Genomic DNA, 144,179 nt, shown 5'->3' with positions numbered 1-144,179 from the left:
CTGCCTGCTGGTTCCCTCTCCTTCCCCTGACGGTAACCCATCTACCTACTTCTTTTACCTGAGATGTGACTACCTCCCCATAACTCCTCTCAATAACCCCCTCAGCCTCCCGAATGATCCGAAGTTCATCCAGCTCCAGCTCCAGTTCCCTAACGCGGTTCTTGAGGAGCTGGAGTTGGGTGCACTTCCCGCAGATGCAGTCAGCAGGGACACTCTTGGCGACCCTTACCTCCCACATTCTGCAGGAGGAACATTCAACTGCCTTAGTTAGAAGCAGACTCTGACAGGGTATTGCTAGCAAAGAAAAAATTGGAACAAAGAAACTTGAGTTAGAAGACAGGGAAAGAGAAAGCGAGAGACAGTAGAGGGAGAAAGAGTCTTCTGGAAGGAACGTGAAAAAAAAGGAAGGAGAGAGAGAAATAAAGAAGGAGAAGGAACAAAAGAGAGAGGAGAGAGAGAGAGAGAGAAAGAATATTCCAGAAAGAATGCGAAGAAAGAGAGCTGAAGCAGCTTGAGTTAACTAGGGAGCGACAGAGTAACCCCAGTGAAAGCATGGCCAATATGGAGGAGCGTAATTCAGGACTGGGTACAAAATTGCTAAAACTAGCTCAACTAATCCCAAAATTCAATGAGGAAGATGTGAAAGCATTTTTGTGTCTTTTGAGAAACTGGCAAGGCAGCTAAAATGGCCAGCCAAGACCTGGTCTCTTTTAATACAAAGCAAGCTAACTGGAAAAGCCCATGAGGTTTATTTCCCTGTTGCCAGAAGAGAGTTCATCAAATTATGAACTGACCAAAAATGCTATCCTTGGGGCATACGAATTGGTACCCATTGCCTATCACCAGAAGTTTAGAACCCTCATGAAGCAAGTTAATCAAACTTATCTGGAGTTTGAAAGAAGTAAGCAGCTGGCTTTTGACCAGTGGTTGAGGGCTCTCACAGTGCAGCTCAGCTATGTGAATCTCAGAGAAGTAGTTCTGTTAGAGGAATGTAAACACTGTCTCCCACTCTCCATAAATACCCATGTGGAATCTTTCTTCCTCTCTGGAATACATTTTAGTTGGGATAAATTGAATATCTCCTTAAACACCTGCCATTGCTCGTCAACTGTTCTACCTTGTAGTCTTCCTGCCCAGTCCACTAGGGCCAAATCTGTCCTCAGGCCTATAAAATTACTCCAGTTTAATTCCAGAACGCTCGTGTGGGACTCCAGCTTCTCGCCCTCAAACTGAATTTGAAATTCTAGCATGCTGTGATCACTTTTCCCTAGAGGATCCTTAACAATGAGATCATTTATTAATCCCACCTCATTACACAACACCAAATCTAGAATAGCCTGCTCCCTGGGTGGTTCCACAACATATTGCTCCAAAAAACAATCTCTAATACATTCAATGAACTCTCCCTCGAGGCTACCCTTGCCAATTTGACTAATCCAGTCTATATGCATATTAAAATCACCCATGATTATTGCCGTCCCTAGTTTGCCTGTGGACAGGGTTGACCTGCTCCTAGGTAATGATCTGGTGGGGGTGAAGGTGGTAGCCCCCTCTCGAGTGAAAGAAAGACCCACAGGAGGTCACAGAGACAAGGACCGGGCAGGAGAAGGACCCCTGCAGTTTTCCTGAATGTGTAGTGGATCAGGCCATGATCAAACCAGCTCCCCCAGAAGTGACTTCATTGGCACTGCAGGCAGATGAGTATGAGGTCTGCCTATCCGGGATTTTCTTTGGAAAGTTAGGAGACCTAGGGAATGAATTAACTGGATTTTTCCTAGCTGAGGCTCAGCGAGCTGACCCATATTGTGACAGTTAGCACAGGCTGCCCAGTCTGAAAGTGAAGCAGAGGGAGTCCCTGATTGCTACTATTTAAAGAATGAGGTACTGTTGAGGAAATAGAGTTCTCCTCACAGACCTGAGAGCAAGGAGTGGGCTGTAGATCATCAGTTAGTGATGCCACAGAGGTACCGGAGAGAAATATTAGGAAGGGCCCACGAGACTACAGTAGCTGTACATGCCTGTATAGGAAAGACCAAAGCCCGCATAAGACAACAGTTTGACTGGCCAAAACTCCACAAAGATGTGGTGGAGTATTGCAGGAGTTGTCACATGTGCCAGGTTGAAGGCAAACCCCAACCTACAGTGAAACCTGCACCCCAAAGTCCTGTACCGGTGTTAGGAGGACCCTCCGCAGAGGGCTGGTGAACTGGGAGGGACCCCTGCCGAGAACAAAAGGGGACAGCAGGCACACAGCTGGCAAAAGGTTAGAAAGAGAAGGGGAAAAAGTGACCAAGAGAGCAGGTTAAAGGAAGTCCGGGATGAATCCTGGATGAAAACGCTTACTGTCCAGTCAGCCAACCTCAAAAAATTTGAAAAGTTAGACCATACATCCTCTTACATAAATGCAGACTCTAGAAGCACCCCACCAGAGTTGCTCACAACATTTACAGGAACCTGCAGAGGCAAAGAAAGCCCTCTAGGGAGCAGAGAAACCATGAGGGTGATGCCTCACCAAGTCAAAGTGCCACAGGGGAGTGCAGTAGAATCTATACAAATACCTGTAGGTAGGAGTGTCCTCTGGGACAAAGGGGAGATTAGCAAAGAATCCTCCCCCAAAGTCAGAACAAAAGAGAAACCACCCATCCCCCTTTTCAGACCTCAACAGGAACAAAGACCCCAGGCAGCCATAGAAATGGGAAAATGGAAGAGAAACTTCCCAAAAAAAAAGAACCACATGTTTATTGGGATGCCAAAAAGGGGGAAATTAAAGCAGCGCTGGCACCAAGAGAAGACAAGCTGTAATAATTTTAGGATTTATGAATGAATGGCAATGAATGAGAGAAATGCATGTTTTTTTTCTGTATCATATATTTTCTCTCAACCCTTTTAATGAAATGCATTTTTCTCAAATCGCATTTCATTCCCCTGAGTGTGAAGGTGTCATGCAGGCCCCCACCTGCCAAGAATGAGGCACATGGACATTAAATTTCAAATTGTTGCTAGGAAGAAGAGAAGGCCTGTGACAGGGGTTGCCAGGCCCCTGGCTGGAAAGACATTTTTGCATATGAACAGACAGTGCTTGGAACAAAGGAGCTATCCCCTGCTCCAATCCACAAACAGACGTGGTCAAACCAGATAGTCACATGACTAACCTGCTTGGCAGTCTGGGTTTTTTTTCTGAATTATCCAGCTTGAACTGAGAGCCTGCAGAAAGCAGAATGCTCCTGGACTGAAGCAGACCTCCTCTCCTGTCTGTCTGCTCCCATCTCTTTCCCACGGTGCCCCAAAACCCACTGAAGACACATGAACCCCAAGAGAGAAAAGTCTCCTACAGTGAACAAGGTTTAAGAAGAATACTGGGCCCCAACGAAAAGCAAGATCTAACTACAATCAAGGACTCTACAGCAAGTTTGAAGCACAGTAACAAAAACCCTCTTCAGATATTGCTTCAAGCTTTTCCACTTTATTTTTCTTTTGCCCTTCTCTGTCCTTTATCTGCATGTGTGTATCGCGTGTGCATGCTAGCATGGGTGCACGATGTATCTGTAGGCGTTAACCGAATTAGAGTTTAAGTTTACAAAATTTCAACTTTTCTTCTTTAAACCTAAGAAAGCCTATTTGTGCTGGTTTCATTGCCTCATAATTGGAAAGTGGTGAACAAGCGTTCACCAAGGGGGAGCTAAAAACATGGTGCATTTAAAAATAAAACCCTGTTACAGTAAGACCAGGTGAAGGCTGAAAGGGAACCCTAGACCTCTTCCTCACCGGGTCATAACAAAGTCCCATTTGAAAAGCTAATAATTAAACTAAAAATCATGGGAATAGAAAGTGGAACATGGGACTGGATAAAAAGCTGGAAACAGTATTAACAATTTCAGGTCATCCTTGCCTATTCTCTTGGGTCCAGCAGTGCTGGTCCCTCCTCTCAGCAGTCTGAACGTTTTATGTCCAGGATTGTAAAATGATTAGAATTCACACAGGGAGACTGTGAAAGTGATGGAGGAGTGACAGGAGCAAACATCATGTTCACTGTGAAGACATCGTGCAGAAGGAATTAGACAGTAGATAAATACTGGGATACATAGAACCATGGAGTCTACAGAGGATACGCTGAGTCTTTGTAATGAACTAGTCTGATCTGATTTGGAATGCAATCTGCAACTTTGCCATACATCAAGAGGGAGAAATATGCGCTGAGGTGCAAAGAATAGCAACTCGAATTATCCCAAACGTATCATTATGAGGAAAGATTAGAAAAGCTTAAGCCTTGCAGCAGAAGGGCCTCGTTGTGATGACCTAAAGTATGAAATGGTATAGACATGGTGAATCCAGAATATTAATATGGGTTAGTTAGGTAGAGGACATAAATTTAAATTAGTGGGAAGTTAATTTAAAATGGATCTTAGGAGAAAAATATACTCGGAGTGACAGACATTTGGAATGATCTACCTGTTGATGTAATAGAATAAAACACTTGGAGGGTGGGACTGGAGCATTCCATGGCCATTTCTGGTCACTGACTGCGAAGGGATCCAGTCTTTATTGCACAGGAGGCCTCCTGATGTGTGTTAACACATGGTAAAAGATAACAGTTTTATTAGAAGCTTGATGATAAAGGTAGACACAGTGTAGCTGGTGAGAAGAAAAACAATGAAACAGCCTATCCCATGAATCTGCATTATTCTAAAATAAGCATCAGTTACAAAGATTATGAAGGGATTGTGCTGTTCGTGAGTAACCTAACAACTTTTTCCTTTCAGTGAATATATAAAATCTTTGAACTAAAATCAATACTCTAAACCATTCTTTTTTTAAAAAAAAAATATACAGCACAGTGCCAAGGCATGTATAAGATCCTTCCCAAACTCTCCAAACCAAACTCTTAGTTTGTTTGGTTTGGGGATGGGCAGTAGGAAGGGGCACTCTCTGAATGCTGATTTGATGCTGAAACTTTGAAGCACTCCAGAAGCTGAATTTCACAGAAACCAGTCGTAGAATTTGCATTCACTATCTTTCTGTTTCCAAAAGCATACCAAATAACGACAGTAAAAAGTAGCACAAGGATTGAGGGAGAGAGAAGACCCAATACAAGATTGGCTCCTGCTATTCCCATTCAGCACTTACCCAGGCGTTATTTTAGGCTCCCAGCTCAACTAACAAGATAGTTTCAAAAATACACTATATTGTCGCTGATGACAAGGTCATTTGGAAAGAGTACAGGAAGAACAAAATCTTTTACTGATCTGCTCAGGTACTGTTTTCTCAAGTGTTTTCCATTCAGTCAGAGGGCTCCAATGGCTCACTGCCCAGTTTGGCGTTGAGTGTAGTCCCTGGTCTGTATGGAATTAGCTGATCTCAGTAAAGAGAGTGCTGCAATCCTGGACTAAGAAGGGGAGAGAAAAAAATCACTGGTCTCCCACATGAAGAATGGCCATTTGGGTGAAGTACTGGAGATGGTCAAGGAGGTGTACCCAGCATGGAATCAGTGCCATTAGCAAAGGAATAGGCTTCTGCCTCTCAGTACTATAAAGTTACTGAATATTTTCTGCCCAGTCACTTAGATCCACAGAGACTATTAACCAACAGAGGGGCCAGGTTCACAAGCCTCTAACAATGATGACCAATGCTTCACCTCTCCTGTTTAGCTTGACCAACAGCCAATAGTAATCACTTGGGGAATCATGAGACCTGAATACTTCTGATTTCCATTTACCCCAATACCTCCTCTCCCACCACCCATCAACTCACTTCCTCCTTAAGGAAAGATGGTAATGTACCACCGTATGACGACTCACTGCCACAGTTCCCATCTCGCCTACGAGTGTCAAGATGATCTGCTGCTTGGCCACACAAGAGCATGGGTGAAGTTCTCCATATGTTTCTGACCACACCCGCTGCTGTCATGAAAGGAGAGGAACACCCTCAAGGGATCATTTATACAGCCCACTCTCCTATGAGCTGGCTGTAGAATGTCTTTGACTGGTTCCTCTGATGATTTAATGGACTGATGCACTGCATGTTTGGCCACCCAGAGAACTCCCTGCTTGAATCATGCTGTTTGAGTTAGCTGATCTTAGTTGGCACAGCAGTTAGCATGCTACAATTGGCTTCAGCGCACCTCAAGATACAGAGTGGAAAATTTAGCTAGGGTTCTCATTCCCAATTCCTGATTACTATCTGGTTGCTGGAGAGCGTATGCTTATGAATGTTGAGTGAGATCATGAGCAATGTCAGCTGTGCTGTTCTTCATGGTTGAATAGTTCTGCCAACTTTCACTGGCTTGGATCACACACACAAATATTTTTAATGTGCAGTCAATACCCATGGGACTGGATCCAATAACAAATCAATCAGAAGATGCAGGGGTGAGGGGAGGAGGAGGGGGAATGATTTTCACTTTCTTGATAGCTCAGTAGCTGAGTCGCACACTGCAGGAAAGTTTGACTCCTGTTCAGTGCTGAGTTAGCTAATAGGACAGCAATGGAGGGGTGCTACAATTGGCCCTATGGTGTCTAGGCAAAATCAGGGCAAAATACTTCGCGGAGTAAAGGGGATAAAATAATAAACACAAAAAACACAAGTGACTACATTACAAAGTGTCTAATTTGCTGTAAAGCGCTTTGGGACTTTCTGAGGCCTTAAGATGTTTCTAGAAAGGAAGAGGTAAATCAAAACATAAATCAACATCACAAAAACAGATTATCTGGTCATTAGCATATTACTGTTTGTGAGAGTTTGCTGTGTGCAAATTGACTTGTCACTTTTCCCACATTAAAACAGTGACTACACTTCAAAAATATTTCATTGGCTGTAATGTGCTTTGAGATGTCCACTGTTTAAATTCAAGTCCTCCTTTTTCACTTTAAAAAAAAATTAGTCAGCCCATGAAAGGAATAGGGTTTAATAGCTTTTGCCTTTCTCGAGGAGTAAAGTGAGATCCAGTTAAGTGGAATTTGCTTCAACTGTTATTTTATACATTCATTTGCTGTCTGCGAAATCAAGGCAGATTAACAATTCATATCTGGCCTTGTCTTGTCTAGCTTTTCTGGAGGAACACATATGAAGGCTAATGTGAACGACACAATACCTAGTTCAGATCGCAAAGATGTCACTGTCTGGAGTTGCACTATCATATAATTAGATGTTGGACAGTAGAGGCACATTTCTGAACACAAGGTGTTCAGACTACTGAAGGGAATGACCAGCACCTCTGTGTCCTAGGGAACATCGAAGGCAGACGTAAAACAAGATATCCTCAGCCTCCCCACGATCAATGCTGTGAGAGGTTTATAAGTTGATCTCCTGTGGCCTTCCACACAGGGAGCCCAGACCAAATGCTCTCAACAAGTGAAGCCAGATTAGAGGGGGATAAAAGGACAGTTAATCCCCAATTCAAACTCATATATTTTGTTCTTATTTTGATATAATACTTTGGTTTTATATTATATTTATAGGTAAATAGCAAAATTTGCTGTAATTTGAAAAGCAGAAATTGTTTCCCTACAGTACAGACCTAGACCTGCAAATCTGACGTGCTACAACACCACTACTGGTGGGAGGGTATAATTACAGTATTACGTGTTTACATAGGCAGTTTCCCTTTTCAATGTGGACAGTGGAATTCACAATGAGAAAGGTTTGCACAAAAGAGGTGACAAAAGGAAATGAGATATTACTAAACAGGTATTGTATGCTATTGTATATTCAGCAGGGAGCTGCAGAACATAAAATTCAGTCTTAAGTTCCTATGGTTGAAAGTGGCTGCTGGAATGTGAAGTGATTGCTGTTATACGATTCGTAGTATCATAGAATCATCGAATAGTACAGCACAACAGGGCCATGCCAGATCATTCGAAGAGCAATCCAGTTAGTCTCACTCTCCCACATTTTCCCCTATTCCTGGAATTTTTTCTCCTACATACTTTATTGTCTGCCTTTGTGTGTGCGTAGGAAAATGGCGCACTGACAAGGAACACAAAAGTCCAAGTGTATCAAGCCTGTGTCCGCAGTACCTAGCTCTATGGTAGAGAGGCTTGGACAACGTATGTCAGCCAAGAGCGGCGTCTCAATTCATTCCATCTTCGCTGCCTCCGCAGAATCCTTGGCATCAGGTGGCAGGACCGTATCTCCAACACAGAAGTCCTCGAGGCGGCCAACATCTCCAGCATATACACACTACTGAGCCAGCGGCGATTGAGATGGCTTGGCCATGTGAGCCGCATGGAAGATGGCAGGATCCCCAAGGATACATTGTACAGTGAGCTCGTCACTGGTATCAGATCCACCGACCGTCCACGTCTCCGCTTTAAAGACGTCTGCAAACGCGACATGAAGTCCTGTGACATTGATCACAAGTCGTGGGAGTCAGTTGCCAGCGATTGCCAGAGCTGGCGGACAGCCATAAAGACGGGGCTAAAGTGTGGCGAGTCGAAGAGACCTAGCAGTTGGCAGGAAAAAAGACAGAAGTGCAAGCGGAGATCCAACTGTGTAACAACCCCGACAAACAATTTTATCTGCAGTGCCTGTGAAAGAGTCTGTCACTCTAGAATTGGCCTTTATAGCCACTCCAGGCGCTGCTTCACAATCCACTGACCACCTCCAGGCGCGTATCCATTGTCTCTCGAGACAAGGAGGCCAAAGAAGAAGAAGATTATCATGATGTATTGATAGTTGTTTTATATATTGTATATATAGAGATAGAAAGAAATAGAGAGCGAGTGAGAGATATAGAATGAGAGAGAGAGAGAGAGAGAGGTAGTGAGTAAGAGAGGTAGAGAGAGTGAAAACAACATTTAACAGGAATCTGGAGAACACTGAACTAATTTTAACCCCGGGTGAGATGTTGATGAGTCAGTTAATGATTTCTACACCCCTGGAGTAAATTCCATGCTTAACAGTAACCTGCAGTCTTACAGTACAGTAATACAACTGTGGGAATTTCACAGTTGGCTCACAGAGTAAATATTTTGTGAATATACTCAGAGTGGCTGTGGGATGGCACAGTACCTCAGAAAACCACACAGATTGCTGCACATCACAGTGATCTGTGCTCACAGTACTTCTCTGAACTAAACAGAACTCTGACAAAGTAACACATCCTCAATTCTCACATGTATGTGTGGCCAGTAAGCTGAAAATAGTTGATAGTTTCCCACAGTTTCATTGCCGATGTTTAAAGATAACACCTAAACGAGGCGGAACTTCTTAAAACATATTGAAACTACAGAAAATACAGTGACTGATAGACATCAGCACTTGGAAGTTCAGCCAGTCTTGGAAGCAGAACAAATACATTGCATTGGAGACACTGAGCATTCTGTTTAAACCTGGAGCAAAAGGTTTTCGAGTTCTACTGTGTTACTACCATCGCTACACCCTCTAATTTCAGTTCATCCCCCATTCCTGAATTGAAGAGTAAGTGCGAGTTTCACCCATAGACAACATGATGAATAAGAATTTGCATTTCAATCATTTGAATTTATATCGAGCCACAGAGTCAATCATTCACCTTATTCATAGAAGCACTGATCCCCAATCGAGAAAGGCTTACTCCTACACTGAAGCACTACACCCTTCAATAAGACACTACTCCCTTCACTGAGATACTACTCCCTTCACTGAGATACTACTCCATTCACTGAGAAATTACTCCCTTCACTGAGATACTACTCCCTTCACTAAGACACTACTCCCTTTGCTGAGATACTACTCCCTTCACTGAGATACTACTCCCTTCACTGAGATACTACTCCCTTCGCTGAGATACTACTCCCTTCACTGAGATACTACTCCCTTCACTGAGATATAACTCCCTTCGCTGAGATACTACTCCCTTCACTAAGCTACTACTCCCTTCACTGAGAAATTACTCCCTTCACTGAGATACTAGTCGCTTCACTGAGAAATTACTCCCTTCACTGAGATACTACTCCCTTCACTAAGACACTACTCCCTTCGCTGAGATACTACTCCCTTCACTGAGATACTACTCCCTTCACTAAGACACTATTCCCTTCGCTGAGATACTACTCCCTTCACTGAGAAATTACTCCCTTCACTGAGATACTACTCTCTTCACTGAGATACCACTCTCTTCCATGAGATACTACTCCCTTCACTGAGATACTACTCCACTGAGATACTACTCCCTTCACTAAAGCACTACTACCTTCACTGAGATACTACTCCCTTCACTGAGATACTACTCCCTTCGCTGAGATACTACTCCCTTCACTGAGATACTACTCCCTTCACTAAGACACTATTCCCTTCGCTGAGATACTACTCCCTTCACTGAGAAATTACTCCCTTCACTGAGATACTACTCTCTTCACTGAGATACCACTCTCTTCCATGAGATACTACTCCCTTCACTGAGATACTACTCCACTGAGATACTACTCCCTTCACTAAAGCACTACTACCTTCACTGAGATACTACTCCCTTCACTGAGATACTACTCCCTTCACTAAGACACTACTCTCTTCACTGAGATACTACTCCCTTCACTAAGACACTACTCTCTTCACTGAGATACTATTCCCTTCACTAAGACACTACTCCCTTCACTGAGAAATTACTCCCTTCACTAAGATACTACTCCCTTCACTAAAACACTACTCCCTTCACTGAGATACTACTCTCTTTACTGAGATACTACTCCTTCACTGAGATACTACTCCCTTCACTGAAACACTACTCCCTTCACTGAGATACTACTCTCTTCATTGAGATACTACTCCCTTCACTGAGATACTACTCTCTTCATTAAGATTCTACTCCCTTCACTGAGATACTACTCCCTTCACTGAGATACTTCTCCCTTCACTAAGACACTATTCCCCTCACTGAGATACTACTCCCTTCACTAAAGCACTACTCCCTTCAATAAGACACTACTCCGCTACTCCCTTCACTGAGATACTACTCCCTTTGCTAAAACATTACTCCCTTCAATAAGACACTACTCCACTATTCCCTTCACTGAGACACTACTCCCTTCACTGAGATACTACTCCCTTCACTGAGATACTACTCTCTTCATTAAGACTCTACTCCCTTCACTGAGATACTTCTCTCTTTACTGAGATACTACTCCCTTCACTGAGATACTACTCCCTTCACTAAAACACTACTCCCTTCACTGAGATACTACTCTCTTCATTAAGATTCTACTCCCTTCACTGCGATACTACTCCCTTCACTGAGATACTACTCCCTTCACTAAAACACTACTCCCTTCACTGAGATACTGCTCCCTTCACTAAAACACTACTCCCTTCACTGAGATACTTCTCTCTTTACTGAGATACTACTCCCTTCACTGAGATACTACTCCCTTCACTGAGATACTACTCCCTTCACTAAGACACTATTCCCCTCACTGAGATACTACTCCCTTCACTAAAGCACTACTCCCTTCAATAAGACACTACTGCGCTACTCCCTTCACTGAGATACTACTCCCTTTGCTAAAACATTAGTCCCTTCAATAAGACACTACTCCCTTCACTGAGATACTATTCCCTTCACTCAGATACTACTCTCTTCACTGAGAAATTACTCCCTTCACTGAGATGCTACTCCTTTCACTAAAACACTATTCCCTTCAATAAGGCACTACTCCATTCCTCCCTTCACTGGTATACTACTCCCTTCACTGTGATACTACGCCCTTCACTGTAATATTACTCCCTTCACTAAGACACCACTCCCTTCACTGAGTGCAGAGCACTGAACTCAGGAAATTGGTGAGTGAGACAATTCTGTGCAGTGAGGGAAGAGGTCCTGTTCTGGTATTTGAAAAAACAAGGAGCGATGCAAGAGAGGGAGCAAGACATGAGAGCTGAGGTCTCGCGGCATTGTTCAGGTGAGTAGGTAGGTGATTGTTGAGTTTTACATTTTTGATCCTCTAAACTAAATCAGTAGTTCAAACTAGGACCGGGGAGATATAAGTACTGTGTTAAATTTATAGCTTAACTAGTTTTTTTTTCTTTGCCCTCCTTATCTCGAGAGACAATGGGTAAGCGCCTGGAGGTGGTCAGTGGTGAGTGGAGCAGCGCCTGGAGTTGCTATAAAGGCCAATTCTAGAGTGACAGACTCTTCCACAGGTGCTGCAGATAAAATTGGTTGTCGGGGCTGTTACACAGTTGGCTCTGTCCTTGTGCTTTTGTCTTTTTTCCTGCCAACTACTAAGTCTCTTTGACTCGCCACACTTTAGCCCCGCCTTTATGGCTGCCCGCCAGCTCTGGCGAACGCTGGAAACTGACTCCCACGACTTGTGATCAATGTCACAGGACTTCATGTCGCGTTTGCAGGCGTCTTTAAAGCGGAGACATGGACGGCCGGTGGGTCTGATACCAGTGGCGAGCTCGCTGTACAATGTGTCTTTGGGGATCCTGCCATCTTCCATGCGGCTCACATGGCCAAGCCATCTCAAGCGCCGCTGACTCAGTACTGTGTAGAAGCTGGGGATGTTGGCCGCCTCGAGGACTTCTGTGTTGGAGATACGGTCCTGCCACCTGATGCCAAGGATTCTCCGGAGGCAGCGAGGATGGAATGAATTGAGACGTCGCTCTTGGCTGGCATACGTTGTCCAGGCCTCGCTGCCATAGAGCAAGATACTGAGGACACAGGCTTGATACACTCAGACTTTTGTGTTCCGTGTCTGTGTGCCATTTTCCCACACTCTCTTGGCCAGTCTGGACATAGCAGTGGAAGCCTTTCCCATGCACTTGTTGATTTCTGCATCTAGAGACAGGTTACTGGTGATAGTTGAGCCTAGGTAGGTGAACTCTTGAACCACTTCCAGAGCGTGGTCGCCAATATTGATGGATGGAGCATTTCTGACATCCTGCCCCATGATGTTCGTTTTCTTGAGGCTGATGGTTAGGCCAAATTCATTGCAGGCGGCCGCAAACCTGTCGATGAGACTCTGCAGGCACTCTTCAGTATGAGATGTTAAAGCAGCATCGTTAGCAAAGAGGAGTTCCCTGATGAGGACTTTCCGTACTTTGGTCTTCGCTCTTGGACAGGCAAGGGCGGCACAGTGGCGCAGTGGTAGGGCAGCACAGTGGCGCAGTGGTTAGCACCGCAGCCTCACAGCTCCAGCGACCCAGGTTCAATTCCGGGTACTGCCTGTGTGGAGTTTGCAAGTTCTCCCTGTGTCTGCGTGGGTTTCCTCCGGGTGCTCCGGTTTCCTCCCACATACCAAAGACTTGCTGGTTGATAGGTTAATTGGCCATTATAAATTGCCCCTAGTATAGGGAGGTGGTAGGGAAATATAGGGACAGGTGGGGATGTGGTAGGAATATGGAATTAGTGTAGGATTAGTATAAATGGGTGGTTGATGGTCGGCACAGACTCGGTGGGCCGAAGGGCCTGTTTCAGTGCTGTATCTCTAAACTAAACTAAACTAAACTAAACCTGCCCCCTGATCTTGTGTGGAGGAAAATTCCTTCTTCAGAAGACTTGAACGCATGTGAAAGCAGCAGGGAGAAGAAAATCCCAAAAAGTGTGGGTGCGAGAACACAGCCCTGTTTCACGCCACTCAGGATAGGAAAGGGGTCTGATGAGGTGCCGCCATGTTGAATTGTGCCTTTCATATTGTCATGGAATGAGGTGATGATACTTAGTAGCTTTGGTGGACATCCAATCTTTTCTAGTCGTCTGAAGAGACCACGTCTGCTGACGAGGTCAAAGGCTTTGGTGAGATCAATGAAAGCAATGTAGAGGGGCATCTGTTGTTCGCGGCATTTCTCCTGTATCTGACGAAGGGAGAACAGCATGTCAGCGGTCGATCTCTCTACACGAAAGCCACACTGTGCCTCAGGGTAGACGATCTCGGCCAGCTTCTGGAGCCTGTTTAGAGCGACTCGAGCAAAGACTTTCCCCACTATGCTGAGCAGGGAGATTCCACGGTAGTTGTTGCAGTCACCGCGGTCACCTTTGTTTTTATAGTGGGTGATGATATTGGCATCGCGCATGTCCTGAGGTACTGCTCCCTCGTCCCAGCACAGGCATAGCAGTTCATGTAGTGCTGAGAGTATAGCAGGCTTGGCACTCTTGATTATTTCAGGGGTAATCCCCACAGGGGATGGTGAGACCAAGTGGGCCCACATCAGAGATGCCATCTATGAGTCAGCTTTGACCACCTACGGCAAACGTGCGAAGAGAAATGCAGACTGGTTTCAATCTCATAATGAAGAGCTGGAACCTGTCATAGCCGCTATGCACTGTTGAACACAAGAAAGCCCCCAGCGAGTTAACATCCGTAGCACTTAAAGCAGCCAGAAACACTTAACTAGTTAAACTGGCTACAAATAGTCGTTGAGTTACATTTCAAAACTTGAAACCTTAATTACAATACAATAGAGATGGCAGGGCATGTGATGTGTTGCAGCTGTAGCATGTGGAAGCTAGTGGATACCAGTGTGATCCACAGCAACCACATCTGCAGTAGGTGTCTGCAGCTTGAGGATCTTCGGCTCAGAGTTGATGAGCTGGAGTCTGAGCTTTGGACACTGCGATGCATCAAGGAGGGAGACGTGAACATTGTTCCGGGGGTTGTCACACTCCTTAGGTTAAGTACTTCAGGTTTGGTCTGTAGTCAGGGACAGGAGGGTGTGACAACAAGTGAGGCAGTTTTAGAGATCCAGAAGATAGCACTGGAGGAGCCTTAGCCCTTGTACTTGTCCAACAGGTACGAGGTACATATGGATGAGAGCAGGGACTGCAGGGAGGATGAACAAACTGAGAACAGCACTGTGGTGCAGGGGGTTATTCCATTTGGAGGAATAAAAAGAAATGTAGTTATTGTAGAGGACAGTATAGTTAGGGGATTGATACTGTTCTCTGCAACTGAGAGCATGAGTCCCGAAGGCTGTGCTGCCTGCCTGGTACCAGTGTTAAGGACATCTCCTTGGGGTTGGAGAGTAACTTGGAGTGGGAGGGGAAGGATCCAGTTGACTTGGCCCACATGGGTACCAATGACATAATTAGGACTAAGGGAGAGGTTCTGCAAAGGGAGTATGAGTAGCTAGGGGCTAATTAAAAAGCAGAACCACAAAGGTAATAATCTCTGGATTACTACCTGAGCCACGAGCAAATTGGCATAGAGTAAATAATGTTATGGCCACGTGGTGAGATTTGGGTGGTTCCCACTGTTCAACTCCCCATGTGAGTGCAGCAAGTGTGTTTTGTTATTAACCCCTTTGTGTTTTATTTTTCAAATAAACAAAGAGTGACAGATTTTCTTGTAGGTTTAAAAACAGAAAATCGCTTGTTTATTGATCAGTACACCTTATCCCTTATTGCTTCAACTGCATCCACTCACACATTTGCTCGCACATTTACACACACACACACACACACACACCACACACACACACACACACCACACACACACACACACACCACACACACACACACACATACACACACACAAGCGACAGAGAAGGAAAAAGGGGAAGTGATTTTTGGGGCAGAAGGGGGAGGTCACGATAAACCTGTTGAATTCTCTTGGAAGTCAAATTCTTGTTGGGTGCAGGCCTGAGATGATTGTAGATTTCTCTCTTGATTGAAAGTTCAGTTGAAGGCAGTGGATCACTTCCAGTTCATTGCTGTCTAGTGTTGATGTAGGATTCTACAGCAGGGCACGAGGCTTCTGGCTTGCTGGAAAACAAGCAGCTGGATGTTGTTTCAAGCTGTGTTACTTCTCACCTCCTGGTAGGAGACGCTCAGGTCTCTTCCCCATGATGATCGCACAATGGCCCAGGACATGACTAGGTCACACCTTCTTTGCTTCAGAAGAAGGCATTCAATTCTGGAATGTTTTAGGAAGGGTGCATTTGACACCTCTTAGCTTTGAAGATTTTTCCTTTGTCTCTGTTAGACAGTTTGAATCCACAAAGGTGGCCATTTTGGACGACTGCTCATTTTTAAAAGACAAAGTCAGTTTTTCATAACTCTTCAGATTTAGTCCATAATTTGTATTTCCTGTATTTGTGATACCTCCCCCAAAAAGGGAAAAAATGAAATTCCTTGGAATTCATTTTTATCTTGTTTGTTTTTTGGGTTTAGAAAGAGGGGAAAAAAGTTTAGAGTCACACCACACCATTTCCGTCATTCCTCCATCTTACAACTGCTACAGCTGACATTGCTTGTAGCAGCCATTTCAGGTTCCAGTTTAAGTTTTTAATCATCCTTCCTTTGGATGAGGTATCACTAAAAAATTGCATTTCTTTTGAGAACATTTTGTCAAATGGGGTGCGGTTTCTCTTGTACCAGTTTGTACCACTTTAGGTACATTAATCTCCATAAACATATGATTGTTGGTGAATCTTGTAGTATGGAAATGTTTGTTACTACTGGTTGCAAGGTTCCCTTTCTGTACAAGCTTTAACCACTTAACTACTGTTTCCTCAAAAATGGTGTTAACCATTCAGGTTCTGGAACATTGATAGTTCTTAGTTCTAGGATGATAGTGGGTTATACATTGTGTTTTAGCCCCTGCAAGACATCTGGGATTTCTTCCTGCTCCTTGTTCTTGTTGAGTTCTGATTCTAAATTTGGGTTTGATTAGTTTTGGGTTGGAAACTGATCACATGATTCTTCAGTGGGTAGATCCATACTGACCTCACTTTTAGTTTTCTGGTGATTTTCACAACTATGGTTCATTTTAGGGTGTTACCTTCCCTTTCCCTTTTACTTCAGAGATAGATTTTTCCCTAATCTGCCCCATGTCCTCTGGGACACTACTACTCGCATGTGGCTTTCCAGTTTCCAGTGTACTCCCATGTGGCAGTTCAAATAGGTGAGGCATCTCCCTCACGCTTGACTTTCCAGTTTGGGAACATTCCTCATCCTTATTTAAATCTTTTTTTAAAATTTCAGCTAACCATATCTCTAGTGCTTTTCCTTCGACCTTTGTGGCTTTTAGCTTAGCTCACTTAAATCCTTTTGGCTCTATCTGGGCCTTTTTCAAATCTTCTGGCTCTATTCACTGCCCACACCACCCCCCTCCCAACACCACCCCCCCCCCCCCCCACACCCACCCCTACCTTGGGGTTTTTGGGATTTCCCCAGCCCTCAGCAGCTGTACAGAGTTTTGTTTCCTCCCCTCAGTTTCTCCAGACTGCGTGGACTGTTCTGGATCCTCTGGGTACAGTACTGTGCATCCTGCCAAGTCATTGCCCAGCAATAAGTCTACCCCAGCATGGGTAAGCTTGGAATGATTCTGACTGTCACTATCCTGGTGACCAACTTACACTGTAGGTAAATTTTAATTAAGGGAACCTTCAAGCATTTGCCAGTAAACCCTTTTACCAATACCATGGTATTTGCTCTGCTTTCCAGTGGCATTCCAGTTCGGGACATCTGCTCCGGGCTGAAGAGAAACTTGCAGTGGGAGGGGGAGGAATCAGTTGTCGTGGTCTATTCGGGTACCAACAATTTAGATAGGGCTAAGAAAGAGGTTCTGCCTAGGGAGTATGAACAGCTAGGGGCTAAATTAAAAAGCAGCACCTCAAAGGTAATAATCTCTGGGTTTGTATTTGAATCTCTGGATTTTTACCTGAGTCACGAGCAAATTGGCATAGGGTAAATAAGATTAGAGAGTTAAATGCATGGTTCAAAGATTGATATGGGAGAAATACATTTTGATTCATGGAGCACGAGCACCAGTACTGGGGAAAATGGGAGCTGTACTGTTGGGATGGTCTTCCCCTGAACAGTGCTGGGACCAGTGTTTTAGCGAGTCAAAACTGGGGCAGTAGAGAGGCTTTAAACTAAATAGTGGGGGTGAGGGATCAAGTGAGAGAAGATATGATGAATTAAACAGAGAGGACAAGGCAAGACGGCAAGGTAGTAATAAGGGAAATAATAATCAGAGCGTTGCAGGAAGGGACAGAATGTACAAAATTAAGAGTGTGCAAGCAGCTAAAGCTCGAAGTTGCATAAATGATAAAAAGACAGAACTAAAGGCTCTGTATTTGAATGTGTGTTGCATTCGTAACAAAACAAATGAATTGATAGCTCAAATAGAAATAAATATGCATGATCTGATCACCATTGCAGAGACATGGCTGCAAGATGACAAAGGCTGGGACCTGAATATTCAAGGGTACACGACATTTCGGAAGGACAGGAAACTAGGAAAAATTGGAGGGGTAGCTCTGTTAATTATGGATGATATTAGTACAATAGAGAGAGGTGACCTTAGTTCTAAAAATCAAGATGTAGAATCAGTTTGGGTAGAGATAAGAAATAGTAAAGTTAGGAAGTCACTTGTGGGAGTAATTTATAAGCCCCCATAACAGTATCCATATTGTAGGACAAGGTATACAGGAAGAAATATGGGGGCTTGTGAGAAAGGTACGGCGATAATCGTGGGTGATTTTAATCTACATATAGATTGGTTGAATCAGATTGGCAAAGGTAGCCTGGAAGAGGAGTTCATGGAGTGTTTTCGGGAGAGTTTCTTAGAGCAGCACGTTCTAGAGCCAGAGAACAGGCTACTCTAGATCTGGTAATCTGTAACGCAACAGGATTAATTAATGACCTCATAGTAAAGATGCCCCTAGGTAGCAGCGATCACAAGATGATTGAATTCCACATTCAGTTTGAGGGTGAGAAGACTGGATCTATGACTAGTATTTCAACTTAAATAAGGGTAATTATGAGCATTTGAAGACAGAGCTGGCTAAAGTAAACTGGGAAATTAGGTTAAGGGATAGGTCAGTAGAGATGCAGTGGCAGACATTTAAGGAAATATTTCATTACACTCAGCAAAAATACATTCCTGTGAGAAAGAAAGACTCTAGGGGAAGGACGCACTATCTGTGGCTAACTAGGAAGTTAAAGATAGTATCAAATTGAAAGAAAAGGTGTACAATTCAGAGAAGAGTAGTGGTAGGTCAGAAGATTGGACAGAACATAAAATCAGCAAAGAATGACTAAAAAAATAATGAGAGAGATATTAGAGTATGAGAGAAAGCTAGCTAGAAACACAAAAATGGTAGTAAGAGTTTCTACAGGAATTTAAAAAGGAAAAGAGTAAGCAAAGTGAGTGTTGGTCCTCTAGAGAGTGAGTCTGGGGAGTTAACAATGGAAAATAAAGATATGCTGGAGGAATTGAACAGACTTTTGCATCTGTCTTCACTGTAGAGGATACAAATAACATCTCAGAAATAATTGTGAATCAAGAGTTGAAAGGGAGAGAGGAACTTAAAATAATTACCATCACCAGGGAGAAGGTACTGAGAAAATTATTGGAACGAAAAACTGACAAATCCTCAGGTCCTGATGGACTTCATCCTAGGGTTTTAAAAGAAGTGGCTGCTGAGATAGTGAATGCATTGGTTTTAATTCTCCAATATTCCCTAGATTCTGGAAAGGTCCCATCATATTAGAAAATTGCAAATGTAACTCTACTATTCAAGAAAGAAGGAGGACAGAAATCAGGAAACTACAGGCCAGTTAGCTTAACATCTATCATAGGGAAAATGCTGGAATCTATTACTAAGGAGGTTATAGCAGGTCATTTAGAAAATCTCAATGCAATCAGACAGAATCAACATGGTTTTGTGAAAGGGAAATCATGTTTGACTCATTTATTAGAGTTCTTTGAGGAAGTAACAAGTAACGTGGATAAAAGGGGATCTGTGGATGTGGTGTATTTGGATTTCCAGAAGGCATTTGACAAGGTGCCAATGCCATAGGGGGTAACATATTAGCATGGATAGAGGATTGGTTAGCTAACAGGAAATAGAGTGTAGGCATAGGTGGGTCATTTTCAGTTTGGCAAGCTGTAACTAGTGGAGTGCCACAGGGATCAGTGCTGGTGTCTCAACTATTTACAATCTATATCAATGACTTGGATGAAGGGGCAGAATGTCTGGTTGATAAATTTGCTAATGACACAAAAATAGGTAGAAGAGTAATTTGTGAAGAGGGCATAAGTATTCTGCTAGGGATGTAGATAGGTTAAGTGAGAGGGCAAAGATTTGGCAGATGGAGTATAATGTGGGAATGTGTGAAGTTGTCTACTTTGGCCGGAAGAATAGAAAAACAACATATTATTTAAATAGAGAGAGATTGCAGAACTCTGAGATGCAGAGGGATCTGGGTGTCCTAGTACACGAAACACAAATCGTCTGCCGGTACAGCAAGACTTAAGAAGGCAAATGCAATTTTGTTGTTTATTGCAAGGGGAACGGAATATAAAAGTAGAGATATTTTGCTACAGTTGTACAGGGCATTGGTGAGACCACATCTAGAGTATTGTGTACAGTTTTGGTCTCCTTATTTAAGAAAGGATATAATTGATTTGGAAGCAGTGGCGGCACAGTGGCGCAGTGGTTAGCACCACAGCCTCATAGCTCCAGCGACCCGGGTTCAATTCTGGGTACTGCCTGTGTGGAGTTTGCAAGTTCTCCCTGTGTATGCGTGGGTTTCCTCCGGGTGCTCCGGTTTCCTCCCACAGCCAAAAGACTTGCAGGGTAGTAAGTAAATTGGCCATTATAAATTGCCCCTAGTATAGGTAGGTGGTAGGGAAATATAGGGACAGGTGGGGATGTGGGAGGAATAAGGGATTTGTGTAGGATTAGTATAAATGGGTGGTTGATGGTCGGTACAGACTCGGTGGGCCGAAGGGTCTGTTTCAGTGCTGTATCTCTAAACTAAACTAAGTTCAGAGAAGATTCGCTCGACTGATACCTGGGATGAGAGAGTTATCTAATGAGGAAAGGTTGGACAGGTTGAGTCTGTATTCATTGGAGTTTAGAAGGATGAGAAGTGATCTTATTGAAACATATAAGATCCTGAGGGGACTTGAAAGGGTGGATGTTGAAAGGATGTTTCCCCTTGTGGGAGAGACTAAAACTAGGGGGCACAGTTTAAATGTAAGGGGTCTCCCATTTAAGACAATGAGGAGAATTTATTTCTCTCAGAGGGTCGTGAGTCTGTGGAACTCTCTTCAGCGGTGTGTGGTGGAGGCAGGGTCATTGAATGTTTTTAAGCCATAAGTAGACAGATTCTTGACAAACAAGGGAGTCAAAGGGTATCGGGGTTAGGTAGGAAAGTGGAGTGTGTTTACAAGCAGATCAGCCATGATCTTATAAAATGGTAGAGCAGGCTCAAGGGGCCAAATAGTCTACGGCTCCTAGTTCGTATGTATGTTTGTATTTCTGTAAATTTGGCTCCCAGCAGGGTTTGAAAACAACCAGTATCCCTGAGGATGGTTATTTCTTTATCTGGTGCCTGGGCCACAAAAGCAATCATTTGTCCTGTGTAAAAAGTTGTGGTATGTGCTCTGCTATTGAGTTATATTAGAACACAGACTTGACTGCAGCACCTCCTGTTGGTTTTTACCATGCCAACAATTTGCCTGGACATGCCCAGATTTGCCACACTGGTCGAATGCACCTCTACAGGTCTATCACCTGGGTTCATTCTTTTAAGTGGGTTCTTATACTACTTGGGATGCTATTTTTAAATTCTTCCAGCAACATCTCTTCTCTCAAAGTTTCATATGAGGGTTCTAGCTTGAGAGATCGTATCCAGTGATCAAAAGCCACATGTTTAATTCTTTCAAATTCAATGTAAGTCTGTGTGGGTCCTTTCTAGGTGTGTCAGAATTTCTGTCTATATGTTTCTGGTACCAGCTCATATACATTTAGAATTGCAGTTTTAATTTGTTCATAATTAGAGGACTACGAACTCATCCTGTAAGGGGAGAGTCCAAAATTCCTGCAGCCATTTTAGCCTGGTAGCTATTTTCTCAAATGAGATAAAATATGACTCAACCTCCTCCTCATTAAATTTTGACACTAGTCTTGAGTATCTCAGCATGTCAAAGTTTTGCTCTGAATTGGGGATACGATTTGAGTGATTGGCAGCATTTTCATTTTGGGTTTGCATCCTCCGTAACTCAACCCATTGTAATTGTACTTACTCTCTTTTCAACTGAAATTCTCTTTCCTCTCATAACTGAAACTCTATTTTTTCCTTCCCCTACTGAAAGTCTCCTCTTTTTCCTTCTGAAACTCTCTCTCTTCCATTTTCATCTGCAACTGAATTCTAGTGAGAATTATTTTTTCAGACTCAGATTCTATGTTCTCTTCTTCTGGTTCAGGGTTAAGTTTAAAATGGTTAGCTAGGCTTTTCACCAGTTCAGGTTTCTTTGCTTTTTGTTTGAAAGTGATTCCCACCTCTGTAGCTAAGCTTTTTCAATCTTCAATACTTAATTTAACTTATCATGGGACATCTCTCCCTGCTCTACAAACTCTTTAACATTAAACGTGTTCATCTCTTTTGTTTCTAACACTGTAGAGAAAAAACAGAAGAATACAAGAAAACCTGTTTGTTTTTGCACAATTTTAGAGGTCAATTTTCCGCCTGTTTTCCAAATCTCTCATTTATCTGGCAATTCAGATCCTGGCTCCGAGACCCCAATTTGTTACGGCTACGTGGTGCGATATGGCTGGTTGCCACTGTTCAACTCCCCACATGACCATATCAAGTGTGTTTGTTATTAGGGTTCAACCCCATTGTGTTCTATTTTTCAAATAAACAGACAGTGATAGATTTTCTTGTAGGTTTAAAAACAGAAAATCACTTGTTTCCTAATCAATGCACCTTATCTTGAAATTGGCGCAACTGTATCCACTCACATATTTGCTCACGCACACACTCAAACACAAGAAGAGACAGATAGAGAGGGGAAAAGGGGAAAGTGATTTTTAGTGGTGGGGAGGAGGTCACGATAAACCTATTGAATTCTCTTGGAAATCAAGTTCACATTGGGGGCAGGCCTGAGATTATTGTGATTTTTCTTTTGGTTGAAAGTTGAGTTGAAGGCAGTGGATCACTTCTAGTTCACTGCTGTCTAGTGTAGATATTGGATTCTATAGCAGGCACGTGGCTTCTGCCATGCTGGAAAACAAGATGCAAGTTGTTGTTTCTGTTCTCTCTCTGGAGTCTCTCTCTCTAGGTTGTTTTTTTCATTCAGGTAAAACTGTGTTACTTCTCACCTCCTGGTAGGAGATGCTCTGGTCTCCTCCCCATGGCGATTGCACAATGGCCCAAGACGTGGTTACCTCATGCCTTTCTGAAGACATTCAATTCTGGAATGTTGTGGGTGCAATTGACACCTCTTAGCTTTGAAGATATTTCCTTGGTCCATTTTAGACAGTTTGAATCCACAAAGGCCAATCCCTTTTTTCTTCGATGGCCATTTTGGACTATTGTGCACTTTTCAAAATAAAGGTTCATTTTTAAAGGACAAAGTCAGTTTTTTTATAACTCTTCAGATTTAGTTCATAATTTGTATCATGGCACTTCCTGTGCGCATGACAATAAGATCAGAGAGTTGAATGCCTGGTTCAAAGATTGGTGTGGGAGAAATGGGTTTCAATTCACCGGGCACTGGCACCACTACTGAGGAAAGAGGAAGCTGTTCTGTTGGGACGGGATTCACTTGAACCAAGCTTGGACCAGTTTCCTGGTGAATCAAATAACTAGGGCTGTAGAGAGGGCTTTGAACTAAATAGTCAGGGGGAGGGTTCAGGTGAGGGAAATTTAGAATGTTTATGAGAAAAAACAAGGCAGTAGTGCAGGGTAGCTATATGGGTAACGACAGCCAGAGTGTGACAGAAAGAGACAGAGCATACAAACCTAACAGTGCACCAGCAAATAGGATCAAAATAGGGAAAAAATAGTTTAAAAAAAACAAGATTAAAGGCTGTTTATCTGAATGCATGCAGCATTCGTAACAAGATAGGTGAATTGATGGCATAAATAGAAATAAATGGGCATGATATGATAGCCGTTACAGAGACTTGGTTACAAGATGACCAAGGCTGGGACCTGAATACTGAAAGGTATTAGACATTTTGAAAGGATAGGATGAACAGAAAAGGAGGTTGGGTAGCTCTGTTAATAAAGGATGAGATCAGTACTGTAGTGAGAAATGATCTTGGTTTGGAAGATCATGATTTAGAATCAGTTTGGGTGGAGATATGAAATAGCAAGGGAAAGAAGTCACTGGTGGGAGTAGTTTATAGTCCCCCCAAATGTAGCTACACTGTAGGACAGAGTGTAAATCAAGAAATAATGAGGGCTCATAAGAAAAGTACTGTAATAATTGGGGGTGATTTTAATCTTCATATAGATTTGACAAATCAAATTGGCAAAGGTAGCCTTGAGGAAAAGTTCATAGAGTGTATTTGGGACAATTTCTTCGAACAATACATTCTGGAACCAACCAGGGATCAGGCTACTTTTCAAATTGGGAATATGGAATGAGACAGAATTAATCAATGATCTCATAGTAAGGGATCCTCTTTGGGAAGAGTGATCATAATATGATAGAATTTCACATTCAGTTTGCAAGTGAGAAACTTGGATCTGAAACTAATGTTTTTAACTTAAATAAAGGCAATTACAAAGGTATGAAGACAGGTTTAACTAAAGAGGACTATTAAAATAGGTTAAAAGGAAAGATAGTAGATAGGCAGTGGCAGACATTTAAGGAGCTATTCCATAACTCTCAACAAAGTTATATTACATTGAGAAAGAAAGAATCTCTGAGAAGAATGAACCATCTGTAGTGATCTAAGGAAGTTAAGGATGGTATCAATTTGAAAGAAAAGGTGTACAATTCTGCAAAGATCAGTGGCAGGCCAGAAGATTGGGAACATTTTAGAAACCAGCAAAGGATAAATAAAAAATAATAAAGAAGGAGAAATTAGAATATGAGAGTAAACTAGCAAGCAATATAAAGACAGACAGTAAGAGTTTCTACAAGTATATAAAAGGAAGAGAGTGGTTAAAGTAAATTTTGGCCCCATAGAGATTGAGAGTAGGGAATTAATAATGGAAAAAAGGAAATGGCAGAGACTTTGAACAAATATTTTGTATCTGTCTTCACAGTAGAAGATACTAAAAGCATCCCAGAATAGTAGAAAATCTGGAGGCAAAAGGGAGGAAGGAACTTAAAATAATCACTATCACTAAAGAAAAAGTACTAGCAAAACTAATGAGACTAAAGGCTGACAAGCTCCCTGGAACTGTTGGCCTGAATCCTAGGGTCTTAAAATAAATGGCTGCAGAGATAATGGATGCATTGATTGTAATATTCCAAAATTCCCTAGATTCTGGAAAGGTCCCAGCATATTGGAAAACCACAAATGTAATGCACTATTCAAGAAAGGAGGGAGACAGAAAGTTAGGCAATTAGCCTAATATGTCATTGGGAAAATGCTGAAATCCATCATTATGGACGTAGTAGCAGGACATTTAGAACATCATAATACAATCAAGCAGGGTCAACATGGTTTGGTGAAAGGGGAATCCTGTTTGACAAGTTTGTTAGAGTTCTTCAAGGATGTAATGAGCAGGGTGGATAAAGAGGAACCAGTTGATGCGGTGTATTTGGATTTCAAAAATGCATTCGATAAGGTGCCACACAGGATAAGAGCTCATGGTATTGGGGGTAACATATTAGCATGTAGAGAATGGATAACTAATAGGAACAGAAAGTTGGGATAAATGGATCATTTTCGGGTTGGTAAACTGTAACTAGTGGAGTGCCACAGGGATCAGTGCTGGGGCCTTAACTATTTACAATCTTTACTAATGACTTTGATGAAAGGACAGAGTGTAGTGTAGCCAAAATAGCTGATGATACAAAGATAGATGGGAAAGCAAATTGTGACGAGGTCACAAAGTGTCTACAAAGGGATATCGATAGGTTACGTAAGTGGGCAAAAATTTGGCAGATGAAGTAGAATGTGGGAAAATGTGACATTATCCACTTTGGCAGGATGAATAGAAAAGCAAAATATTATTTAAATGGAGAGAAACTACAGAATGCTGCAGTGCAGAAGGATCTTGGTGTCCTCATACATGAATCACAAAAAGTTAGCATTCAGGTACAACAAGTAATTAGGAAGACAAATGGAATGTTGGCCTTTATTGCAAGGGGAATGGAGTATAAAAGTAGAGACATCTTGCTACAACTGTACAAGGCATTGGCAAGACCACACCTAGAGTACTGCATACAGTTTTGGTCGCCTTACTTAAGGAGGGATATACTTGCATTGGAGGCAGTTCAGAGAAGGTTCACTAGGTTGATTCCTGGGATGAAGGGGTTGTCTTCTGAGAAAAGGTTGAGCAGGTTGGGCCTATACTCACTGGAGTTTAGAAGAATGAGAGGCTATCTTATTGAAACATATAAGATTCTGAGGAATCTTAACAGGGTAGATGCTGAGAGGATGTTTCCCCTTGCAGGGGAATCTAGAACTAGGGGGCACAGTTTCAGAATTAGGGGTTTCCCATTTAAGATGGAAATGAGTAGGAATTTCTTCTCTCAGAGGGTCAATAATCTTTGGAATTCTCTACGCCAAAGAGCAGTGGAGGCTGGGTCATTGAATATATTCAAGGCTGAGTTAGACAGATTTTTGATCTGCAAGGGAGTCAAGGGTTATGGGGGGTAGGCAGGAAAGTGGAGTTGAGGCCACGATCTGAACAGCCATGATCTTATTGAATGGCGGAGCAGGCTCGAGTGGGAGGATGGCCTACTCTTGCTCCTGTTTCTTATGTCCTTATGTTTTAAGACACTACTCTCTTCCATGAGACACTAACTCCCTTCCCTGGGACACTTCCTTCAAAGAAACTTCCCCCGCCACCCACTTCAATGAGATACAAGATAGTGGGGCTCAGCCAATTTATTGAAAAGTTTTAAACACACTATGAAACATTCTGCAAGAGTGTTAGAAATACACTCTTCTGCCAGTTACAAAATGACTATAGTTTAGCTAGCCAATTGACTTGTTGGGTATTTTATTAGATTCATACATCACATTCCATTAGCTTTTTAATTTTTTTTACACCTGTCCACCAGCTTGGAACAACCACTGTACTTGAACCCCTCAGTAATGCCAACCCCACTGACTCATAAAGAACAAGACAAACATTAAAAATCAAGAGATCTGGTATAAAATCAAGAGTTGCTATCTTTTTTTAAACATAAACCAGTGTAGATTGACAGTTGGTTTACAAACCTCGTTAGTGACTTATTTAATCTCTAACAGGTCAGAGCTTTTTCAAAAACTATATCACTGCATCTGAAAATGCTTTACTAAAAACTTTTTCAAAATCCTACCTGTCATCCTGCACATGTTAAGAAGGATCCACCATCCCACCACAGTTACCATTGGCTGAAACAGCTGCCTCCTTATAGGATGAAACCTAACCCACGTGTCCCAGCTTAATGCATTAAAAATACCTTTATCTACAGTGGAGTAACTACTATCACCCACCTTCAAAATATGATAGTGGAGGTGAAGTAAATACAAACATAGGAACAATAATTGACAGGTAAAGATTCCAGTTCATCCAGCCAATTCCACATAATTGTGGTACCTTGGGTATCACTATATATATATGCTCCTCACCGTAAACTGTAAAGATGTCAATTAGCAGTTTCAATGATGAGTTTTAATCATTATTTTTATTTGCAATATCTTTAAATAATTCAATAAAAGAAATGGACATGGTCAAGTAGAGTGGGGTGAGGAGGGAAGAGGAGGGGAAGAGCAGGGAGGGAAGAGTAGGATTGGAGAGGGGGAAGGTGAGGAGGGGTGGGGAGGGGTGGGGAGGGGCAAGGAGGCAGAAGGTGAATAGGAAGGAGGGTTAAGGGGAGAGAAGATGGGTGGAAGGGTGCAGGAGAGGAGGGGGAGAGGAGGGATGGGAAGAGGAGGGGTGAAGGGCAGGTGAGGGGAGAGAAGGAGGGAAGGGAGGGGAGTCGAGAGAAGGGGAGAGGAAGGGGGAGGGGAGAGGAAAGGGGAGGGGAGAGAAGGGGAAGGGGAATGGAGAGAAGGAGAATGGGAGAGAAGGGGAGAGGAGAGGAGGAGGGAATAGGAATTGGAATGGAGAGAAGGGGAGAGAAAGGGGAGGGGAGAGGAGGAGGGCATAGGAAGTGGAGTGGAGAGAAGGGGGGGAGGAAGGGGAATGGGAGATATGGGGCTGAATTTTAAGAGTCCGCTGCCGATCTCGGCACGAGCTCAAAAAGTGGCCTGTGTGGGCTGCATGCTAAAGAACCACCATGATCTTAGGCATGGCAGCTCATTTAAATAACCAGGGCAGCCTGCCCCCGCCCCCCAATCATGTGGAGGGGATGGGCTGTCTGTCCCCAGCAATGGCATCAGCTGCCTGTGTGCAGGCGCTGGCGCCATTTTTAAAGGGCAGCCAGCCCTACCACCTAATTTAAATTTTTAAACAGAAAAATTAAATAAATAAATTTGTAACGCCCCTTTCCCACCCCCCCATAACAATTACATTCACTATTTTCCCTTCCCCCCGCCAAAATACTTACCGTTAACATCTGACCTTTACCCCCCCAAAGTTTACAGTTCAACCATTCCCACTAGCCCCTACACCCAGTACGTTTATTTGACCCCAACCCATCCTGAAAATCTTACCTCCTCCCCCTCCCCACCAGTGTGGCACCACCTGTCCCCAGACAGGGATTTGAAGGCACGGGCATGCCCTCAAGATTGCAGGTAAGTGTATGTTAATTCATTCATTTTATTGATTTAAATATTTTAATTGTGGTCCCGTCGCCCAACGGCGGCGGGGGTGTGGTTGGGGGGTGCTGCCACGGAGCCTTACTGCCACTGGGAGGATCACCCTGGCGCGCCTTATCCGGTGCCACCGTCAGGCCCACTACCTCCCACCCCCAGCCACGGAACCCGACGCCTGAGGGAGAACAAGATCCAGCCCATGGGGTGGAAGGGGAGGGCAGAGGAGGAAGGGATAGGCAGGGGAGTGGACAGAAGGGGGAGAGGAAGAGGAAGGGAATGGGAGAAGAGAAGGGAAAGGCATGGAGAAGGGGAGGGAAAGGAGTAGGGGAAGGGAACAGGAAGAGAGCAGAGAGGAGGAGGGGATAGAAAGGGGAAGGGGAGGAGGGGATAAAGGAAGGGAGAGGAAGAAGGAGGAAAAGAAGTGGAAGAGGAGAGGAAGGGGTGAGAAGGTAAGGGGAGAGGAGGGAGAGTAGGGGATGGGATTGGGACGATACTGATCAAGCTTACCCATGCTCTAACTCTGCTCCTCACTTCCCGGCTTAATCTTTTCTTCAATGAACTGTCTCCAGACTTTCTTCATATCTTCCAATGCTCAGAGATTTTTGGAAGCCTCTCCCTCCTGAATTGTTACTCGTTTTATTGCTCTGCAATTCGATTGGTTCACTCCAGCATGTCCAGTAGATGACTGTGATACTTCCCGAAGGCCACTGCTCTGGCAACTTCCTGCTCCAGGTGGTTGCTCGGCTGCTGCCACAGTGATAACATCTAATTCTGCAGGTTTTGGTAATAACTGTACTTTGTACATGTTCCAGACCTTGAGCAGCAGATCAATCTGGACGTAGCTTTGAATTCTGACACCCAGTCACTGACGCAGTCCGTCAGCCAGCATCCTGAACCCCAGCCCCCTCCCCAGGAAGGTGAACAAATATCATACATACTTCAGCAGGAACCACTCGCAGCCCCAGATTGTCTACGTGTAAAACACCTGGTCCACCGCCACCATCAGCCAGTCAATCTTCTGAAACTGCTGCAGCACCTCACCTGGTCCCATGGGCGCTTGGGAAAGCCTCACCTCTCACTTTCCTGCGTTCCAATCACTGCATGCACAGCGCCTGAGAGTGAAGGTACAACTGTGCTGAGGTTTAGAGGTGCTGCCCTGAAGAGAAAGGTGGAAAGGTGGCTCTAGCATGCCAGCACCACCACCCCTCTCCCCCCACCCCCACCCCCCCCACCCAACAGGTCTTGGCTCACTGACTTCAGTTGAGACTCGGCACCCTCTCCCCAGCCCCGTTTCCAGCCTTTCTCCTCCACCCCTACCCCGCACCCCCCGTCACCCCGCCCTCCCAGGGTACTTTAACATAGCTCTTTGAAAAAAAAGCCAGCTTCAGGGCCCTGCAGAGGTGCTCCCTGCAACCAAGTGGCAAGTGGCTGGTCAGCAGACAGAAAGTCAGCAATCTACTCCCAACCCGGCTCCCCGAGCAAATGTCAGCAGCAGAAAAATCGCAAGGGTCACAGCCCAGTTGTGAGATCGTGAGTGAGGCTGGATTTGGTTGAGAGATCCCTACATAACAGCAGTGGGTGTACCTACATCACGTGCAATGCTCCCTCTAAGTTGTGCGCACAGCAATCTGGAATGTACCACACAGCACAACAACAGGCTGCCCACAAACAACATTTGCATATGCGCTGCCACGCAGTTATCTTAATGGGACCATGCAGTACAAGAAACAGGGCATGCAAAGCAAAGAAAAACCAGAGGGAGCATTGACCACACGACCTGCAGTGGTTTAAGAACGTGGCTCACCACCACCTTCTCAAGAGCAATTAGGGATGGTAGTCAATTAGTCTGCTGACAATCAATGTCAAGGCACACCCATGGAGAATGGTCATGAGGGCAAGGTGCCAGAAAATATTAGGCCCTTGCAAAATTAAATGCCTGTAAGTGGGGGAGAAAAATAGGGGAAAGTTTACAAAAAATGCTTATTATTATAGCTGAAAGAGTGTCAAAATTTTGAATAATTTGTTTCCAATCTCCATGGTGAGGAAAATAAAGTGCACATAAGTAAGTTGATAATATCGGACCCATTTAAATAATGAAACATAAATCTTCAAGTCAGTGTAAAGGAAAATCAAGAACATTTTCAAACAATTCAAGGAAGCTTGGAAGGAAATAGATTGGAAAATATAGAAATCCAAAATATAGAAAAGCAAAATAAGAGATGCCAAAAAGATAAGGGGTTCAGACAGGGTATTGCGAAAGCAAACATTAACGGACTGAGAAAGAAAGACTATTAGGATAGGTTTATGTGAGTTGAAGTATTAATGGAAAATAGGTCCCTTAAAGAGGGTGTTTTACTTTTCATTTAAAGTGGGAGTCTTGTCTACTTTTCAAAGTGCTCCTCTTTAGTTTACAAGAAAATGATCAGCATGCCATAAATATATACAGCTATTTTGAAATTGTCAATTTCCTTGCCATTATGAAGTCCCTTAAAGTAGGAGGATTTCCGTCAGCCAGCCCACTTTGGTGACAACAATTATTGGGAACCAACCCATTCATCCTCCAACAGCTCAGTTGTAAACAGTGAACAACACAACTTCAAAAATGACTTGAAGGCAGCTCAAGGAGCAAATCGAGCCCACTGCATAAATTGCAGTTCTAGTTGGGTTAATGTCAGACTTGGCTCAGTGGTAGTACTCTTGCCTCATGAGTCAAGCTGCCATAGATTCTAAACCCTATTTCAAGTCACGTACACATAATCTAGGCTGCTACAGGGATACAGGGGAATGTGGCGAGTTGGATCCAAAATTGGCTCAGTGACAAGAAACAAAGGGTAATGGATGACAGATGTTTTTGCGAATGGAGGGCGGTTTCCAGTGGCATTCCACAGGGCTCAGTGTTGGGTCCCTTGCTGTTTGTGGTATATATTAATGATTTGGACTTAAATGTGGGATTGGGAAATTTGCAGATGACACAAAAATTGGCCATGTAGTTGATAGTGAAGAGGATTGCTGTAGACTCCAGAAAGATATCAATGGTTTGGTTGAGTGGGCAGAAAAGTGGCAAATGAAATTCAATCCAGAGAAGTGTGAGGTAATGCATTTGGGGAGGGCAAACAAAGCAAGGGAATACACAACAAACGGGAGGATATTGAGAGGGGTAGAAGAAATGAGAGACCTTGGAGTGCATGTCCACAGGTGGTAGGACAGCTAGATAAAATGATGAAGGCAAATGGAATGCTTTCCTTTAACGGCCAACATATAGGATACAAAAGCAGGGATGTAATGCTGGAGTATATAAAATGCTAGTTAGGCCACAGCTGGAGTATTGCACACAGTTCTGGTCACCACAGTACAGAAAGGACATAATTGTTCTGGAGAGAGTACAGAGGAGATTTACAAGAATGTTTCCAGGGTTTCAAAGTTGCAGCTATGAGCAAAGATTGGATAGGGTGGAATGTTTTCCTTAGAACAGAGGAGGCTGAAGGATGACTTAATTGAGGAGTACAAAATTATGAGGGGCCTAGATAGAGTAGACAGGAGGGACCTGTTTCCCCTAGTGGAGAGGTCAATTACCAGGGGGCACAGATTTAAGGTGATTGGTAGAAGGATTAGAGAGAAAATGAGGAAAAACATTTTCAACCAGAGGATGGTGGGTGTCTGTAATTCACTGCCCAGATCGCTGGTGGAAGCAGAAACCTTCAACTCGTTTAAACGGTACCTGGACATGTACCTGAAGTGCTGCAACCTGCAAGGCTACGGACCAGGTGCTGGAAGGTGGGATTAGATTGCGCAGCTAGTTATATAAATATATTCAAGAAGGAGATAGATCTATTTCTTAATGCCAAAGGGATCAAGGGATATGGGGAGAAAGTGGAACAGGGTACTGAATTAGACGATCAGCCATGATCTTTTTTGAATGGCAGAGCATGCCAGAAGGGCCGAATGACCTACTCCTGCTCCTATTTTCTATGTTTCTAGTTTTTCAGCCAGTGCAGACACAAAGGGCCGAATGGCCTCTTTCTGTGCCGTAACTTTTCTGTGGTTTCTATGGTTCTATGACACTACCGAAGGAGTGCTGCAATGTCACAGGTGCCATCTTGGAATAGGACGTTAAACTGAGACCCTGTCTGCCTACTCTCAGGTGGATGTAAAGGATACCATGATGCTATTTGAAGAAGAGTTTGGGAGGTCTTCAGGTGCTGGAGGCCAACATTTAGCCCTCAGCTACATCTCCAAAGCAGAATAACTCAATCATCCAACTGCTGTTTGTGGTACCTTGCTGTGTGCAAGTTAGTTGCTGTATCTTCTTACATAACAACAGAGACTACACTTCAAAAGTAATTTATTTATGGATTGTAAATTATCTTCAGACCCTGCCACAAGCTCCACCCACTTTTCACTTTTTCTATCACTGTCCATGGCAACTGAAACTGTATATCTTTGTACATCTGACCCCGAGATGAGCTTCTGACTACATTATATGCACCATCACTAAGATCGCTTATTTCCACCTCCATAAAGTCGCCTGACTCCTCTCCTGTCTTAGCTCATTTATTGCTGAAACCCTCACCCATCCTTTGTTACCTCTAGATTTGACTATTCCAATGCACTCCTGTTCGGCTGCCTACATTCTATCTTTGTAAACTTGAGGGGCATCTAAAACGTTGCTGCCCGTGTCCTAACTTGCAGCAAGACCTGTTCATCTATTGCCCATGTGCTCACTGACCTACACTGGCTCCCGGTGAAGCAATGCCTCGATTTTAAAATTCTCACCCTTGTTTTCAAATCTTTCCATGGCCTCACCCATCCCTATCTCTGTAATCACCTCCAGCCCACAACCCTCAGAGATACCTGCCCTCATCTAATTCTGACCTCTTGGGCATCCCCAATGTTAATCACTCCAGCATTCATGGTTGTATCTTCAGCTGCTATGGTCCTAAGCTCTGGTTTTCTCTCCCAAAACCTCTCCGCCCCTCTACTTCGCTTTCTTCCTTTAAAATGCTCCTTAAAACCTACCCCTTTGACCAACGTTTTGGTCATCTGCCCTAATATGTCCTTATGTATCTATCATATTTTGTTTAATAATGCTGCTGTGAAGCACCTTGAGATGTTGTATGATGTTAAAGGCGCTTTAGAAATACAAGTTCTTGTTGTTATAAAGCCCTTTATGGATGTGAAAATGCAAGTTTTTTGACCAATTCCAGCAGTATTCCTTTACAAACTTAGTGGTCCCTCAGTCTTAAATCTTGGCAACTTGTGCCTAAGCCCTCTGAATGTAGGTAAGTGTGGTGTGTATGTACAGGGGATGGTGTGCATTCTGGATCAGGCAAACAAAAACGTCACCTGTGTGGATCTTTCGGTGGTTCAGTTTAGATCCTGACAACGTGGTGATGGAATTCTGCACGTGAGAGACCCCAGTTTACCAGAACAAAGCTTCTAAACAGCTCACCATCCTGATTGTAAATGCAATTTCCAATCCTCTCATATAAGCAACTTTTATTTTGCCACCATTTTTATTCAAATTTCTAGGAGACCACTGTCTGTGACCCAGCTTCCAGTATTTAGTCTGGTAAATCTGGCTCCCTTATCTTGGCAGCAGAATTGTAGATGCAATTTTTCATCAGTCAAGAACTCTGCCACCAGACAAGCTATTGGTTTTCCCAGTGACTGTTAATGGATTTCCTCAGCAATTGTTAGGTGAGGTTGTTTTTAATTGGCTCTCTTTTCTAGATTAAACCTCTCTTCAGTTTATCCTTCTCAAACCATCTGCACCCTTTGGCATGCTTGATTACACCATCCTCCTCCAATATTTCCCTTCTGTCATCCAACTTGGTGGGGCTGCATTTGCCAGGTTCCATTCTTGTCCATTCAGTCATAGCCAGAGAACCACCTGCAATGGATTTTGTTCTCGCTCCCACACTGTTACACTTTCATGGACTCTGCTTCAACAGTGGTCTATGACATAGAATTCCACATTCTAACCAGCCCCAGTGTAAAGGAAATCGTTCCTGATTGTTATCCTGCTGGAAGCAAATGTGTGTGATGCCTTCGATGATTGAACATCATGTTTTGACTCACTGAATAACCACTTGACTACAATGCTGAGAGGCACCCAAGGAATCACCCCTTAGCAAGGAGTCAGTGCCTTCAAGAGAGACAGAGTAAGGAGATAAATTTAAAGGTAATGACAGAGGGGGAAAAAACAAATTTAAGACTTTTTTTTCATTAAAAGCAATGAGCTTATATCCCTAATATTCTTCCTATTTGGGTATACACGTTTAAACTGTGCTATTAGACACTATAACAGGGCCATCCAGCAGCATCAGTAGCATTTGATGCTGCCATGTAAGAGAAACTAAGCAACATCCAATCCAGGGAAACAGCTACACCCACTAATCCAAGGATATCCAGTATTACAAAAGGGATTCTATTTTTGTTGTTACGAGGTGGGAGCAACGCACTGTCAATTCAGTCCCATCACTCCACAGGCCGCAGCATATTATTAAAGATTTCCCACCCAACCGGAAAAACAGCCAAATTAAACACTCTAGTAACCCCAGAATAAAACAGAGTTCCGAAGAAGGGTCACTGACCCGAAACGTTAACTCTGCTTCTCTTTCCACAGATGCTGCCAGACCTGCTGAGTGAATCCAGCATTTCTTGTTTTTGTTATAAAACAGACTAAACCAGGTATCTTTAGACAACAACAAATTAATTATTTATTTAAAAAACTAAATCTTAAACACTATTCAGATAAATCTATGTCTAAAGATCTTATAACTTCTTATTTTAACCTAACTCCCCCATTCACACACATACACTCAAAAATTACAGTTAACCGGCTTCTTTTAAAAAAGGATGTTTTAAAAATTAGCTGTTTCTTAAGAATAAATGAATAAGTCTTTGTGGGTTACGTTCCTAATGGGTGAGGTATTCTAATGTAAAAATAATCAAATGCTAGTAAGGTCTCCACACGGATTTGATGAAAGAGTCGGTTCTTAATAGGCATGCTGTAGCAGGTATCAAACAGTTCTTTCAACGATGAGCACAGCAAATGGTCAACTTGAATTTTAAAATCGACAGTTTCTCAGTCGAAACTTTACCTTGAATTCCAGCAAACACAATCAGTCAAGAGAGATTCAATCTTGAAGAAAATACTTCCTGATTTGGAAGTAAAGAAAAGGAGTTTTGCTACCTTCAGCAATACAAATGGTCTTTTCAAAAAAAGGGCTTTTTTCCTCCTTTTGCAATTAACTGAGCCTGTAGCTCCTTGTAGCATTTCTGCTGAAAGAGAATAGATAGCTCTTTTCTTCAGTAGATGACTCGCTGGAGAGTTTCTCAAAAACTGGTTTCCGACTTTTTTTGCCAGTTTTACACACAGTCAAATTATACCATGTGACCCCTCTCTCATGCTGTGGCCCAGGGACAGGTGCGGCTGGCACCCTGTGCTCAGTCTTAAAGGCACACTGTTTTCAAACAGAGTCTTAAAGGCACACACTTTTTTTAATCCAAGGAGAAAAAAAAACAAACAGCTCTGTGACATTGTTAAAACTATTTTTTGAGGATTCATAGTCAAACTGAAGAAACGTTCGATCAGATTTTTTTCAAGAGGGTCATCAAGAAGACACTGAGAGGACTTGCTTGACAACAAAATTTACTGGTTGTCTCATGACTCAGGTTAAAAATAGAACTGGTAACTGGAGAAGATGTGTGCATAGAAGTTACAGGTCAGAAGGTGGACTTTCTGTTTCCGGCTTCACTTTTGAATTGTTTGGAGTTGGGAATGAACTATTTAAAGGGGGTTGAAGTTTTAAAAAATAAGACTGAAGGGCAGAACACAGCTCAGCTTAGCCTGTTACATCTCTTTAAAAAGACTGCAGAAAAATAAAGAGAATGTCCAAGGAGAGGAGAGGACTTCCAAGGAGAGGAGAGAATTCCCAAGCAAGGAGAGAAGACCGCAACCCAGCTCAGCTTTCCAGCACCTCTCTATAAGCCCCTGAGAAATCCACTGTGTCAATTCATCTCGTCTCCTGTCTTTGAAGAAAAGCCTGTTAAATTAATGCTCAACGCCGCCTGAAAAGAACTGTTCTAAAAGATCCCAGTGACCCATCTACGTGTACTCGGAAGCCAGACTGTATGCCAGTTTTGGGACACAACATATCTCAGCTGCTGTTTCTTCAAGAATGAGCAATTATTCAGCCCAAGAGGGATTTTTCTGTCTGCTTTTTGTTTTGTAACAGAGCTCTAAAGCAAAATTCCCTTTTATTATTCTGGTTAACCGGAGTGTGTGTGTGTGCGTGCGCGCGCGTGCGCGTGTGTGAGTGTGAAGGACTAAGGTAAAGAAAGGAACTTTAATATTTCAATCTGTGTGTTTATGCTTTACTTCATTACTGGCTAAGACTTGTTTTATAATAAACTGATAATTTTGTTGTTTATTAAAGAAACCTGGTTGGTGTGTATTATTCTGGGAAAAATAGAGTATACGATTGACCATATCGGTAAGTGGGAAAATTTAAATATATATTGTGATCTGTGGAGAAGTGGAACTAGAATAAACAGTGCACTCCTCCCACCGAAGTGGTAACATATATTTGGGGGCTCTTTGTGGAATAAACGCAACACCGATCACGTGCAATTGTAAGTGGGGTAATAATAATTGAAAATGGAAAATTAAAAGAATCAGGTTTCTTGTGTAATAGAGTAAAGTCAACTCTACCAGAATGTCTCTATCAGTTGCTGCGACTTTTCTGGGGAAGGAGGATGTATCCCTGAGTGTTTTGAGACACTTAACCATGGTTAATCTAAAGGATTTGGCAGAACTGTTGGTGTAAGAGTTAAAACCAGAAGCTAAGAAAGCAGACATAATTGAAATACTGGCCCAGCATTTGCAATTAGAAGAAGAAGGCAAATTCATGCAGTTGAATTAGCTAAAACTCAGTTACAGATGAGGCAGCTTGAACTTGACAAAGAAAAAGAAATAGAAATGAGAAAACTTGAGCAGGATAAAGAATTTCAAAAACTTCAGCTTGAAAAGGAATTGACAATGAGAAAAACGTGAACTGGAATTTCAAAGAGAAAGAGAAGGAAGGGAATTTGAAGTGAAAAAGTTGGAACTAAGACAACAGGATGGCCATGACTTTAAGGAAAAATCTGGTGAGGAAAGATCTGGCTCCAGCCCAGGATCCACTGGTGAGCTGCTTAAATTTGTGCAAGCCCTACCATAGCTTAAGAAAAGAGGTGCAGAGGCATCTTTCATTTCTTTTGAACAGATAGCCAAACAGATGAAGTGGCCAAAGGAAAGATAGACACTGTTTATGCAAAGCAGGTTGATGGGCAAAGCTCATGAAGTTTATGCCATTGCTTTCTGAGGAGGCTTCTGCAGATTATGAGATAGGAAAAAAGGCTATTTTTGCTGCGTATGAGTTAGTCCCTGATGCGTACAGGCAGACATTTCGGAACCTCTGGAGATTGTCTGGTCGACTTATATAAAGCAAATTAATTTTGACCGTTGGATATGGGCACTAAAGATGGAGGCCACATATGAGAACATTAGGAAACTAATTCTCCTGGAAGAGTTTAAAAATTCACTCCCTCATTTAGTAAGAACGTATGTAGAGAACCAGAAGGCTTCAACAGCCAGACAGACAACGGAAAGTGCTAATGATTATGAGCTTGTGCATAAGCCCAAACCCTTTGTACATCACCCCCACAAACCCGAGAAGGATAGAAGGTGGGAGAGTGAAAGGAAGGCAAGTAGTCGGGGATAAGAAGGGACAGCTGGGAACGCCGTGGGATCCCCTCCTCAGGCCAGAAAGGAAGCTGCTGAGGGTGGAAGTGAGGTCCGCAAGCCTAAGTGTTACCATTGTCACAAGGTGGGACATCGTGCAGGATGCTGGAAGTTGCGGGGTAAACCCATGAGACTTATTGGGGTGCAGAAAGCCAATGCAGAGAAAGGGGCTCTGACCAAGAGTACGACAGATCAGACTGTAGCTCTGACTGCAGCTGTAAGGCCAAATACAAAAACCACTGTGAGTGCAGGAGTTGTCGAAAGGAAAAGTAACTCCTTATCCTGCAAGTGAGGCAGGCAAACCTACAGTTATACTCATGAATACAGGAGCCACCCAAACTCTTTTACTGGGGAAAGGCCTGACTTTTCCACCAGCGAGCACACTGAATGCCAACGTTTTAGTGAATTGCATTGGCGGGGAATATATACCCATACCTTTGTATCGCGTGCACCTATAGTGTGACGTAATGTCTGGAACGGTAACTGTAGGAGTTGCTCATAGTTTGCCTGTAGACAGAGCTGACCTACTCCTGAGAAATGACTTGGCTGAAGCGAAGCTAGTAGCATCTCCAGTGGTCACAGAAAAACTAAGTGAAGTTAAGGAGACAGAACAGTTGCAGGAAAAGGTTCCAAAAAGTTTTCCTTCATGTGTAGTAACCCGAGCAATGGCTAAACAAGTTCCATTGTCGGAGGTAAAATTGGCACCACGGTCAGATAGTTGAATATCTGAAACTTTTTTGGGGGATTTGGATAATCCAAAGGAAATGAACAATAAGAAGTCTTCTCTGATCAAGGCTCAGCAAGCTGATCCAGAGTTAAATAAAATGGCACAATCAGCTCAAACAGAAGCTGAGGCAAAAGGAGTTCCAGAAGGCGATTATATTAAAAATGGGATTCTGATGAGGAATTGGAAACCTCCTCACAGATGAAGAATAGATTGTAGTTCATCAGATAGTGATATCGCCAAAGTATTGCTGGGAACTATTAAGGAGAGCACATAAAATTCCTATGGTGGGACATGTGGGGATCCAGCACACCAAACCACGTGTAAGTCGACATTTTTATTGGCCAGGTCTTTCCAAGGATGTGGTTCAGTTTTGTACAATGTGCCATATGTGCCAGATTGTGGGAAAACCGCAACCTGCCATAAAACCGGCACCTCTAATTCCCACACCAGTTTTTGGGGAACCATTTAGTAGGGCATTGGTAGACTGTGTAGGGCCTTTACTGAAAACAAAAGCAGGACACCAATATATACTCACTATCATGTATATGGTTACTCGTTTCCCAGAGGCCATTCTCTTCAGAATAATTTCTGCTAAGGTAGTGGGAGAGAAGTTAACCCAGTTCTTCACTAGATACGGATTGAAATTCTGTCAGATCAAGGTTCCAATTTTAAGTCAAATATTTTTCAGGAAGTTATGGGTAATTTTGGTGTATCACAGTTAAAGTCTTCAGCATACCACCCACAGACACAAGGGGCTTTAGAAAGGAATCATCAAACCCTCAAAATGATGATCACGGAATACTGTCATAAATATCCCCATGATTGGGATAAATAGCTAGAATTTCTTTTATTTGCCACTTGAGATTCACCTAATTAATCTACCGGTTTTAGTCCTTTTGAATTATTTGATGGACATTAGATAAGAGGTCCTCTAAAATTATTTAAAGAAAGGTTTTTGGAACAGAGGAACAAACCTTCTGTGCTAGCTTATGTATCCGTGTTCCGGGAACGGCTCAAGAGAACTTGCAAAGTGGCTCAGGAACGCCTTAAAGCTTCCCAAACAACCATGAAGAAATGGACAGACAAGCATGCCAAGAGCTGAACATTTCAACCAGGGGATGAGGTGTTAGTATTACTGCCTTTACAGGGTGAACCATTGACAGCACGGTTCAGTAAACTATATAAAGTGGTCAAGAGAATTGGTAAAGTAAATCATTTGATTGACACCCCAGATTGCCAGAAAAAGAATCGGCTGTGTCATATCAATATGTTGAAACAATATCATCGCCGAGAGGAGGATAAGCAAGAACAGGTATGTCAGGTAGTAGGGACAGTCAAGGACAAAAAGGATAGTGAGGATGAGGCAGAAGGAGGCCGAGACAATTCTCAAATTGAACCTCCTACTATTCGGTTAGCTAACACTGAATTGTTAGGGAGATTGGACACTGTGCTTTCATATTTAGATGCAGAGCAATGAGAAGACCTAACAAGGCTAGTCACAGCATTTAAAGGAGTCCGTAGGGATCAGCTAGGATGTACAACCTTAGTTACACATGATGTGGATGTAGGGGAATCCTTGCCTACAAAACAGCATCCTTATGGCTTAAGTCCAGTGTAATAGGCCCAAGTAAAAGCAGAAATCCACTACATGCTGGAAAATAACCTAACTGAACCAAGTCAAAGAAGCTGGAGTTCGCCAGTAGTATTAGTGCCTGAACCTGATGGTTCAATTAGACTCTGTATAGACTACAGAAACGTTAATGCAGTAACAAAGACAAACTCCTACACAATACCTCACTTGGAATTGACAGAGTGGACAGTACCATGTGTTACGATCGAGGCGGGAGGAGTGCACTGTTAATTCAGTCCCACTTCTTCACAGGTCACAACATACACTTTAAATTTTCCCACTTACCGAAACAGTCAATCAGATACTTTATTTTCCCCAGAATAAAGCACTCAAACCAGGTTTCTTTAATAAATAACTCAATTATCTGCTTATTATAAACCAAATCTTAACCAATTATGAAGTAAAGCATACACACAAATGGCAATATTAAAGCACCTTATTTTATCCTAGCTCTCCCACACAAACTCATGTACACAACCGGTTAACTGGGGGGAAAAAAGAGATTTTCGTTTACAGCTGTTACAAAGAAATAGAAGGAATAAAAAAAACTTAGATTGAAGAGAAGATATGGAAGTATTTTGTTTTGGTGAGCTGTCCCAAAGGTGAGTAGGTGACTGCCACTAGGAATCTTCCTAGAACAGTTCTTTCCAGGCAATGAACAGTCTGGGTAGGCTTTCAAAGAGATTCAGCACATAAGGTTTCACATAGGTTTTACATCAGGTGTGCAGCAACAAAGGTTTCAATTCTCACACATTCGATGCAAAATTCTTTCAAAGATGCAAGGTTTCTGCAAAAATTCTGGATTTCTTCAGTACAGGAAGCAACAGTACAGACACTTGACACAGGGTTTGCTTTTCAAGAGAGAAAGATGTGCTGGCTGGATCTTCTGTTCTCCTGGCAGGTCAATAATCAAACTCCAACTGCCTGTTTTTAGCCAAACTAACTGCCTTTTTTTAAACAAAATCCTTTCCAGAAGCAAGTCCTATGTCAGCCATAAATCCTGACTTGTCAATGGACAAATAGCTCTTCAGGTTAAAACACAACCCCCTGCTGTGTTTACTTGAAATCAGATGCTTTCCAGTAAGATTTGTTTACTGGTCAACCTTCTGTTGACCTTCCTTTTAAGAAAACACCCAACGTTCAGCTTGTTGAAGATTCCAGCATGCATGAAATCCTTTTCAGTTTTTAAAAATATAGATTCTCAAGTTTTAACAAAAAAATGGAAACCCTCATAACACTTCCACCCATGGAGAAATGAAATGCCATTTTTGAATGTGTTTCGTTACAATGTAAAAAAAAGTTGAAAACATTTTAAAACCTTCTCACATTCATCCCCCCACCCCCATTGACTCTTTACTTGGAGTTAATACAATTTTGTTTTGTATTATCTTTACTCATTTAAATCAAACAAAGTTAGATTTGCAACAAAGCATCTGCAATGACATTTCCCAAAATGTGGACAATCTTTAAGTGATAGGGCTGCAACAGTAAACTCCATCAGCATATGCGGGCATTCTGGGTTTTAAGTTTTTCCACAAAGGCTAGGGACTTGTCACAAAAGGTTTTATTTTTGTACTAAAATTTTGGCCTTCTATGTGTTTCAACAAAAATTGAAAGAAGGATTTTGCTCAGTGAAGGACCTGTAAAAATAATTGGAATTCCAGCAATGTTTTGAAAGGAAGTTCAAAACAAAGAGTTGAACTTTATGGGTGTTTTGAAAGGAAGTAAAACTTGTAAAAGAACAGGAAGGTCAAAAGTTTGAAGGAAATTACAAGGGTTTGACCTTTCTTCAGAGCAGCTTGATTGACAAGGGGGAGACACTGTGTCTGGACATGTGACTGTGTTCAGGAAGCTGCTTTTTCACTTTGGACCCTTTAATTGGACAAAGGGCAGGCATTTGAAATCTGAAATCTTGCCAGTTCTGATGAAAGGTCACTGACCTGAAACATTAACTCTGCTTTTCTCTCCACAGATACTGCCAGACCTGCTGAGTATTTCCAGCATTTGTTTTTATTTCAGATTTCCAGCATCTGCAGTATTTTTCTTTTATTACATTTGAAATCTGTGCTTGACCTGCATGTAGCCATAGAGAAAAGACCCAGAAAAGTGCTAACTCTCTCTCTGTAAAGGAGACTCGCATCTCTTGAAAAGGAATTCTGAATTGAAAGGTTGTAGATTCCTGTTGCCTCTGGTCTCTGAAGAATTTCTGCATCCAGTGAGATTCCTGATGCCTCCTGTGTTCTAAGAAAATGCTGAAATGTGAAGAATTTTTCTACTGCTAGACTGCTGCTTCAAAACCCAAGCAGACCTGTTGCAATACCCTGATGTGATGCCTGCTACAGTTAAATTGCCGTGAACACCTGCCCATCACAGACTATTCATCAACTTCGCCTGGAGAGACTTTGAGTAGCATCCGACTATTTGACACTGGGACACCTCATCATACTGAAAGCATCCCACCAGAACGTGACCCTCAATTATTTTTCATCATTCCTTCTATTCCTAAGATACAGTTATAACCCAAAAATCCCTTTTGAAACCAGTTAACCATTTCTTTTTGAATATATGTGTGTGTGCATGAGGGTTAAGGAAATCAGGGTTTTTTCACGTATGGATTTATCTCATTAGTAGTTAAGACCTATTATTTATTTTCTAATAAATAGTTAATGTTGTTGCTGTTTAAAGAAACCTGGTTTGGTGTGCTTTATTCTGGGGGGAAATATAGTGTTTAATTTGGCTAGACTTTGGCAGGTGGGAAACTTTATTTGATATCTTATGACCTGTGGAGTAGTGGGACTGAATTAACAGGTGCATTACTTCCACCTTGACAGTAAAAGGGTTATGATCAGTATATATCAGTGTCTCACTGTAGTCGTGGCGGGCATAGACTTCAAAAATGTTTACGAGCCAATAATAGACCTAAGGTTTCTTTTTCCACTGCTGACTATCTTTTTTGGTGTTGATTTAGTTTTTTTGAAAAGATTTTCACTAGCCTTTCTACACCCAATTCATCATCTTGTAACATGACTGCACCGACCACCAGGTCATTAGCATCAATCACTACCTTGAAGGGCTTAGCGAAATTTGGAGCAGCCAACACTGGTTCAGTAGTTAAAATGGCCTTCAGCTTTTCAAAAGATGCCTGGCACTCTCCTAACCACATTACCTTGGTTTTCATTTTCTGAAGCAAATCTATTAGTGGAGCAGCTAAAGTGTGGAAATTTGGTATAAACTTCCTGCAGAAACCACACATCCCCAAAAACCTCATGATTTCCCACTTAGTCTTAGGGGTAGGAAACTCCACCAATGCTTGTACTTACGCTGTTCTTGGCAACACTTGTTCTTGCCATACTATATGTCCAAGGTAGGTTACTCTCACTTTTGTGAATTCATTTTTGGTCAGGTTTACCACTAAATCAGCTGCTTGTAATTTTTTAAACAGAGTTTCTAGCTGTTTCAAGTGGTCCTTCCAAGTGTTACTGTATACCAGTACATCATCAAGATAAACTACGCAGACACTGGCTACCATTTGATTCATTAGTTTCTAAAAGGTTGCAGGGGCATTTTTTAATCTGAGTGGCATCACTCAACACTGGTAAAGACCATCCAGTCTGACAGAAGCCAACATTTCTTTAGTCGGGGTGTTAAAGGAACTTGCTGGTATCCCTTTAACAATCTATCTTTGTAATAAGAATGGCACTGCCCACTCTGTCAACACAGTCTTCCAAGCAAGGAATTGGGTAGGAGTCTGCCTTTGTTACTGCTTTAACTTCTCTGTAGCCTATGCAAAGTCTAGTTGAACTGTCAGATTAATGCAATAATACTATCGGTGAACTCCTGCTGCTTTGACTAGGTTCAGTTAGGTGGTATTCCAGCAAGTATTGGATTTCTGCTTTTACTTGGGTCCGTTTGTCTGAACTTAAGTGGTAAGGATGCTGTTTTATAGGAACAGGTTCCCCTACATCCACATCAAAGAACAAAGAACAAAGAACAGTACAGCACAGGAACAGGCCATTCGGCCCTCCAAGCCTGCGCCGATCTTGATACCTGTCTAAACTAAAACTTTCTGCACTTCCAGGGTCCGTATCCCTCTATTCCCATCCTATTCATGTATTTGTCAAGATGCCTCTTAAACGTCGCTATCGTACCTGCTTCCACCACCTCCCCCGGCAGCAAGTTCCAGGCACTCACCACCCTCTGTGTAAAAAACTTGCCTCACACATCCCCTCTAAACTTTGACCCTCGCACCTTAAACCTATGTCCCCTAGTAACTGACCCTTCCACCCTGGGAAAAAGCTTCTGACTATCCACTCTGTCCATGCCACTCATAATTTTGTAAACCTTTATCATGTTGCCCCTCCACCTCCATCATTCCAGTGAAAACAATCTGAGTTTATCCAATCTCTCCTCATAGCTAATATCCTCCAGACCAGGCAACATTCTGGTAAACCTCTTCTGTACCCTCTCCAAAGCCTCCACATTCTTCTGGTAGTGTGGCGACCAGAATTGCACGCAATATTCTAAGTGTGGCCTAACTAAGGTTCTGTACAGCTGCAGCACGACTTGCCAATTTTTATACTCTATGCCCCGACCGATGAAGGCAAGCATGCCGTATGCCTTCTTGACTACCTTATCCACCTGCGTTGCCACTTTCAGTGACCTGTGGACCTGTACACCCAGATCTCTGCCTGTCAATACTCCTAAGGGTTCTGCCATTTACTGTATACTTCCCACCTGTATTAGATCTTCCAAAATGCATTACCTCACATTTGTCCAAATTAAACTCCATCTGCCATTTCTCCGCCCAAGTCTCCAACTGATCTATATCCTGCTGCATCCTCTGACAATCCCCATCACTATCCGCAACTCCACCAACCTTTGTGTCGTCCGCAAACTTACTAATCAGACCAGCTACATTTTCCTCCAAATCATTTATATATACTACAAAGAGCAAAGGTCCCAGCACTGATCCCTGCGGAACACCACTAGTCACAGCCCTCCATTCAGAACAGCACCCTTCCACTGCTACCCTATGTCTCTATGACAGAGCCAGTTCTGTATCCATCTTGCCAGCTTCCCTCTGATCCCGTGTGACTTCACCTTTTGTACCAGTCTGCCATGCGGGACCTTGTCAAAGGCTTTACTGAAGTCCATGTCCATGTGTGGCTAAGGTTGTACATCCTGGCCTATCCCTACAGACTCTTTTAAATGCTGTGAGTAGCCTTGTTAGGTCTTTTCGTTCTGCATTTAAATATGAAAGCATAGTGTCTAATCTCCCTAACAATTCAGTATTAGCTAACCGGATAGTAGGAGGTTCAATTTGAGAATTGTCTAGGCTCCTTCTGCCTCATCCTCACTATCCCTTTCATTCTTAACTGTCCCTAGGTGTGTCAATCAAATAATTTACCTTACCAATTCTTTTGACAACTTTATATGGACCACTGAACTGTGCTTTTAATGGTTCACCTTGTAAAGGTAGTAATACAAACACTTCACGCCCTTGTTGAAATGTTTGCGTCTTAGCATGCTTGTCTGCCCATTTTTTCAGAGTTGTTTGTGATACTTTAAAGTGTTCCTGAGCCACATTGCAAGCTCTCATGAGCTGTTCCCACAATACGGACACATAATCTAGTACAGAAGATTCATCCCCCTGTTCTAAAAACCTTTCTTCAATTAGTTTTAGAGGACCTCTTATCTCATGTTCGTAAACTAATTCAAAAGGACAAAAAACGGTAGACTCATTAGGTGAATCTCGAGTGGCAAATAAAAGGAAGTCTAGCCCTTTATCCCAATCATGGGGATATTCATTACTGTTTCGACCAACCACTCCAGTCAAAGCCCCCAATCAAAATATACGATTTTGATGGTGGTGAGAGAAACGCACTGATAATTCAAGCCTGTCCCTCCACAGATCACCTAACATATCATTTTAAACTTTCCAAATTAAAGAAAGACCCAGCCAAATTGTACCATCTATTAACCCCTGAATGAGGCTAAATAAACCAGGTGTCTTTAAATCAGCAAATTAACTGTTTAATTTAAAAAAAATTAATTTCTTAAACAGCATGAAGATATAAACAACATTTGAAATAAAAAAAATTAGAGTCCTTGCAAATTTACAGTTCAATGTTGCTTGAAGTCCCCACAGCCATTCGATGGGGAAAAAAGGTTCTTCCACAGTAGAAGAGTCCATAGTCTAATTCCAGCAGTATGTGACACTTTCCTTCCTTCAGCGAATTTCAACAATTAACGACTTGCAAATACTTTTTAAATGAATCAATTTGACTTTAGAGTTTTTGAGGGATAAAAGATTGTCACAGTCTAACTTCCCTTCCTTCAGTTTAAATTACCAGAGATCTCTGTTTTGGCTTGACCTTGTTCGAATTTTGAGAGATAATAATAATTAAACAGACTAAAATTCTCTTCCATCAGTTTAAATGGCTGAGAACTCTTTTTTCAAGTGCTATCGCCAGCTGTCTGTGTTCTCCATTCGAACAGACTGTATTCAACTAAAAAGCCAGTTCAAAATTGAATTGTAACAAATGTATCACATCATGGTCAATCCCAGTGGCTGTATCCATGGTAACGAGAATGCACCCTTTGAATCACAGTCTCCGAATGGCTATATCCAAGGCAATGAAAATGCACCTTCTCGGTAACTCCAGAGGCCTGCTGGTTCTTCCAGATCCCCACATATCCTGCTATAGAAATTTCATGCACTATCCTGAATAGATTCCGCAGCAAAACAGTTTAGATGGCTCCTGTATCCGTAAGTATAACTATAGGTTTGCCTGCCTCACTTGAGGGATAAGGAGTTACTTTTCCTTTCAACAAGAATGTCCTATAACTTTCAGGTATCATATTCTCAACCCCTATACTCACGTTGGTTTTTATATTTGGCTTTACAGCTGCCCTCAAAGCTGCAGTCTGATCTGCTGTACTCTCAGTCAGAGCCCCTTTTACTAAGACTATAAGTCTTCCAGTCTTCCCTCTACCCCTCTATGCAGCTGAGCCACCCCTGGTGCCATGGACTTGGCTCCGGCTGCACTCCCCAGATGAAGCATCACTCATCCATATTCAGAACCTAATACCTGTTGGACATAAGAACATCAGAAATAGGAGCAGGAGTAGGCCATTCAGCCCCTCAAGCCTGCCCCGCCATTCAATAAGATCATGGCTGGTCTGCCCCAGGCCTCAATTCCTCTTTCGGGCCTACTCCGCATACCCCTCGACTGCCCAAGATTTCAAAAATCTATCTACCTCCTCCTTAAATACATTTAGTGACCCAGCCACCACAACTCTCTGAGGTAGAGAATTCTAGAGATACCCTGTCAAGCCCCCTTAAAATTTTATATGTTTCAATCAGATCACCTCTCATTCTTCTAAACAATGAATAAAGGCCCAAGCTGTTTAGCCGTTCTTGATAAGACAACCCCTTCATCCCAGGAATCAGCCGAGTTAACCTTTTCGGAACTGCCTCCAAGGTAGTATATCCTTCCTTAAATACGGGGACCAAAACTGTACGCAGTACTCCAGGTGTGGCCTCACCAACACCCTGTACAGTTGTATCAAGACTTCACTATTTTTAAACTCTAACCCCATAGCAATAAAGGCCAAAATTCCATTTGCCTTCCTAATTACTTGCTGCACCTGCATGCTGACCTTTTGTGTTTCATGTACAAGAACACCCAGTTCCCTCTGTACTGCAGTATTTTGTAGTCTTTCTCCATCTAAATAATAATCTGCCTTTTCATTCTCCCTACCAAAGTGGATGACCTCACACTTTCCCACATTGAACACCATCTGCCAAGTTTTTGCCCACTCACTTAACCTATCTATATCCCTTTGCAGAATCTTTGTGTCCTCATCACAACATGCCTTCCCACCTATTTTTGTATTGTCAGCAAATTTGGATACACTACACTCTGTCCCTTCCTCCAGGTCATTAATATAGATAGTAAATAGTTGAGGCCCCAGGAACAATCCTTGTGGCACCCCACTAGTAACGGCTTTCCAACCTGAGAAAAACCCATTGATCCCGATTCTCTGCCTTATCTGTGTTAGCCAATCTTCAATCCATGCCAACACATTACCCCCAATACCCTGAGCTCCTATTTTGTGCAATAACCTTTTATGTGGCACCTTATCGAAAGCCTTCTGAAAATCCAAATACACTACATCTACCAGTTCCCCTTTATTCACTCTGCTTGTATTATCCTCAAAGAACCCTAACAAATTTGTCAAACATGATTTCCCTTTCAGAAAACCATGTTGACTCTGTTTGATTGTAATATGTTTTTCTAAATGTCCTGCTATTTCTTCCTTAATAATGGACTCTAGCATTTTCCCAATGACAGATGTTAAGCTAACTGGTCTATAGTTTCCTGCTTTTTGTCTCCCTCCTTTCTTGAATGGGGGTGTCACGTTAGCAGTTTTCCAATCCGCTGATACCCTACTGGAATACAGTGAGCTTTGGTATATTATGACCAATGCCTCCACTATCTCTGCAGCCACTTCTTTTAAAACCCTTGGATGCAGGCCATCAGGTCCTGGCGACTTGTCTGCCTTTAGTCCCATCAGTTTGTCCAGCACCTTTTCCCTCATGATAGTGATTGTTACAAGTTCCTCACTCCCATATACACCTTGCTCATCTATTATTGTCAGGATGTTTATAGTATCCTCCACCGTGAAGACTGATGCAAATTTTGGTTTAAATTATCTGCCATTTCCCTGTTCCCTGTTATAATTCCCAGTCTCATCCTCTAAGAGTTCCACACTTACTTTAGCTACTCTCTTCCTTTTTATATACCCGTAGAAGCTCTGTTTGTTTTTATATTTCTTGCCAATTTATTCTCATAATCAATTTTCTCCCTCTTTATTAGTTTTTTAGTCAACCGGTGCTGGTTTCCAAAAAATTTCCAATCTTCTGGCCTACCACTAGCTTTTGCTGCTTTGTACGCCTTTGTTTTTGATTTAACACTCTCCTTAACTTACTTTGTTATCATCGAGTCTTTCCTTCTGACTGGAATAAATGACTGCCTGGCGGTCACCCATTCCCCCTCTCCCTGCATTTTTTTTATTTGTTCGTGGGATGTGGGCGTCGCTGATTATGCCAGTATGTAATGCCCATCCCTAATTGCCCTTGAACTGAGTGGCTTGCTAGGCCAATTTCGAGGGCATTTAAGAGTCAACCACATTGCTGTGGGTCTGGAGTCGCATGTAGGCCAGACCAGGTAAGGACAGCAGATTTCCTTCCCTAAAGGACATTAGTGAACCAGATGTGTTTTTACAACAATCAACAATGGTTTCATGGTCACCACTAGACTTGCTTTTTAATTCCAGATTTATTAATTGAATTCAGATTCCATCATCTGCCGTGGTGGGATTCAAACCGATGTCCCAGAGCATAAGCCTGGGTCTCTGGGTTACTAGTCTAGTGACAATACCACCGCCCCCCCCACATACTCTTAAGCTTTGGGGTGACCACATCTATACACATGCTGTCCATGTAACTTTCATCTTGATGAATGCACCGCAGTGTCGCCAGCTGCTGCTCCAGTTACAAAACCCGGAGCTCAAGCTGCTGCAATCAACAATACACCCTGTACAAATGGTTATCCAGAATGCGGGAAGCATCCTGGAGCTCCCAAATAGCACTCTCGAGGCTGAAGCAACCCAGCCATTCCTTTATTTATTAGTTGACCCTTTGCTACTGCTAAAAAGAAGTTTCCAATAGCAAAACACCTTAGAACTATTAATAAAACCTTATTAGTACTGATAAAGCCTATGACTAATCAATACAATTCACTAGTTAAAATAAACCCTTTCTCTGCATTGACTTGGTGTACCCCAATAAGTCTCATGGGTTTACCCCGAAACTTCCAGTATTCTGCACAAAGATGTCCTACCTTGTGACAATGATAACATTTAAGCTTGCGGACCTCACTTCCAGCCTTAACACCTTCTTTTCTAGCCTGAGGAGGGGAGCCTGGGGCGTTCCCAACTGTCCCTTCTTGTCCCCGGCCACTTGCCTTCCTTTCACTCTCCCACCTTCTATCCTTCTCGGGTTTGTTGGAGTGACAGACAAACGGTTTGGGCTTATACACAAGCTCATAATCATCAGTAATTTCTGCTGCCTGTCTGGCCCTTGAAACCTTCTGGTTCTCTAAATGAATTCTCAATACTGGAGGGAGTGAATTTTTAAATTCTTCCAGGAGAATTAGTTCTCTAAGGTTCTCATATGTGGCTTCCATCTTTAGTGCCCCTATCCAAAAGAATCACAGAACTGTTACAGCACAGAAGAAGGCCATTCAGCCCATCGTGTCCACACTGGCTCTCTAAAAGAGCAATTCCCTCAGTTCCATTCCGCTGCCTTCTCCCTGTAACCCTGCACATTCTTCCTTTTCATATAACTGTCCAATTCCCTTTTGAATGCTTCAATTAAACCTGTCTCCACCACGTTCTCAGGCAGCGCATTCCAGACCTTAACCACTCGCTGCGTTAAAAAGTTTTTGCTCATGTCACTTTTGCTTCTCTTACCAAATATTTTAAATCTGTGCTTTCTCGGTCTCGATCCTCTCATGAGGGGGAACAGTTTCTCTCTATCTACTCTGTCCAGACCCCTCATGATTTTTAATACCTCTATCAAATCACCTCTCAGCATTCTCTTCTCTAAGGAAAACAGTCCCAACTTCTCCAATCTATCTTCATAACTAAAGTTCCTCATCCCTGGAACCATTCTCCTGAATCTCTTCTGTACTCTCTCCAATGCCCTCATGTCTTTCCTGAAGTGTGGCACCCAGAATTGGATGCAATATTCCAGCTGAGGCCGAACTAGTGTCTTATACAAGTTCAACATAACTTCCTTGCTCTTGTACGCTATGCCTCTATTAATAAAGCCCAGGATACTGTATGCTTTATTAACTGTTCTCTCTACCTGCCACCTTCAATGACTTATGCACATATACACCTAGGTCCCTCTGCTCCTGCACCCCCTTTAGAATTTTGCCCTTCATTCTATATTGTCTCTCCATGTTCTTCATACCAAAATGAATCACTTCACATTTCTCTGCATTGAACTTCATCTGCCACCTGTCTGCCCATTCCACCAACTTGTCTATGTCCTTTTGCAGTTTTACACTATCCTCTTCACAGTTCACAATGCTTCCAAGTTTTGTATTATCTGAAAACTTTGAAACTGTGCCCTGTACACCAAGGTCTAGGTCATTAATATATATCAGGAAAAGCAAGGGTCCCAACACTAATCTCTGGGGAACTCCACTACAAACCTTCCTCCAGTGCAAAAAAAAATCCATTAACCACTACTCTTTGTTTCCTGTCACTCAGCCAATTTCGTATCCATGTTGCTACTGTCCCTTTAATTCCATGAGCTACAAGTTTGCTTACAAGTCTGTTGTGTGGCACTGTATCAAATGCCTTTTGAGAGTCCATGTACACCACATCAACAGCATTGCCCTCATCAACCCTCTCAAAGAAACTCCAGCAACTTAGTTAAACATGATTGTCCCTTAGGAAATCCATGCTGGTTTTCCTTAATTAACTCGCATTTGTCCATATGACTATTGATTTTGTCCTGAATTATTTTTTCAAGAGGTTTTCCCACTACCATCAATCTAAAACAAGAGGTCACTGTTTTAGGATAATGGGTAGCAGATTTAAAACAGAGATGAGGAGAAATTACTTCTCTCAAAGGGTCATGAGTCTGTGGAATTCACTACCCCAGTGTGGTGGATGCCGGACATTGAGTAAATTTAAGGAGATGGACAGATTTTTAATTAGTAATGGTTGAAGGGTTGTGGAGAACGGGCAGGAAAGTGGAGTTGATGCCAAGATGAGATCAACCATGATCGTATTGAATGGCGTAGCAGGCTCGAGGGGCTGAATTGCCTACTCCTACTCCTAGTTCTTATGTCCTTATGTTCACCGAAGTTAAACTGACTGGCCTGTAGTTGCTGGGCTTATCTTTACACCCTTTTTTGAACAACGGTGTAACGTTTGCAATTCTCCAGTCCTCTGGCACCACCCTGAGTCTAAGGAAGACTGAAAAATTATGGCCAGTGCCTCTGCGATTTCCACCCTCACTTCCCTCTGTATGCCTGGATGCATCTCATCCAGCCCTGGTGCTTGATCCATTTTAAGTTCAGACAGCCTATCTAATATTTCTTCTTTATCAATTTTAAACCCCTCTAGTGTTTGACTTACCTCCCCTTTCAACATTACCTGGGTTTCATCTTCTTCCTTGGTAAAGACAGATGCAAAGTATTCATTTAATACCCCAGCTATGCCCTCTGCCTCCATGTGTAAATCCCCTTTCTGGTCTCTGATCAGCCCCACTCCTCCTTTTACCACCGTTTTACTATTTATATGCCTATAGAAAACTTTGGGATTTCTTTTAATGCTAGCCGCCAGTCTCCTCTCATGCACTCTCTTTGTTTCTCTTATTTGCTTTTTCACTTCCCCTCTGGGACTTCTATATTCAGCTTGGTTCTCGATAGTATTTTCTACCTGGCATCTGTCATAAGCGCACTTTTTCTTTTATAACTTAATCTCTACCTCTTTTGTCATCCAGGGAGCTCTGGATTTGTTGTCATGTTAGGCCCCACCTGCCAAGAATGAGGCACATTAGTTTTGTCATGAACACTGATTTTAAATTGTTACTGGAGTGAAGAAAGGACTTGTTAAACAGATCAGCCATGGCTGGATAAGATATTTACTTATGAGCAGACAGTGTTTGGAAGGACAAAGCAGCCATTCCCTGACACATTCGACCCACAATGGACTTTTGATCACCAGACGTTGAAGATGGGTGAGCTCGCATTCCGGGTTGACTGCTAAGATGGCCAAATACACAAACAGACATGGTCAAACCAGCTAGTTACATGACTAACCTGCTGGGCAACCTGTGTTTTTTGAATTTGTACAAACAGTTTGGACAAAAAGCAGAATGCTCCTGAACTGAGAAGATCTCTCCTGGCTGGCTCGCCACAGCCTCTCTTGTCTGCTGCTCCCATCTCTTTCTCACAAGCCTCTGAGTCCACTGAAGACACCTGAAACACAAGAGAGAAAAGTCTCGTACAGCAAACAAGGTTTAAGAAGAATACTGGGCCCCAATGAAAAGCAAGATCTACCTACAAGGCAGGGACCCTCACAACATTTAAGAAGTATTTAGATGAGCACTTGAAACACCATAGCATACAAGGCTACGGGCCAAGTGCTGGAAAATGGAATTAGAATAGTTAGGTGCTTGATGGCCAGCACAGACACGATGGGCCGAAGGGCCTGTTTCGGCACTGTATAACTCTATGACTCTATGACAATCAAGGACTCTACAGTGAGCTCGAAGAACCGTAACAACTCTTCAGACATTGCCTCAAACTTTTCCACTTTATTTTTCTTCTGCTCTTTTCTGTCTCTATTTCTCCAGCACTCTATGTGTGCATTGCGTATGCATGTTAATGTGGGCGCGTCGTGTATCTGTAGGCATTAACCGAATTAGAGTTTAAGTTTAAATAAATTTCAACTTTTCTTCTTTAAACTTAAGAAAGCTGTTTGTGCTGGTTTCTTTGCCTTATAATTGGAAAGCGGTGAACAAGGATTCACCAAGGGGGAGCGAAAAAACACGGTGTGATTAAAATTAAACCCTGTTACAGTAAGACCAGGTGAAGGCTGAGAGGGAACCCTAGACCTCTTTCTTAGCTGGTCATACAGTTTGCTCTACTTTTCCCCTTTGAGGGAACATACCCTGACTGTGCCTGAACTATCTCTTCTTTGAAGGTAGCCCATTGGTCATCTACTGGTTTTTCTGCCAGCTTTTGACTCCAACCTATTTGCCCCAGCTCCATTCTTACCCCATTGAAGTTGGCCTTCATTATTCTTACCCTGGATTGCTCTTTGTCCTTTTCCATAGTCAGCCTAAACCTTATGATACAATGATCACTATTCCCTAAATGCTCTCTTACTGATACTTGATCCACTTATCCCACCTCATTCCCAAAAACCAGGATTAGCAGTGCCTCCTTTCTCGTTGGACTAGCAACATACTGTTGTAGAAAATTTTCCTGAACACACTCTAGGAACTCTTGCCCTTCACTACCCTTTACACTACTATTATCCCAGTCTATGTTTGGATAATTAAAGTCCCCCTTTAAAACTACCCTATAATTTTTGCACCTCTCTGTAATTTCCTTGCAAATTTGTTCCTCCAAATCCTTCCCACTAGCTGGTGGCCTATAGACAACACCAAGCAATGTAACTGCACCTTTTTTGTTGCTTAGCTCTAGCCAAATTGATTCTGTCCTCAACCCCTCTGGGACATCCTTTTTCTCCAGCACTGCAATGCTCTCCTTAATCAATACCACCACCCCAACCCCTTTTTCCCCTTTCCTATCTTTCCTGAACACCTTGTATCCAGGAATATTTAATACCCAGCCCTCCCCTTCTTTGAGCCAGGTCTCTGTTATAGCCACAACATCATATTTCCACAAGGCAATCAGAGCCTGTACCGCAACAGTCTTATTAACTACACTCCATGCATTCACATTAACCCTGATTCAGACTTTATTACTTTCTCCTTTACTCTGACCCCACCTAATAACATACTATTCCCTACTCTCGTGCTATCTATCTCCCCCAGTATTCAGTGCACCTTGGTATTCCACTCTAATATTTGCTCCTGGTTCCCACACCCCTAACAAGTTATCAGTTTTGCTTCCCTCCAATCTGAGCTCCCTTTCAAGTTCCCATCCACCTAACAATTTAGTTTAAACCCTCCCCAACAGCACTAGCAAATCTTCCTCTGCAAGGATATTTGTCCCAGTCCTGCTAAGATGCAACCTGTCCATCTTGCATAGGTCCCATCTGCCCCAGAACCGGTCCCAATGTTTTAGAAATCTGATGCCCTCCTTCCTACACCAGTTCCCCAGCCACATGTTCAATCGCTCAATTCTCCTATTCCTACGCTCACTTGCATGTGGGACTGGGATTAATCCTGAGATTTCTGCTTTTGAGCTCTTGCTTTTTAATCTCCTTCCTAGCTTCCTAAAATCTGCTATCAGGACCTCATCCCCCTGCTTACTGATGTCATTTGTACCAATGTGGATCACGACCTCTGGCTGTTCATCCTCCCCCAGAAGAATGTCCTGCAGCCTCTCTGAACGATAAAGATTAATTTGCTTTATCCTCTCAAATTCTATATAGGTCTGCCCCGCCAATCTCCAGAGGTTCCGAAACTTCTGTCGGTAAGCTTCAGGGACTAACTCATACGCAAAGAGAATAGCCTTTTTTGCCATTACATAATCTGCAGAAGCCTCCTCAGAAAGCATGGCATAAACTTCATGAGCTCTGCCCGTCAACCTGCTTTGCATAAGCAGTGTCCAGCTTTCCTTTGGCCATTTCATTTGTTTGGCTATCTTTTCAAAAGAGATGACAAATGCCTCTACATCCCTTTCCTCAACCTTAGAGAGCTTGTATAAATTTTAACAGCTTTGCACTGGTTCCTGGGCTGAACTCAGATTCTTCCTGACCAGAATCTCCACTGGCATCAGGACCACTTTGTTGTCTTAGTTCCATCTTTCTTAATTTGAATTCCTTTCCCTCTCTTTCTCTTTCCTTCTCCTTGTCCTCAAACTCAAGCTTTTTCATTGTCACTTTTTTTCAAACCCAACTTTAAGATTTTCTATTTCTTTTTCAAGTTTTCTTATTGCTATTTCTTTTTCTTTTCCCTGTTGAAGCTTAAGTTTTTCCAATTCCTGTTCCTGCTCAAGTTTCTTCATCTGTAACTGAATTTTAGTTAATTCAACTGCACTACCTTCTGATTTGCCTTCTTCTTCTTCCAATTTCAAATTTTGGGCTATTACTTCAATTGTCTCTGCTTTTTTAGCTCCTTATTTCAACTCTAACCCCAATTGTGCTGCCAATGCCATCAGCATAACCTTGGTTAAGTTTCGCAAGTCACTAAGGGATATATCCACCTTCGCCAGAAAAGTTTCAGCAACTCTTAGACATTCTAGTGGTGTAGACATTACCCTATTAGACAAGAAACATGGTTCTTTTATTTCCCTTTTTCAATTATTATTACCCCACTTATAATTGAATGTATTCAGTGTTGGGTTTAATCCCAAAGACAGCCCCCAATTAATATGTTATGACCAAGGTGGGAGGAATGCACTGTTAATTCAGTCCCACTTCTTCACAGGTCACAACATATATTTTAAATTTTCCCACTTATCAAAACAATCAGATACTCTATTTTTCCCAGAATAAAGCAGGTTTCTTTAATAAACAACTAAATTATCGGTTTATTATAAACACAAGTCTTAACCAATAATGAAGTAAAACATATGCACAAATGGAAATATTAAAGCCCCTTACTTTATCCTAGCCCTCACACGCACACACTCACATGCACCACTGGTTAACTGTGAAAAAAGCGATTTTTGTTTACAGCTGTTACAAAGAAATAGAAGGAATAAAAAAAACTTAGACTTAAGAGAAGATATGGAAGTATTTTGTTTTAACAAGGTATCCCAAAGGTGAATAGGTGGCTGCCACTGGGAATCTTCCTAGAACAGTTCTTTCCAGGCAATGTTGCTGAACAGTCTGGGTAGGCTTTCAAAACGATTCAACACAGAAGTCTTCACATTGGTCTTATATCAGGTATGTGGCAACAAAGGTTTCAATTCTCACACATTTGATGCAAAATTCTTTCAAAGATGCAATGTTTCTGCAAACAGTCCAGATTTCTTCAAATGCAGGAGGCAACAGTACACACTTGACACAGGATTTGCTTTTCAAGAGCGAAGGATGGGCTGGTTGGATCTTCTGTTCTCCTGGCAGGTCAATAATCAAACTCCAACTGCCTGTTTTTAGCCAAACCAGCTGGACTTTTAACAGTTCAAAATGAAACAAAAACCTTTCCAGAGGCAAGTCCTATGACAGCCATAAATCCTGACTTGTCAATAAACAATTTATGGCTCCTCAGGTCAAAACACAATGCTATGCTGTGTTTACTTGAAATAAGATGCTTTCCAGTAAGATTTGTTTACTGGTCAACATTCTGTTGACTTTCCTTTTAAGAGAACACCCAACGTTTATCTTGTTGAAGATTCCAGCATCCATGAAATCCTTTTCAGTTTTTTAAAATATAGATTCTCAAGTTTTAGCAAAAAATGGAAACCCTCGTAACACATGTTTCTTACAAAAATAGATTTGTTAAAGGGATATTGACAAGTTCCTTTCACACAGAATCAGCTGATTTACTAATAAACCTTGCCAACATTGAATCCACAAAAGCGAGAGTGACCTATCTTGGGCATATAGAAGGGCAAGGACAAGTGTTGCCAAGAACCGCGTTGGGGCTCCCTACCCCTAAGACTAAATGGGAAATCATGAGGTTTTTGGGGGATGTGTGGTTTCTACTGAAAGTTTGTACCAAATTTCAGTACCATAGCTGCTCCACTGACAGATTTATTACAGAAAAAGAAAACCAAGGTAGTCTGGTCAGGGAGTGCCAAGCATCATTGGAGAAGCTGAAAGCCATTTTGATTAATGAACCAGTGTTGGCTGCTCCAAATTTCACGAAGCCCTTCAAGGTAGCAATTGATGCAAGTGACCTGGGGGTCGGTGCAGTCCTGTTACAAGATGATGAATCGGACATAGAAAGATCAGGGGGCCACTTTTCCAAAAAGCTAAATAAACAGCATAAAAGATAGTTAACAGTGGAAAAATAAACCCTAGGTTTATTACTGGCTCTTAAGCATTTTGAAGTCTATGTCTGCCACAACTACAGCGAGACACTGGCATATACTGATCATAACCCCCTAGCCTTTGTGGAAAAATTCAAAAACCAGAATGCCAGACTATACTGATCAAGGTTACTTTTATAACCCTATCACTTAAACATTATCCACATTGCAGGCAAAAATAATGTTATTGCAGATGCATTATCTAGAAGTTAACTTTGCTTTGAGTTATCTAAGTGCAAAGATGGTACAAAGCAGAACTGTATTGGCTACAAGAAAAGAGTGAATAAGTATGAGTGTGAAAATGTGTTTTAAAATGTTTTCATCTTCTATTTTTTCCACACTTTGTAATGAAACGTATTTAAAAATGGTGTTTCATTCCTTCAAAGGTGGAGGTGTTATGAAACTGCTTCTGGCTTTGTTAAAAATATTTTTTGAGGATTCATAGTCAAACTGAAGAAATGTTGGACCAGTTTTTTTCCAAGAGGGTCATCAAGAGGACACTGAAAGGACTTGTTTGACAACAAAATTTACTGGTTGTCCCATGACTCAAGTTAAAAATAGAACAGAAACTCTGGTAACTGGAGAAGATGTGTGCAGAGAAGTGACAGGTCAGAAGGTGGACTTTCTGTTTCTGGCTTCCCTTTTGAATTGTTTGGAGTTGGGAATGAACTGTATAAAAGGGGTTGGAGTTTTTAAAAATAAAAGTGAAGGACAGAATCCAGCTCAGCCTAGCCTGTTCCATCTCTTTAAAAAGCCTGCAGAAAAAGGAAGAGAACGTCCAAGGAGAGAAGAGAATTCCCAAGGAAGGAGAGAACACAACCCAGCTCAGCTTTCCAACACCTCTTTAAAAGACCCTGAGAAGTCCACTGTGTCAACTAATCTAAAAACTAAGAAAAGCCTGCTAAATAAATTCTCATTGCCGCCTGAAAAGAATTGTTCTAAAAGATCCCAGTGACCTGTCTACATGTACTCGGAGGCCAGACTATCTGCCAGTTTTGGAACAAAACATATCTCATCTGCTGCTTCTTCAAGAATGAGCAAGTTTTCAGCCCAAGTGGGTTTTTCTTTTGTTTGATTTTTTTTGTAACAGAGCTCTAAAGCAAAAGCTCCTTTTATTTTTCTGGTTAACTGGTGTACGTGTGTGTGTGAGGGGCTAAGGTTAAAAAAAAGGAACTTTAATATTTCAATCTGTGTTTATCCTTTACTTCACTACTGGTTAAGACTTGTTGTATAATAAACTTATAATTTTGTTGTTTATTAAAGAAACCTGGTTGGTGTGTTTTGTTCTGGGAAAAGTAGAGTATACGATTGACCATATCGGTAAGTGGGAAAATTTAAATATATGTTGTGACCTGTGGAGAAGTAGAACTAGAACAAACAGTACAGTCTTCCCACCTTGATCATAACACAAGTAATCTCATAGGCATTCCAGCTCCACCTTAGAGAACAAAAGAGCCAAAAGCTCCTGGCAAAAAAAGACCTCCAAAACCAAATGTTAGTCAGTGCCCCCCGGGGGAGATGCTGACTAAGAACACAGGAGGCAAGATCCTGCAAACCACAACCACATGTTAGTATTTCCAATGCTTCTAACCACAATTAATGAGTCAGGGGATGACAAGCAACAACGTATGCATAGTTGTGGCCTCATAACAACACAAGGCAGGAGAGAAACGAAAAATAAAATCCCTTCTGCTCCAGAAGGAACCCATCCAGGTGAACAACTGTAGCAAGGAAGAGAAAATAAATTAGAAAAATGGACGTGCAGTCAAAAGTTTATGAGGGCTTCTGTTTTTCTTTTCGACATAGTGCTTGAAAATGGGGTCCAAGATGTATGTGCAACGCCCTAAAGGCCTGGATGCCTAATAACCGTCGGCATCATGCAGAGCAGTGAGATGATGGTGCAAATGAGCATACAGCACCAATATGAAGTCAGCACTGCCGTTTTCCAACTTCCCACTCCAGCCAAGGCCTTGTCTAATGCCTCGCACAGCTGAACATGGCATTAACTGAATTAAGGAGATCCTGCCAGTGCTAGTTAAAGAGATCGTGGACTTCTTACAGATTAGTTGCAGGATTATTTTTGTATGCATTTTTGGAGGCTTCCTATGCTTTGCTAAAGTTTGAATGCTCCAGTAGCTCGTCTTGCAATTTTCTTTTGTAATATAAAACATTGTGCTGAAAGAAGTTTCTTCCAGATATGAGTTTCCCAGGGATTCCTCGGGGAATTGAACATGACTGGGAGAATGAAGAGAGATCACACAGAGCTGGACAAGCTGCTAAGGGAGAGAGAAGGAGGGGTTTCCAAGGGCTTTCAGCAGGAGGCCATATCTGCTAAGAGTCTTTAGGGAGCAACTCTCATCTCAAGTTCAGCAAGAACCAATGCATGAGACAGCTTTACTTCACAAAGGACCTTGTGAGTGCAATCTGCCAACTGCTGCAGCCACATCTGCAACTTCATAGCAGGGCAAGGACTGCATTGCCTACAGCTGTCAACAGTCCCACATTCCCTACTTTTCCTCTATCACTGACCATCACATCATCATCTTTCTGACAATGCAAAAATAATAACCATCAGAAAATATGCAGTCAAATCCAATGTTATGACTTCACTTATTAAATAATGCATGCAAAATTAAACTAAGCAGCCTTGTGCATGCCTTTAGTGCCTTTGTTCCATGTGCCTTTGCCTATCCTAGTGCTTCTACAATGTGCTTCCCCAGTTGCTGGTGGAAAGCTGCTGACTTTCAATTAAGCAGACTGCAAATGTCCTTGGAGAATGATCTTGAGGAACTCTGGGGCTAGAAGACCCAGCTTAAGACTGCACCACCTCAGCATGGGCTATAGCACTCTGGGCTGGCTGCCTAACAAACACAGCAAGGACACAAGTGGCAGGGGTGTGAGCAGGAATGGTTCATATCCAGAGCCATGATGGCAGCAGCCTGAGTTTGCAAGGCACTAATCTAAATTTCCACTGATGTACTTAGACCTTTGAAGGAAGCTGTTTGTGCTGCATTTGAAGCTGTGACATCAGCCATCAAATGCTGCATCCTGGTGGGTTCCACAGATGTGTTGATGGAGGTGGCCACCAATTCCATAATGGAAAGGATGGGCTCCCAGCTCTGTGCAAAGCCCTGTGCCAAATTGATGCTGGACTCCTCCAAATGACATTTTGCGCAGACTTTCCAGTGCACCAAGCATTTAGGTGTGTACACCCACCCATCTGACTCCTCTGCTGCAGAACTAGTTACAACCTCACCCTCCAGAAAGCTGGCACCTGCACTATCCTTTCCCCCTGCCATGGCTCCAGTGCATTTGAGCCCAGTGTCTCACCGCATGCAGGTCCCTCCTCTGTCTTAGCCTCTAAATTACGTACAATGTCAGTCTCTGAACTGCTGGCTGCAAGTGTAAGATTGATTGGCAGTGTCTTCACTTTTACTGTCTTCTTGCTCTTCTTCCTGCTGACTGGGAAGGTTCCAGTTCTTGGGTATCTGAAATGAAAAAGGGACATGGTTTGGGTTGGGTTGTGGTGAGAAAGAAGTGCATGCTTACAGCATCAGCAGCTTGAGAATCAAAAGAGATTGAGGGATGAAAAAGTGGAATAAGAGGAGAAGGATTAGGTATGCATATACTCATCAATGATTGTTTCAGGCCAACTGCTAACCATGGCAGTGATACCTCGTTCCATGATGAACAGCACTGACTTCTCCATTGGGGTGATAACATACAGGTGTGCTTGTCTTCCTCCAGTTCTTTTATTCTGCCTCCTGTAATGCATCACCTTCTCTTGCAAGAAAGAGGGAAATGTATCAGTGAGAATCCTGCAACATACTTGGGTGTTGTGGCTGTCAGGGCTGAATAGTTTTGAGTGTCTGCAAGCTGTCAGTTGTGGCTGTGAGGCTTGGAATAGTGCTAAGTGTAAGAGATTAAAGGAAAGCATATGAATTGAGGTGTTAAGTACTGATTGATAAAGATTGTTGGTAGGTGGATGATGGGGGTGTAGTGAATTGAGCAGCAGATGAGGCTAGTGGTGCAGTTGGTAGGATATGCTATTTGAAGATGAACTCACTCACCTTGACAACTCGTGTCAGATTGTTAAACGTCTGCCTGAGCTGCATCCATGGTGTTGGAGCCACACTCCTGGTATTGACCTCCGCCGCTATTTCATTCCACTACCTACTGAATATATGTGTGGAGGCCTCCTGCCCCTCCATGGACACAGGATGTATCTCCTTCTTGCCACATCATACGCCAAGACTTCCAGCACATTGTCTGAATACCTTGGTGCTCACTGTCTCGCATGTTCATCTTTGCTCAAAGTATCAAAGTATCACAGCTCACATTCACTCCCACCACTTCTTAAGTCATACAGCCATTTACAGCATAGAGGGAGACCATTTGGCCCATCAAGTCTATGCCAGCTCTCCGCAGAGCAATCTAGTCAGTTCTACTACCCTGCTCGATCCCCGTAGCCCTGCAAGTTTATTTCCTTCAAGTGCCCATCCAATTTTCCTTTTGAAATCAGATTGTCACCGCTTCCACCACCCTCATGGGCAGCGAGTTCTTGCAGTCATAATACTCCTCCCTTTTAAGACACGCAGGCTTTCTTCAAGTAGCACTAGCCACTCACAATATCAGACCCCTGACTGATGCGTACAGCCAGTCAGCATGGGGAATGCTGGCTGCATGCGGCAATCATGGAAATGAACAGGCAGCACCAATTTAATGTGGTGCCTGCAACGCAATGAATGGGTGCAGGTTAATCGCGTACTGTGATCCCCTTGCTCGGTTTGGGGTTAGCCAATTTAACCTCTAATAACACCCTGCTAAGTGTCCTCATTTCTCACAGAAACACCAAAATAAGTCTGCTCAGGAATTAAACCATCCCATAAGTGTGGGCAGAGCAATGAATCACAGTCTGCTTATAAATCAAGAAAGTGAGCAGAATAGCCAACCCATCCTGGGCTGGCCAGAACATTGAAAATCTGAATTGAGCAAGTCACAAAAATTTGCCTTTACCTTGTGTAGATCATAACTTTAAATGACCCCATTTATTAGTAACTACTTGGATGGAATTCCTCCTTCAATGCATCGAGGAAAAGAGATATGGGATCCATGTGACTCTCATCCACCTCTTAATCAAGGATTAACTCGAGCCCCAAGGAGTCGAAGCAGATATCCCAGAATTTGCACTTTCTACTCTTAATATGTTAATTTATCTCTTCCCATTACGTATTCCACGCTCTACTCATGTATTGTTAACTTCTCCATGCACTTTTCCAGTACATTAGGATAACTAGGCTTTATCATTACTCTTTCTTGATTCTAACAAGTTTGGCCTAGTGCAGGAGACAATCACATTGCTCGGACAGTTTTCATGGGGTTATGTCACATCACTTAATTACACATTGTTTGTGGGCTTGGATGTGAGAGACAAGGCTGAGATTTGCTAACCAGCCATCGTTCTCCCGATAAGATGGTGGTGGGCTTTAAATTGAACCCCCAGAGTGCTTGTGTTGATGGTGCTCCCACATTGGTGTTTAAGCTGAGAATTCCAAGATCTAACCCAGTGACAAATTAACATTGGCACATGTCCAAATCAGGATGTGACGGGGGACTGATGGCATGTGATGGGGTGGTGACAATTATGCCATAATGGCTTTGCTTTTGTCTTTCTCTGTGGTAGAGATTGCTGGGCTGGGAGCTGCTATCTAAATACTCTGTACCTTGACTTCCAATATGCTGAATGTGTATAGGTTGTCTTACAATGCTGCGATCCTACTACATAGTCCATTTACACAAAGTTATAACAAAATGTCATTAGTAACTACAATTAATTCGACTGGTTTAACATTTCAAACAGTCCCTGATAGCGAGAATCTCTTTAAGGACCCGCATTCTGAGGTAGCATGGAGATTACAAGAAGAAAGTGGAGCTTTTAAAACAATTTACTTACACCAATTTACAATCTTGAGAGTATGGTACTATCCCCAAGCAGCTAATTGAACTGACAGAGAGTGCGTGCTCAGTTGGAATAGACTGTCCCAAGTACAAAGAGTGCGAGTTCACTGAGAATAGACTGTCCCCACTACAGCGAGTGCAAACACAGTTAGAATAGACTGTCCCCAGTGAGTGCCAGTTTACTTAGGCTAGATTGGACACGGTGAGAGTGAGCTCAGTTAGAATAGACTGTCCCAGTGCAGTGTGTGAGCTCTGTTAGAATATACTGTCCCAGTGCAGTGAGTACAAGCAGAGTTAGAACAGACTGTCCCAGTGCAGTGAGTGTGAGCTCATTTGGAATAGACCATCCCAGTGCAGTAAGTGTGAGCTCAGCTGGAATAGACTGTCTCCTGTGTGTGTGAGCTCAGTTAGAATAGACAGTCCCAGTGCAATGAGTGCGAGCTCAGTTAGAATACACTGTCCCAGTGCAGTGAGTGTGAGCTCAGTTAGAATAGACTGTCCCAGTGCAGTGAGTGTGAGCTCAGTTAGAATAGACTGTCCCAGTGCAGTGAGTGTGAGCTCAGTTAGAATAGACTGTCCCAGTGCAGTGTGTGAGCTCTGTTAGAATATACTGTCCCAGTGCAGTGAGTACAAGCACAGTTAGAACAGACTGTCCCAGTGCAGTGAGTGTGAGCTCAGTTGGAATAGACCATCCCAGTGCAGAGAGTGTGAGCTCAGTTAGAATAGACTGTCCCACTGCAGTGAATGTGAGCTCAGTAAGAATAGACTGTCCCAGTGCAGTGAGTGTGAGCTCAGTTACAATAGACGATCCCAGTGCAGTGTGTGTGAGCTCAGTTAGAATAGACTGTCCCAGTGCAGTGAGTGCGATCTCAGTTGGAATAGACTGTCCCAGTGCAGTGAGTGTGAGCTCAGTTAGAATAGACAGTCCCAGTGCAGTGAGTGTGAGCTCAGTTAGAATGGACTGTCTGCAGTGCAGTGAGCATGTGCTCAGTTACAATCAACTGTCCCAGTGCACAGAGTGTGAGCTCAGTTAGAATAGACAGTCCCAGTGCAGTGTGTGAGCTCTGTTAGAATATACTGTCCCAATGCAGTGACTACAAGCACAGTTAGAATAGACGGTCTGCAGTGCAGTGAGTGTGAGCTCTGTTCAAATAGACTGTCTCCAGTAAGTGCGAGCTCAGTTAGAATAGACTATCCAGTGCAGTGTGTGTGAGCTCAGTTAGAATAGACTGTCCCAGTGTAGTGAGTTTGAGCTCAGTTACAATAGACTGTCCCAGTGCAGTGTGTGTGAGTTCAAATAGAATAGACCGTAAGCAGTGCAGTGAGTGTGGGCTCAGTTAGAATAGCCTGTCCCAGTGCAGTGAGTGTGAGCTCAGTTAGAATAGACTGTCCCAGTGCAGTTTCCGAGCTCAGTTAGAATTGACTGTCGCAGTGCAGTGAGTGCGAATTCAGTTAGAATAGATTGTCCACGGTGCACAGAGTGAGAGCTCAGTTACAATAGACTGTCCAGTGCAAAGTGTGTGAGCTCAGTTAGAATAGACTGTCCCAGTGTCGTGAGTTTGAGCTCAGTTACAATAGACTGTCCCAGTGCAGTGTGTGTGAGTTCAAATAGAATAGACAGTCCCAGTGCAGTGGGTGTGAGCTCAGATAGAATAGACTGTAAGCAGTGCAGTGAGTGTGAGCTCAGTTAGAATAGCCTGTCCCAGTGCAGTGAGTGTGAGCTCAGTTAGAATAGACTGTCCCAGTGCAGTTTCCGAGCTCAGTTAGAATTGACTGTCCCAGTGCAGTTTCCGAGCTCAGTTAGAATTGACTGTCCCAGTGCACAGAGTGTGAGCTCAGATAGAATAGACTGTAAGCAGTGCAGTGAGTGTGAGCTCAGTTAGAATAGCCTGTCCCAGTGTAGTGAGTGTGAGCTCAGTTAGAATAGCCTGTCCCAGTGCAGTGAGTGTGAGCTCAGTTAGAATAGACTGTCCCAGTGCAGTTTCCGAGCTCAGTTAGAATTGACTGTCCCAGTGCAGTTTCCGAGCTCAGTTAGAATTGACTGTCCCAGTGCACAGAGTGTGAGCTCAGTTAGAATTGACTGTCCCAGTGCACAGAGTGTGAGCTCAGTTAGAATTGACTGTCCCCGTGCAGTGAGTGCGAGCTCAGTTAGAATAGACTGTCCCAGTGCAGTTTGCGAGCTCAGTTAGAATTGACTGTCCCAGTGCACAGAGTGTGAGCTCAGTTAGAATTGACTGTCCTAGTGCACAGAGTGTGAGCTCAGTTAGAATTGACTGTCCCAGTGCAGTTTGCGAGCTCAGTTAGAATTGAATGTCCCAGTGCAGTGAGTGTGAGCTCAGTTAGAATAGACTGTCCCAAGTGCAGAGAGTGCGAGTTCACTGAGAAAAGACTGTCCCCAGTGAGTGTAAATTCAGTTACAATACACTGTACCCACTGAGTGCGTGTTCAGCTGGAATAGACTGTTTGCAGTGCAGTGAGCTTGAGCTCAGTCAGAATAGACTGTCCCAGTGCAGTAAGTGTGAGCTCAGCTGGAATAGACTGTCTCCAGTGTGTCTGAGCTCAGTTAGCAAAGACTGTCCCAGTTTAGTGAGTGTGAGCTCAGTAAGAAGAGACTGTCCCAGTGCAGTGAGTGTGAGCTCAGTTACAATAGACCATCCCAGTGCAGTGAGTGTGAGCTCAGTTAGAATAGACTGTCCCACTGCAGTGAATGTGAGCTCAGTAAGAATAGACTGTCCCAGTGCAGTGAGTGTGAGCTCAGTTACAATAGACGATCCCAGTGCAGTGAGTGCGAGCTCAGTTGGAATAGACTGTCCCAGTGCCGTGAGTGTGAGCTCAGTTGGAATAGACTGTCCCAGTGCCGTGAGTGTGAGCTCAGTCAGAATAGACTGTCCCAGTGCAGTAAGTGTGAGCTCAGCTGGAATAGACTGTCTCCAGTGTGTCTGAGCTCAGTTGGAATGGACAGTCCCAGTGCAGTGAGTGTGAGTTCAGTAAGAATAGACTGTCCCAGTGCAGTTTGCGAGCTCAGTTAGAATAGACTGTCCCAGTGCAGTGAGTGTGAGCTCAGTTAGAATAGACAGTCCCAGTGCAGTGAGTGTGAGCTCAGTTAGAATAGACAGTCCCAGTGCAGTGAGTGTGAGCTCTGTTAGAATAGACAGTCCCAGTGCAGTGTGTGAGCTCTTTTAGAATATACTGTCCCAGTGCAGTGACTACAAGCACAGTTAGAATAGACGGTCTGCAGTGCAGTGAGTGAGAGCTCAGTTAGAATAGATTGTCCCCCGTGCAGTAAGTGTGAGCTCAGTTAGAATAGACTGTCCCAAGTGCAGAGAGTGCGAGTTCACTGAGAATAGACTGTCCCCAGTGAGTGTAAATTCAGTTACAATACACTGTCCCCACTGAGTGCGTGTTCAGCTGGAATAGACTGTTTGCAGTGCAGTGAGCTTGAGCTCAGTCAGAATAGACTGTCCCAGTGCTGCGACTGTAAGCTCAGTTAGAATAGACTGTCCCAGTGCAGTGAGTGTGAGCTCAGTCAGAAAAGACTGTCCCAGTGCAATAAGTGAGAGCTCAGTTGTAATAGACTGTCCCAGTGTCGTGAGTATGAGTTTAGTTAGAATAAACTGCCTTCAGTGCACATTTCAAGCTCAGTCAGACTCGACTGTCCCCAATGCAGTGAGCGCGAGCTGAGTTAGAACAGACTGACCCCAGTCCATATTGTGTGAGCTGTCAGAATAGCCTGTCCCAGTGCAGTGTGAGCTCAGTTAGAATAGCCTGTCCCAGTGCAGTGAGTGTGAGCTCAGTTAGAATAGACTGTCCCAGTGCAGTGAGTGTGAGCTCAGTTAGAATAGACTGTCTGCAGTGCAGTGAGTGAGAGCTCAGTTAGAATAGACTGTCCCAGTGCAGTGAGTGTGAGCTCAGTTAGAATAGACTGTCCCAGTGCCGTGAGTGTGAGCTCAGTTAGAATAGACTGTCCCAGTGCAGTGAGTGTGAGCTCAGTTAGAATAGACTGTCCAGTGGTGAGTGTGAGCTCAGTTAGAATAGACTGTCCAGTGCAGTGAGTGTGAGCTCAGTTAGAATAGACTGTCCAGTGCAGTGAGTGTGAACTCAGTTAGTATCAACTGTCCCATTGCAGTGAGTGTGAGCTCAGTTAGAATAGACTGTCTGTAGTGCAATGAGAATGTGCTCAGTTACAATCGACTGTCCCAGTGCAGTGAGTGTGAGCTTAGTTAGAATAGACTGTCTGCAGTGCAATGAGCATGTGCTCAGTTACAATCGACTGTCCCAGTGCACAGAGTGTGAGCTCAGTTAGAATAGACAGTCCCAGTGCAGTGTGTGAACTCTGTTAGAATATACTGTCCCAGTGCACTGACTACAAGCACAGTTAGAAAAGACTGTCCCAGTGCAGTGAGTGTGAGCTCTGTTGGAATAGACCATCCCAGTGCAGAAAGTGTGAGCTCAGCTGGAATAGATTGTCTCCAGTGTGTGCGAGCTCAGTTAGAATAGACTGTCCAGTGCAATGTGTGTGAGCTCAGTTAGAATAGACTGTCCCAGTGTCGTGAGTTTGAGCTCAGTTACAATAGACTGTCCCAGTGCAGTGTGTGTGAGTTCAAATAGAATAGACAGTCCCAGTGCAGTGAGTGTGAGCTCAGTTAGAATCGACTGTCCCGGTGCAGTGAGTGAGAGTTCAGTTAGAATAGACTGTCCCAGTGCAGACAGTGCGAGTTCAGTTAGAATAGACTGTCTGCAGTGCAGAGAGTGTGAGCTCAGTTAGAATAGATTGAACCAGTGGAACGAGTGAGAGTTGAGTTAGAATAGTCTGTCCCCAGTGCAGTGAGTGCGAGTTCAGTTGGAATAAACTGTCCCCAGTGCAGACAGTGCGAGTTCAGTTAGAATAGACAGTCCCCAGTGCAGACAGTGCAAGTTCAGTTAGAATAGACAGTTCCCTGTGCAGACAGTGCGAGTTCAGTTAGAATAGACTGTCTGCAGTGCAGAGAATGTGAGTTCAGTGAGAATAGACTGTCCCCAGGCAGAGAATGCAAGTTCAGTGAGAATAGACTGTCCCCGGTGCACAGAGTGTGAGCTCAGTTAGAATAGACTGTCCCAGTGCAGCAAGTGTGAGCTCAGTCAGAATAGACTGTCCCAGTGCAGCGAGTGTGAGTTCAGTTAGAAAAGACTGTCCCAGTGTAGTGAGTGTGAGCTAGTTAGATTAGACTGTTCCAGTGTAGTGAGTGTGAGCTCAGTTAGAATAGACTGTCCCACTGCAGTGAGTGTGAGCTAGTTAGATTAGACTGTTCCAGTGTAGTGAGTGTAAGTTCAGTGAGAATAGACTATCCCAGTGTAGTGAATGTGAGCTGAGTTAGATTAGACTGTTCCAGTGTAGTGAGTGTGAGTTCAGTGAGAATAGACTATCCCAGTGTAGTGAGTGTGAGCTCAGTTAGATTAGACTGTCCCAGTGTAGTGATTGTGAGCTGAGTTAGATTAGACTGTTCCAGTGTAGTGAGTGTGAGTTCAGTGAGAATAGACTATCCCAGTGTAGTGAGTGTGAGCTCAGTTAGATTAGACTGTCCCAGTGTAGTGAGTGTGAGCTAGTTAGATTAGACTGTCCCAGTGTAGTGAATGTGAGCTGAGTTAGAATAGACTGTCCCAGTGTAGTGAGTGTGAGCTCAGTTAGATTAGACTGTTCCAGTGCAGTGAGTACAAGCACAGTTAGAATGGACTGTCCCAGTGCAGTCAGTGTGAGCTCAGCTGGAATAGACAGTCCCAGTGCAGTGAGTGTGAGCTCAGCTGGAATAGACAGTCCCAGTGCAGTGAGTGTGAGCTAGTTAGATTAGACTGTCCCAGTGTAGTGAATGTGAGCTGAGTTAGAATAGACTGTCCCAGTGTAGTGAGTGTGAGCTCAGTTAGATTAGACTGTTCCAGTGCAGTGAGTACAAGCACAGTTAGAATGGACTGTCCCAGTGCAGTCAGTGTGAGCTCAGCTGGAATAGACAGTCCCAGTGCAGTGAGTGTGAGCTCAGCTGGAATAGACAGTCCCAGTGCAGTGAGTGTGAGCTCAGTTCGAATAGACTGTCCCCAGTGCAGACAGTGCGAGGTCAGTTAGAATAGACTGTCTGCAGTACAGAGAATGCAAGTTCAGTGAGAATAGACTGTCCCCAGTGAGTGCGAATTCAGTTACAATACACTGTCCCCACTGAGTGCGAGTTCAGTTGGAATAGACTGTCCGCAGTGCAGTGTGATCACAGTTAGAATTGACTGTCCCCTGTGCAGTGTGTGCGAACACAGGTAGAATAGATTGTCTGTGGTGCTGAAGAGTGCGAGCTCAATGAGAATAGACAGTCCCCAGTAAGTCGAGATTAGTTAGACAAGATTGTACCCAGTGAGTGCGAGTTCAGTTAGAATAGACTGTCCAAGTGCAGAGTGTGAGCTCAGTTAGAATAGACTGTCCCCAGAGCAGGGAGTGCAAGTTCAGTGAGAAGGGACTGTCCCCAGCGCAGACAGTGAGAACTCATTTAGAATAGAATGTCCCCAGTGCAGTGAGTGAGAGCTCAGTTAGAATAGACTGTCCCAGTGTAGTGAGTGTGAGCTCAGTTAGAAAATACTGTCCCAGTGTAGTGAGTGTGAGTTCAGTGTGAATAGACAGTCCCAGTGCAGTGAGTGTGAGCTCAGTTAGAATAGACTGTCCCAGTGCAGTGATTGTGAGCTCAGTTGGAATTGACTGTCCCAGTGCAGAGGGCAAGCACGGTTAGAATAGACTGTCCCAGTACAGTGAGTGTGAGCTCAGTTAAAATACAGTCCCCTGTGCAGAGTGTGCGAATTCAGGTAGCATAGATTGTCCCTGGTGCAGAAGAGTGCGACCTCAGTGAGAATCGACAGTCCCCAGTAACTGCGAGATTATTTAGACGAGATTGTACCCAGTGAGTGCAAGCTCAGTTAGAATAGACTGTCGCCAGTGCAGTATACGAGCTCACTCAGAATAGACTGTCCCAGTGCAGTGAGTGGGAGCTCAGTTAGAACAGACTGTCCCAGTGCAATAAGTGTGAGCCAGTTATACTGTCCCAGTCCAATGAGTGTGAGTTCAGTTAGAATAGACTGCCCTCAGTGCCTTTTACGACCTCAGTCAGAATACACTGTCCTCAGTGCAGTGAGTGCGAGCTCAGTTAAAATAGACTGTCCTCAGTGCAGAGAGTGCGAGCTCAGTTAAAATAGACTGTCCTCAGTGCAGAGAGTGCGAGTTCAGTTAGAATAGACTGTCCCCAGTGCAGAGTATGCAAATTCAGAATATATTGTCCCCAGTGCAGTGAGTGCAAGCTCAGTTGGAATAGACTGTCCCAGTGCAGAGATGGCAAGTATGGTTAGAATAGACTGTCCCAGTGCAGTGAACGCAAGCTCAGTTAGAATAGACTGTCCCAGTGCAGTGAACGCAAGCTCAGTTAGAATAGACTGTCCCAGTGCAGCGAGTGTGAGCTCAGTTAGAATCGATTGTCACCAGTGCAGTGAGTGCGAGTTCAGTGAGAAGGGACTGTCCCCAGTGCAGTAAGTGTGAACTCAGTTATAATACTGTCGCCAGCGCAGTATACGAGCTCACTCAGAATAGACTGTCCCAGTGCAGTAAGTGTGAACTCAGTTATCATAGACTGTCCCAGTACACTGAGTGTGAGATCAGTTAGAATACACTGTCCCAGTAGTGAGTGTGAGCTCAGTTAGAACAGACTGTCCCAGTGCGATAAGTGTGTGCTCAGTTATAATACTGTCCCAGTGCAGTGAGTGAGAGTTCAGGTCGAATAGGCTCCCCTCAGTGCCCTTTACGAGCTCAGTCAGAATACACCGCCCTCAGTGCAGTGAGTGCGAGCTCAGTTCGAATAGACTGTCCCCAGTGCAGAGTATGCGAACTCAGAATAGATTGTCCCCAGTGCAGTGAGTGCGAGCTCAGTTAGAATAGACTGTCCCAGTGCAGTGAGTGCGAGCTCAGTTAGAATACACTGTCCCCAGTGATTGCGGGCTTTCAGTTAGAATAGACTGTCCTCAATGCAGAGTGTGAGGTCAGTTAGAATAGACGGTCCCCAGTGCAGTATGCGATCTCAGAATAGATTGTGCCCAGTGAATGCGCAAGCTCAGTTAGAAGACTGTCTGCAGTGCAGTGTGACCTCAGTTAGAATAGATTATCCCAAGTGCAGAGAGTGTGCGCTCAGTTAGAATAGACTGTCCCCAGTCAGTGCGAGTTCAATTAGTATAGTCTGTCCCCAGTGCAGAGTGTGCAAATTCAGATGGAATGGACTGTCCCCAGTGAATGCGCAAGTTCAACTAGAATAGACTGGCTGCAGTGCAGAGAGTGCAAGCACAGTTAGAATGGACGGTGCCCAGAGCAGAGAGCGCGAGTTCAGTTAGAATAGACTGTCCCCAGTGTAGAGAGTGCAAGCAAAGTTAAAATAAACTATCCTCAGTGCAGTGCGAGCTCAGTTAGAATATACTGTCCCCCTGTGCAGAGTGCGAGTTCAGTTAGAATATACTGTCCTCAGTGCAGAGTGCGAGCTCAGTTACAATATACACTCCCCAGTCCAGAAAGCAAGTTCAGTTAGAACAGACTGAGCCCAGTGAGTGCGTGTTCAGTTACAATAGATTGTCCCCAATGAGTGCAAGTTCAATTAGAAGACTGTCCCCAGCCAATGTGCAAGTTCAGTTAGAATACACTGTCCGCAGTGCAGAGTGTGAGTTCATTTAGAATAGACTCACCCCCAGTACAGAGTGAGCAAGTTCAGTTAGAACAGACTGTCCTCAGTGTAAGAGAACGAGCTCAGTTGGAATAGACCTGTCCCCCATGCACAGAGTGCAAGCTCATTTAAAATAGGCTGTCCCCAGTGAGTGTGAGTTCAGTTAGAATAGCTTAGTCCCCAGTGCAGAGTGTTCGTCATGTTAGACTCATCTCCAGTAGAGTGAGCAAGCTCAGTCAGAATAGACTGTCCCCAGTGCAGCGAATGTGATGTGAGTTGAGTTATAATAGACTGGACAGAGTACGGAGATTTTAGGATCAGTATGAGTAGACTGTCCCCAATACCGAATTTTAAAATCGAGGGGTTGTGTAACTGGGAGCCAATGTGGTCAATGATGACGGGGTGATGAGTGAACAGGTCTAAGGGCAAGTTAGGACACAGGCAGCAGAGTTTTAGATCACCTCAAGTTTATGGAAAGTGGGAAGCCTGCCAGCAATGGTATGGAAACATTAAGTCTATTGGTAATTAATGCATAGAAGAGGGTTTCAGCAGCCATTGAGCTGAAGCAGGGGTGAAGTTAGGCAATGTTAACAGAAGTGGAACTAGGTGGTATTAATGATGGTACCAATGTGTGATCAGAAGCTCATCCCGGGGTTAAATGTGACACCAAGTTTGTGAAATGTCTGGTTCAGCCGCATACAGTTGTCAGGGATGGAGTTGGTGGCAAAGGAATGGAATTTGTAGCGGGTGGGCAATGATTTTGAACTTCCCAATATTTCATTGGAGAAAATTTCTGCGCATCCAGTACTAGATGCTAGACAAGCAATCTGACCATTTCGAGACAGTGGAGGTCCAATAAAACCTTATCCACCTTCCAATTCTTTTTCCACAGCCGCCTCCAGAGAAACCAGGGGCCTTGACCCAGGCAACGGCTTGTGATTTTAAAAAAAATTCATTCATGGGATGTGGGCGTCGCTGGCCAGGTCAGCATTTATTGCCCTTCCCTAATTGCCCTTGAGAAGGTGGTGGTGAGCTGCCTTCTTGAACCGCTGCAGTCCATGTGGGGTCCTCTGCTGGAGAGTCTCACCTCATTCAGCCACATTCAATATACTAGCGTAACTCAAGCTCAATATCAAAAACACTCAGGTAAGACAGCCATGGCCAGCACAAAGGTTGACAAATTCTACCTACCTCTGCCCTTTGGCACCAGATCCAGCTTCCTCATGCTCTCTCCCGCAGCTGTGAACACAATGGCGGCCCCCACCCCTACCCCCAGCCACTCCCTCCTGATCCCTTCCAATACACTGAGACAACAGAAGCCACAGGAGCAGGCAGAGGTGGCCAGAAGCAGGGACAGAGAGAAAACGAGACAGAAAAACATGGAAAGAGGAGAAAAGAAAGCAACAAAAGACCTCAGGAGATAGAGAGAGTTGCAGGTCAACTCTTCCAGAACTATCTTAACATACAGCTGCATACTGGTGCTTTCAGGATGGAAGTTCCTCAGTTGCAATGGTGTCCGACCCGCAAATATTTGCTCGTCGGTCTGTGGCCTCTCATGCCTCTGTCAGAGAAATTTCAGTACCCACAACCACTCTGATAAATACAGCCCTCCAGGCCAGTGAAAGACCTCAATGAGAACAGCTCAGTATAGGCAACCCATACAAGCTACCTCACGGTCCAGACTACCTGAGCAATGTGATCCAGAGGTGAATGGGCATTTTTTTTTTTTAATTAAAATTGATTTTCTCACCAACCCTCCTCTTGAGGGCATCTACTCCTCTCTGAATGCAGTTTAACCAGTGCTGGCACACACTCAGTCGTCAAGGCAGCCCCAAAACATCAAAGAAGTAATTTTTGCATGGGCGTTGCTGGCAAACCAACATTTATTGCCCATCCCTAATTCCCCTGAACTGAATGGCTTGCTGGGCCATTTCAGATGGCAGTTAAGAGTCAACTACATTGCTGTGGGTCTGGAGTCACATGTAGGCCAGACCAGGTTATGACAGCGGATTTCCTTCCCTAAAAGGACATTTGTGAACCAGATGGGTTTTTATGACAATCGATGATAGTTTCATGGCACCATTACTTAGACTAGCTTTTAATTCCAGATTTTTTATTAATGAATTGCATTTATTTCATTGAATTTAAATTCCACCAGCTACCGTGGTGGGTTTTGAACCCATGTCCCCAGGGCATTAGCCTAGGCCTCTGGATTACCAGTCCAGTGTCATTACCACTTCGCCACTGTCTCCTTAACATGAACAGCCCAAGGATCGCAGTGTGCACCAAATGTGAAAGAAAAGTGACGTACTTAAGTGTAGTCACTGTTGTAGGCAAGCACAGCAGCCATTTTGTGCACAGCAAAGTTCCACAAACTGAAATGAAAAAATTATCCAGTCATAGTGTTGGTTAAGGGATAACTGCCAGCCAGGACACTGGCAGAACACCCATGTTCTTTTTGAATAATGCCATGGGATCTTATGGTTTGGCCTGCCAGTGTAACAGGGGCCTCGGGTTCACTATATCAACCTCTGAAAGTGCAGCAATTCCTCAGTACTGGACTGAAGTGATGTGTGCTGAATGTGCTTAAGTGAACGGAGTGGGGCTTGACCCTATGCTCTTCATCCAAGAGTAGTCTAAAATACACATGGTGAAACAACTAGAGGAGAAAGGGTAGAAAAAAATCCAAAAGCATAAGTTTCATTGTACTGCTCTCTTATTTTTCAAAGTTTTCCATGTTTGTATTTCTTTCATCTCACTGAGACCTCTCCTACTGGCCAAGTTAACGTTTCTCTCAAACACCATCACCAAAAACATATTAACTGCTCATTCAAAACATGGCCATTTGTGGAATTGGGCTAAATGGCAGCCAAGACAGCCTAAATGTTAATCAATGCACTTCAAATAAATTCAACATATGGGAAACAAATACTTGAGAAATCCGACAGACAAGTCTTTTCCTTTTAACAATTTACTGACGTTGACTGATGCTATATGGTTTTCTGACTGGCAAGTGCTTTCCACCACTTCACCCAAGGAGATATTCATTCTGTTGGAGATTGCACTGGTCACTCAACCATAAACTTCATCCCAGCTAAACCACTGTCCTGTTCTCACCAACTTCCATGTCAATGCTTTGCAGGAGGAATCACCAGAAAAGATTGCTGGCAATCTCTCCTCGGCCCAGCCAAACAGTGCTCAGGGCAACTGTAACAGCTCACCTGCTGCCCCAGCTAATTCAAAGGCCAGAGCATCAACATAGTACCTATAGACCTGCATGGGTTGCGTACTGCACTGAGTGGTGCCTTTACCCACTGGGCCATTGGGGATTAACTTTTTTTTATTTCTGGAGATGAGTACAAAGTAGCCAGAAATGCAGGTGCTTTTAGTAAAGAAAATTAGAGGCTACAGGATACTGAAGAATTAATGGGAATGATTAAGGTACGGAATTTCTTCCCCGGTGGAACGATCTTTGTCAGGGCCATTCTCTGCAAAAAGAAAATTTATGGTCACCAGCACTTCACCAGGTTGGAGACATTTATAATGAAACAAATCTGACTGCTCTCCAAGAATCTGCAGCACCTCCACAATGAGTATTTTTCACCACAGATGACCAGAAGACACCATGGCAGGACCAAGATTATACAGTACCTTTTACGTCCTTACATTTTCCAAAGCATTTCAATGCCAATTAAATATGTTTAAAATGTAGCCACTGTTTCTAATATAGGGAAATATGACAGTAATTTGCACACAGCAAAATCCCACAAACAGCAATGAAATAAAGCAGATTATATGGTCATTCAGAAGTGGTGCAGAGTTAAGGGATAACTGTTGGCCAGGATACTGGGCGAAATCCCATGTTCTGCTCTGAATACTGCCAATCCTTCTAAAGTTGGAGCAAGGTAAGAAAGGTCCCACATTCAATGCTGGGCTTATGCCAAGTTAGCCGATTTCAGCAGTGACAGAATGGACGCTACAACTAAGCTTGGCGCCCTGGAATCTAGAGAGTGGAGGTAGGGGAAGAAGGGTGAACCACATTCAGCAAATGTTGCTGGAAGTGATTGGACATCCATCAAGGAGGGGCAGGCCAAGATGTCCACCACCATGGGGTGGATCAACTTGCCAGCACCTAGTCTTGGCTCACACCTGAAGAACATAGCACAGCTACTGGAACTCACACAGCACAGAAATAAGCTTTCAGGAGAAGAGGGGAGAAAATTGGTGAGAGGAGGGAGCAACTAAGCCTCAGCAAAGCGGGAAAACGGCCAAGCCCCTGGCACTTGGAACTACAACCTGATGCGGCCTCAACGGAAGGGCTTGGAACATGCACTTGCAAGACAGGACCAAAGTGTGGGCTCAATTTTGGTCAGAGCAGGGGTTGGTGGATTAGATCGAGAACAACTCTCATTCCAGTGAGCAGTGCCAAGCTCACGAGAAGCACAACAAAGAAAATACAGAACCAAAATGGAGAGTTATAAAAATTGACTTTTGTGCTGCAAAAATGGCCGAAGGTTGGGCTAACTTGGCCGGGATATTCAAAGACTGCGTTTTCTGACAACGCAACCACTAGTTGGCCAAGTACCGGCACATGTGCAAATGCAGCCTCATCCACTGAAATGTCACTGTCTGCGACGTCTGTCAGCTGCCAGTAATAAAAATGGCACTGCTCAATTTGACAAAATAAAAACAAATTGAACCCAAACTCCCCTCAGCCTAAACAGCTGTGATCAGCACCTCCACACCACCCCCAACAAAAAGAGCCACCCAACCTAATCCCACCTTCCAGTATTTGGTCCATAGCCCTGCAGATTACAGCCCTTGAGATGCATATCCAGACGCCTTCTAAATGAGATGAGGGTCTCTGCCTCTACTACCCTTACAGGCAGTAAGTTCCAGACCCCCACCACCATCTGGGTGAAAAGATTTTTCCTCATCTCCCCTCTAATCTTTCTACCAATCACTCTAAATCTATGTCCTCTCATCACTGACCTCTCTGCTATGGTGAATAGACCCTTCACCTCCACTCTATCCAGGTCCCTCACAATTTTGCATTCAACAATTTCAGAGTATGACTGGCTTTTTTAATATATTTCTTTCATTATTTTTTTTTTAACCATGTGCCTGTTTTTCATGTACTTTTGGATAGAACGCTCAATACTCTGCCATTAACACTCTCTCTGGACTAATGCTTTGTCTTTCACCACAACCATTAACACTCTGCCTTTGTCTCATTACATTTTTGTAACTTAATCTCTCCTGCCCTCTGCCCTATCACACACCTCCCTTTTTGTTCTCCCCCCCACCAACCACCACCCACCCACCCCCACCGCTTCACTTACTTAAAATCTAATTTGTTTTAACCTTTGCCAGTTCTGATGAAAGATCACAGACCTGAAACGTTAACCCTGCTTCGCTCTCTAGATGCTACCTGACCTGTTATTTCCAGCACTTTGTTTTTATTAAAGAATTCTATTTGCCTTCTTAACCACCTTATTGACCTGTCCTGCTACCTTCAGGGACCCGTGACATTTACTCCAAGGTCCCTCACTTCTACAACTCTCAGTATTCTCCCATTAATCGTGTATTCCTTTGCCTTGTTTGACCTCCCCAAATGCATCACCTCACACTTATCCGGGTTGAATTTCATTTGCCACTTTTCTGCCCACCTCACCAGACCATCAATGTCTTCCTACAGCTATCATCCTTGTTATCAACCACATAGCCAATTTTTGTGTTGTCTGCAAACTTCTTGATCACATCCCCTACATTTATGTCCAAATCGTTAATATATACCACAAAAAGCAGGGGACCTAGCACAGAGCCCTGCAGAACGCCACTTACATTGACTAACAAAAAAAAATACATTCCCATTTATTATACAACAGATGTGTGGTGCCAGGTACATTCGACTCAAATCAGCTTAATCACTCTCTGACAGGGCATATATCTGCACTCAAACATAAAAAGATATGAAAATAAAATTTTGTATAAAACAAATAATAAATGACTGGCGTCAGTTCAAATTTACCAGCCTATCTGTACTTATCACCGTAACCCATGATTCTCAAACATTCAAAGCAATGGGCCCTTCTGTTTTTGATGGCAGTGACCGAAGGAGGAGGAAGTAGGCCTCCTCTTACCACTGGTAAAGTAACACTGTTAACTGGCTATATTGTAACAGGCCACGGCCATTGTGCTGGCAGCATAAAGTGATGTCATTAAACAACAAAGCGGCACCAGCCAGTTGTCACAGACCGCATTCTGCTGAGCGGGGCTGGAAGTCATCTTTCCTCATCCAGTTCAGATCCGACCGGGTCACGACCTCGCAGCGGACAAGGAGCATATCGTCCTTCACATAAGTGCGCTGATTGAGGGCCTTGAGGTGCAGGAAGGTGACGTAGCCGAAGCCCTTAGGGTTGCGCTGCAGAACAGGCCGCTGGAAGGCCAGCAGCTCGGGCTTGCTCTCCATGACTTCCTCATGGTTCTGCTTGATGGGGCCCTCGGACTGGTCAAGGATGGAGAGCCGGATGGTGCCTTGGAAGGGCCAGGGCAGGTAGCTGTCATACTCGCCCTGCATGGTATGCACAAAGAGTGAGATATAGTTGGAGCAGCGCTGGGCACTGGGTGTCTGCAGATGCAGGCGGAGGCACAGCTTGTAGCCTGGCTTGCCCGTATAGAAGCCGGGGCTGTGGAGTACCACGGGCTGGTCCTCTGCCTGCGCCAGCAGGTGGGCGCTGAAGTTTTCCACCTTCCAGATAAAAATCCCATTGCACTGCTGGGCCTCCAGCTCACCGAGGCGCTCCTCCAGCGCGCGGACACCCCGCTTCAGCTCCCCCACTTGGCCGCTCTGCGTCTCCATCTTGGCGGTGAGCTCACGGATCTGGTGGTCTTGCCGGACTAGGCGTCCCTCCAGCTGCTGGACAGTCTCCTTCAGGTTCTGGATCAGGGGTGAGCAGTCACATGATGCTGAGGCCCTAGACGGCAGCGGAGGTGACGGCTGAGAGTGCGAGGCCTGCAGTGGCCCTGGGAGCGTCGCTGGCTGGAAGTCAACCTCCGAACACAGTGTGTCGATGCAGGACACCTGGGAATTCAGTCCTGTGCTCACGCTGCGCAGTGTCTGGGCCATCATCCGCATGTGGGCCTGTGTGTAATCCTGTAGGTGCATGGCCAGGTCATTCCTCTGCATCTAAATGATTTGAAGCAGTTATGTTAGCAAGCATTAAATTTAATTCAATTGTATAGAGAAAGGCAGCAACAATTTGCATTTATATAATGCCTTTAACATAATAAAATGTCCCAAGGAGAAATCAGATAAAATTTGACATAGAAACATAGAAAACAGGAGCAGGAGTAGGCCATTTGGCCCTTCGAGCCTGCTCCCCATTCATTATGATCATGGCTGATCATCCAACTCAGTAACCTGTTCCAGCTTTCTCCCCATATCCTTTGATCCCTTTCGCCCCAAGAGCTATATCTAACTCCTTCTTGAATTCCACAGGCTCACCACTCTCTGGGTGAAGAAATTTCTCCTCGTTTCAGTCCTGAAAGGTTTATCCCGTATCCTTAGACTATGACCCCTGGTTCTGGACTCCCCCACCATCGGGAACATCCTTCCTGCATCTACCCTGTCAAGTCCTGTTAGAATTCCACAGGATTCTATGAGATCCCCCCTCACTCTTCTGAACTCCAACGAATATAATCCTAACCGACTCTATCTCTCCTCATACGTCAGTCCCGCCATCCCAGGAATCAGTCCGGTAAACCTTTGCTGCACTCCCTCTATAAAAAGAACATCCTTCCTCAGATAAGGAGACCAAAACTCCACACAATATTCCAGGTGTGACCTCACCAAGGCCCTGTATAATTGCAGCAAGACATCCCTGCTCCTGTACTCGAATCCTCTCGCCATGAAGGCCAACATACCATTTGCCTTTTTTACCGCCTGTTGTATCTGCATGCTTACCTTCAGCGACTGGTGTACGAGAAAACCCAGGTCTCATTGCATATTCCCCTCTCTCAGTTTATAGCCATTCAGATAATAATCTGCCTTCCTGTTTTTGCTGCCAAGGTGGATAACCTCAAATTTATCCACATTATACTGCATCTGCCATGCATTTGCCCACTCATTCAACTTATCCAAATCACCCTGAAGCCTCTCTGCATCCTCCTCACAACTCACCCTCCCACCCAGTTTTGTGTCAACTGCAAATTTGGAGATATTACATTTAGTTCCCTCATCTAAATCATTAATATATGTTGTGAATAGCTGGGGTCCTAGCACCGATCCCTGAGGTACCCCACTAGTCACTGCCTGCCATTCGGAAAAAGACCCATTTATTCCTACTCTTTGTTTCCTGTCTGCCAACCAATTTTCTATCCATCGCAATACACTACCCCCAGTCCCATGCACTTTAATTTTACACGTTAATCTCTGATGTGGGACTTTGTCGAAAGCCTTCTGAAAGTCCAAATAAACCACATCCACAAACATGAAGCGCTTAAGGAGGTATTAGGACAGATGATCAAAGCTTGGTCAAAAATGTAGGAATGTCTTAAAGGAGGAAAAAACACTAGAAAGTTTTGAGAGGAATTTTGAAGCTTGGGGCCTGAGTAGCTGAAGGCAAGGCTGCTAATACTTGGATAAAGGCAAAATATTGTGGATGGCAGGATCCCCAAAGACACATTGTACAGCGAGCTCGCCACTGGTATCAGACCCACCGGCCGTCCATGTCTCCGTTATAAAGACGTCTGCAAACGCGACATGAAATCGTGTGACATTGATCACAAGTCGTGGGAGTCAGTTGCCAGCATTCGCCAGAGCTGGCGGGCAGCCATAAAGACAGGGCTAAATTGTGGCGAGTCGAAGAGACTTAGTAGTTGGCAGGAAAAAAGACAGAGGCGCAAGGGGAGAGCCAACTGTGCAACAGCCCCAACAAACAAATTTCTCTGCAGCACCTGTGGAAGAGCCTGTCACTCCAGAATTGGCCTTTATAGCCACTCCAGGCGCTGCTTCACAAACCACTGACCACCTCCAGGCGCGTATCCATTGTCTCTCGAGATAAGGAGGCCCAAAAGAAAAGAAAGAAAAGAAAGAAGAAAAGAAAAGAATTGTGGATGCTGGAAATCTGAAATAAAAACAGAAAGTGCTGGAAATACACAGCAGGTCTAGCAGCATCTGTGGAGAGAAAAACAGTTAACTTTTCAGGTCTGTGACCTTTCATCAGAACTGGCAAAAGTTAAAAATGTAATCAACTTTGAGCAAGTGAAAAGAACAAAAGGGAAGGTCTGTGTTAGGGTGGAAAGCAGGAGAGATTAAATGACAAAGATGTCATGGAACAAAAGACAAAGGGAGTAGTAATAGCCATCGTAAAATAAAAAGCATTTGTCCAGAGAGTGTGTTAATGGCAGAATAATGATTAGCTCTGTCCAAAAGCAAAAACATGAAAAGTAAAGTTTGAGACTGGTATATGGCAAAAACAAAAATCAAAATGGCAATCTTAGTCTGAAGTTCTCAAACTCAATGTTGAGTCCAGAAGACTGCAGAGTGCGTAATCGGAAGGTACTGTTCCTCGGGCTTGCATTGAGCTTTACTGGGACACTGCAGCAGGCCGAGGACAGAAATGTGGGCGTGAGAGCAAGGTGGTGAATTAAAATGGCAAGCAACCGGACGCTTGGGGTCATGCTTGTAGACTGAGCGGAGGTGTTCCGCAAAGTGGTCATCCAGTCTGCATTTGGTCTCCCCAATGTAGAGGAGTGAGCAGTGAATACAGTATACTAAATTGAAAGTCGTACAAGTAAATGCAGGCTCATCTATACTATAGAAAGGGAGTTCAGGACTTTGACCCAGCGACAGTGAAGGAAATGCGATATAGCTCCAAGTCAGGATGGCGTGTGGCTCGGAGAGAAGCTTGCAGATGGTGGTATTCCCATGCATCTGCTGCCCTTGTCCTTCTTGGTGGTAGAGGTCAAGGGTTTGGAAGGTGCTGTCGAAGGAGCCTTGGTGAGTTGCTGCAGTGCATCTTATAGACGGTACACACTGCTGCCACTGCACCGGCAGTGAAGGGAGTGAATGTTGAAGGTGGTGGATGGGGTGCCAATCAAGCAGGCTGCTTTGTCCTGGATGGTGTCGAGCTTCTTGCATTATTGGGGCTGCACTCATGCAGGCAAGTGCACATTATTCCATCACAGTCCTGGCTTGTGCCTTGTAGATGGTGGAAATGCATTGGGGAGACAGGTGGTCAGTTACTCAACACAGCATTCCCAGCCTCTGACCTGCTCTTGTAGCCACAATATTCATGTGGCTGGTCCAGTTCAGTTTCTGGTCAATGGTAACCCCCAGGATGTTGATTGTGGGGATTCAGCAATGGTAATACCATTGAATGTCAAGGGGAGATGGTTGGATTCGCTCTTGGTGGAGATGGTCATTGTTTGGCATTTGAGGCGCGAATGTAATTTGCCACTTATCAGCTCAAGCCTGAATGTTGCCCACATCTTGTTGCATATGGACACAGACTGCTTAAGTCTCTGAAGAGTCACAAATGGTGCTGAACATTGTGCAATCATCAGTGAACATCCAGGCTTCTGAACTCATGATGGAGGGAAGGTCACTGATGAAGCAGCTGAAGATGGTTGGCTTAGGACACTACACTGAGGAACTCCTGCAATGATGTCCTGGGACTGAGATGATTGACGTCCAACAACTACAACCATCTTCCTTTGTGCTATGACTCCAACCAGCGGAGAGTTTCCGCCGATTCCCACTGACTCCAGTTTTGCTAGGGCTCCTTGATGCCATACTCGGTCAAATGCTGCCTTGATGTCAAGGTCTGTCGCTCTCAACTGACGTCTGGAGTTCAGTTCTTTTATCCATGTTTGGACCAAGGCTGTAATGAGATCAGGAGCTGAGTGACCCTGGCAGAACCCAAACTGAGCATCAGTGCGCAGGTTATTGCTGAGCAAGTGCCACTTGATAGCATTCGACAACACCTTCCATCACTTTGCTGATGATCAACGGTCGACGATAGGGCGATAATTGGCCAGTTCAATTTGTGAACAGGACATACCTAAGCAATTTTCCACTTTATCAGGTAGATGTCAGTGTCGTAGCTGTACTGGAACAGTTTGGCTAAGGGTGTGGCTAGTTCTGGAGCACATATCTTCAGTACTGGAGTGAATCGAATTGGCTGATGTCTGGCATCTGTAATGCTGGGGACTTCAGGAGGAGGCAGAGATGGATCATCAACTCAGCACTTCTGGCTGAAAATTGTTTCAAATGCTTCAGTCTTATCTTTCGCACTGATGTGCTGGGCTCTCCCATCATTGAGGTTGGGGATATTTGTGGAGCCACCTCCTCCAGTTAGTTGTTTAATTGTCCACCAACATTCACGGTTGGATGTGGCAGGACTGCAGAGCTTAGATCTGATCCGTTGGTTATGGGATCATTTAGCTCTGTCTATCGCATGCTGCTTATGCTGTTTGGCATGCAAGTAGTCCTGCGTTGTAGCTTCGCCAGGCTGACACCTCATTTTGAGGTATGCCTGGTGCTGCTCCTGGCATGCCCTCCTGCACTCTTCATTGAGCCAGGGTTGGTCTCCTGGCTTGATGATAATGGTAGAGTGGGGGATATGCCGGGCCATGAGGTTATAGATTGTGGTTGAGTACAATTCTTCTGCTGCTGATGGTCCACAGCGCCTCATGGATGCCCAGTTTTGCATTGCTAGATCTGTTCGAAATCTATCCCATTTAGCACGGTGACAGTGCCACACAACAAGATGGACGGTATCCTCAATGTGAAGGCGGGACTTCGTCTCCACAAGGACTGTGCGGTGGTCACTCCTACCAATACAGTCATGGACAGAAGCATCTGCAGCAGGCAGATTGGTGAGGACAAGGTCAAGTATGTTTTTCCCTTGTGTTGCTTCCTCCACCACCTGCCGCAGACCCAGTCTAGCAGCTATGTCCTTTAGGACTCGGCCAGCTCGGTCAGTAGTGGTGCTACCGAGCCACTCTTGGTGATGGACATTTAAGTCCCCCACCCAGAGTACATTTTGTGCCCTTGCCACCCTCAGTGCTTCCTCCAAGTTGTGTTCAACATGGTGGAGTACTGAGTCTTCAGCTGAGGGAGGGCGGTAGGTGGTAATCAGTAGGAGGTTACCTTGCCCATGTCTGACCTGATGCCATGAGACTTCATGGGATCCGGAGACGATGTTGAGGACTCCCAGGGCAACTCCCTCCCTACTGTATACCACTGTGCCACCACCTCTGCTGGGTCTGTCCTGCCGGTGGGACAGGACATACCCGGGGATGGTGATGGCAGTGTCTGGGACATTGTCTGTAAGGTATGATTCCGTGAGTATGACTATGTCAGGCTGTTGCTTGACTAGTCTGTGGGACAGCTCTCCCAACTTTGGCACAAGCCCCCAGATGTTAGTAAGGAGGACTTTGCAGGGTCGACAGAACTGGGTTTGCCGTTGTCATTTCCGATGCCTAGGTCGATGCCGGGTGGTCCGTCTGGTTTCATTCCTTTTTATTGACTTTGTAGCGGTTAGGTACAACTGAGTGGCTTGCTAGGCCATTTCAGAGGGAATGTAAGAGTTAACCACATTGCTGATCTGTTCCTCAACCCCAACTACCTGCCTTGGCTCTATAAGCCTTAATACCCTTGGCTAACAAAAATCAATGTCTTAAATTTTCAATTCAATCCCAGTCTCAACTGTTTTTTGGAAGAGAATGTTCCATATTTTCATTACCCTTTGTGTGAAAAGCTGCCTGCTTCTTGTCTAAGCCTGTCATAATCTTGCAACTTCCATTAAATCTCCCCTCAATCTACTCTGTTCTAATGAGAACAAACTCAACCTTGTAACTAAAATCCCCCATCCCTGGAACCATTCAGGTAAACCTCCTCTGCACTCTCTCAAGGACCCTCACATCCTTCCTTACTGTTCACCACACCTCCAGGTTTGGTGTCATCAGCAAATTTTGAGATTTGACTCTGTATTCCAAGATCCAAGTCATTTATATATAGCAGAAAAAGCAGTATTCCCAGCACATACCCTTCAGGTACACCACTGTCTACCATCCGCCAGTCTGAAAAACAACCATTTACTACGCATTGCTGTTTTCTGTTATTACGACCAGGTGAGAAAGATGTCTAGGGGTCTCTTTCAGCCTTCACCTGATCTTATTGTAAAGGATTTAATTTTTAAACACAGTGTTTTGAGCTCCCCCATGGTGAATCCTTGTTCACCACTTTCCACTTAAAAGGCAAAGAAATGAGCATAAACAGGCGTTCTTCGGTTTAAAGAAGAAAAGTGAAATTTATTCAAACTTAAACTCTAATTCGGTTAACGCCTACGGATACATGCCATGCCCCACGCTAGCATGCATACGTGATATGCTCATGCAAATAGAAACAGAAAACAGAAGAAAAATAAAGTGACAGAGTTTGAGGCAATTTCTGAGGAGGGTTTTTTTTATAACTGTGCTTTGAGCTCGCTGCAGTCCTTGATTGAAGATATGGTGTTGTTTTTCTTTGGGGCCCAGTATTCTTCTTAAACCTTGTTCACTGTAGGAGACTTTTCTCTCTTGGGGTTCATGTGTCTTCAGTGGTTTCCAAAGCTGGTGAGAACGAGATGAGAGCAGCAGGAGAGAAGTCTTTTCCAGTTCAGGAGCAAACAGCTTTCTGAATTCAAGTTCAAATTCAAAAAACTCCAACAGCCAGTTCGTCATGTGACTAAACTGCTCAGACCACGTCTGTGCATTCGGCCATCTTAGCCGTTAACCTGGAATGCTAGCCTCTCCACCTTCAACGTCTGGTAATCAAAAGTCCATTGTGGATTAAAATGGAGTAGGGAGTTACCCCTTTGTCCTTTCCCAGTACTGTCTGTTACAATGCAAAAAAGGTCTTTCCGGTGAGGGGACTGGCAATTCCTTGTGATAGGCCCTCTTTTCTTCCCAGCAACAATTTAAATTTTAATGTTCATGTGGCAAAATTTGTGCCTCATTCTTTGGCAGGTGGGGGCCTGCATGACACCTCCACACCCAGGGGAATGAAATGCGATTTTAAAAAATGGCACATTTCATTAAAAGGTTTGACGGAGATTTAAGATACAGAAAGAAAAACCATGCATTTCTCTCATTCATTTCCATTCATTCATCAATCTTAAAACTTATTAAAATAGCCTTTTCTGAGTGCCAGTGCTGCTTTAACTTTTGGGATCCCAGTAGCCACATGGTTCTCTGGGGAAGCTTTTCTTCAGTTTGCCCATTGCCATGACTTTTTTTTATTCATTCATGGGATTTGGTTGTCGTTGACTAGGCCAGCATTTATTGCCCATCCCTAATTGCCCTTGAGAAGGTGGTGGTGAGCTGCCTTCTTGAACTGCTGCAGTCCATTTGGGGTAGGTATACCCACAGTGCTGTTAGGAAGGGAGTTCCAGGATTTTGACCCAGCGACAGTGAAGTAACGGCGATATAGTTCCAAGTCAGTTTGGTATGTGACTTGGAGAAGAACTTGCAGGTGGTGGTGTTCCCATGTATTTGCTGCCCTTGTCCTTCTAGTTGGTAGAGGTCGCGGGTTTGGAAGGTGCTGTATAAGGAGCCTTGGTGCGTTGCTGCAGTGCATCTTGTAGATGGTACACACTGCTGCCACGGTGCGTCGGTGGTGGAGGGAGTGAATGTTTGAGGATGAGGTGCCACTGAAGCGGGCTGCTTTGTCCTGGATGGTGTTGAGCTTGTTGAGTGTTGTTGGAGCTGCACCCATCCAGTCATAGGGTTTTGTTCCTGCTAAGGTAATTTTTTTTTCCCCAAGAGAGTTAGGAGTGGCTGGGTCTATCCTGAACCCCCTCTCATGCTGAACCATGCAAAGGCTTTTGCCTTCAGGGGACTGGTGGTTCCCTTTTCATCTGAATGTGGGGAAGGATTCTTTGTTAATCTGCCCTTTGTTCTCTGGGACAGTCCTGCCTTCAGGTATGTGTGCAGAACTGACAGCACTCTCCTCTAGCACTTCAACCAGGTGAGACATCACTGTAACGGTTTCTGTGCCCCCTAGAGGTCTCTGTCTCCGCAGTTTCCTGTAAATGCTGTTAGCAACCTCTGGTGGGGTGCTTCTGGAGTCTGCATTTACATAGGAGGATGTGGAGTCTACCTTTTAACATTTTTTGGGATTAGCTGACCGGACAGTAGGGGTTTTCATCCAGAATTCTTCCCGAACTTACTTTAACCTGCCCTCTTGGTCACTTTTTCCCCTTCTTTTTCCAAACTTCTGCCAACCGTGTGCTTGCCTATCACCTTTTGTTCTCGGCGGGGGTCCCTCCCAGTTCATCAGCCCCCTGCTGCGGGGTCCTCCTAACAGGACTTAGGGGTGTAGGTTTCACTAAGTTGGGGTTTCCCCTCAACCTGGCACATGTGGCAACTCCTGCAGTACTCCACCACAGTTTTGTGGAGTTTTGGCCAGTCAAACTGTTGTCTTATGCAGGCTTTGATTTTTCGTATACCGACATGTACAGCCAGTGTAGTCTCATGGGTCCTTCTTAATATTTCTCCCCGGTACCTCTGTGGCACCATTAACTGGAACTACTGTCCACTCCTTGCCCTCAGGTCTGTGAGGAGCACTCCATTTCCTCAACAGTACCTCATTCTTTAAATAGTATCAGGGACTCCCTCTACTTCATTTTCAGACTGGGCAGCCTGTGCTAACTCTCGCATTACTGGGTCGGCTCACTGAGCCTCAGCTAGGGAAAAACCATTTAATTCATTCCCTGGGTCTCCTATCTTTCCAAAGAAAGTCTCGGACAGACAGACCTCATTGTCATGTGCCTGCAGTGCCAATGCAGTCTCCTCTGGGGGAGCTGGTCTGATCATGGCCTGATCCACTACACATTCAGGGACGCTGCAGGGGGCCGTCTTCTGCCACAGCCCTGTCTCTCTGACGTCCTGCAGGTCTTTCTTTCACTACTGGGGAGCATACCACCTTCACCCCCGCCAGATCATTACCTAGGAGGTCAACCCCATCCACAGGCAAACTAGGGACAATCCCTACCGTCACCGGTCCTGAAATTAGGTCGCACTCCAGGTGCTCCCGGTGTACAGGTACAGGCATATACTGTCCTGCAATACCATTCACCACCATTTTGGTGTTCACTGCACTCTGGGGCAAAAGGGTCAGGCCTTTTCCCAGTAAAAGGGATCTAGTCTTCCCTGTGTCCCTGAGAATCACTATGGGCTTGCTTGCCCCACTCAAGGGGTATGGGACTTACTTCCCCTTCAAACACAAAACCCTGATCACCTTCTGGAATCCTATTAATTTTTCCTGCACTGGCCGTAATAAGCTTCCTGGGTTACACCCGCACTGCAGTTAAAACCACAGCTTGTTCTGCTGGGCTTTCCATCAGGGTCCCGTCTTCACTGAGCGGGTGTGCCCTGATTAACCCTACCAGTTTTCCCTTTAGTTTCCAGCAGTCAGCTTTTAAATGTCCTGTTTTATTACAATAGAAGCACATAGGTCTCCGGGTCTCACTTTTGCTCACAACACCTTCCTTTTTGACTGGAAGAGGGCCCCCTGTGTCCCCAGCTTTCCTTTCTTTCCCAGGACTGCCTGGGTGGCGATCACCTTCCTATCCTTTGTCCTTTTCAGATTTGTGGGGGTGATTAGGAAAGTTTCTCCCCTAGGAACCCGACTTATAAATTAAAGCAAACTCAACGGCCGCTTGCTGGGCTCTCTGAACCCGCTGATCCTCTACATGGGTCTTTATTGAGAATGGGAGTGTGTTTTTAAATTCCTCTAACAGAGTCTCACAGCTGAGCAGTATTTTAAGAGCCCTCAGCCACTGGTCAAAAGCCAGCTGCTTACTTCTTTCAAACTCCAGATAAGTCTGATTAGCTTGTTTTTTGAGGGTTCTAAACTTTTGGCGATAGGCCAATCGGTCCTAATTCATATGCCCCGAGGATAGCACTTATGGTCAGTTCATAATTTGATGAACTCTCATCTTGCAACAAAGAATAAATCTCATGGGCTTTTCCGGTTAGCTTTGTAAAGGAGACCAGGTCTCAGCTGGCCATTTTAGCTGCCTTGCAGGTTTCTCAAAAGACACAAAAAACGCTTTCACATCTTCCTCATGGAATTTTGGAATTAATTGAGCGAGCTTTAGCAATTTTGCACCCAGTCCTGAATTTTGCTTCTCCATATTGGCCATGCTTTCACTGGAGTTACTCTGTCACCCCCTAGTTAACGCAAGCCATCTCAACTCTCTTTCTTCGCATTCTTTCTGGAATATTCTTTCTCTCTCCTGTCTTTGTTTCTTCATGTTCCTTCTGGAAGGCTCTTTGTTTCTCCCTTCCTGCCTCACCCTTTCTCTTTCCCTGTCCTCTGATTCAAGTTTATTTTGTTCCAATTGTATCTTTGTTAGCAGTACCCTGCTTCTTCAAATTTAAGGGAAAAATGGTTAGCCACTAGTCTTGGGAGTTCAGACTTCTAGCCTTGCCACATACAGTCATCCCACACTGCTCAGCCATTTTTCTCAACTCCTCCATTGAGCTACTAGCTTCAGTTACAGACATGTCAGTATTCAATCACACAAGAAAACCTGTATTAATCTTGCTCTTTTTTTAATGGGAACAATTTGGCTTCCCACTTCCAATTTCTCTTGTTTGTCTGTGGGTAAAATGCCAGACGCTAGCACCCAAATTTCTGTTACGACTAGGTGAGAAAGTTGTCCAGGGATCTCTTTCAGCCTTCACCTGGTTTTATTGTAAAGGATTTAATTTTTAAACACACTGTGTTTCGAGCTCCCCCTTGGTGAATAACCCTTGTTCACCACTTTCCAATTATAGGCAAAAGAATGAGCATAAACAGGCTTTCTTAGGTTTAAAGAAGAAAAATGAAATTTATGAAAACTTAAACTCTAATTCGGTTAATGCCTACGGATATGCACCGCACCCCACGCCAGCATGCATATGCGATATACTCATGCAAATAGACAGGAAAGAAAAGAAATATAAAGTGAAAGAGTTTGAGGTAATTCTCTGTGGCAAGTTCAAATTCAAAAACTCCAACAGCCAGTTAATCATGTGACGAAACTGGTCTGACCACATCTGTTTGTGTATTCAGCCACATTTGCAGTTCACCTAGAATGCTAGCCTCTCCACCTTCAACGTCTGGTAATCTAAAGTCCATTGTGGATTAAAGCAGAGCAGGGAGTGGCCTCTTTGTTCTTTCCAAGTACTGTCTGTTACTATTCAAAAAAAGGTCTTTCCGACAAGGAGTCTGGCAATTCCTTGTGGTAGGTCCTCTTTTCTTCCCAGCAACAGTTTTAAGTTTTAATGCTTATGCGGCAAAATACGTGCCTCATTCTTGGCAGTTGGGGGCCTGCATGACATCTGTCCTTGAGCCAATTTTTAAAAATCTAATTGGACTGTCCTTACACCATTTCTTGCATAAAGGTGTCACATTTGCCACTCCAATCCTCTGGCACCTCGCCCATATCCAGAGAAGATTGGAGGAATATGGCAAGCCCTTCCACTATCTCCATTTCTCACTTCCTTTAGCAACCTGGGATGCAAGCTACCCAGACCAGGAGACTTATCTACCCTACACAGAGCCAGCATTTTTAGTACCTCCCCCTTCTCAATTTACCCTACCATTGCCTCTACTCTCTCCGTTTCGACTGATATTTTGTCAGATTCCATTTCCTTAGTGAACATGGCTACAAAGTACTCATTAAGTATATAAGCCTTGCCCTGCGCCTCTCAACATTTATCGCCCTCTTTGTCCCTAATAAGCCCCACTCCATCTCTTAATATTCACTTAATATTTACATGCTGGTAGACGATCTTTGGGTTCCCTTTTATAATGACTACCATTCTATTCTCATATTCTCTCGTTACCAGTCTTATTTTCCTCTTCACCTCCCCTCTCAGCTTATTGTATATGGCCTGGTTCTCACTTGAAGAGTTCACCTGACATGCATCATACACCTTTTTTTAGTTTCATCATAATCTCTATCTCTCTCGTCATCCAAGGGGCCCTGTTATTACTTCCCCTACCTTTCGTCCTTGTTAGAATGTACCTAGTCCGTACGTGAAGCATCTCTTCCTTAAAGATAACCCATTGTTCCAAAACAGCTCTACCTGTCAGTCTTGTGTTCCATTCTACCCTGGCTAGATCCCTTCTCATCGAAAATATGAAATGAACTGGAAGAATTATGAAATAAAAGTAAACTGTTGAACTAAGCTACATGAAAAAGAATACTTTGTTACCCAGCAACATGGACGGAGAGGTCAGGTGATCCCTTCCTGTACTGCCCATCAACATGTTTGGCCGTTGAAGACGGGCCCATTATTAATGTAACTTGCCACAATGTTTTGAGTCCTTGCCTCACCCTAGCTGTCCCATTCATCAACACTCCCAGATTTACCAATCAAACCTGTGACGGGGTTAGAGTAAATGCTTTCACCCAATGGGTTATTGAGAATATGCAATTTTACTACAAATAGCCACTGAACTGAGACAGCAGCTAAGTGGGAGGAACAAAGATTAGAGTAAAGTCAGCAAAATCCCATAACCACCTTCTATAAACTCGACTCAATTCTCCTTTCCCTCCCCCGCTCTTACCCAATTTTGTCTTACTCCTGTCTGGTAACACCTGTAAAGATTTGGACCGTATAAATGTTGGCAATATAAAGGTTTATCAACTGCAAACACAACTTTTCAGTCCTGCTACACACATCCCATTATCAGGAGTAACTTGGGCTTTATAAATACAGCACAAAAACAAGGAAGTTTCGATAAACCTGTACAAAACACTGGTTCAGCCTGTATTGGAGCATTGTGTCCAGTTCTGGGCACCATACTTTCAGAAGCATGTTAAGGTGTTAGAGAGGGTACAGAAAAGATTCATGAGAACAGTTTCAGGGTTGAGGAACTTCAGTTATGTGGATAGGTTGGAGAAGCTGGGGTTGTTGCCCTTGGAGAAGAAATGATTAAGAGGAGATTTGATAGAAGTGTTCAAGATCATGAGGGGGTCATAGAAAGTTTGGACAGAGTAGATCGGAAGAAACTGTTCCCATTGGCCGAAGGATCCAGAACCAGAAGAGACAGATTTAAAGTAACTGGCAAAAGCAACAGCAACATGAGGAAAAACTTTTATGCAGCAAGTGGTTAGGATCTGGAATGCACTGCCTGAGAGAGTGGTAGAGGCAGTTTAATTGAGGCCTTCAAAAGAGAACTGTATAATTATCTGAAGAGAAAAGATCTGCAGGGCTAAGGGAAAAGGCAGGGGAGTGGGACTAGGTGAGTCGCTCTTGCAGAGAGCTGGCATGGACACAACAAGCCGAATGGCTCCTTCTGTGCGGTAACCAATCTATGATTCTATAAGGGCTTACCATCAGGAATAATCCTCACCCTCTAGTGGTGTAAAGACTCACATCAACAATCTTACCCTGTTCTGGTATATGGGCATACAACAATCAGGAGCATCCTTGCTCTTCAGTGGCTGAAGAATATCCCATTGTTGGCATTAAGGGAGTAACTAGTTACATGGCAGTCTCCCATCAGGGGTAATCATTACTCTGTGCTGGTACTTTGATGTTCAATTATCAGAAGTAATTATTCTGTATAAATGCGCAAATTTGTTAACTATCAAGAGTAATTATCATTCTGTGCCAGTACATGGATGTACAATTATCAGTGTAATCATCACCCTGCTGGTGCACAACTGTATAATAATTATTCCATACTGATGCACAGATGTATAATTATCAGGATCAATCATTACTCTGGACAGATACATAATGTACAATTGTCAGAGCTAATCATTACTCTGACTGGTACAATCATCAGGAATAATTACTCTGATGCATGATTATCAGGAGTAATCAGCACTCTGGACTGCACAATTATCAGGAGTAACTGGTACCCAGGAACGACCAGGAGTAATCCATATCCTCTCCTGGCTCATGTTTTATCAGCATCAGGAGTGAAGATCGAACAATTTCTGGGCTTCATTTCCCTCAGTGGTGATCCAGTTAATGGTTTTGTATAAAACTCCTGTGCAGGCTATTTTAACAATCACTAACCCACTTAAATTAAATAATGACACTAAAAATAAAAAAACTCATACCCACTTCCTGTTCTAAACTAATACACAGAGGTACAATTATCGGGGTAAGGAGGCAAGATCTCATTTATTTTACTCACGTACAGGGTTTTAGACATCACTCCCTTGAATCAGTCTCTACAATGGCACAGAACATTGTGGCACTGACTCACCTTTTCCGGGCAGCCAAAGGCACTGAAAGTGCAGGGGACGGGTGCTTTTGGACAGTCCAGATTATAATGGTTCTGCATCTGTGGATAGAATCATTTTATTTAAATTAAAACCAAGAAGTGAGGCATAAAAGTGGAGAACAGAAATATATATCAGTTCACAGTGTAGTGTCCTGTGGATTTACTCTGGTATGTTCCTCTTCCTTCCAGGAGTTGGCCATCCCACATCCTCCTGCTACTCTGCAGGAAGAACAGATGGACAGGTTCCACCACAACTACTTTCAGTTTCCCAACCCTCCATCACAAGATCAGATCAGACAATCTGCTCCCCTCGCCCTGGCACAGGAAGCCTCACAACCACTAATCTAGAGGTTTGAAATTAAGGTCAAAGAACCAACTGGGCAGGAGAACCAGCAACATACCCAGTGGCCAATCGATGTATCATTAAAGAAAGTGTAAAGTGCTTTACATTGGAGGTCGTTCATAAAAAAGTTCATGTCAAGAGGCTTCCTACATGTGACAATATCACACAGTGAGTGTCGATGCTGAAAAGCCTTTACTTGTCCACTGGACTAGCTGCTAAATACATGCTGGCTAATTTTATCCCAACCCTGGCCCATAGCCACTCAGGCCAATCGCCACCCCAGATCAGCTAACTCGGAATAGACCAGGGGCTCAAACTTGAGACCTTCTTGGTCTGCATGGTTGAGTGGAACACCAGGTGGTGGATATACTCAACTGAGTCATGGCAAGAATTTGACATGCATCTTTTGGAGTAAACTGGTTGCGTCTGAGATTTACAGCTCATAAATATTACCCACAAGGGTATTACATAGAATTTACAGCACAGAAACAGACCATTTGCCCCAACAAATCTATGCCAGTGCTTCTGCTCAATATGAGCTTTCTCCCACACTTAATCCGTCAGCATACCCTTCTATTTCTTTCTCCCTCATGTACATATCTGGCTTCTCCTTAGGTACAACTATGCTAGAGAAGTCAACAAACCCTCCTTGGGGATACAACAGAAACCAAATCTCGGCAGTCCCTGCATACTCAACACTTGTGCAGGTACAGACCCTGTGCACTTATGACTACTTATACCCACCTATTCAGGCACTCCGAAAATCTGAGGGGTAACCCATCAGCTCTTAGAGTGAATTGTTTGCCGTTAGAGTATTACCTCAATTACCTCACAATATTCTCCAGTGCTACTGATGGGATGTCCCAAAGACAACAGCAGGAAATCACAACCAAACACTCATGTAAAATATTATGTCATGCTACTTAACTTTTCCAAAAATAGTATATTCAGATTTGAATGCTATGGAATACAGTGATAAGATTACAATAAATGCAGGAGGAGTGCAATGTATCAAACAGCTAGGTCTCTGGCTGTGTACTCCATGGAACCTTAAGAATCACACCATACTTTGGTGTTTACAATATGTAGTATTTTACATTGGGGGGGGGGGGGGGGGAAACACCAAAAGACAGAACTGGGATCAGTTTCAGTCTGCAATAGGAAACAATGTGCATTTGTAGGAGAAGTACTAAGGAGTGGGTGTGTACTGAAGCCAGATTGGTTCTTGATCTCAATGGAATTGAAGTTCTGGAAACACCTGTGTTGTTCCCATTATCTGCAAGTTTCATTCTTCAGTTCCAGAGTACAGATTGGTATAAGAAAGCTTACATCATCCAAGCAAACCGCATCTCTGCCTACCAGGATAGCTTGACTTAGAGGTTCCCTTCGCTGACGGGCACCTTCCAAAGTTCTCTCTCCCTCTTCTTCCATCCCACTACACCCTAGCTCTATTTTTTCAAATTAATTTATTCAAATGACATTGCATTTCTGGTAAGGCAAACGTTTATTGCCTTCAAGAAGATGGTGATAAGTCGCCTTCATGAACCACTGCAGTCTGAGATGTAGATACACCGATAGTGCTGTTACATAGTGAGTTCCAGGATTTTGACGCAGCAACGACGAAAGAACAGCGATGCATTTCCAAATCAGGATGGTGCATATCTTGGAGGGGAACCTGGAGGTGGCGGTGTTCCCATGCGCCTACTGTTCTTGTCCTTCTAGGTGGTAGAGATCGCAGTTTTGGGAAGTGCTACTGAACAGGTCTTGGCAAATTGCTGCAGTGCATCTTGTAGATGGCACACACTACTGCCACTGTGCACCGGTGGTGGAAGGAGTAAACATTTAAGATGATGGATGTGGTGCTGATCAAGCAGGCTGCTTTGTCCTGGATGGTGTTGAGCAGCTTTAGTGTCATTAGAGCTGCACTCATCTAGGCCAGAGGTTCTCAAACTGGGTTCTACAGACACCTGGGGTCCCATGAATGAATGTGAAAATGATTACCATGCAGGGACAGACTTATGGGTGGGCAATGTAGGCAACTATCCAGGGCACCGTGGTCAACAGCAAGCGAAGGAGTGGGGGCTGGAAGAGGGCCTGGTGCGAGTGGCAGCGGAGTGCACTGCCACATGTCGCGCAGGATGGGCTAGCTGTCTCACCTCGGAGGAAAGTGTGAATGGACCAGCATTGAGAATGGCACGAAGATAGCCAGGTAGACCCAGTTTCCAAGTCTAGTGGTGGGTACTAAGTAAGTTCAACCTTGTTCAGAGAGGGGAGTTTTAAAAAAAATTAAGTATTGAACTCAAAGAAAGGGCGCCAACATACAAATACGCCCAGAGCACCGTTTTCACAAAGGTTGGGAAGACAAAATAAGGTCCCGCCTGGAAGAAGAGAATAATTTATGAGTATCATTGTAAAACACTAAACCCAAGGGTAGACGGACTCTACAGTGAGAAGCAGGCACGCCCAATTTCTCATCTGTAAATACCTGTTTCCTTAAAAGCATTATAAAAACACTTTACATGCAACTCTTTCATAGAGTATTATATGGTATTATAATTTAGATGGGGTCTGTGATTACCAACCCATTTGAAAAGGGGCCCTTCAGCCAATAAAGTTTGAGAACCACTCGTCTAAGCATCTGGGAGTATTCCATCACATTTCTAACTTGTGCCTTGTAGATGGTAGAGAGGCTTTGGTGAATCGGATGAGTCACTCGCTGCACAATTCCTGCCTCTGACCTGCTCTTGTAGCCACAGTATTTATACGGCTAGTCCAGTTAAATTCCTGATCAATGCTAACTCCAGGATGTTGACAGTCAGGGATTCAGTGACAGTAATGCCATTTAATGTCAAGGAGAGATGGTTAGACTCTCTCTTGCTGGAGATGGTCATTGCCTGGCACTTGCATGGCGCAAATGTTACTCAGCCCAAGCCTGGATGTTGTCTAGGTCTTGCTGCAATCGGGCAGCAACTGCTTCATTATCTGAGGAACTGTGACCTGATGGCGGAGTGAAGATCATTCATGAAGCAGCTGAAGATGGTCGGACCTAGGACACTGCCCTAAGGAATTTCTACAGCGATGACCTGGGGCTGAGATGACTGGCCTCCAACGATCACAGCCCATCTTTCCCTTGTGCTCGGTATGACACAGCCAGTGGAGAGTTTTCCCCTTGATCCCCATTGACTTCAATTTTGCTAGGGCTCCTTGATGCCATATTCAGTGAAAAGCTACCTTGATGTCAAGGGCAGTCACTCAACTTGCCTCTGGAATTCAGCTCTTTTGTCAGTGCTTGGACCAAGGTTGTAATGAGATCAGGAACCGAGTGATCCTGGCGGAACCCAAACTGAGCATCATTTCCACCCTTGCCACAATACCGAAACCCATTCTTAAAAGTCGCAAATGCCATCCTATGTGACTACGACTAGGTGACTATATCTGTTATCCACTTTCTTCTCTGCTTCCCTCTCCCCTACATTTTCTATCAACCTTTCCTTCTAATAATTGTCTCTGTCTACCTTCTGCTCTAATGATGTAACCAAAGTATTGTACCTTTCTCTCTCTTTGATGTTATGCACTAATTTCCTCTTCTCTCCAGCCATTTCCAGCACTTCCTCAGCTCAACTGCTGAAACCCTCTGTCACTTCTAGACGTGACTATTTCAACACACTCCTGGCCAGCCTCACTCATCCTACCCTCTGTGAACCTGAGGTCATCCACAACTCTGCTGCCCATGCCCTAACTCGCACGATATCCCTCTGCTCACCGACCTACATTGACTCTCGGTTAAACAAAGCCTCAATTTTAAAATTCAAACTTTTCAAATTCCTCCCATGCCTTGCCTCTCCCTACCTCTGTAATCACCTCCAACCTGACAACAGGATATAGATCAACTGGGAAAGTGGGCAAGGGATAGGCAAATGGAATTTAACGCAGACAAGTGTGAAGTGATGCATTTTGGGAAGTTAAACCAGGGCAGGACATATACAGGGAATAGCAGGGCCCTGGGGAGTGTTGTTGAGCAGAGAGACCTTGGGGTGTAAGTACATAGTTCCCTGAAAGTGGCAACACAGGTAGACAGGGTGGTGAAGAAGGCGTATGGCATGCTTGCCTTCATCGGCCAAGGCATTGAGTACAAGAGTTGGGACATCATGTTACAGTTGTACATAACGTTGGTTAGGCTGCATTTGGAGTACTGTGTGCAGTTCTGCTCGCCGCACTACAGGAAAGATGTGATTAAGCTAGAGAGGGTGCAGAAAAGATTCACAAGGATGTTGCTTGGTTTGGAGGGCTTGAGTTATAAAGAGAGATTGGATAGGTTGGGTCTGTTTTACCTGGAGCGAAGGAGGCTGAGAGGGACATGATAGAGGTATATAAAATTATGAGAGGCATAGATAGGGTAGATAGCCAGAGTCTGTTTCCCATGGTAGGGGTGACTAAAACTAGAGGGCATAGATTTAAGGTGAGAGGGAGGAGTTTTAAAGGGGATCAAAGGGGTAATTTTTCACACAAAGAATAGTGGGTATCTGGAATGAGCTGCCCGAGGAGGTGGTGAAGGCAGGAACAGTAGCGACATTTAAGAGGCATCTGGACAGGTACATGAATGAGCAAGGCTTAGCGGGATATGGAATTAATGCAGGCAGGCGGGATTAGTATAGATAGGCATTATGGTCGGCATGGACGCGGTGGGCCGAAGAACCTGTTTCTATGCTGTACGACTCTATGACTCTAACACTCCAGGGTATCCAAGTTCCTCCAACTCTGGTCTCTTGAACGTCGCCAATTTTAATCGCTCTACCGTGCTTTCAGCTGCCAAAGCCCTAAGCTCGGGAATGCTTCTCTTCACTTTCCCCGTTTAAGATGCTCCCTAAAACCAATCCCTTTGAGCATCTGCCCTAATATCTCCCTATATGGTGTAGTGTCAAATTTTGTTCATTAACGCCCCTGTGAAGAGTGTTGGGATCTTTTACTCTGTTAAAGGTGCTATATAAATAAAAGTTCTTGTTGTCATTATCAGCGAGCAGGTTATTGGTTAGTGTTACGACCAGGTAAGAAAGATGTCTAGGGTTCCCTTTCAGCCTTCACCTCGTCTTGCTGTAACAGGGTTTTAATTTTAAACACACCGTGTTTTGAGCTCCCCCTTGGTGAATCCTTGTTCACCGCTTTCCAATTATAAGGCAAAGAAATGAGCACAAACAGGCTTTCTTAGGTTTAAAGAAGAAAAGTGAAATTTATTAAAACTTAAACTCTAATTTGGTTAACGCCTACAGCTACACGCTGCGCCCCACGCTACCATGCATATGCGATACGCACACACAAATAGAGACAGAAAAGAGAAAAAAATAAAGTGGAGAGATTTGAGGAAATATCTGAAAAGTTTTTTTGTTACTGTGCTTCGAGCTCACTGTAGTCCTTTTGCAGACAGTTCTTACTTGTAGGTAATTCTTGCTTTTCGTTGGAGCCCAGTATTCTTCTTAAACCATGTTCACTGTAGGAGACTTTTCTCTCTTGGGGTTCCTGTGTCTTCAATGGATTCCAAAGCTGCTGAGAACGAGATGAGCAGAGAGGAGAGGCTGTGGCGAGCCAGCCACGAGAGGTCTTTTCAGTCCAGGAGCAAACAGCTTTCTGCCAGTTCAAAATTCTGTGGCAAGTTCAAATTCAAAAAACTCAGGTTGCCCAGCAAGTTAGTCATGTGACTAGTGGGTGTGACCACGTCCGTTTGTGTATTCAGCCACCTTAGCAGTGAACCTGGAATGCAAGCTCCTCCACCCTCAACGTCTGGTAATCAAAAGTCCATTGTGGATTAAATTGGAGCAGGGAGTAGCCCCTTTGTCCCTTCCAAGTACTATCTGTTAACAATATGCAAAAATGTCTTTCCAGCCAGGGGCTTGGCAACCCCTTGTAATAGGCCTTCTTTTCTTCCCAGCAACAATTTTTTAATTTAATGTCCATGTGGCAAAATTAATATGCCTCATTCTTGGCAAGTGGGGGCCTGCATGACAGTTAGTAAGTGCCACTATTGTTAATGATGCCTCCATCACTTTGATAATTGAGAGTAGGCTGATGGGCCAGTAATTGGCCAGATTGGATTTGGCCTACTTTTTACGACATGTACATAGCTAGGCAGATTTCCACTTTGTCAGATAGATGCCAGTGTTGTAGCTGTACTGAACAGCTTGGGGAGAGGTTTGGCTAGTTTGAAGCTTTAAGTCTTCAGCACTATCACCAGGATATGTTGTTGGGGTACATAGCCTTTGCTGTATCCAGTACTCTCAGATATATGAACTCCTTACCCAACAGTTTTGCTGGAGCACCTTCACCACAAGGACTGTATAATGTTCAAGGCAGCGGCTCACCGCCACCTGATCCATCCATGGAGGGTATCTAGGTATGGACAATAAATGCTGGCCTTGCCATATCCCAAGAATTAAGATATCTGCACCAAATTAATAGTATATATAGGGTAACTTCATTGGACTCACTCACCTGTTCTCTGATTAATTCCATGTTGCAGTATTCACAAGTGACATTGGCCAATGGACAGTTCAGATCATGACCCTAGATCATAAACAGAATCCACAATTCAATAAAAGCCAAGCAGCAACATTCATGCATCAGACTAATTGCTCTGTTGCACAATGCTGCCTACAATATCTTTACTTCACTGACATTCTACATAAAAGGAAAAATGGGGTTTGGTCAATGGGAATGAACAGAAAGGGGTTTGGGCCACTGGAATTTTATGCAAATGGGAAGGGGTTTGGTCCACTGGAATTCTGTACAATGTAGGTAAAACGGGAAGGGGTATGGTCCACTGGAATTCTGTACAATGTAGGTAAAATGGGAAGGGGTTTGGTCCATTGGAAATCTGTACAATGTAGGTAAAACGGGAAGGGGTTTGGTCCATTGGAATTCTGTACAATGTAGGTAAAATGGGAAGGGGTTTGGTCCATTGGAAATCTGTACAATGTAGGTAAAATGGGAAGGGGTTTGGTCCATTGGAATTCTGTACAATGTAGGTAAAATGGGAAGGTGTTTGGTTCATTGGAAATCTGTACAATGTAGGTAAAATAGGAAGGTGTTTGGTCCATTGGAAATCTGTACAATGTAGGTAAAACGGGAAGGGGTTTGGTCCACTGGAATTCTGTACAATGTAGGTAAAATGGGAAGGGGTTTGGTCCATTGGAATTCTGTACAATGTAGGTAAAATGGGAAGGGGTTTGGTCCATTGGAATTCTGTACAATGTAGGTAAAATGGGAAGGTGTTTGGTTCATTGGAAATCTGTACAATGTAGGTAAAATAGGAAGGTGTTTGGTCCATTGCAATTACATGCAGTGGTAAAGAATGAGAAAGGTTTTGGGCCTTTGAGACCTGTCCATTCTAATTCTATGGTTGGATAAGGTGTGTGTTTTGCAAGGTGTTAGCTATGTAATTAAGGGAGTGAGCAAATTAGTAGCTAAACACCAAATAAATAAATCATATAAAATCTCAGTGGCACAAGTATATGAAACCGGGGAGACCAGAGACACAATGGGGAGAAAAATGAAATGGTGTTTGGCTTTCAGTGAAGGGCAAAAACACAAAAAAAAAAACTTTTAAAACCCCCTTGCTTTCCAAACTTCTGGCTCAGCACAGCAGGTAATGTTATTTTTGACATGTCAAGAAAATTAAGTAAAAGTAAAGATTAAGGTGGTGATCTAATTTTTGGATGGAATACATTTAACTTGGTTTTTGGTAGATGAACCTATTACAATGAGACACTGCTCCCTAGTGTTCAAACCAGTTACACAAATGCAAAACACCAATTTCCACAGGGTGGAGTTTTAAGATAGAACTTCAATGTGAAAATTATTTTTCCTCCCCTTTTTTTCACCACACAGTGTAATGCCACTTGAGGGAAGCCATCTGTCATTTTGAACTGCCCACTAAGACGTGGGCAACAGCTCTGTGCTCTCTGATTACTGTTATTTAAATTTGAGAAGTACGTGGTTCCTGCTCAGCATCCTTCCTCCAAAGGGTTAGCAGTTCACGATGGAGCCACAGGATGGGGCCATCATCCTTCAGTCCTGGTCTCTACAGATGACACAAGCTCAGATTTATTTGAGCACTGAAATTAGAAAATTCCAAAATCTGCGGTGGCAAAAGGAACCCTGTTTTGTCGTGAGCGATGGGAAAGTCAATCACTATTATTATTCTAGCTCCTCTCATATCCTAGGCCTTCATGGTAGAAGGGACAGCTAGCTGGATCCAAGACAACTTCCACCAAACTTCCTCCCTTTCCCCTGCCACTGCCACCCCCACCCCACGCCACTGTAAGAGTTACAAACTGTGGAATGTAATGCTGCATCTACGTCAAACACTTCAACAGCACAGTGACCCCTCTCAACAGTCATAACCTTACTATTTAAGAACTAGGGTGAGACCGACACTTTACAAACATTGGACAGTGCGTTGGCACTCCGACACATTTTCCCTCTGCCTGGCAATCATTTAAACAAAAAAACTATCTTGCTGCCAAAGAAGAAGGCTGCACTTTGCTGGGCCCAACAGGTCAAGATGTTTGCAGGTCAAGATGTTTGCTGCTCAAGAGGCCCCAGCATATACAGGAAGCAGCCTGCAAAGCTGGAGTGCCTTGGGAGAAGCTAGTAGCCAGAATGAGGCAGTGCAGCTCAGAACATAACAGAAACAGGACACCGTCACTCTGTCTGGGTTCAACTCAGAATCCAGCTGTGATTCGTGGTAGCACTCTTCTGAATCAGGAAGTTGTGGGTTCACATCCCGAAGACTTGGGTACATAATCCAGGATGGCACTCCAATGCAGTACTGGAGACTGCCGCATTATTGGAAGGGCCGTCTTTCAGATGAAATGTTAAACTAGGCTTCATCATCTCCTTAAGATGAATGTAAAAGATCCCATGGCACTATCTTGAAAAACAGCAGGGAGTACTCCCTGATATCCTGGCCAATATTTATTTCTCAACCAACATCACTAAAACAGGTTATCTAGTCATAATTTTGCTGTTTGTGGGATGTGGGATTTTGCTGTGCACACACTGGCTGCTGTGATTTCTAAAGAAGTGATGACACTTAAGAAGTACATCATTGGCTATAATGTGCTTCAGGACATTCTGAAGTTGTGAAAGGGGGCATATAAATGCAAAACTTTTCTATTTCTTTCTAGAACCACTGGTGTCAGTAGCAAGAAAAGCTGCAGGTCAATTCTACCGTTCTGCAGCATAGGCTGGCATTCACCAGGTCATCATCTTCCCCAGGCTCCAATTCCTTATCTCCGCAGAATGAGCATTAAATGAATGGAGAGTGAAAATCTCCTTACACACTTATTCACTCAAGTGCAGCAAACTGGCAAGAGTCCTGGGAAAAGACCTCTTCCAGTCTCCACGTTTAGAGACTGACATTAAAAGCAGCAAATGCCATTCACTTTCATTTAAAAAGGTCACCTGTTTTGAGGTACAGCACTGTGAAAATTAACTCCAGCATCACGCACATCCAACTGAGCTTGCAATTTGTGCCCAAGTCACCTAACATGCCCTCATTGTTGACCACTGGATGACACAGTGGCGCTCAAGGTGAATGAAGAAAGGGGAAGGAAACAAATCACTTTCAAATGGGGGAAGCAATACTAGAACATTTTGAAATATCCACAAAATGACAGGAAGTCCACAGGCTAGATAGGCTGCATGTGTCCGCAGGCAGAGGAGGACAGAGGTGTGGGAGTGATAGGGTTTTGAAAGAGAAGGCTGAGAGGTGATTTGATAGAGGTATTCAAAATCATGAGAGGTCTGGACAGAGTGGATAAGGAAAAACTGTTCCCACTTGTGAAAGGATCAAGAACGAGAGGGCATAGATTTAAAGTATTTGGTAAGAGAAGCAAAAGTGACATGAGGAAAAACTTTTTCACGCAGCAAGTGGTTAAGGTCTGGAATGCACTGCCTGAGAGTGTGGTGGAGGCAGGTTCAATTGAAGCATTCAAAAGGGAATTAGACTGTTACATGAAAAGGAAGAACATGCAGGGTTACAGGGAGAGGGTGGGGGAACGGAACTGAGTGAATTTCTCTTTCAGAGAGCCAGTGCGGACACGATGGGCTGAATGGCACTGTAACAATTCTGTGAAATCCTGCCTTTTTGTCCTGATAGGCCATCAGCATGGCACAGTTCTCGCAGGCTACAAGCCTCTTGGGGCAGTCCGATTCCATGTGGTCCCGCAGTTCCTTTCGCCAGAGCGCGACCTCGCACTGCACACAGTCGACAAAGGTATACTCACACTGCTCCTGGTGATCCTGCAACACACAGAACAAAGTGGTTCACTGGCAAAGAGACAGATTTCTGAACACTGTAAATGGTCAACCATTCCCACTTGTCACTGAACTTTATTCAGCACTTTTAAAATTAATACACTGCAACCAGGGGCTGGATTTTTGAGCCCAACCAGGTGCAGGAACGGAGACGGACAGGGCTCGAAAATATCAGCACCAGCCAGCGTGCTCATTTTTCACCGCCAGCAATCTAGTGGAGGCGGTTCGGGGCCAGCAGGGCTACCCGCCCCCATACGGCGGGTTGCCCATTAGGCTCGTTAAGAGCCTCAAGTCCAATTAAAGGAGGCTAGAATTTTCCAGTTGGCCTCCAGTTTCCTGCACCAATGGGGGCCAGTTTAGGTGCCTGGAGGGTGGGCACCTGCTGGCAGGCCAGGAAGCCGGCACTCCAAGAAGGCCTAGAGGTCCTCCCTGCCTGCCAGGGTAGAACAGGAGCCACATGCCACTCTGTAGAGGGGCTCCCTACCCACAGTGGTGACCTGGCTGCGAGAACCATTATTTAATTAAAGTTTTAAAATGGTTGGTGATAGGGCACCTCCATGTTGAAGTGCCTCTCTGTTACTTACCTGCCATCACAGCTTGCTCCTCCTCTCAATTTGGAAGGCCTCCGATTGGCCCTCCAGCTTTGAGCATTCACCCACCACCCATAAACGGAAAGCAAATCTGTCTCCATGCCAATTAAGGGGGCACCTCTGTGAAAGCCCCAATGAGTGGCTGTTTCTTCGCTCCACCCACAGGGCCGGTTTCAGGACCCAGAAACAGTCCAGACTTCTGTTTCCTGCCCCCTTGGGGAAAATCCTGTCCTAGATCTCTCCTGCACCAGCCCCACTGTGAACACCACCCCCTCCAACGCTCCCTCTCTCCCTCTGAGCTGGCGTCAAGATCTGGTCCTGGAAGCACAGACAGGGAGATCTAGCTGTAACTGAAGCAAAATGGTTGAAAAGGTTTCCCCTGCAACAAGGAAACTTAAATTGTCCAAAATATTGAGCATATTTGTTTAAAATAAATCACCTCACTACTGGATGAACCCTTCCTTCCCCCCACCCACATTACTGCCTATCCCCACTCCGTGATCACCCTGAGCCCACACACCCACTCTTGCCGCTGATTCTTCGGCGAGTTACATGGGGAAGGTGCAGCTAAGTGCACTGTACGGCCAATGACCACACTGGACAGAGCAATGACCCACTGAAACTGGCTGGCACTTTGAGAACAGGCTGAAGAAAGATGGGCTTTGTGGTGACAGTCAGTGTATTGACACTGGCACAATAGATGGGATACCATAATCATTTTAAACAGCAAGGCACACAATTTAAAACAGGGGACCCTCCTATTACTCTTAGGAAAGTGTGAAATTGTCCATTTTGGCAGGAAGAATAAAAATGCATATTATCTAAATGGTGAGAGATTGCAGAGCTCTGAGATGCAGAGTGAGTTGGGTGTCCGAGTGCATGAATCGCAAAAAGTTAGTATGCAGGTACAGCAAATAATTAGGAAAGCGAATAGAATGTGGTTGTTTATTGCGAGGGAAATTGAATACAAAAGTAGCGAGGTTATGCTTCAGTTATACAGGGCATTGATGAGACCACATCTGGAGTACTGTGTACAATATTGGTCTCCTTATTTAAGGAAGGATGTAAATGCATTGGAAGCAGTTCAGAGAAGGTTTACCTGGAATGGGAGGGCTGTCTTACGAGGAAAGGTTGTACAGGCTAGGCTTGTATCTGCTACAGTTCAGAAGAATAAGAGGCGACTTGAATATAAGATTCTGAGAGGTCTTGACGCGTGGATGTGGAAAGGATGTTTCCTCTTGTGGGAGGATCTAGAACTAGGGGTCACTGTTTAAAAATAAGGGGTTGCCCATTTAAGACAAAGATGAGGAGAAATTTTTTCTCTCAGAGGGTGTTGAGTCTTTGGAACTTTCTTTCTCAAAAGGCGATGGAAGCAGAGTCTTTGAATATTTTTAAGGCAGAGGTAGATAGATTCTTGATAAGCAAGGGGGTGAAAGGTTAACGAGGTAGGTGGGCATGTGGAGCTGAGGTTACAATCAGATCAGCCATGATCTTGTTATAAGGCGGAGCAGGCTTGAGGGGCCAAGTGTCCTACTCCTGCTCTGAATTCGTATGGTCCGATCACCCTATTTCAGTAAGTTTTGTCCAATGAGAATCAGGTGTGCAACGTTTGAAAAACCAAAACAAATCAACAACAAATCACAAAGTGGTGACAATATCCCTTATAATAATGAACAGCTCCTCCAAACCAACCTCCAAATGTCGAAGCTCCATTTTCTGGTAACAGCCCTTGTTGGGACACTTGACTGTAAGGGAAAGAATTTCCCGTTTTGCAAAATTATCTGGGAAAAGTTGGGCTTCCAGTAGCATCTCATTATCCACTGGGCACTTGTGTCCAGCATCCCTGCAAGAGGTTTAAAAGAAAGAATGGTTACAGCCCGCATCTCGGCCTCCCCTGCAGCACCTGTGACAATCTCTGCCTGGATTACCAATCTACTGGGAGTTTCACTCCAGGTGAATCTGGGGGTTGCAGTGTCAGTGTTGTGGGAGGTGGGGAGGGTGGAGTCTAGTCGCAGTAGATAATCTGTTTGATGTTGCGTTGGTTAAGGGATAAATATTGGCCAGCAAACTGGGGAGAACTCCCTTGCTTTTCTTTGAATAGTGCTGTGAGTTAATTTACATTCACCAGAGAGGTTAGTCAGGGCCTCAGTTTTAACATCTTATCCGAAGGACAGCACCTCTGAGTGCAGCACTCCCTGAGTTCTGCACTAAAGTGCCAACCAGGATTAATCTGGAGTGGGGTTTGAACCCATGACCTTCTGACTCAGAGCAGAGATCTACCATTGAGCCAAGGCTGACACTTATGGCCACATACACACTGTGTCAAGCCCTCAATGGTGCAGCTCTCATCTAATAGAGAATTGTAACAATAACATTGTGACATTAACAGGTATATTGCAGTGCTGGAATATTTTGTTCACACTGTATTATGTAAGTATTGCTGTTCCTGTGGCTCCAACACAAGCTTAAAATATCAGGAACAGAAATAAAAACCACATCCTTCCTGGGTGGAGAGCAATTCTTCAATCTGTATGAAGGAAACTGAACCTACGCAGAAGGACAACGAGGGATGCTATCAGCTTGAGCAACATGCAACAGCATGTTTACAGTGGTCACTGGTAGTTCAAGTGGTAGAGATGCAAATTTTGACAAACAGCCTGAGGTTGTTTGAGGTAATCTGATCAACCTGGGGGTGGCAGAGAGAAATTCCATCTGGATTATCAATCTGGGGATGGCAGTAGGAGGTATGCTTTGAGGCGAGTGACAGCTTACTTCTACAAATAAAAATTTAAAAAGCATTCACAAAGTAATGCGCCAGCTTCAATCTTTCCTGGTTCGGATGCATTCAACATATTTTCTTTGTGGCCAAAGGCAAAAATCTGTTCCACTGGCAAACTCATGCTTTCCATGAATCAAACACAACATTAATTATGAAATGACCTGAGATAGCCGGACACAGATTTTTACCAATGTGGCACATACTGGAAATGCTAGATTACCAGATAGGTACCTGCACTGAGTGCTGCTGGAGGGCACAGCGTGTGAAGAAGGGATTTTGGTAAGTGGGTGGATTTAAAGGGTTAATGTCTCTAAAGTCTAGTTTTTGTTTTCATTTAGCAATTAACTGAAATTACTATAAGAGGCAAGTTAAGTTTCTTGCAGTTTTAAACAGGGGTATACAAGCTCTTAGAGTAGCTGTAGCTAATTAGGTAGCTAGCTTAAACTGGTTTCTGAACTCGAGCAAAGCTGACACATCATTGTTTTCAGAGAGTTTAAATTCAGGGGCCTCTCAGTGCTGCTTGTCTGCATTGAGTGCTGTTGGAGTGCGGAGAATAAGGAAGTTTGGTAAGTGAGGGAGGTTGGTAAAGAAGGGAACTATAAATTAAGAAAAAATAAATTTAACTAAATTAAAGATGGCAGGATAGGTGATATGTCGCGGCTGCAGTATGTGGGAGCTCCTGGATGCCACGGCAATCCATGGCAATCCATGGCAACCATGTCTGCATTAAGTGTCTGCAACTTGAGGAGCTTCGGCTCAGAGTCAATTGGAGGCCAAACTGCTGACACTGCAATGCATCAGGGACGGGGAAAGTTACCTGGACACTTTGTTCCAAAGGCAGTCACGCCCCTTAGGATAGGGTCATCAGTTTTGGCCAGGGACAGGAGGGTGTGTTTGCGAGTCAGGCAGGTAAGGGGACCAAGAAGGTGGGAGTGGAGGAGCCTCAGCCCTTGCAATTGAGCAACAAGTTCGAGGTTCTTGCAGTTTGTATGGACAATTGTGAGGGCTATAGTGTGGATGAGGGATGAACAGACTGACCATGGCACCATGGTACAGGAAGCCGTTTAAGTGGGGGGGGAGCGCGCAGGGGGCGAAGCAGAAAGGAAAGTAGTGGTAGTAGGGCACAGTATAGTGAGGGGGATTGGCATTGTTCTCTACAAAGAGAAAGAGAGTCTAGAAGGCTGTGTTGCCTGCCTGGTGCTAGGGTTCATGACATCTGCTCAGGGCGGAAGAGGAACTTACAGTGGGAGGGGGCGGATCCAGTCATCGTGGGGGTCCATGTAGGTACCAATGACATAGGCAGGACAAGGAAAGAGGGCCTGCATCGTCAGTATGAGGATCTAGGCACCAAATTAAAAAGCACAACATCAAAAGCAATAATCTTTGGATCATTACCTGAGCCACGTGCAAATTGGAGTGGGGCAAATAAGATTAGAAAAATGAATGTGTGGTAGAAGTGGGTTCCGGTTCATGGGGCACTGGCACCAGTACTGGGGAAAGTGGGGGGCTGTACCGTTGGGACAGTTTACACCTGAACCGTGCGGGGACCAATGTTCTAGCAAGCCACATAACTAGGGAAGTAGAGATGGTTTTAAATTAAATAGTGGGGGCAAGGGATCAAATTTGGGAAGATGTGGTAAATCAAAGAGTAGAGTCAAGGCAAGAGAGAAAGGTATTAATATAGGAAACGATAAACAGACTATGACTGGAAGGGACGTTGAGTTCAAATCTAAGAGCAAATCAGCAGACAAGGCTAGAGGTTATAAAAATAATAAAAGGACAAAACTAAAGGCTCTATAAGAATGCATGTAGTATTCGAAACAAAACAGATGAACTGAAAGTGCCAATAGAAATAAAGAAGTACGATCTGATAGCCATTACAGAGACATGGCTGCAGGATGACAGATTGAGACCTGAATATTGAAGGGTACATGACATTTAGGAAAGATAGGAAGCTCAGAAAAGGTGGAGGGGGGGCTTTGTTAATTAATGATGGTATTAGTACAATAGAGAGGGATGACCTCATGAAACCAGGATCTAGAAGCAGTTTGGGTCAAGATGAGAAATGATAAAGGCAAGAAGTCACTTGTGGGAGTGGTGTACAGGACCCCTAACAGTAACCACACAGTCGGATGGGGTATAAAGGAAGAAATAATGTTACCTTGTCAGAAAGGTACAGCGATAATCATGGGAGATTTTAATCTACATCTAGAGTAGAAAAATCAGATGGGAAAAGGTAGCCTAGATGAGTTCATAGAATGTTTTCGGGATAGTTTCTTACAACAGCACATTCTGGAGCCAACCAGAAAGCAGGCTATACTAGACCTGGTATTGTGCAACAAGATAGGATTAATTCATGACCTCATAGTGAAGGCACCCCTAGGTAGCAGCAATCATAATATGATTGAATTTTACATTCAATTTGAGGGAGAGAATAGTGGGTCTAAGACTAGTATTTTAAACTTAAATAAGGGCAATTATGAGGGCATGAAAGCAGAGCTAGCAAAAGTGAACTGGCAAAGTAGGTTAAAAGATAGGTCAATAGAGATGCAGTGGCAGACATTTAAGGGGATATTTCAGAAGACACAGAATAGATACATTCCAACGAGAAAGAAAAATTCCACCACCTGTGGTTAACTAAAAAAAGTTAAAGATAGTATCAAACTTAAAGAAAAAGCATATAATTGCGCAAAGATGGGTGGCAGGTCAGAAGATTGGACGGAATATAAAAAGCAGCAAAGAACGACTAAAAGATTAATAAGGAGGGAAAAATTAGAGTACAAAAGAAAGCTGGCTAGAAATATAAACCAGATAGTAAGAGTTTCTATAGATTTTTTCAAAAGGAGAGAGCTAACAAAGTGAACGTTGGTCCTATAGAAAGTGAATCTGGAGGAATTAATAAGGGTAAATGAGATAGCAGATGAATTGAATAGGTATTTTGCATTAGTCTTCACCATAAAGGATACAAGTAACATTCCAGAAATAACTGTAAATCAGGAAATGGAAGGGAGGGAGGAACTCGAGAAAATTACAATCACCAGGAAAGTAGTACTGAGCAAATTGTTGGAGCTCCAGGCTGACAAGTCCCCAGTCCCTGATGAACTTCATCCTAGGGTGTTAAAAGAAGTGGCTAGTGAGATAGTTGATGTGTTGGTTTTAATTTTCCAAAATTTCCTAGATTCGGGGAAGGTTCCATTAGGTTGGAAAATAACCAATGTAGCTCCTTTATTCAATAAGGGAGGGAAACAGAAAGCAGGAAACTACAGGCCAGTTAGTTTAAAATCTGTCTTAGGGAAAATGTTGAAGCTGTTATTAAAGCCTTACAGCAGGGCACTTAGAAAAGTTCAAGGTAATCAGGCAGAGTCAACATGGTTTTGTGAAAGGGAAATCATGTTCAACCAATTTATTGGAGTTCTTTGAAGAAGTAACATGTGTTGTGAATAAAGGGGAACTGGTGGATGTATTATATTTAGATTTCCAGAAAACATTTAATAAGATGCCACAGCAAAAGTTACTGCAGAAAATAAAAGCTCATGGTGTAGGGGTAACATTTTGGATGGATAGAAGATTGGCTAGCTAACAGGAAACAGAGAGTAGGCATAAATGGGTCATTTTCTGGTTGGCAAGATGTAACGAGGGGTGTGCTGCAGAAATCAGTGCTGGGGCTTCAACTTTTTACAATTTACATAAATGACTTGGATGTAGGGGCCGAAGGTAATGATTGCTAAATTTGTCGATGACACAAAGACAAGTTGGAAAGGAATTTGTGAAGAGGACACAGGAGGCTACAAAGGGATATAGATAGGTTAAGTGAGTGGGCAAAGATCTGGCAAATGGAGTGTAATGTGGGAAAATGTGAAATTCTCCATTTTGGCAGGAAGAATAAAAAAGCATTATCTAAACGGTGAGAGATTGCAGAGCTCCGAGATGCAGAGGGATCTGGGTGCCCTTGTGCATGAATCGCAAAAGGTTAGTATGCAGGTACAGCAAGTAATTAGGAAAACTAACAGAATGTCATTGTTTATTGCATGGGGAATTGAATACAATAGACAGGGCATTGGTGAGACCACATCTGGAGTAATGCGTACAGTATTGGTCTCCTTATTTAAGGAAGGATGCAAATGCGTTGGAAGCAGTTCACAGAAGGTTTATTGGACTAATACCTAGAATGAGCGGGTTGTCTTATGAGGAAAGGTTGGACAGGCTAGGCTTGAATCTGCTGGAGTTTAAAAGAGTAAGAAGCAACCTGATTGAAAGATATAAGATTCATAGGAATCTTGACAGGGCGGATGTGGAATGTATGTTTCCTCTTGTGAAACAATCTATAACTAGGGGTCACAGTTTAAAAATAAGGGGTTGCCCATTTAAGACAGATGAGGAGAATTTTTTTTCTCTGAGGGTCGTGGGTCTTTGGAACGCTCTTCCTCAGAAGGTGGTGGAAGCAGAGTCTTTGAATATTTTACGGTAGAGGGTTGATAGATTCTTGATAAGCAAGGGGGTGAAAGGTTATTGGGGGTAAGCGGGAATGTGGAGTTCAGGTTACAATCAGATCAGCCATGATTTTGTTGAATGGCCGAGCAAGTGGCCTACTCCTGCTCCTAATTCGTATGTATAAAGCATTGGAAAGATCTTCAATCTTCAGATCCCACCATAAACACCGTTGTTTAGCCGCTGATTCCATTCCCCTCTACAGCCACTCTCTCAGGTTGAAACCAGACTCTTTGCAACCTTAGTGTCCTACTTCCCATCCCATACTCTCCCAAACACAAAGACCTCTTTATTCCACCATCGCAACATTTACATGCTCCGGCTGTCTCAGCTCATCTACAGCTGAAACCGTCATTTATGCTTTTGGTACCTCCATTCCTGACCATTCGGCTCATTAAAAATAGCTGATAACATTCTTTCCCACACCGAGTCCTAATTCACTCATCAGCCTGTTCTCACTGACCTGGTCCCCAATCCCATAAATTTAAAATTCTCATCATGTTTGAATCTCTTCATGGTCTTGCCCCTCTCAATTTCTGTAACCTTCTCCAGCTCTCCAATCCTGAAAGAACCCTGCATTCCTCCAACAGTGCTAATCAACTTGACTGGTCCCTACTACATTTTATAAAAACAGCCATTTGCTCCTCTCACGAGCTGATGTTTTCTTTCAGTTCATCTTTTTTGCTCTCTCGCTACCCAATGACATTCACAATCTAGGCCCTGCACTTTGGAATTCCTTCCCTAAAACCCCTGCCGTGCTGTCTTCCTTTGTCCTTTTATGACCTATCTCAAAAGCTCCCTTTTGGGGCAATCTTTTAATCACCTCTCCGAAAAGTTCATTCTTTGACTCATTAATCATTTTTGGCTGATTAAACCCGTCAAGTACTTTGGGATGTTTTTCTGTGTTAAAAGTACTATAGAAATGCAAGCTGTGATTGTTTTAAACCACAAAGTGCAAATTATAAGTTTAAGTAAAATTAAACAGATTTAACAACAAACAGATTTTACTAGATTGCAGATCTTTACTTAACTCAAATCTTATTCCAAAATAATTTCAAGTACTTTTTATTTTCTGTATTGCATGTCCAATTAACAATCCATTGCATTTAAAGTTTTGTTTGTTTATTAAAAAAAAATCTGGAAATAATGAGAGTTCAAATTCTCAAACCGCCACTCTTCTCTGGATTATCAGTACAGACCTCTGGATTTGTAGCCCAGTAACATAATCAAATCCTGACTCAAGACTGATATTAAAACTTAGACAACATAATTAAAAGCAGAGAGCTTTAACCAGTGGATAATTTTGCACAAGAGACTACATCATCCTTTTCAGAAGCAGAAAATTGGTATGAAATGGTTGGGGAGTTGTACCAATCTACGGAAAAAGATCTTGTTAAGACTGAAGTTATTGCACAGGCACAGGACAGGCAGTAAAGCTCCCTTTGTTCATTCAAAGTTAAGAAGGACACGTCCAGTAAAGAGAGTAAGGATCTGGGCACTGCAAGAACAGGGCAACCAAATAAGCTCTGAATGACAACTATAATGTCACTATGAAATGTGTGGTTTGTCACATAGAATGTGAGAAAAAAAAATTTTAAATTGGGCGTTGGAAGAGATTACTTGAAATTTGATCAAGTTCTGATCAACTGAAGAACCTTGAGTTTGGAGCTTCAATGTGTTTGGATCCTCCAGCTAAAAACTTACGGTTTTGTCCTAAGAGCTGCTTTTAAGTCTATGTTTCATAAGAATTATGGTATGCTTAATAAATCTGTGATTTCAGGCATCTAATGCTGTGACTCCCTTATTACTTTGGGGAATGAATTATAAGTAAGAACACCCCTCCCTCTGACTGTTCCTATTCCAAGTTAAGAATCCACAGTGCCAATCAATGTGGCTGGCCCCTATTGCATTTTAAAAACAGGTATTTACTTTGTTTCTTTTTCCTTCATGCTCTCTTATGAATTGATGTTTGCTTTCAGTTTGTCTTTTTGCTCTCTCTCCATCCGACGACATGGCATCCCAAACCTCTGGGTGACTGAACAGAGTAGGGTCGACATACAGGGTAAAATCATTGATTCCCGCACTGAAGGGAGGATAAGTCAGAGAATCAGTGCTACAGAGCTGTCACTTTATTTCCAACCTGTACTGCCCTACAGTTGAAGAGAAGGCCCACCTTAAATCCAGCACCTTCCCCATTTTGCAAAAATTCAAGACGGGGAAAACACACTAAAAAAGGGTGTTATCATCAGGGAGTACGGGGTGGTAGTGGGGGACCAAAGTAATTTTCTCCCCTCTCACTTTTCTTACTCTAGGCATCATGCTCAACTGAGAGGGCAGGTGACTGGGCCCCAGCATTTGCCTAAAATACTGAAAAATCCACAATTCTACTCTAAGCATCTGGTGTTGGCCACACGAACTTCCAGGCCCAGAACAGTACTGGCCAGATGTAGAATAAACCTCTCATGGTTTCTGCCGAGTAACACACTTTAATCGCAATCTCAGAACAGCACTCAGGAAGGACAGTGTGCTAACTACTACTCTATACAATTAGAACAGGTGGGAAAAGGTTATCCGCCACTGGAATTATGTACAATGGGAAAAAGTCTGGTCCATTGGCATTCTAGATGATTGGACTGAATGGAAAGAGGTTTGGTCGCCTGGAATTCTATGCAGAAGATCAGCTCCAGGCATTAATTCTTTTCATCTACTCACAGTAAAAAGAGGTTTCTAAGTTGGTGTTGTCCTTTACTTGACAGCAACAACTACTTTACAGAAGCTGTTAGTTTTTTTTTCCGTCGCTGTGGGGATGGGTGGTTAGCTGCTGTTGACTGGCAATACAGGAAAAAAATCCCCCCTCCTTCAAAAAATCTTTCAGCTGACCAACAGTACAAACTCTCCCATTTGATGATTGAGCTGTATCCCAATCTTCACCAATACTTTGGAGTAATTTAGCCAGTAGCAGATTGTGATTTCCGAAGGTGCTATAAATACACGCAAAGCAGTCACAAGCTCAAACTCATTGACTGTCCAGTTCAGTCCTCCTAAATGAAACTGTCTAATTCAATTTCTTTTAGATAATTCCCATTTTGCTGTTATTTGCCAGAGCTGGCAGGCAGCCATAAAGACAGGGCTAAATTGTGGCGAGTCGAAGAGACTTAGTAGTTGGCAGGAAAAAAGACAGAGGCGCAAGGGGAGAGCCAACTGTGCAACAGCCCCGACAAACAAATTTCTCTGCAGCACCTGTGGAAGAGCCTGTCACTCCAGAATTGGCCTTTATAGCCACTCCAGGCGCTGCTTCACAAACCACTGACCACCTCCAGGCGCATATCCATTGTCTCTCGAGATAAGGAGGCTCAAAAGAAAAGAAAGAAATTCAAACTATTGGATAATTCAAAGTTTTTTTTTTAACATCAGTGCAAAAGACAATTTTGAATTGCCAGGTGCAGACTGCCTTTGCTGCTAATTACGGAGAGCTACTTTAGTTTGGAACCTGCAGGTTCACTTAACAGAGAACACTTGGTGCCGAGTGGGTCTGCCTCCACAAGCTGTTGCATTGTTGAACAGGGATCAGCAACCCCCCCCCCCTGTCTAGTCCATTACCACCTGAGGCATGCTCATGATATTTTCACATACGTACAAGCTCTTAACTAGATATGTAGCTTTACTGAGCATAAGAAAAAGATTTTTTTTTAACCTAATGACAAGCAACTTGCCTATGGAGCCATTTTCCTTTCGAAGTCCAGAAACTGAGGCAAGGAAGGAACGGCATCATGGGCAAGTCTGATCTGCCATTGTCTACACATTTTCCAGCAGTGATCAGTGGCATTAACCCTGGCTCATTTCCCCAATCCCGAAACAAAGATTACCGAAACCAAATATACCAGCCAGGACCAAGGATTGAGGGAGACCTTTCTTTAAGAAAACAATCTTCAGGATGTGGGCATCCCTAGTTGCCCGAGTACTAGTTAGAGGCCACTTCAGAGGGCAGTGTAAAGTTAATCACATTGGCGAGAGACCAGAGTCACATATAGGTCAGACTGGCTGAGAACGGCAGGCTTCCATCCCAAAAGGACATTACTGAGCCAACTTGTTTTTTCTTACAGCAATCTGAGAGCTTTCAGTCACTTCTACTAATACCAACTTTCACTTTCAGGCTTTTTAAACAAAAACAAATTTCAAATTCTCAAACTGCCATAGTGGAATTTGAACTCTCATTCTCTGGATTATTAGTCCAGTAACACAGTGGCTCTCAAACTTTTTGGGTTGAAGGACCCCTTTAGAAATATTTTAGTGATCACAGACTCCCCCCATCCCCATCTAAGTTATTTGACATAATACTCAATACAAAAGTGCTGTATGTAAAGAGTGTTTTAATAATACCTTTTAAGAAAACCTATAATTACTGAGAGTAGCACTTTGAGAATTCTTTCACTGATGTAGACAGTGATGAGACAGAACAGACAAACCAGAGATAAAGGATATGTGTGACTCCACTAACATTTAAGTGCATGGCATTTGAACTGCTTTTAATGTGGTTAAAGTTTCTATGTATGCCCATTAACAATCAGTTCACAGATCACACGCAATGCAAACAGCTACTGGCCAAATCAGTATAAAAGAACAGGCTCTCCCCGTTTAGATGTTTAACAGGCTCAAAGCAGGTTACTATGCTTTTCCACAATTACAAGAAGCAAAACTGCAGATTAATATAAACGGAAAATGCTGGAAATACTCAGCAAGCCAGGCAGCATTATAATGGCACTTGCTCACTGCATGAAACCAAATGAATGCACCCTAGTATCACAGCAGCAGTTGGCCTCCCATCTCCCGCCCTGCCAAAAGTAAATGTGAGACTCACCACTGAAAACCATGGCTTTAGAGGTGTCCATCACCATGAAGGGCGAGTATTCAGGAGCTTCAGGGTGGACATCTAGCCAGCTACTTGTGCTGGACTAATACCAAATACTATTAATTTATACAAAGCAGGCAGCTTGTTTCCTTTTTTTCTTCCTTCTGTTTCCCCCCCCTTGTGTCATTCTCTCGCTCTCTCGTTAGATATTATTTCATGAACCCCCTGGCAAGTTTCTATGGACATCCAGTGGTCCACGAACACCAGGCTAATACCACTGCAGCAACATAACCACTATATGACCGTACACATCCACTATGATGTTTGCATATAACCAGCAAGCTATTAAGGTAGCTCATTAAATCACTTCTTTTTGTTAACACTTAAATGCAACAATGACTCTCTTCCCCAACTCTCACATGGGGCTAAAGCAATTCACTGGCACCTGGCACAGGCTGTCAAAGCAGGGGATCTGATTTATACAGACTATTGACGGTGGTGGGGGGGGGGGTGTTGCAGGTGCGTGGTCACTGTGCTGGACAACAGGAAAAAAAATTAGCCACTGACCTAATAGATTTCACAATGCAACCTCTACAGAACCTGTGGCCACAGGGTGTCTGCACTGCTTCTCTTAATGCCATCAGACAGATTGGACACTCGTATTTGTTTTCCAGTGGTGGGTCAAACTCCACATCGTAGCCCTGCATCTCCTCAAACACAGTCTGGGAATACTGCCCATGGTTGCTGCAATCGTCTCTTGTACCACTGCTCACAGTGCAGCACGAGCTCGGGAATGTGGAGTCACAGCTGCTGTCGCAGTCCACCATGCTCCTGGTAACTGCCAGAAGTGGCCAGCACTGGCTTCAATGTGCAAAGTGATTCATCATCCTGTGATGGAAAAGCAGATGAGAGAAGATCAGGTACATATAATGATCACAGCCATTTACCAAAAGCACCCTGCCAATACTGTATTATTGCACAGGTAATCGATGCCCATTCAGAAGTATGAAAGCACAGAGCCTTCCTCGTAGCTGACCTTCTGTGGCATTGCTCACAAGTAGCATGGTTATGATGCTTAGCTGTTAAGATGGACTATACTTAGTGGTTTGCCCCTGTAATGCCACTGCATAGATGCACCCTGTAGCGAAGTGATCATAACTGGCATACTTTGCAGTTAACTAGAGGTTAATTCCTGGGGAAAATTTCTGTATACTGACAGCTGCTCATAAATCCGTGTCTCCTGGCTTTGAAGGAGGCTAGGTTACCAAGGTCAGGAAAACTAGGAAGTGGCTGCTTTAATGTAATTCTTTTGGTAATACTTTGAACTATGATTAATCTCGACTGGATATTAGATTTATATATATATATATATATATATATATATTACACACACACACATATATAATGAAAAAATCTTGCATACGTGTATTCCCTTTCTAACTTCCTGTCATGATTTATCACACTTGTGTCAGCGTTTAACGAATGCAAATATTTAGTATGGAAATCTAGTATGTAGAAGTTGTCTGTAACAATGTAGTTATAGACTCTGACAAGTAGGTGGTGCTATGAAGTTTCTGAAGTCTGTCTCCCTTCTTCTTCTTCGGCCTCTTTGTCTCGAGAGACAATGGGTAAGTGCCTGGACGTGGTCACTGGTTTGCGAAGCAGCGCCTGGAGTGGCTATAAAGGCCAATTCTGGAATGACAGACTCTTCCACAGGCGCTGCAGATGAAATTGATTGTTGGGGCTGTTACACAGTTGGTTCTCTCGTTGCGCTTCTGTCTTTTTTCCTGCCAACAGCTAAGTCTCTTCGACTCACCACTCTTTAGCCCCGCCTTTATGGCTGTCTGCCAGCTCTGGCGATCACTGGCAACTGACTCCCATGACTTGTGGTCTGTCTCCCATGACCATTATTAGAATTTGTATTCATGAACTCACCATGAGAAACAATACAGGGAATTTATTGGTATATGATATGATCTACTCAGATTAACAGCCTCCACTTAACTCTAATAATTACAATAATTGGGCAATAACTCCTCAGGACAATCAAAACCTCTCCCCTCCTGCAGACCAGCAAAAGAACACAACAGATGGAGGCCAGATTCTTAAGGCTCATATCCACTCATGAAAAGAGTGCATTATCCAGCACCCCTGCCAACTCTGCCAAGTGCATCAGAAACTACTGTATCAGGTCTTCATTGCAACAAGTACATCTGTTAGGCCAGTTATAAATGTCAAACCACAACTTCAACATTGCCTGTAAACAGCCAGCTAGGACAGATCACAGTTCTTTTGCTTCTGGCATAAGCACCAACAAAGACTGGACATACCAGGACTGCATGTCGAAGGGCAGATGTAAAGAGAAACCACCAGGTGGCTTTGCACACTGGTGCCTTACTTCCTGCCACCTTAAAAGGGAATGCACACACTTCATAGTGATTCAATGGTGGCAATGTAACAGAAACAGACCTGAAGTGATGTCAGCAAAGGGAAGGGCATGCGCTCCAGAGATTCTTCCACAATTCTTTGAAGTATCAAAATACACAGAAATTTTAACCCAATTTGGTTGTTACCCTTTCTCTATCAATCCCCTCTCTTCTACTGTTAAAGTTCACCTGGCTCTAACAGTGGGTACATTTTAGTCCGAAGTACAAATTAACTTCTAATTTAAACTGCCAATGCCCATCTCCTGACCTCTCTGCCTTCCTCAATGAGCACTGGATCTTGGTTTCAAATTTGGCTCTCAAATTCCTGGATTTCTCTAGACATCAAGACAATGGGGTAGAAATTCAACTCAGACAGTGACAAAACTAGTGATATTGGATTGGCTGCCCATTAGATGCAGTGCCTGACAGTCAGATCTATTGCAGCCAACTGGCGGCTGATTGATGCCACCAGACTTGAATTTCTATCCCTATGTTTTTGCACTGGGCTACACCAAGACTCAGCTGCTATGACTCTGATCTGCTGCTCTGTTGCTTAAATTTTAAAGTTCCCCCGAACTAGTGACTGGCCTACTGGCTTTTTAGTTTCAGTTACAGTCTGGTTCCTGGCCAGAGATTCACTGTCCTGGGTAGAAGTATTTTTCCACCGCTTCTGGATTTTATGGTGACCTCCAACTTTGCCACCATTTATTTTTCTGCCTCTCAACTAATTCTGCACACCTCCTGGGTTTTAATCCCCATGGAAATACCTCCATTATTGCACCTACTCTTCAAATAGTTTCTGGAAGTCCCTCCAAAATGTCCGTTCACTTGTGAACAAGGCCTATGCTATCCATAAGCTCATTCTGGATGTTGCATCGATATTGTGACCTTGATGGAAAGCTGGCTGAGGGGCAATTAAACTGTCCCCCTAAATGAAGCCTCCCTGCCTGGCGAAACCTTCCTCTGCTTTCCTGCCCAGTCGTGGTCGAGGTGTGGCACTTATCACCAAATCACACTTGGTCTGCCCCTTACTCCTCAAGCACATTCCCCCCCTTTTGTTTCATCCCCTCACTTTTCATTTAAAATCCTCATACTCTAACAGCCCTCCCTAGTTTCCTTCTCACGAAATACATTCACTGCTTTCTTCCCTCAGCCTCTGCACAGAGTGATTTAAACCTCCATCTCAAGAACCATGCTCTCCCTCCTCAGAGCTCACTGCCCTCCTGGTCTCCCTTAATCTCTCCTCCATATAAACTCCCCAACCCATATACATAGCCACTCCTTGAGCTTGCTATCTCATGGGGCCTCACTCACCATCATGTCAATCACAGATAAGGCCATCTCTGTTCATTTCCTTGTGTTGCCCTCTACACGTGTACACTTTGCCCATCCCAACTCTACTTCCTCCTGTGTTCGCCGCTGGGGGGGGGGGGGGGGGGGAAATCTTTCAATTCACTTACAACTGCACTTTCAAAATAGTAACTGTCCAGCCTTTGGCCCTCCATTCACCATGACATTCACACCATACAAGTGCCAGGCAATGATCATCTCCAACAAAAGAGAATCCAACCACTGCCCCCAGCATCTGCTCAATTACTACCATCGCTGAATCCCCATCATCATCCACATCCTGGGAGTTGCCATTGACCGGAAACTTAACTGAACCAACCACACAAATACTGTGGCTACAAAAGCAGGTCAGAAGCTGGGAATTCTCTGGCGAGTCACTCACCTCCTGACTCCCCAAAGCCTGTCCGCCATCTACAAGGCACAAGTCAGCAGTGTGATGGAATACTCTCCACTTGCCTGGATGGGTGCAGCTCCAACAACACTCAAGAAGCTGAACATCATCCAGGTCAAAAGTAACTGCTTGATTGGTGCCCCATCCACCACCGGCACACTATGGTAGCAGTGTGTACCATCTACAAGATGCACTGCAGCAACTCGCCAAAGCTCCTTCCAAACCTCGACTATCTAGAACAAGGGCAGCAGACGCATGTGGAACACCACTTGCAAGTCCCCCTCCAAGTCACACGTCATCCTGACTTGGTAATATATCGCCATTCCTTCACTTTCAATGGGTCTCCCTCCTTATCAACACTATAAGTGTAACTATACCACATGGACTGCAGCGGTTCAAGAAGACAGCTCACTGTCACCTTCAGGGTAATTAGGGACAGACCTTGTTAGCAATGCCCACATCCCATGAATGAATTCAAAAAAGGCATTTCTGCAGCTACCAATCTGCTTAGCCAGACCTGCACGTCCACCTTCAATGCCCTAGTCCCCATTAAAATCATTACCCACTCTCACCCCAGCCATTCCCCCAGTATGGCCCTCATCTCTGCTCCCTGAAGTCCAAGAGATGCAGACTTAAAAGGATAAAGCGGTCAAATGGTTTAGCCAGTCACCGCCAAATCTGGCTGGACCATACAAAGCACTACTGGGTTCTGCTCTCATCTGCTAAAACTGCTCACTATCAGGATTACCCTCGAATGCAAAGATCACCCCCTGCTTCTTTTCACTACTGGAAACTAGTTTCTTAAACCCCTCCCAATCTCCACCACCCTCATCTCCAACATGTGAAAGCAGTTTCTGGACTTTGGCACTCAGATTGAGACCATCTAATCAGAACATATAGACATAAGAAATAGAAGCACAGGAACCTTCGAGCCTTCTCCACCATTCAATATCATAGCTGAGCTTCTACCTGAACTCCACCGGCCCACACTATCCATATACCCTTTGATTACCTAGTATCCAAAAATCTATCAAAGTCTCTCTCGAATATATTCAACAGTTCTGATGCGCCCCTCCTTTCTCCTTAGCCCACCAGGTCAAACTTCCTCTAAGGTTCCCTATGCCCTAGCCCTCAACTAACATCTTTCGTTCCTCTGCTGTCTCCCCTCATGCCCTCTTCAAACTCATTTGTCCATGAAACCCATCTCCTGCTCTCTCAACCCTCTTCCCACTAAACTGCTGACCACTTAACAATATCAGCTAACCTGGGAGCCAGGAAGGGAATTTAATGGTTCTCTCTCCTCAGGTACTGTGCCCCTCTCCTTCAAATCTTCCGCACCACCCCCTCCTTAAAAAAAATCCTCGATTCCTCCATCTTTTGCAAACTACCGCCTTGTCTCCAACCTCTCTTTCCTCTCCAAAGTCCTTCAGCACACAGTCACCTCCCAAATCCGTGCCCTTGTTTCCCAGAACTCCATGTTTGAATCCCTCCAATCAGGATTCTTCCCCTGCCACAGTACCAAAATGCCAAAGTCACAAATAAACAGCCTATGTGACTGTAATCATGGTAAACTATACCGCCTCGTCCTTCTCTATGTGTTTGGAGCATTTGATAGGGTTGGCCACATCATCCTCTTCCAACGCCTCTCCACCATCACCTAGTTTGGGGGGAGAGGGGGGTGCGGGATTGCACTCACATGGTTCCATTCTTATCTACCCAATCCTAGCCAGAGAATCACCTGCAAAGGCTCATCATTCTGCTTAGCTGCCTTCCTATTTCTCATCTACTTTCTGCCCCTTCATGACATCATCGAAGGATACAGTGTTAGTTTTCACATGGAAGCTGACGACACATCTCACTCAGTATTAGGACCACTGCTTTGCTCAATATATATTAATGACTTAGACTTGGGTGTACAGGACACAATTTCAAAATTTGCAGACGACACAAAACTTGGAAGTATTATGAATTGTAAGCAGGATAGTGATAGACTTCAAAAGGATATGGACAGGCTGGTGGAATGGGCAGACACCAGGCAGATGAAATTTAATGCAGAAAAGTGTGAATTGATAAGAAGAACGAGGAAAGGGTGTAATTCTAAAATGGATACAGGAACAGAGAGACCTGGAGGATATCTGGACAAATCAGGGCAGGTTGAGGGAGTGATTAATAAGGCATACGGATCATACAATAGAATCATAGAAAATTTAAGGCACAGAAAGAGGCCACTTGGCCCATCGTGTCTGTGCCAGACGAAAAATGATCCGCCTATTCTAATCCCACCTTCCAGCATTTGGTCCATAGCCCTGCAGCTTACTGCACTTGAGGTGCATATCCAGACTCCTTTTGAATGAGTTGAGGGTTTCTGCCTCAACTATCCTTACAGGCAGTGAGTTCCAAACGCCCACTACCCTCTGGGTGAAAAAGCTTTTCCTCATCTCCCCTCTAATTTTTCTACCAATCACTATGTCTATTCCCCCTGTCACTGACCCGTCTGCTAAGGTGAATAGACCCTTCACATCCACTCTATCCAGGCTCCTCAAAATTTCATACATTTCAATCAGATCTCCCCTCCGTCTTCTCTGTTCCAAGGAGAACAACCCCAGCCTGTCCAATCTTTCCTCAGAGCTGCATTTCTCCAGTCCTGGCAATATCCTTATAAATCTCCTCTGTACCCTCTCTAGCGCAATTACATCCTATCTGTAATGAGGTGACCAGAACTGCACACAGTACTCAAATTGTGACCGAACCAATGAGTTATACAGTTCCAGCATAACCTCCCTGCTCTTATATTCTACACCTCGACTAATAAAGGAAAGGATTCCATAAGCCTTCTTAACTACCTTATTGACCTTTCCTGCTACCTTCAGGGATCTGTGGACATTCACTCCAAGGTCCTTCACTTCTTCTACACTTCTCAGTATTTTCCCATTTATCGTGTATTCCTTTGCCTTGTTTGACCTCCCCAAATGCATCACCTCATACATCCTGGGCTTTATAAATAAAGGCATAGATTACAAAGGCAAGGAAGTTACCTTGAACCTTTATAAAACACTGGTTCAGCCTCAACTGCAGTATTGTGTGCAATGCTGGGCACCCAACATTGGGAAGGATGTGAAGGCTTCAGAGAGGGTGCAGAAAAGATTTACGAGAATTTTTCAATGCATGAGGGACTTCAATTATGTGGATAGACTGAGGAAGCTGGGGATGTTCTCCTTCAAGAGAAAGGTGAAAGGAGATTTGATAGAGGTGTTCAAAATCATGAGGAGTATAGACAGAGTAGATAGATAGAAATTGTTCCCATTGGCAGAAGGGTCAAGAACCAGAGGACACAGATTTAAGGTGATTTACAGAAGAACCAAAAGTGGCATGAGGGAAACCTTTATTATCCAGCACTTCGTTACAATCTGAATGCATTGCATTGAGTGGAGGCTGATTCAATTGAGGCTTTCAAAAGGGAACTTGATAAGCACCTGAAGAGAAAAAATGTACACAGCTACAGGGAAAGGGCAGGACAGTGGGAATAGCTAAGCTGCTCAGAGCGCTGGCAGGGACTCAATGGGCCAAATGACCTTCTTCTTTGTTGCAACCATTCTACGATTCTCACCAACACTCATCTCGACCCTCTATTATCTCTAAATTGTGAGACTGCTTGTCCTTCTGCTGAATGAGCAGAAATTTTCCTCCAACTTAATATTGGGAAGACCACAGCCATTGTCGCTGGGCCCTGCCACAAACATGTCCCTAGCTACTGATTCCATCCCTCTTCCTTGGTAACTGTCTGAGGCTGTAAAAGACTGTCCACAACCTTGGCATTATATTTGATGCAGAGATGAGCTTCCGATCACATACCCATGCCATCATTAAGATCAACTATTTCGACCTCCATAACATTGCCCAACTCCAACCCCATTTCTGTTCATCTGCTGCTGTAACCTTCACCATGCCTTTATTACATTCAGACTAGACTATTCCAATGCACTCCTGGCCGGCCTCCCATCTTCCACCCCCAGTAAATGTGAGGTCATCCAAAATGCTGCTGCCCATATCTTATCTCGCAACAAGCCCCTCACCCCTGCACTCACTGACTTATATGGCTCCCAGTTAAGCAACACCTCAATTTTAAAATCCTCATCCTGGTTTTCAAATTCCTCCATTGCCTCGGCCCTCCCTACCTCTAATCTCCTCCAGCCCTACAATCAGAGATATCTGTGCTCTTTCAATTCTGGCCACTTGAGCAACCCTGATTTTAATCCCTCCACTACTGGCGGCTGTGCCTTCAGCTGCCAAGGCCCTAAGCTCTGAATTCCCGCCCTAAACCTCTCCAGCTCTCTTTCCTCCTTTAAGACATTACCTCTTTGACCAAGCTTTTGGTCATTCATCCCAATATCTCCTTATCTGTCTCAGTGTTGAATTTTATTTGATACCACTCCTGTGAAGCACCTCGGGGCCTTTTATTATGTTACAAGCGCTGTGTATAGGTTGCTTTTGTTCACAGAATTTGCTCTGGAGTCATGCTTCTTTAACCAAAAGGGGCACCACTATGGCTTCCATTTACTCTCTCGTCCTTCCCACCATCCCTCCAACCTTTCCTTTATCAGTACCATACCCCCCCCCCCCCATCACCGCACCCCATAACTATCACCAACCCCACCAACAACTCATACTAAATTTCTTATGGGTTGTGATCCATGTTTCACGCAAAACCCTGACTGAGTTTTAACAGCCTTACTGAATGCAGCTTAAGTGAGCCAGATCCACAATCATTGTTTAGCAATCAAGAGCAGGAACCTGAGCTGAATCCTTTCTCCCCTCCATAGCCCAGGTGTACACAGGCCAACTGTATTGCCCCTGCTGTTACCTAAAGTTCAAGCCAGTTAACACCACATCAATCAGGAACAGAACTGGTTCTTCTGTGCCACACTGCATGACATTACGCAATTATACAGAACTCTCAACATAACTCTTCAAATACTAACTCGGTCCAGAAGCCATGTTTATTTTGGGCTGAGTTGTCAGCATCTTAGTAAACTTTTCCCTTTTTGCTCACACAGCAGTTGAGAAGTAACAGAACTTTAGGATGTGGTTTAATGGAACGCCACCTCTTTTCCGTTAGTCTATAGTTTAATTCATCTCTAAAGCGTCACTTCTGCCCACAGTACAAAGACAAGACTTCACCATAATGCAGGTTCTTGTATTACACAGCTAATGTGAAAAACCCATTTTTACTTATGACACGCAAAAATACAATGGTGTATTCCATATTCACTATGTAATGGGGCTATATATAAAATGAATTGTGGCCCACATTTCCTACATTACTAATGTGACTACACTTCAACAGTATTTCATTGGCTGGAAAGTGCTTTGGGTAGTCTTGAGGTCGTGAAAGACACTATATAAATGCAAGTCTTGCAAGTCTTTTTGTTTACTAGCTGCAAATAAAATGCAGCTAATATGTGACATATTTTATACACATCCAACATAGAACTGACATATGAACAGATAATATGGGAGATACGTTGTCTAAGTCATAACTTAGTGATCGCTCGTTCAGGGTGTAACAATAAAACCTCTTATAATCTGAACATGGCTATGAATCTTTTGCACATGCCCCTGTGCAATTCTCCAATCTTTGTCCTACAAACAACAAGGGGGTAGGCCATATTAGCAATGAGGCAGATTTAGCCAACAGCCTAATGGTGTATGAACATTTATCTAATAGCAATCAAAATATAATGGAGTTCAACATTTTGTTCGAAAAAGGATAAACACGGAACAGCAATGATTCTAGATTTAGTTAAGGCCGATTTCAACAGGATGAATCCGCAACGGTTCACAGTAAACTGGGCAAATCTGTTAATGGGTAAAACACCACAAGGGGCAAAAGTTCGACTTGACAAAAGAAACAGCCATGGATGACTAAAGAGTTAAGTGACAGCATATAACTACAAAAGAAAGCACACAAGAATGCAAAACATAGCACAGTCCCTGGCACATGGGAAAGTTACAAAGATCAGCAAAGGGTGACAGAACAGATAATAAGAGCTACAAAAGGGAGTATAAAAAGAAACTTACAAGGAATATCAAAATTAACACAACAAACGTTTACAATTATATTAGCAGAAAGATGCTGGTTAAGAGCAACGTGGGCCCCTAAAAAACTGACGATATCATAAATGAAAAGCAAGAAATTGCAGACATGGTAAATAGTTACTTTGCATCAATATTTATGGTAAAGGAAGAGGTCAGCATGTCAGACGTCCCAAGGAAACTAATATTGAATCAAAGATGGGACTCATCAAAATTAACATAAGCAAATTAACAGTAATGAAGAAAATAATGGGCATTAAACAGTGACAATCCCAGGGACCTGATGGTTTTCATCACAGGAAGTAGGCGAGAACATTCCAGATACCCTAACTATAATCTTCCTAAATTCCCGATACAGGAACCATTCCTTTAGATTGGAAAATTGCACACAGCACTCTGCTATTTAAGAAAGGTGAGAAACCAGGGAATTATAGACCGGTTAGCCTAGCATCTGTTGTCGGGAAGCTCCTAGAGTCTATAATTAAGGATAGCGTGACTGAACAGCTTGAAAATTTTCAGCTAGTCAGAAAGAGCAAGCAAAGATTTGTAAAGGATCAGTCATGCCTGATTCAATTTTTTGAACAGGGGGCTGAAGTAGTACACAAGGGTATGCATATGGATGTTATGTATATGGACTTCCAGAAAGCATTTGATAAAGTCACTCAGAAGAGACTGTTAGCTAGAGTTAAAGCCTCACGGAATTGAAGGCAAATTATTGACTTGGTTCGGGGGTGTTTGGAGATTGAATGAGCAGCAGGAGACAGAGTAGGGATGATAGGCAAGTACTGTAATGTGACTAGTGGCATCCCACAGGGATCTATGCGGGAGCCTCAACTATTCACTGTATTTATTAACGACTTAGATGATGGGATAGAAAGCCACAAATGGAATTTATAAAGGAACTATAAAAAATGAGAAAATATACTTTAAAACAGGGATTGAATTATATCTGCACACTTTCATCTAAAAATTACCAGTTCTCCAACACCACTTTATCTAAGGCTACACTCATCTTTGAATCTTCATGTGCAATGCTTTGGAAGCTCTGCGCAATATATCAGTACATGTTTTTGCATGCTCCATTGTAAAGATTGAACATCCCCTGTAGTCTTTTGCTATGTTAAAAGGTTGTTACGAGTGCTTCCTTTTTTGTTAAATTTTGAAAACTTGTGATTTAAAACTGAAAAGGAGTCCATGGATTTTTTTTTCCAGGGTCACCGAGAGGTCTGGATTGTGAACAGTTACTGGACTGCACCTGTCTACTAATAATTACCCAGCAGGGGTTGTTTTTGACTTGGGGAAAGATGTTTATGAAGAAGTGACAGGTCAAGACTTATAAGGGTCTGCAGGCTTGATTCTTGTGACATTGGTTTTGGTTTCGCTTTGGACAGTGAGTTGGGATATGGACAAAGGTTTGAAAAGACAGTCTGAGAAAATTTTCCAAGGGAGCAAAACCCCAGCTCAGTTTGTTCAAGCTCTTGGAAAAAGCCTGCCGGTTTTCCATCTCCTGAGAAGCAAGTGTAAGAGGCTGCCTGAATCCCATCACTGCATTTTCCTGGAAAGCACAAACTGATCTTCAACATCGCCTGACAAGAATTGTTCTAGGAAGATCCCAGTGACAGCCGTCTATACGTATTTGGGATGCCAAACCAAAAAGGACATCTGACATCATATCTTCTCTTTTTTTCTTCAAGAGTTAGCAAGTATTTTGGCCAACATTTTTTTTTTAAGTGTGGTTTTTTTTGGTACTAAAGCTCTACAGAGTAAATCCCTACTTTTTCCAGTGTGTGCATGAGAGTGTATGAGAGGGGGGCTAAGGTTAAAAAAAAGGAACTTTTATATTTCAATCTGTGTGTTTATGCTTTGCTACGTTACTGGTTAAGAATTGGTTTATAACAAACTGATAATTTTGTTGTTTATTAAAGAAACCTGGTTAGTGTGTTTTATTCTGGGATAAAAATGGAGTCTATGATTAACCGTATCAGTAAGTGGAAAAAATTTAAATATATGTTGTGACCTGCGGAGAAGTGGAACTAGAATAAACTGTGCACTCCTCCCGACTTGGTCGTAACAAGGTACACATTTGGGCACCATCACCCTGTCATTAGATGTCCCATTGTTAAGAAAGCAGCTGTTAGCCATCAAGAATCACCACCACACTAACATGATTCACTCCGACTACAAGGTGGCACTTCAGATGCTCCAATTCCCCACAGATATGTTGACATTACATTGCCACAGTCTCTCCATGGTCCCAGGATGCAGCCAGCATTCCAATTTCTGTGTTTGGACAGCAGTAAGGTAAACAATTATTCAAAACTTTCAGGGACTGCCCACCAGCACTCCCTCCGCTGGCCTGCTGGAGCTGCCTACCAGTCTGCCGCATCACCCCCACCACCGTCTGCTCCCCCACCCTCCCTTCACCGCTGGCCTGTTGAGACTGCTTGTTTGCTTTCTTCCTGGTGCAGTCAAATTTTATGGTTTTTGGCACTTTAAAGAAATCAAATTAGCTGAAGACTGGCATCTGTAATGGCAGTGGAGCTCAGGAGAAGGCCAAAAAGGATCATCTGCTCCAGGAGTCTGGCTGAAGATGGTTGCATATGCTGGGCTCCACCATGTTTGAGGATGGACATGTCTTTGGAGCCTCAACCTCCTGATAGCTGCTTAGTTCATTCCTGGATGTGGCGGAATTTCAGAGTTTTGACCTGATCCATTGGTTGTGATATCACTTAGCTCTGTTTGTAAAATGCTGTTATTGTAGTTTAGCACACATAGTCCTGCAGTGTACCTGCACCAGGTTGGCACTTTATATTCAGTTGCTCCTGGCATGCTCTTCTACACTTCCTTATTGCTGCCAAACTTCAAGACCATGCTATTGAAGCACAGATGCTCCATTTTCTTTTACCACTAGATACAGGTCTAAACAACTCACAACCTTGCACACTATCTTGCTTTAACTGCCAAAAGTAAAAATTTAATAGAGATAATATATGTGTATAAAAGTCAAATATACTTTTCAAAAAGTTGTGGAATTCAATCTCCAAAGCACCACTAAAAATTCCAGAATACCATTTGATTCAGGCACTGTAAACCAGTGGCTTCAATATCACGTGCCAGAAGGACCTCTCATTTTTGGAAAATGGCTTGTTCCCTGACTCACCCTGTACATGTTACAGAGGTTTTGCATACAGCACAATCTTCCTATAACACTTTCCCATTACACTTGGTTGATTTGATGGAACAAATTTTGACTTATCCAGTCACCATGAATCAGAGGCCATGATTACATGTTACATGACTTGGCATCTCAATTGTCATAAATCAGCAAATGCTCCAACTCCCTGAGAGCAATGTGGCAGAAAATCTGCTGGTTATACATGAAAAGTCTTGCACCTGCGTGCACTTGCTGTTTGCTGGCACTCCTGTAAAATCAACATTTCACTATCATGTTGTGGACCAGCTCAAAGTAAAACAGTAGCATATCAAAATTTAATAGATGCAAATCAAACACGAGGAAAGCAGCCACAGCAAAACTACTACAGAATTATGAAAAACAGTCAGAACCAATAAATTAAAACAAACACATGGAAAAGGCAAATCAGTGAGACTGCTCAAAAAGCTTTTAGGAATAACAAAATTGCCCAATTTTTATTTCACAGTAATTTAAATTTCTAATGACCAAAATAAGCTTTATAAAACATATTTTCATAAGAATATGATTAAATCTGCCTGCTGAATTGTCTTTCATGTCTTTTAATACCTGCATTACCAAGTTGTAATTGCAAGGCATCTGCATGTGAGCTTGGCTTTCAGTTTCAAAAGCCTAGGCTTTGATCACATATTTTCCCCGGAACTATTGAAGGAATGTAACCCATCAGTACATTTTGAGCATATGCAGGATCAGACTTGCAAAGAAAAGGGTATTGGAGAGAGGGATGAAATTAGGGAGTGGGTACAGAGGAGGGGGGAAGTGTTGGGAGAGAGAGAGACCTGTAACATACTAAAACTAAATACCGATAGACTTATTCTTTATCACAGCTGCATAACATTCTCAAAATGCTGATTAGTTTCAGACTGGCTCAGAAACAATGAACACATTCCAAGCTGCAAAGATTATTGACCTAACAGCAATTACACTGTGATTGCATAAGCCTCGATCTTATCAAGCAGTTGAGACTGAAAGCCGTTTGGCCTGTTATTGGCCCCCATCTTGATTTCAAGATTGCAAAGCAATTATTCCCTGCAAACTTAAAGCAACTGCCCACCACTACCACCCACGCCCCCTCCACCACATACCTCAGCAGCAGAACACATTGTGCACTACCAATGTACATTCTCTTGGTCTTTTGGAGGAGAACATTCTCTGGCTTACTGTGAGCAGCACCACTGGAGATCTGTTGTGCTACACATGTATAAGAATGGTACATCTGGTCTTTACTCGTCACATTCCACAAATCACAGTCCAGTCATTGTACTTTTCTACAGATGCAAAACAATCTTTTAAAAAGGGTAAAAGCCAGTCAACTCCTGCTGGGTGCTTCTGACCTGAAGACTGCAAATGGACAAGAATTTTTCCAGTGTTATATAATTATGCAGCAGAGAAGACAGCCATTCAGCTCCTTGTGCCAATGCCAACAGTTTGAAATTTGTATTTATATTAGTGTATTTAATGCAATAAAATGTCACAGAAGTGCTTCACCAGAGCATTATAAAACAATTTGACATTGAGCAACATAAGGGCAAATGATCAAAAGCTTGGTCAAAAAGGCAGGTTTTAAGGAGTGTCTTAAAGGTGGAGAGGTTTAGGGAGGGACTTCCAGAGCGTAGGCAGCTAAAGACATGCCCACCAATGGTGCAGCGATTAAAATCAGGGATGCTAAGGAGCCAGAATTAGAGGAGCGCAGATATCTCGGAGGGTTGGGGCTATAGGACGTCACAGACATGGAAGGTTTTGAAAACAAGGATGAGAACCTTAAAATCAAGGCTTTGCTTAACCAGGGACCAATGTAGGTCAGCGAGCACATGAAGAATTATTCAATTAGTCTCCCTCCCCTGCTTTCCCCAAAAGCCCTGCAAATTTTGCCTTTTCAAGTATATATACCCAATTCCCTTTTGAAAGATAAAACTGAATCTGCTTCCACCACCCTTTCAGGAAGTGGACTTCAGATCATAACTTGCTGCACAAAACAATTTCTCTTCACCTCCCTGCTGGTTCCTCTGTCAATTATTTTAAATCTGTGTCCTCTGGCTACTGACCCTTCTGCCACACGAAACAGTTTTGCCTTATATACTCTAACAAAACTCTTCATAGTTTTGAACATATTCATCAAATCTCCCTTTAATCTTCTATGCTGAGAATAGTTCCAGCTTCTCTAGTCTCCCCACATTAACTGGTCATCCCTGGTATCATTCTGGTAAATCTCCTCTGCACCCTCTCTATGGACTTCCCATTCTTCCTGAAGTGCGGCGTGCCGAAGTCGGCTCAATAGTCCAGCCGGCCAAAAACAGTGACTGCCAAAATTTAGCCATGGTTTAACCTCATGACTTCACAACAGCTTGAGTTAACTGCATTTACCTGTTTAACCTTTCCCACAGTGAGAATCCACGTACAGTCAGTAAAGGGACAAGCCAGATTCGTAGCTAAACAACTGTGCTGCAAATTCCAGACTATGCATGGACAATTCCACAGAAGATCTGCTGGCAATCTAGATAAATATCAGAAACAGCCTGTGCTTTGAGGAAGGTCAGCTACACTTTCCTTATCGCACCTACACATGTAAATTTGAAGTGTAGGGTATGTTTAATTTATAACTACACTTATCTTTCAGTCCTCTTGGAACAAAGTGGCACTATGCATCAGCTGAGTCACAAACCTGGCCTGATTGCTGTTACTAACCTCTACCTATCCTTGCTGTCAACTTGGGCCTCACCCTTCATATTGGCTGCTACTTCTTTCCCTGGCGCAGAAGGTGCAGAGGCGATCTGCAGTTCACCCCAGCTGAGATTATAAAGATGACTTGTATTTATGTAATCCCTCATCATATTAATTACAAATATCTCAAAAGTGCTTCACATAGAATATTTTACTCTGAAATGCAGTGAGGCTCATAATGTCGGCTCTCAACAAATGACTGAACCTGCAACATCCCTGGTCAATCTGGTTTAACTACTTACTACCTTAACCATCAAATCATTAAGGTAACTTCAACTGGGTAAAGATCACACAAATAATAGAGGTGAGTGACTAATTGAGCTGTTTTTGGTGACTCTGGTTTAAGGTTAAAGGATGATTGTTGACCAGAACTCCTCGCTCATCTTTGAATAATACTGAGGTTCTTCAACATCCACCTAAACCAATCAGGCAGATGGGACCTCAGTCTCTCAAGGATAGCAATTTCCACCAAGTTCTATACATGGCACTGAAGGGTCAGCCTAGATTACATTGCTCAGGTCCTAGTACATCGCTTGAACCAACAACCTTCCGACTCAAAAGGTCAGCTTGCAACAGGCCACCAATAGTTGCTTTATATTGTACAGAACTCCCTTTGAGTACCGGTGATGTAAGTGGTTCCCAGCACTGGAGAAAGTGTCCCAAATACAAGGAGAATTGCACAGCACAAACTACATGCACCCTATCCTGTGCATCTCAGTGGTCTGAAAGTTGCGATCACAGCTGTCCTTTCCTGGTGATCAGTTTTCCCCTGCTGACTAGGAAAATGATGCACAAGCCATCGAAGGGCTGAATGCTCAAAATGTCAGCAGCTGTGTACATTTCTGGTTCCTTGCTTCAGGCCAGTTCTGATGAAAGGTCACAACCTGAAACATGAACTCTGTTTCTCTCTCCACAGATGATGCCTGACCTGCAGAGTATTGCCAGCATTTTCTGTTTTTATTTCAGATTTCCAACATCTGCAGTACTTTGCTTTTACTATATAAATGCAAGTTGTTCTTGTTTAACACAGAACATTTATCTCCAAGAACATACCAAGCAAATGGTAACATTGCTTTACTAGTGCAAGCAGGCAATGCAGCACCTGCTCAAGGTGCAGAATGATCCTGAGCACAGAGCAATGGGCAGAGACTGCACCAATATTTTTTTTAAAGTTGAGTGCGAGTATGTATGAGCCCCCCTTCCTCCTGGAGGAATTTTGTTTTACTCTCAGTGTCCTGGTGTTCTCAACTCACACACCCAGCTCAGCCACAAAGGCTCCATCGATACAACTCTGGACCAGCCAGATGAAAAAGGCACAGTTTTGGAGAGGACTCCATCACTGACTGATCCCTCCTCCTGCGATGGCATGGCCCCAAGTCCCCATGTGGCCAAGGTCAGAAACACAACAGACGACTGCAAGCAAGAACTCACATAACAGTGTGGTCACATAAGCTTCAGCAAATGTATTTCGCACTTGCTTATTTCAAACACCTTCAGGAAGGTAGCCACAGACAATTAATCCTATTTAAGCACACCATTTAGTCCTTGTAAAAGACCTTGATCAGACCCCTGTCAGACTACTGTGTCCAGTTTTATTCTCCTCAGATGCTAAGTGAAATTGAGGCTTTGGAAAAGGTGCAGAGGAAGGTCCAGTTTGAAGCATCGTAGTTATCAAAATAGGTTAAAAGAGCTGGGACTCTAATCCAGGGAGAAGCACAGACTCAGGGGTGCTTTAATCAAAGTTTATAAGGTGATGAAGGGAGCAGATTATGTTCAAGTTGACAGTTTGCTCCAATTAAATAGGTGTCACAATTTTAAGCTGTATCAGATCACAGGTTAGACATCAGGAGGTGGTTCTTTATCCAGAAAATAGTGGACCTGGGAAGTAGGTGCTGGATTGAGCGGTGAAAACTGATTCACTGAATTCCTTCAAGCGAAAGCTGGACCTATTTCTGGCTGGGACGGATATCACCTGGTATAAAAGGTAAATTCTTTTGGGCCTCCTTATCTTGAGAGACAATGGATACGCGCCTGGAGGTGGTCAGTGGTTTGTGAAGCAGCGCCTGGAGTGGCTATAAAGGCAAATTCTAGAGTGACAGGCTCTTCCACAGGTGCTGCAGAGAAATTTGTTTGTCGGGGCTGTTACACAGTTGGCTCTCCCCTTGCACCTCTGTCTTTTTTCCTGCCAACTACTAAGTCTCTTCGACTCGCCACATTTTAGCCCCGCCTTTATGGCTGCCCGCCAGCTCTGGCGAACGCTGGCAACTGACTCCCACGACTTGTGATCAATGTCACAGGATTTCATGTCGCGTTTTCAGACGTCTTTATAGCGGAGACATGGACGGCCGGTGGGTCTGATACCAGTGGCGAGCTCGCTGTACAATGTGTCTTTGGGGATCCTGCCATCTTCCATGCGGCTCACATGGCCAAGCCATCTCAAGCGCCGCTGACTCAGTAGTGTGTACAAGCTGGGGATGTTGGCCGCCTCGAGGACTTCTGTGTTGGAGATACGGTCCTGCCACCTGATGCCAAGTATTCTCCGGAGGCAGCAAAGATGGAATGAATTGAGGCGTCGCTCTTGGCTGACATACGTTGTCCAGGACTCGCTGCCATAGAGCAAGGTACTGAGGACACAGGCCTGATACACTCGGACTTTTGTGCTCCGTGTCAGTGCGCCATTTTCCCACACTCTCTTGGCCAGTCTGGACATAGCAGTGGAAGCCTTTCCCATGCGCTTTTTGATTTCTGCATCTAGAGACAGGTTACTGGTGATAGTTAGGTGAACTAGGTAGGTGAACTCTTGAACCACTTCCAGAGCGTGGTCGCCAATATTGATGGATGGAGCATTTCTGACATCCTGCCCCATGATGTTTGTTTTCTTGAGGCTGATGGTTAGGCCAAATTCATTGCAGGCAGCCGCAAACCTGTCGATGAGACTCTGCAGGCACTCTTCTGTGTGGGATGTTAAAGCAGCATCGTCAGCAAAGAGGAGTTCCCTGATGAGGACTTTCCGTACTTTGGACTTCGCTCTTAGACGGGCAAGGTTGAACAACCTGCCCCCTGATCTTGTGTGGAGGAAAATTCCTTCTTCAGAGGACTTGAAAGCATGTGAAAGCAGCAGGGAGAAGAAAATCCCAAAAAGTGTGGGTGCGAGAACACAGCCCTGTTTCACGCCACTCAGGATAGGAAAGGGCTCTGAGGAGGAGCCACCATGTTGAATTGTGCCTTTCATATTGTCATGGAATGAGGTGATGATACTTAGTAGCTTTGGTGGGCATCCAATCTTTTCTAGTAGTCTGAAGAGACCACGTCTGCTGACGAGGTCAAAGGCTTTGGTGAGATCAATGAAAGCAATGTAGAGGGGCATCTGTTGTTCACGGCATTTCTCCTGCATCTGACGAAGGGAGAACAGCATGTCAACGGTCGATCTCTCTGCACGAAAGCCACACTGTGCCTCAGGGTAGACGCGCTCGGCCAGCTTCTGGAGCCTGTTCAGAGCGACTCGAGCAAAGACTTTCCTCACTATGCTGAGCAGGGAGATTCCATGGTAGTTGTTGCAGTCACCGCAGTCACCTTTGTTTTTGTAGAGGGTGATGATATTGGCATCGCGCATGTCCTGAGGTACTGCTCCCTCGTCCCAGCACAGGCAAAGCAGTTCATGGGGTGCTGAGAGTATAGCAGGCTTGGCACTCTTGATTATTTCAGGGGTAATGCTGTCCTTCCCAGGGGCTTTTCCGCTGGCTAGAGAATCAATGGCATCACTGAGTTCTGATTTGGTTGGCTGCATGTCCAGCTCATCCATGACTGGCAGAGGCTGGGCTGCATTGAGGGCAGTCTCAGTGACAGCATTCTCCCTGGAGTACAGTTCTAGGTAGTGCTCAACCCAGCGGTCCATTTGTTTGTGTTGGTCAGTGATTATGTCCCCTGATTTAGATTTGAGGGGGGCGATCTTCTTGATGGTTGGCCCAAGAGCTCGCTTCATGCCATCATACATTCCCCTGATGTTTCCGGTGTCTGAGGCCAGCTGAATATGACTGCATAGGTGTTGCCAGTAGTCGTTTGCGCAGCGCCTGGCTGTTCTTTGTGCAGTGCTTCTGGCTGCTTTAAGTGCTGCGGATGTTAAATCGCTGGGGTCTTTCTTGTAGTTCAACAGTGCAATGCGCTTAGCGGCTATGACAGGTTCCAGCTCTTCATTATGAGATTGAAACCAGTCTGCATTTCTCTTCGCACTTTTGCCGTAGGTGGTCAAAGCTGACTCATAGATGGCGTCTCTGATGTGGGCCCACTTGGTCTCAGCATCCCCTGTGGGAGTGTTTTGAAGGGCTGTTACAAGTGAATTTAGAAATTTTTGTAACAGCTGTGGGTGAGAAATTCTGTTCGTGTTGATGCGCAGGTGGCCCTTCTGCTTGGAATGATGCAACTTCTTTGGTCTGAGTCTAACCTTGCTGCACACCAGGGAGTGGTCGGTGTCGCAGTCCGCACTGTGGAAGCTGCGTGTGATTTGAACACTGTTTAAGGCGGCTCGCCTTGTGACAATGAGGTCTAGCTGGTACCAACGACGCGATCTTGGGTGCCTCCATGAAACCTGGTGACATGGTTTAGTGTGAAAGAACGAGTTGGTGATGCAGAGGTACACAACTCAAGCAGTCTCTGCCCGTTCTCATTCATCCTTCCAACGCCATAGCGCCCAAGGCAGGAGGGCCATGAGTCATGGTCGACCCCAACCCTGGCATTAAAGTCCCCCAGCAGGAATAGGTGTTCGGTGTTGGGGATGCTGCTAATGATGTTATGGAGTTGCTCGTAGAACTGGTCTTTAGCTTCAGGAGGGGAGCAGAGTGTTGGAGCATAGATGCTGAGTAGGTGTACTGGACCAGAGGTGGTGAGCAGTCGGATGGACAGTATGCGTTCCCAGCCATTTGAGGGAGGCTCTATCATGCTGAGCAAGGAGTTTCTGATGGCGAAGCCCACTCCATGCTGTCTTCGTTCTTCAGGATCCCTGCCCTGCCAGAAGAAGGTGTAGTCTTGCTCTGCTAGAGATCCACTCGCGGGGAGGCGTGTCTCCTGAAGTGATGCAATGTCTACATTGAGTCTACTGAGCTCGTTATTAATGATGGCGGTCTTCCAAGAATCGTTGATTTGTGTAAGGTCTTCCGACAGGCCAGGACACATAGTTCTGACGTTCCAGCTTGCAAAGCGAAGGGCTGGTACCTTCTTTCCTTTTTTCGTGTTGTTTGGTGCGGTGTATCAGTCCACCTTTCGGGCAATGACCCTGAGCTCCAAGCACCCATTGAAGCAGGTAGACTGTGGCGGGACAGAACCTTATTGACCGGGGGCTGCCCGGTTTGAGGCAGGCGGTAGCTGTCCAGTGAGGTGCAATGACCTCTCCCACCGACAAAGGCAACCCGTGGCGCCCAGTTTCTACGCCAATTTATCTGGACTTATAACCCGTAACTGTTATTTTATTTATAATTATTATATTATAATAAATATTATTTAACATTAATAAGGGCCACAGGGCTCTCCTGGTATAGTTTTGAACACCTGTGGGTGCTGGAGAGGAATCAACATTTTTTCCCGAACTGGCCTGGGTTTTTTAATCTGGTTTTTCACTTCTCCCAGATCACCCTGTGGTAATTGGGCAGTGTGGGAAGTGTATTTATAGTGAACACAGGGCATCACAGTGGTGTGGACGGACTGGATGGACCAAAGCTCTTTTCCTGTCATCATTGTTCATATGTTCACAGTTTTAACCAGTGAAAGAGACATGACCAGAATCCTCCATGAAAGCAGATCACGCCAATAATTCCTTCCACCTTTTGTGGAGGTGCAGTTCTGTACACAGTGGTCATCCTTTAATGCATGGCCCTTGTAGCCACTGTTCACAGGTGAGCCTGCCCCACTCTATGTTGGCAAGCTGTTCAGTCACAGCAACCATGCACATGCTCACCAGATGTCTTGCACTCCGGCACAATCTGACATGGAGCAATCAGGAACAGGATCCCTGACTAATGGTTCCCCTCCACAAGGTCGACTGTAGCATCCCTGTCGACATCCCAGTTAAGGGCAGTTAATTCAGCCAAAGGAATAAAAATCTGGATCAGCCATTCACTGGGCCCTAAGGCAGGGGAGAAGCCAAAACAGCAACTCTGCTCACTTAAAAACAAGGTAAATGCATTTTCAATCCATATCAAGACAAGCCTACAACAAAACAATTTCCTATTCATCATGTTGCAGCCGATCTTTATATGAAGCACTCTGTAGAGACACTGCCCTCAAGTAAAATTTCTGCAAAGTATCTCACACCCTACCCTTTCCAAAAAGAATCAGTAAGTGAAATCCTGAATCCTGGCTAGTATAACCTAACATAAGAAATAGAAGCAGGAGTAGACCATATGGCCCCTCAGCCTGCTCTGCCATTCAATATGATCATGACTGATCTTCCGTCACAACTCCACTTTCCTACCTGCTCCCAACAATCTTTAATTCCCAGAGCCACAGAAATCTGTCTATCTCAGCCTCAAATATACCCTAAGTTGCAGCATTCACAACCCTCTGGGGTAGAGAATTCCAAAGATTCACAATCCTCTGAGCAAATAAATTTTTCATCTCAGTCCTAAATGATCGACCCCTTATCCTGAGACTGTGGCACCGTGTTCTAGATTTGCCAGCCAGAGAAAACAGCCTCCATGTCTATCCTGTCAAGTCCCTTCAGAATCCTGTATGTTTCAATGGGATCATCTCTCATTTTTCTAAACTCAGAGAGAGTATAAGCCCAATTTACTCAGCCTCTCATCATAGTACAATCCATTCAACCTAGGGACCAATCTAGTGCACCATCACTGTGCCACCTTCAATGCAAGTATATTCTTCCTTAGAGATTGAGACCAAAACTGCACACAGTACTCCAGGTGTGGTCTCACCAAAGCCCTGTATAATTGTAGCAAGACCAGTTTACTCTTGTATTCCAATCCCCTTGCAGTAAAGGTCAACATGACATTTACCTCCCTAATTGTTTGTTGTATCTGCATGGTGTTCCATGTACGAGTACACCCAAGTCTAAACATTAACAAGTTTCAACCCTTTCAATAATTACTCTGATTTTCAATTCTTACAACCAAAGTGAATAACATCACACATCCCCACATCAGATTCTATCTGCCACCTTGTTGCCCACTCACTTAACTTGTCTAAATCTCTTTGCAGCCTCTTTGTGTCCTCCTCACAGCATACATTCTCAACCATTTTTTATCAGCAAGCTGAGGTACATTAATGACTGAGACAGAGATCTAGAGTAGATTGTAAGGTGGGAGTGGTCTATTGGCCCCCAAAGAGTAGCCTCTCTGTAGGACAAGATATAAATCATGAAATAATGGAGGTGTGTAAGAAGGGCACTACAATTATCATGGGTGATTTTAATCTGCATATAGACTGGACAAATCAAATTGGCAAGGGTAGCATGGAAGACGAATTTGTAGAGTGCATCAGGGATTGTTACTTAATGCAATATGTTGCAGAACCTACCAGGGAACAGGCTATTTTAGATCTGGTATTGTGTAATGAGGTAGGATTAATAAGAGATCTCATAGTTAAGGATCCTTTAGGGGGAAGCGATCATAACATGGTTGAATTTGAAATTCAGTTTGAGGGTGAGCAACTCGGGTCTCAAACCAGTGTCTTCAACTTTAAAAAGGTCAATTAGAGAGGTATGAAGAAAGAGTTGTCTAAAGCAGGCTGGGAAAATAGACTGCAGGGGAAGTCAGTAGATGAGCAGTGGCAGACTTTTAAGCAGATATTTCATAACACTCAGCAAACATTTATTCCAGTTAGAAGGAAGGACTTGAAGAGAACGATGAACCACCCGTGGATAAAAAAAGGAGAGTATCAAATCAAAAGCAAAGGTGTACAATGCGGCAAAAACGAGTGGTAGGCCAGAGGATTGGGAAGTTTTTAGAAACCAGCAGCGGATGACTAAAAAACTAATAATGAGGGAGAAAATTGATTATGAGAGTAAATTGGCAAGAAATATAAATGCAAACAGTAAGACCTTCTATGGGTATATTAAAAGGAAGAGAGTAGCTAAAGTAAGTGTGGGACCCTTAGAGGATGAGGATGGGGAATTAATAACAGGGAACAGGGAAACTGCAGATAATTTAAACCAATATTTTGCATCGGTCTTCATGGTGGAGGACACTATAAACATCCCAACAATAATAGATGAGCAAGGTGTTAATGGGAGGGAGGAACTTGTAACAATCTCTATCACGGGGGCAAAGGTACTGGACAAACTGATGGGCCTAAAGGCAGACAAGTCACCAGGACCTGATGGCCTGCATCCAAGGGTTTTAAAAGAAGTGGCTGCAGAGATAGTGGAAGCATTGGTCATAATATACCAAAACTCACTGGATTCTGGTAGGGCACCAGTGGATTGGAAAACCGCTAATGTGACACCCCTATTCAAGAAAAGAGGGAGGCAGAAAGCAGGAAACTATAGACCAGTTAGCTTAACATCAGTCATTGGGAAAATGCTTGAGTCGATTATTAAGGAAGAAATAGCAGGACATTTAGAAAAACATAATGCCATCAAACAGAGTCAACATGGTTTTATGAAAGGGAAATCATGTTTGACAAATTTGTTAGAGTTCTTTGAGGATATAACAAGCAGAGTGGATAAAGCGGAACCAGTAGATGAAGTGTATTTGGATTTTCAGAAGGCGTTTGATAAGGTGCCACATAAAAGGTTATTGCACAAAATAGGAGCTCAGGATATTGGGAGTAATGTGTTGGCATGGATTGAAGATTGGCTAACACACAGAAGGCAGAGAGTCAGGATCAATGGGTGTTTTTCAGGCTCGAAAACCGTAACTAGTGGGGTGCCGCAAGGCTCGGTCCTAGGGCCTCAACTATTTACTATCTACATTAATGACTTAGAGGAAGGGATAGAGTGTAGTGTATCCAAATTTGCTGACAATACAAAAATAGGTGGGAAGGCATGTTGTGATAAGGACACAAAGATTCTGCAAAGGGATATAGATAGGTTAAGTGAGTGGGCAAAAACTTGGCAGATGGTGTTCAATGTGGGAAAGTGTGAGGTCATCCACTTTGGTAGGAAAAATAAAAAGGCAGATTATTATTTAGATGGAGAAAGACTACAAAATACTGCAGTACAGAGGGATCTGGGTGTTCTTGTGCATGAAACACAAAAGGTTAGCATGCAGGTGCAGCAAGCAGTTAGGAAGGCAAATGGAATTTTGGCCTTTATTGCTATGGGGTTAGAGTTTAAAAATAGTGAAGTCTTGTTACAACTGTACAGGGTGTTGGTGAGGCCACACCTGGAGTACTGCGTACAGTTTTGGTCCCCGTATTTAAGGAAGGATATACTACCTTGGAGGCAGTTCCGAAAAGGTTCACTCGGCTGATTCCTGGGATGAAGGGGTTGTCTTTATCAAGAATGGCTAAACAGGTTAGGCCTTTATTCATTGGAGTTTTGAAGAATGAGAAGTGATCTTATTGAAACATATAGGATTTTAAGGGGGCTTGACAGGGTAGATGTTGAGAATATGTTTCCACTAGTGGGGGAATCTCGAACTAGGGGACATAATTACAGAATAAGGGGGCACACATCTACAACTGAGATGCGAAGGAATTTCTTCTCTCAGAGGGTGGTGAATCTCTGGAATTCTCTACCTCAGAGAGTTGTAGAGGCTGGGTCACTAAATGTATTTAAGGAGGAGGTAGATAGATTTTTGAAATCTCGGAATCGAGGGTTAGGCAGAGCAGGCCCGAAAGAAGAGTTGAGGTCTGGGACAGATCAGCCATGATCGTATTGAATTGCAGGGCAGGCTTGAGGGGCTGAATGGCCTACTCCTGCTCCTATTTCTTATGTTCTTATGTAAACAACCAAGCCCCAGCATTGATACATACGAATTAGGAGTAGGCCACTCGGCCCCTCAAGCCTGCTCCGCCAATCAACAGGATCATGGCTGATCTGATTGTATCAACTCCACATTCCTGCCTACCCCCAATAACCTTTCACCCCCTTGCTCATCAAGAATCTATCTACCTCTGCCTTAAAAATATTCAAAGACTCTTGCTTCCACCAGCTTTTGGGGAAGAGTTCCAAGGACTCACGATCCCTCAGAGAAAAAAATTCTCCTCATCTCTGTCTTAAATGGGTGACCCCTTATTTTTAAA

General features: G+C 43.8%; 1 protein-coding gene across 1 annotated transcript; it reads right to left on the bottom strand.

The window, feature by feature from the left end:
• Positions 1-79,008: 79,008 nt before the first annotated feature.
• Positions 79,009-132,535, bottom strand: traf6 (TNF receptor-associated factor 6). The gene is made up of 7 exons (XM_068045951.1): positions 132,353-132,535; positions 118,364-118,684; positions 107,373-107,523; positions 104,917-105,075; positions 101,263-101,334; positions 94,419-94,496; positions 79,009-80,339 (listed from the first exon to the last, which is right to left on the bottom strand). Exons 2-7 carry the CDS (start codon positions 118,621-118,623, stop codon positions 79,401-79,403), a joined length of 1,659 nt encoding a protein of 552 aa, XP_067902052.1. The 5' UTR covers positions 118,624-118,684; positions 132,353-132,535; the 3' UTR covers positions 79,009-79,400.
• Between the last annotated feature and the right edge of the window lie 11,644 nt (positions 132,536-144,179).

This window comes from Heterodontus francisci, chromosome 14, assembly GCF_036365525.1.
Source record: "Heterodontus francisci isolate sHetFra1 chromosome 14, sHetFra1.hap1, whole genome shotgun sequence".
Taxonomy (NCBI): domain Eukaryota; kingdom Metazoa; phylum Chordata; class Chondrichthyes; order Heterodontiformes; family Heterodontidae; genus Heterodontus; species Heterodontus francisci.
Note: the sequence above shows the minus strand (reverse complement) of the source record. Positions and strands in the feature narration are given on the sequence as shown.

Bases quoted from the DNA above. Each gene is read 5' to 3' on its own strand.
- traf6 (XM_068045951.1), bottom strand. From the start codon at position 118,623: ATGGTGGACTGCGACAGCAGCTGTGACTCCACATTCCCGAGCTCGTGC. The intron at 105,076-107,372 runs GTTGGTTTGGAG...TGTGTGTTGCAG, and splicing joins TGGAGCTTCGACATTTGGAG to GATCACCAGGAGCAGTGTGA. The intron at 101,335-104,916 runs GCAGGATTTCAC...TTTATGATCTAG, and splicing joins TGGCCTATCAGGACAAAAAG to GGTCATGATCTGAACTGTCC.